A 143,491-nucleotide genomic window follows, 5' to 3' on the forward strand; every position below is an offset into this window, starting at 1 on the left:
ACGGCAGCATTTTTATTTGAGATTTTGATAACTGTTTATATGTGTTGAAAACCAAAATGACATCTTTTTAAAGCTTGTCCATAAGTAAACATAGATGTCTTTTATAGTGGAAAAACACATGGGAAAAATCATCTATTTTGATGCAGCATTTGATAATGATAAAACACCTCACACCTCATTCTTTATAGTGCACAAAATGAATGAGGTCTGGGCTAGGTAGAAAAAAGGTCAATGCTGTTTTTGTTTTCTTTTAGAATCATTACCTTTTACCAGCTTTTAACCATCTGATATCCATAGTAGACACACTATCATAGTTAACATAGTTAAGTTCAGCACTTGTCTCATTTTAATGTAAAGATTTGCTTCCATTTTCTACAAGCAGTCTTCTTCACAATCCCCCTGTGCAGGTGCTATTGTTGCTCTTATAAATGTTTCCAGAAATGTTATTTTCTTCGAAGTGAAATTTCTAGCCTGCACTTTGATGTCATGTGTTCCCTTTGTCTTTCAAACTGCAAGGTTTTCCTTTGGTCCTCTCTCTTACCCTGGGAAGCCTTCCTGGAGACCTTACCCCCAGCTGTTTGGACTTTGTATACTTTAAATAATTTAACTACCCTTAATTACTTAAAAAAAAAGCTTTATGATTTTCATAACTTATTGCTGATTTTAATGGGTTGTTAATTTCAGTCCTGTAGTTTTATTTTATGTTTAGATAGGGCTGGGCAAGGAAAAAGAAAATAAAGACAACCATATTTAGCAGTGCAAAAAAAAAAAAAAAAAAACTACCCTAAATATTAACAATATTATAGGACACTTCTTTTGATTCTCTCATTATCTGTGTTCTTATTTGGGATTTTGCCTATATCTTGTTTCTCTTAACCCCATGATACAAGCATTCATTGTTGCTATAATTTTCTCCTGTTAGTGTTTGTTTACATTCACCCAACATAACAGTTTCCTTGCTCATTGTCCTTTTTTCATTTCACATCTTCATTTGGTGATCATTTCTCTTCCTTCTGAAGTAATTCTTTTTTTCAGTACTGGGGACTGTACTGTATAGAGCACCATATAGGGGGTGCTCTACCACTGAGCTACATCCCAGTCCTTTATATTTTTTATTTTGAGGCAGGGTCTTGCTAAGTTGCTGAGAATCTTGCTAAGTTGCTGAGGCTGACCTTGAACTTGTGATCCTCCTGCCTCAGTCTCCCGAGTTGCAGGAACTACAGGCTTGTGCCACCATTTCCAGATGAAATAATTCTTCAGTGAAGGTCTAGATTGGGGAACTCTCCTAAATTTTTGTCTGAAAAATGTATTTTGTACTTGTTCTAGGGGAGATGATTTTATTAAATACACTTCTCAAGATTGAAAATTATTTTCCTGGAAAATTTTGAAGTTGTGTCTCATCTGTCAGCTGTTAGTCTAATCCCTATTCTTGGGTATGTAATCTGTCTTCTCTTTCTGTTTCTAAGACCTATAGCTCATGTTCAGTTTTTAACATTCACTAGGATGTGTATAGGAGATAATTTCACTTTTATTTAACTTGCTTGGAAATTTGTGTACTTTCTGAGTTTGAAAGTAGCTTTGGATGCAACTCCTAGAGGAAAACGTAGGTCAAAATTCTAGATTTAATTAATCTTATTAATTAAATTTGCAACTTTTAACTCATTGAGTATTGCCTCTCTGCAATCTTTCCTCCTTATGTTTCAAATATGCATATGTGTGAGTCTTACATCCTCTTTTCCAAATTTTCTATCCTTTTTTGACTTTGTGCCATATTTTCTATTAATGGAGAATTTATTCATAGTTATTAAATAAGGCAAAGTAGAGACATATCCCATGATCTTATATTTTCCAACTTATCATTCTTATTTATTCCTTCTTCATCCCACCCTCTTCTCCTTTTATTTTTCTCCTTTTATATTTATTTATTTATAAATGAAATCATTACCAAGAGACTAAACACCAAAAACCAAGCAGGACCAATGATCCTGAAAGTATCCAGATGTATTTTTCCCTTATTTTTTTCTATTGGTGCATTATAGCTTTATAGAATGGTGGGATTTGTTGTTGCATATTCATATATGTGCACAATACAACAATATAATTTGGCTAGTATCATTCCCTACTATTTCTTTTTTCTTTTTCTTTTCTTTCTTTTTTTTCCTTTGTGATAGGCTCTTACTATTTGATGCAGCCTGGTCTTGAACTCCTGGGCTCAATTGAGCCTCCTGCTTCAGTCTCCTGAGTAAATGACTAGGTCTTTTTATTCGCCCCCTCCCCTTTTTTTAAGAGACAGGGTTTTCAGGGTTTTGCTAAGTTGCTTAGGGCCTTAAGTTGCTGAGGCTGGCTTTGAACTTGTGATCCTCCTGAATCAGCCTCCTTTCCCCCCTTTTTTTTAAAAAAATACTTATTTTTTAGTTTTAGGTGAACACAATATCTTTATTTTATTTTTTATGTGGTGCTGAGAATCGAACCCAGTGACTCACATGCTAGGCGAGCGCACTACCACTTGAGCCACATCCTCAGCCCCTCTTTTTCCCTTTTTATTTGACCAACTTTTGTTCTATTTCTTTCACCAATAGTTTGAGATATGTGTACACACACACACACACACACACACACTTTTTTTTAGAGAGAGAGAGAGAGAGAGAGAGAGAGAGAGAGAGAGAGAGAGTTTTTTTTTTTAATATTTATTTTATAGTTCTCGGCGGACACAACATCTTTGTTGGTATGTGGTGCTGAGGATCGAACCCGGGCCTCACGCATGCCAGGCGAGCGCGCTACCGCTTGAGCCACATCCCCAGCCCGTCTGTTTAGTTTCCTAAGAATTGTGCATAAATTTTAAACTATATACTTAATCATATGATTCTACCAACACCTAGAGTCACACAGCATTTACATCATTCTTCCATCCAGGAAAGAGATTTTGCATAGTTTTCCTCTATCTGTGGTTCTCCCAGACAAAAAAAGTAGCTTTGGAAGCAACTCCTAGAGGAAAACGTAGGTCAAAATTCCAGTGTATGTGCACAGGCAATGATTTTCCTAAAAGGACCCCTAAAGCTCAGGAATTAATGCCAAGAGTTATTAAGTGGGATGGCATCAAATTAAAAAGCTTCTGCACAGCAAAGAAAACAATTAGCAATGTGAAGAGAGAACCTACAGAATGGGAGAAAATCTTTGCTAACTACTCTTCTGACAGATTAATATCTAGAATATATAAATAACTCAAAAGATTACATCGAAAATCAAATAGCCCAATTAATAAATGGGCAAATGAATTAAGCAGACAATTCTCAAAAGAAGAAACATAAATGGCCAACAAACATATGAAAACTGTTCAACATCATTAGCAATTGGGGAAATGCAAATCAAAACTGTACTGAGATTTTGTCATATACCAGTGAGAATGGCATTTATCAAGAATACAAATAACAAGAAATGCTGAAGAGCCAGACGTGGTGGTGCATGCCTGTAATCCCAGCAGCTCAGGAAGCTGAGGCAGGCGGATCGCCAGTTCAAAGCCAGCCTCAGCAATGGCGAGACACTATGCAATTTATTGAGACTCTGTCTCTAAATAAAATACAAAATAGGGCTGAGGTTGTGGCTTAGAGGTGGAGTACCCCTGAGTTCAATCCCCTGGTACCCAAAAAGAGAAAAAACATGCTAAAGAGGATATGGAGAAAAGGGAAAATTTTTACACTGTTGGTGAAACTGTAAATTAGTACAATCGCTATGGAAATCAGTGTGGAGGTTCCTTGAAAGGCTAGGCATGAAACAGCCATATGTCCCAGCTATACTACCTCTCAATATTTATCCTAAAAAATTAAAGTCATCATACTATAAATGATACATACATATACATGTTTATAAGCAGCACAATTCACAGTAGCCAAACTATGGAACCAGCCTAGAAGTCCATCAACAGATGAATGGATAAAGAAAATGTGGTATGTATACACAACAGAATTTTTTTCAGCCATAAAGAAAAATGAAATTATGTCACTTGCAGGAAAATGAATGGAACTAGAGACCATTATGTTAAGTGAAATAAGTCAAACTCAGAGAGTTAAGAGTTGTATGCTTTCTGTCATAGGTAGACACTAGAGAGGAAAAAGAAAACAAAAGTTGGGGGCAGATGTAATGAAAAATCAAAGGGAGATCAGAGAGGTAAGGGCCCAAGGGGTGGGAGATGGGATGGAGGGAGGAAGTGCTGGGGAGTGATAATGGCCAAATTATGTCATATTATGTATCGTGTGCATGTATGAATATAAACAAATTCCAACAGTAGGCATAACTGTAATGTGCCAATTTAAAAAATATGGAGCAAAAATAAGATTTAAGAAGACACAGACTAGCTTTGGGGTTGGGGATGTAGCTCAGAGGTAAAGTGCTTGCCTAGCATTCAGAAAGCCCTGGGTTCAACCTCCAGTATCATTTAAAAATAAATAAATAAAAAGTAGCTTTGATGGCAAATACAGAACTTCACCACCAGGTGGAAGTGTTGGCCAATTTAACATTTTCTTAAAATTACTGCAAGGAATTTGGTTGATGATATTAACTCCTGATCAATAAATAAACACCCTCTTGGGTCCCCAGCTGGTGTCTTCAAAGTAGGGGCACATTTATTCTCTCTTTGAGAGCCACAGGGATTGGTTCCAGAAAGCAACGTCCAGCCCAGGTGATTAGCACATGCTTGCTTCATTTCTGACTCTAATAAGTATCATAAATCTTCAAATCCTTGGGTTTGAGCTGAGAGGCTGGGAGGCCCACACGGAAGTTCCTGAGGCCACAGGAAGAGATGGTGATGGCAGTTTCAGTTGCCTTTGCCTCTGGGGGCAGGGCTCATATCTACCCAAACACCCAAACGCTGTTCTCTGGTTTCCTTCCCTTGGTCTTGTGCCTTTTGTGTGTGTGTGCTGGGGATTGAACCCAGGGTGTTTTACTGCTGAGCTTTATCCCAGTTCTTTTGTTATTTTGAGACAGGGTCTCATCAAGGTGCTAAGGGTGACTTTAAGTTGCCTAGGCTGGCCTGGAACTTGAGATCCTCCTGTCTCTGTCTCCTCCTGAATTGCTGGGATTTCAGGCATGCTACACCACACCCGATTGCCATTGTGCCTCTTATTGTAGAGGAGCCAAGAAACCAGGGTGATTATTGCAAAACAAGCCTCCAAGCCATATCTGCTTGAAGGTTAAAACAGTTTGTCTGGGGGCCAGGGATGTGGCTCAAGCAGTAGCGCGCTCGCCTGGCATGCGTGCGACCCGGGTTCGATCCTCAGCACCACATACCAACAAAGATGTTGTGTCCGCCGAGAACTAAAAAATAAATATTAAAAATTCTCTCTCTCTCTCTCTCTCTCTCTCTCTCTCTCTAAAAAAAAAAAAAAAAAAACAGTTTGTCTGGCTCCAAGACCACCTAAGCAACAAGGTGGGGTATCAGTGAGCACAGGACCTTTGGCTTAGAGTGAATGGGCTGGTACGAGCTGCTGGACAATGCACCCATGGTACAAAACCACGAGGGCCTTAACTGAGAGCAGGTTGTGTTGCTGCCACAGTGAAGGATTCACTCAGGGAGGAAGCTCAAGTCTTCCAGGATAAGGGTGCAGCTTTTTCTCTTTTTTTTCTTTTTTAACACTTATGGAGAGCTGCATTGGGTTAGTAAGAGTAACCAGGGTCTGGGGTAGTTCAGTGCTAAGCATGGGCAATGCCCTAGATTCAATCCCTAGACCTACAAAAAAAGTACCAGGATTTAGTGTTGATGGAATTTAGTTAGCATATTGCTAGAGCTGACTCCATCATGGAGTCTGACTGCTCTGCATCCTGCAGTGCCCTCAGAATATCACAGAGTAAAACTGCATGACAGGTATCCCATAGCTTCAGGAAAGATACTTGGTGGTCACTAGAGTTGGTCCTGGTCTTTACTTTCTATCTCTTCCCAGTCTTAATGGTAAACCTCTCTGTCCTGTGTATGGCTGAGGCTTGACTGCAGAGTAGAGGGTGACTTCTGCTCACCCACAGGGATAGGAGTATAGCGTTGTACGGTGAGACCCTGGGCATGTTGCAGCTGTGCTGGGCCCTGACCATTGAAGTGGATGTTCATGCAGATCCCCCACCCTTCGTGGTTTTGCCTTGCATTCCAGTTATTTGAACTGGTGTCTGCTCTACCCTCACCCCAAACTTCCTACAGATTGTGACATGGTTCAGTGCAGGGATTGGAGCCAGTCCATCCTTGCTCCACTGAAGGACCTCAGCTCTGGGTGGTGTGCACTGGATGGCCTCTCAGATATCCTGTGTCATTGGAAAGAAATGTGTAGCATGGAGGAAGTGAAGGATGAAAAGGACTCAAGGAGATGTGGGAAAGAAGAGTGGGGATGGAGCTTTTCAGTTCCTTTGGAGGCCATTGACCTCACAGTGACTGGATTTGGTGGCTCCACCCCAGGCCTTGCTGGAATCTCCAGGGGCTCTCCTCAACCAAGGCTGTTTCTTAGGTTAAAGAAAATTTCAGGAGGCCAAGGTTTTGGACTGGGCTCCCTGCCACTGGGTCCCAGTGGTCTAGACTCAAAGTAAAAATGGAATCACTCAGGCTAATATTCGAGACACCAAACTGAAACTAAGCTTTTTATCTGACCTTTCAAGAAATCGACATTAAAGAAATAATAGCCAAATCTCCCCCAAACAGGACAGTCTCAGTTGGCCTGATAATGAATTTCTCTCCACCTTAATCTTAAAGTCCCCAATGAGCATCCTAATGTGAACCAGTTATTTCTCTATTGTTCGGTCTCCCTATCCTCATCTTTCAAGGAAAATAACTTTGAAATAACCAAACTGTTTTTTGTTTGTTTGTTTGTTATTGTTCTTTGTTTTCATTCTCTTTGGCCTTTTTCTGTCTATAAAACCAAACTCCTCTGCTCCATCCATTAGAATACTTAATCTATGTTATGGGATGTAGTATTACCTGATTCTAGAATTGAAAATAAAGCCAATGTAGATTTTTGAATTTTTTTAATTGTTTTTTTAGTTATACATGACAGTAGAAAGTATTTTGACGTATCATATACACATGGAATATAACTTCCCATTGTTGTCGTTGTACATGATGTGGAGTTACACTGGTCGTGTATTCATATATGAACATAGGAAAGTCAAATCTGATTCATTCTACTGTCTTTCTCATTCCCATCCCCACTCCCTTCCCCCTACTTCCCCCTGTCCAATCGGTAAAAACTGCCCCCTACCTATTGTGAGTCAGCACCCACATATCACAGAGAAATCCAAACTTCGTTTTTTGGGGGGAGTGGCTTATTTTACATAGCATGAGTCTCCAGTTCTATCCATTTACTTGCAAATGCCATCATTTCATTCTTCTTTATGGCTGAGTAATATTCCATGTGTATAGGCACAACATTTTCTTTATCCATTCATCTGCTGAAGGGCACCTAGGTTGGTTCCATAGTTCAGCTATTTTGAATGTTGAGCTGCTATAAACATTAATGTGGCTGTGTCACTATAGTACACTAATTTTAAATTTGGATATATGCTGAGGAGTGGGATAACTGGGTTAAATGTTGGTTCCAATCCAAGTTTTCTGAGGAATATCCACGGTGCTTTCCAGAGTGGTTGCACCAATATGCAGTCCTACCAGCAATGTATGAGCATAACTTTTCCCTCACATCCTTGCCAACATTGTTACTTGTATTCTTGATAATTGCCACTCTGACTGGAGTGAGATGAAATCTCAGTGTAGTTTTGATTTGCATTTCTTTAATTGCTAGAGATGTTGAATATTTTTTCATATTCAATATGTTTTCATATTCTGTATTTCTTCTTCCAGGAAGTGTCTGTTTAGTTCCTTTGTCCATTTATTGATTGGATTATTAAGGGGTTTTTTTTTGGTGTTAATTTTTTTTAAGTTCTTTATATATCCTGGAGATTAATTCTCTATTTGAGGTGCAGGTGGCAAAGATTTTCTTCCATTCTGTAGGCTCTCTCTTCATGTCAATTGAGATTTTTAAGTTGCTGTAATTTTGTCATTTGACACCTGGGAGCATTGAGTGCTCCAACTTGCCCAGTATTATGAGTGGTAAGAGCTATCAGGGCAAATAGCAAAGGGGTCTTGGTTGATGGTACACCAAAGCTGTTCAACCAGTAAGCTCTGGTGGCTGAGAGCTATGACTCCTTCGCTAACCAGCTGCCTGATCTCAGTGCACTTCTATCCTCTCTGAGCTCATTGTTTCACCAGTAGAATGAGGACCACAGCATCCATCTCTGGGGTTGTGAGGGTCAGGAATCGTCTCTGACTTAAAAATCAGTACTAAGGGGGCTGGGGTTGTGGCTTAGTGGTAGAGCATGTATAATGCACTGGGTTCGATCCCTGGCACCACATAAAAACAAATGAAATAAAGGTATTATGTCTATCTACAATATATATATATATTTAATTTTTTTAATCAGTCCTGAGGTAGAAGACAAGCCCCAGATTCCCATAGAAACCTCCCCAAGCTCATGCTACTTCTGCAGCCTGTGCTTTTGGCTGTCCACACGGGCCTGGCAGTGTACAGGTATCCCACTAAAGTTAAATCTAGGAGTTTCTTGGAGGAGAAAAATGTCACCTGCGCTGCCTGGATGGCCTGCTACTCTCCCATCCTTCCTTCCTATTTTTATTTCCACTACTGGAGATTGAACCCAGGGGTACTTCACCACTGAATCACATCTCCAACCCATTTTATTTTATTTTATTTTTTTAGTTGTAAGTAGATTCAATACCTTTATTTTATTTATTTATATGTAGTGCTGAGGATCAAACCCAGTGCCTCACATGTGCTAGGTGAGGGACTTATCACTGACCCAGCCCTCATTTCATTTTTTATGTTGAGTCAGGGTCTTGCTAAGTTGCTGAGGCTTGCCTTGAACTTGCAATCTTTCTGCCTTGGCCTCTGGAGCTGCTGGGATTACAGGCATGTGACAATGCCAGGCCACTATTGAGGGCCCCAGGAAGCCAGCTGTGCAGACACCAAGACCTGATGGGGCTCACTCTTCTTCTAGTTCTCAGAGAGTTGGTTATTAGCTGCCATCTGTGAGGCAGCAGGGGTGACCTTGGCCTTAGACTGTGACAGTCATAAGGAAGTTCCCCACATGGCCACTGGTGTGAATTGGACAGCAGGGAAGTGCAATTTTGCACCATCTGGTTACTTCTGAAATGCTTTATGTACACATGATCACTTCTCTTTATCCAACCTGAATAGGAAACAGAAGCTACATGTTTCTTTATTCTGTTTTGGTTTTGGTCTGGGGATTGAACCCAGGGGTGTTCTACCACTAAGCTACATACCCAGTCCTTTTTATTTTTCAATTTGAAACAGAATCTTGCTAAGTTGCAAGAGTCTCACCAAGAGGCCGAAGCTGGTGTTGAATTTGAGATTCTCCTGTCTCAGTCTCCAGGGTACCTGGGATTACAGGTGTGTGCTACCACAACCAGTCATATTTATTTTAAAAAGGAGTTAGGAGCTGGGGCTACAGCTCAGTGGTGAAGCACGTGCTTAGCCTGTGCGAGGTCCTGTGTTCCATTCCCAGCACTGGGGTCTAGGGGTGGGGGCAGTTCATTTGATGTATTTTATCCCTGTAGAAGTATAGAAAGTTAGAAAGTGAAGGTGACAGAGGGAGTTATCACTCATGCACTCCCATGGCTATGATAAAGGTGTTTTCTGTTTCGTCTTTCTAATTCATTCAACAACAATCTACTGAGATTTTACTACATGCCAGGACGATTCTAAGTTCTGGAAACATAGCAAGATGACTGGTATTTCTTTTCCCCAAGAGCTCCCTTCTACTAAGAGAAGAGAAAAATAAACAAAGAACACACACACACACACACACACACACACACACACTACAGAAAAAAAAAATAAAGTCAGTAGTTAGGACTCAGGCATGAAGGGTTGAAGATGTGATTCCATGAAGAAGAAAGAGAAGATTTCCTAGAAATGTTTGAGGAAACCTGAAGGAACTTGGGAGAATGGTCTTTGTAGACATCTAGAGCCGAGCATTCTAGGCAGAAGGGAGAGCACATGCAAAGGTCCCGAGGTGGGAGCATGGCTTGTGGTTGGAGGACAGAAGGAGGCCAGTGTAGCTGGAATTCAACTAAGCGAGGAGAGAGAAGAAAGAGAATCCTGAAGGGGATGAGGCTGGATCTGATAGGACAGCAGTTTCCAACTTGAATGTGCACACAGATCTCCTGGAAATATGTTAAAATGCAGGTTGTGATGCAAGTCTGTACTGGAGTATGGCAGTCTGCATTTCTAAAATGTGGCCAGATAATTCTTATGCTCCTGTGGACCACTCTGTGCTGTGTAGTGAGGATGCAGCTTTGTGTGCCAGGATAAGGATGTGACCTTTCCTCTGAGGGAACTTAGAAGTCTTTAAATTATTGTTCTGAGCTGCAAAGCAATTTCATCTGACGTGTGTGTGTGTGTGTGTGTGTGTGTGTGTGTGTGTGTGTGTTTTGTTGGCAATGAAACCCAGGGTCCAGTGTATGCTAGGCAAGTGCTCTGCTTCTGAGCTACATCCCCAGAACTTGATCTTTGTTTTCAAGCAATTGCACTGACTGTTGGTTAGGCTCTAGAGAGCAAGGGTAGAAGCCATTAGAAGCCCCCTAAAAAATCGGGGTGCAGGGAGGTGCAGGGAAGAGCACAACAGTGTGTGTGGTTTGGATAGGAAAGGGGAAGTGTGATGGGGGAGGGGCCAGATGCTGCAGATATTTTGCAGGTGATCACAAGGATTTGCTGATCGATTGTGAATGGTGTGTGAGAGGGAGGAATCTAGGGTGACCAAGGTGTACTCTGAACAATAAGAAAAATATGTTTTCCATTCTCTGACTTGGAAGATAAAGTATTTGAAGGAAGAATTCTCAAATATTAATTGAACATTTGGATGCGGCTCTGACATTTGGAGGAAAGATCCTAGCTATAGCTATCAACTTGAAAGTCAATGAACATAGAGCTGGCTGCTGTCTCCTAAGGGGTGATCATGAAGTGGGGGGAGGGGTTTTGAAGACGAAGCCCAGGAACAACCCAACGCTTCGAGGTCAAGGAGATGAAAAGTAACCAATAAAGGGAACTGAGAAAACCCCTGAATTTTTGGTCCCAGTAGTATTAGCTACCTGTGACTGAGATACAAAGCCCCACTATTGCCATTTAGTGGCCTAAACAATATTTTACTACTTCTCATACTATGAATTGACTGCAAGGTTCGTTTTTACCACACTGATGCTACAGTATCCAAGGTGGATTCGTTTGTGTCTGGAAAATTAGTGGTCCTGGTTGTGGGCTAAGGCAGCTCTATTCTCTCTGTGAAGTCTCTGCCTCTAGAAGATGAGATCACTTCCCCACTGCATGGTAACTGGGTGACAGCAGCTGGGGCTGCTGGGCCTCTCAGGACCTAAGCCCAGAACTGTCAGAGCATCACTTCTGTCTGCCAGGTCCTATTGGTCAAGGCATGGAGGCTAGCCCAGACTCAGGGCAAGAAACCAGGCTACATTTTTTTTGGGGGGGCTACTGGGGATCAAACCCAGGGCCTCTCACATGCTAAGCATGTGCTTTTTCTCTACAACTGAGTTACACCCCACCCCAAGCTCCTTGATTTGATGGAGCAGCAAATTATCCTGTGCACCCAAGGAAAAGAAAGACCACATGCTATGTTATATTTCCTCTATTCATAATTTTATATATTTGATTAAAACCAATAAGTTAGGACAAGTGGTATAACTGGAGATGCTGGTAGCTAATTTTATTCTTCCACTAGTCAACCATATGGGGTGTGTGTGTGTGTGTGTGTGTGTGTGTGTGTGTTATTGGGGGTTGAACCCTGGGCTGCTCTACCACTAAACTATATCCCCAGCCGTTTGCCCTTTTTAACTTTTTTATTTTGAGACAGTCTTGCTAAGTTGCTGAGGATGGCCTCATAGTGGTGATCCTCCTCTCTCAACCTACTGAGTTGCTGGGATTACAGGCATGCATCACAGCACTTGGCTCAACCATGTGCTTTTTTAGTAAATCCTTTTATTTGTTTGGGCTGTTTCCTTATGTGGTCCACTACAGGACTAACAATCAGAGGGGAATGGTAGCACTAGATAACTTTAAAATTTTTCTGCATGTTTTTTTTTTTTTTTTTTTTTTTTTGCTGTCTTAAGGCTTGCAGTTTCTGGCCACGTTTTTTTGTTTGCTTTTATTTGTCTGTTTGTTTGAGACAGGGTCTCCCTATGTTGTCTAGACTTGTCTGGAATCAACTGATCCTCTCACCACAGCCTCCAGAGTAGCTAGAGTAGCTGGGATTACTAGCGTGGGCCACAGAACCCGGCTTAGATAACTCTTAAACTAAATAGAAAATGCAGGTCAAGTGCTTGGCACAGTGCAGGGCACATGTTGTGCTAGCTACTGTAACTGCCTTATAAATCTCTATTCTCTGGCAGGAAGCAACATTCTGCACAGGGTTGGTGCCTGAGCTGGAAGAAGACCCTCTGAAGGCAGACTCTCGTTCCTCTGAAGCTATCACAACTAACCAGAAGAAATTCTTTCCAGCACAAAGAACTCAACAAACCGGTTTCTCCATGTTTACCTTATTTATTATGTGTTTACTTCTTGAATGTTGAAATATGTAAGGACCTTGTAGAGAGAAATTCCTTTCTATCATTCTTTGTTCTTCGTTCCTACACAACAAAAACACCACCGGCTCTATTGAGCTTACTTTGCGTCATGCTGACCACTGCAGGACATTTAACAGACATTATTTAGTTTATTCTTTACCACAACCTCCGGGAAAGAGGCATTACTCCAGTTTTCCAGAAAAGGAAAATGAAGCAGAGAAGTTAAGGAACTTGCCCAAGGTCACAGAACTAAAAATGACAGGGTTTCAACCCAGGCCACAGACGCTAGAGAATTCAGAGAAAATCCCCATCGCCCCAGTCAGCTGAGGTTAGCAGGAGCATGCACTTGTTTCTCAGTTACACTTTTCCCCTGGGCAGGAAGTGACCCTATCAGAACTGATGCCGGCAGATAGTGACTTGAACATTGGGCCCTCAGACCACGGACCCATGCATTCTCTCTCTGGCTTGAGGGTTCCTGCCAACTCATTCAGCTCATTACCCCAGGGCGCTTATGTGTGCATGGGGGTAGCGAGGGGTACAAGCCAGCACCGCCTGGTTGTGTTCATTTTCAGGGGCGCATAGAGCGATTGAAACTTTGGCCTCAGCTTCCAGAGATGCTGAACGGATCAAACTTTGGTCCTTAGACTCACCTGTGCAGTTCGATCGCTCCATTCACCAGTCTCTTACCTTCCATGCCGGCTCATTCCCACCCCAGAAGGCTCCCTGCGCCCCAGTCCCTGAGCCTGCTCTCCCGTGGCACTTGCCCCCGCTACTGTTGCCTGCTTGGAGAAGCTGTCTAGGCTTAAACAGAAACCAAAACAGCCGGACGCCCAGAAGCCTTGGGGAGGGAGGGCAGGCCAGTGGGGCGCAGAACTAACTCATTTGGGTCCCGGAGCCAGCTGGGCTCCGCACTCCCTTCTAGTGCCCCTGGCTCAGGCTGCTCCCCTCTTCCTTTTCAGAGCGGGAGAAAACGGGTGGCGACCCCGGCGGGCTCCAGCTAACAGCTTCTGACGGGCGAGGAGTGGGTGGGGGCCGGAGGGCGGAGCAGGGGCGGAGCTCGCGGAAACTCCAAGTGGAGCCCCGACTCTTCTCACCCGCCTTGGGGCGTCGGGCGACATGGCGACGCGCAGTGTGGGCCGCGGCGTCGGGCGGCTGCTGGGCAGCCTTTGCAGGCGTCCGGGGCTGCCGGTGCGGCCCCTGCGCGGGCTGAGCGCTCAGGGCGGGGCAACTTCCCACCTCTCGGGGAGCGCCCCCGCCGTAGCCGCAGCGCAGCCGGGTTCGTATCTCGCTCTGAGCGCTCAGGCTGCCCAGGAGCCGGCTGCCTTTTGGGGGTCGCTGGCGCGAGATACGCTGGTGTGGGACACCCCCTACCACACTGTCTGGGACTGCGACTTCAGCAGTGGCAAGATCGGCTGGTTCCTGGGAGGCCAGTTAAATGTATCTGGTGAGTGGCCTACGGGGGACTCTGGACGCTCCCGACTCACGAGTCCCGGGGATACTCCAGGAACCTCAGAAGGCAGCAGCTGTTCCTGGGCCAGGCGAATCGCAGCTGGCGTCTCGGCTGCCTTAGAGCCATCCCCTTCTCTAGTATTCCGCTCCACTCATTCAACCCTAAGGCTTGTCACCCCGGTCCCGCATCCCTCCAGGTCCTAGGGAATGCAACCCCCTCCTGGCCAGCTGCAAGCCGGGAATCCACAAGTTCGGCTCCAGGCACTGCCTATGGAGTCTCGGCTCCACGTCAGCTTGGCCTTGTCCCAGGGAAGCTTCTCAACCGACCATCTCCTAAGTTTAATTGCCGAGTTCACAGTGTCTCAGAGCGCAAACTGCGGGGAGCATCGGACAACAAACTGGGCCAGGCTTGGGTGCAGAGTGCCCTGCTCAAGGAACCGGGACTTCCCGGCTCCTGTACCTGGGCGGGAGGGGAAAATGGAAAGCGTGTAGTGGTTGTCACCTATGACTGCCGTGCCTGGGGACAGACCCTGCTGCGTAAACAGTCGTGGCGAATGGCCTGGGGAAGAGAAACACTGACACCCTTACAACCCCCACTCAGCGTCTGGAATCCGTTATCTCCTTACTCAGGGGTTTGTGGGAGGGAAATTCTCTCTCACCCCTCCCCTCTCCCCAAGACCTGCACCTCAAAGGCACAAACCCAGCTTTGGAACCGGTGGGACTCCGATCCCAGAAACTAGCTCCAGCAGACTGCTAATCCTCTGATTTCTGCTGAGCTAGAATCCAACTGTTCTGCTAAGGTTTGGGGGTGGGGGAGGTATATGTGGCACTCTGACCCCAGTATAAGGCACTGAGGAGGTAGAAAGAGAAGGTCCTGGAACTGAGGGCGGGCCTCAGACGAAGGGCTGCTGTCCTGCAGGATGGGGATAATGGGTGTGGTGGGTCTGCCAGATGTTTAAGAAAAGGACAACAGATCATGCCCTGGTCAAGGCCCAATTTGGAGGTGGGATCCTGTCTCTTCAGCTTCATCATCCCAGTTATTCTACTCCTCTGAGCCTCAGTCTCTCATTTGGTTGTTGGTGTTTTGTATTCTTTCTTTCTCTCTTTTCCTTGGAACTGGGGATTGGATCCAGGAGTGCTTTACAACTGAGTTACATCCCCAGTGCATTTAAAAACAAAAATATTTTTCCCCCAAAACAGAATTTCACTAAGTTGCTGAGGCTGACTTCAAATTTGCAATCTTCCTGCCTCAGGATCCCAAGTTACTGAGATTACAGGTGTGGACCATTATGCAAGTCTCTGTCTCCTCATTTGTAAAAATAATGCTCACTTTTTAGGCTGGCTGTGAGGACAGAATGCTCACAGGTATGGAACAGGCTCTTTGCTTATTGGTGATCCATGAGCAGTAGCAATTTCAATATAGCATGAAATAGCATGAAATTATAGGTAGTGTTTATTTTTCAAGCAAACAAAAAAAGAACTTTGGGCTAGCATTTTCCCCCACATTTCATGTTGTGCTACAGGCTTAATCAAAATGAGTCACTTACTAGATAAGTGTGTTCTTTAAAACTGACTCAGCAACAAATGTCCTTGAACTAATGGAGGTGTGTGTGTGTGGGGGGGGGTGGTGGTGGTGGTGAGAAGTCCTTAGGTTTGCAGAGTTGATGGAATGTGCCCTTGAAGAGTTGATAAAGCAACATGCAGAAGCAAGAGGGCAGAAAGTATGCAGTTCCTTTATAGACTGCCTCTGGACTCTGGAGGCCAAGGCTACTGGGAACATCTATGGTTGGCTCCTGCACAGTTGCAACTGGTAAGACAGTGGATAGACCTCATTGGGCTGACCAAGGATTCTATGAGCTAGGGTCAGGGGTAGTCAGCAAGAAATTCTGAATCCTTTTTCTTTCATTTATTTCTCCTGAATAAAGGCTTGATAGCTCATATTCTGCTCCACTCATTCAACTCTAAGCCATGTCACCCCGGTCCCACATCCCTCCCGGTCCCAGGGACTGCAAACCCCTCCTGGCCAGCTTCAAGCCAGGAATCCACAAGTCTGGCTTCAGACACTGCCTGTGGAGTCTCAGCCCCAGACATTGACCTTCAGAAAACTGTCTTGTAGAAAAGCATCTATTCTGTAGCTTTCTCATCTCAAATGGGCATTCCTAGCCACTCATCAGTCAGCCACATCCTTGTTCATTGCAGACCAGTGTCTGTGGACCAGAGTGGTAAGAATAAGAAAAAGAACAAGCCAGGCTGTGGCTTCACTAGGAGCTACCTAGAAATTTGTGGAAGGGATGCTTTGACCTAGTATCTCTCTCTCTCTGTCTCTCTCTCTCTCTCTGTCTCTGTCTGTCTGTCTGTCTCTCTCTCTCTCTCTCTCTCTCTCTCTCTCTCTCTCTCTCTGTGTGTGTGTTAAAACCAGCAGGATGACTTGTTTACCAAAATCATCCCTCTTGAAACTTGTATTACTCCTTCAGAAATATCTAGATCTAGACCAGCAGTTCTCAAAGCATGGTCCCAACTGGCAGTATTTCCTTACCTGGGAACTTTTTGGATATGCAAATTCTGGGGCCCATCCTAGACTTCCAGAATCATGAACTCTAGGAATAGGGACCTTTCATCTAGAATTAACAAACCTTCCATGCATAAGGATGTGCACCCAGGTCTAAGAATCACTGACATATATTCTCCAAACAGAGGAAGATGAAAGGCCTTCTAAAATAGGCAGAATTGGGATACACATGCTGGAAATAACTCTACTAAAGAAACAAACAAACAATGGCATGTGGGTGTTACAGTACACTTTAGAGGTTCCAGGTGGGTCTTTTGAGTCACACCTAGGTTGGAATCTTTGGGTTCTCTTTACTATACTTTGCTTTTTTCCTCATCTATAAAATAAGGATTGATTGTAGGCCGATTCTATTTCAGTTACCATTTTTGCATACCAAGCCTCCCCCACATTTAGTGGCACAAAGACAACTACCTTTTTATTATGCTCACATGTCCTGTGGGTCAGAATTCTAGACACAGCCTGTGAAGATGACTTGCTTCTCTCTCATACTTGGGGGAGAATCTGCTTGCTTCTCACTCCTGAGTGTGAGGCTGGTTGGTACTATTGTGAGAATATGGTCTGTCCCCTCAAAACTCCCCACTGTGAGGTTAAGATGGAAAAAAATCTAACCTTAGTATTCAGAGATGGGATTTTGGAATGTGATTAGAATTAGATAAGGTCATCAGGGTGGAGCCTTCATGATTAAATCCTGGTCACTTTATAAGAAGAGGACAGAGATACAGAAGATACACAGACAAAGTCCCTGTATCCTGCCATGTGACACCTTTATACCACCTTGGGACTCTGTCAACAAGAAGGACATTACCAGATGTTCTTCAAGGCAAGCTCTTTAACCTCTAGAATTGTGAACTGAATAAACCTCTTCTTTGTTAAATTATTCTGCTGTGATATTTCCTTATAGTCACAGAAAATGTACTAATACAGTTTAAATGACTTGAATCACAGGTTGGGCTCCACTGGTAAACTACACACAGCTTCTCATACCCAAAAATTACACAGAATTTCTCACAGCCTGATGTCTAGGCCCAGGTAATGTCCTGTGGCCTGAGGTCCAAGTGATCAATGCAAAAATTGTTAGGCTGATAAGCCTATTTGATCTGGGAGGGTTACCTGTTTGCCTTGTTTACAAGTTTCCTTATTGATGAGGTTTATCAGCACTCACCTCCTAGGGCTCTTGTTAGGATTAGATAAGACTTATAAAGCACTCAGCACTGTTTTTAATGTATTACAGCCCCAATTACTGACCAGTGTTAATTATTAATGAAACATTTGGGAAGACTGTGTCCTTGAATTTGGCCTTCAGCAGCTGCTAAGAACTGTGTTCCATCTGCACTGGACCATGTGTGTTTGTATCTGATCATCCCAGGATGGGTGAGAAGCTGACTTTAGAAAACACACAGGCACCCAAATTGCTCCCAAAGCATCTCAGTACCTTGCCCATTCAATGCTTTGATAAGGTGGGATGAGGATGTCACTGCCCCCAGAGCAGCTAGGTAGATTCTCCACTCCCTTCAGTGACTTGTCTCCTTTGCCTTTATGTAGGTCTGCTTTGCAGAAGGTTCTTTGGAAAAATAAATTCTATAAAGGGATTCTTTCCCACCTTTGAAATTTGGTTCTGTTTTTTATAGGGTGCACAGGTGTTTTTGCTCTGTGGCATGTAAACTGAAGAAGTCAGGAAGTTGCAAATGAAGAGCTGCAGCATAATGATGTGTGTGTGTGGCTTTCAAAACACACAACTGTGCTTTAATTTCTAAACCCTAAAATTTGAGTCTGATTTATTTAAAAAAAATGGGTGTATTTGTACTTAAGCAAGAATGTAAATAAACTATTTTTAACCAAGCATTGATCTCCCTGCTACCCCCCTGTGGTGCTGGGGATCAAACCTAGGGTTTCACAGGTGTCAGGCCAATGCTCTACTACTGAGCCGCATCCCCAGACAAACAGTGAGAGATTTTTTTTCTTTTCTTTTTTTAATATGTGTACGATGCTATGGATGAAACCCAGGACCTCACATGTTGGGCAAGTGCTGTACCACTGAGCTATACCCCGAGTCCTCTTGGATGATTTTTGGAACATGAATTATATAAAACAGAAATCATTTTACTGCCACTTTCTCTTCTATTACATACCTCCTTCAATAATCCAGAAGACAGATACATTGATGATGGCAAGATACTACACAGTTGCACAGTTGTGCTTCATTTTTCTCTCAGTGATTAAAATAACTTGTGTAAGTTTTTTTTTTTTTTAACTCTAAATGAAAATGTAACTCCAATTTTAGGAGGCGTATCCTCTGGAAGAATCTGAATTCTTCCCAGTTGTCAGAGGCATGACTTACTTTAAATAGCAGATGCTCATGGAAAGTTGGCAAATACAATTTTTGTGACTGACGTAATACCCCAATATGTGCCAAGGAGGTTTGCTATTTAAAGAAGACCATTGTGAATCCTTTTGTGAATTTTAACTCTCTAGTTTCTTTTGATTAAAATTAACTTTTTTTTTTTTTTTGTGTGTGTGTGTGACTAACTGAGGGGTGTTCTACTACTGAGCTAGATTCCTAGCCCTTTTTATTTTATTTTTAAAATATTTTTTTTAGTTGTAGTTGGACACAATACCTTTTTATTTTATTTATTTATTTTTACGTGGTGCTGAGGATTGAATCCAGTGCCTCACACGTGCTAGGTGAGCACTCTACTGCTGAGCCACAACCATAGCCCTTGCAGCCCTTTTTATTTATATTTTTTATTTTGAGACAGGGTCTTGCTAATTTCTGAGGCTGACTTCAAACTTGCAATCCTCCTGCTTCAGCCTCCTGAGTAGCTGGGATTACAGGAGTACACCACTGTGCGTGCTTAAAATTATTTTTTTGTGTGCTGGGTCAACTTCAAATTGGGGTGTGTATGTGCAAGGGATATATTTAAACAACTAACCAGAGTTTTTGGGCTGAGGGTGTAGCTCAGTGGTAGAGTGCTTACCTAGCATATGTGAGAGGCCCTGGGTTTGGTCCTCAGTACTACAAGGGAAAAAAATAGAGTTCTTGAAAATTCCTACATTAGTATTTTCATTTTCATACTGGAAATGATAACACTCTTGTAATTCTTTTTGGTTAGTGAAACTAAAAACCCATGACCCACAAACAGGTATTAGCTTAACTGCTGGGAGGCTGTGTTGGGCCTGGGGTTGGGCCTGTGCTCCAGTGAACTTGAGCCCGCACTCTGCTCCCAAGGGCCTCATCTCTTCCTCAGGACATCAACATGAAGTGGTTGGTGGTCCCATTATCCAGGTGTGGCAAAAAGGCTCCAATTTATACAGTGGTGGAGTAATTTAGAAAATACCCCATCCCACAGACCTGAATTGTAATCAAGAGATGGATCATAAATCAGTTGTCAAAAGACAAAATCAACAATTTAGTTTAACGATCCTGATTTTTTTTTCTTTTGTCTTTGTGTTTTTTTTTTCTTTTTTTTTTTTCTGATTCTAGAATTGGGCAACACTTCTATTTTGTAAAACAGATCCAGTGTTCCAATGGGCGAAGCTTAGAAGAGGTTGGTTTTATAGATAGTGAAGGGTTGAAAAAAGTAGAAACAAAGAACAAAAAACTATTTTGGACATTTCAAAGTTATTTTCCTTTTGTAAGGCAAGAGCAGGGAGACAGAACCATAGAAAAATAACTGACAGGTTTACATCAGTTTGTTTCAGGTTACACTGGGGTGTGCGTATGAAAGGATTAAGGCAGAGGGAACTTTATTACCATGCCAATTGAAACAGGCCTATTGGGGAAGTTTGGCTGTTACCCCACTAGTCCTAATTTTTCTTAAGGGCAGATAAACAGCCTAGTTTCAGCTTGGCGACCTTGAACTTTAACAGGAGTGACTCCATTTTAATTTTTAGCCTGATCTATGTAGGAACTTAATCCAAAACAACGGCCTTCTGTCATTTTTATTCAACATGGTAAACGAACAAGTCCATACTGTGGTAACTTGCTCAAGGGGTTTTATTTATTTATTTTTCTTTCTTTCTTTTTTGCAGTTGTTAGAGGAAGAATGGTGCTCATGATAAAGGAATCTGAGGGTCCCTGTCCTCGGAGACTTTTTGATTCCTATGGGAGTCTGGTTCAGCATTGTGTCCCATAATGGAGACCACTGAACAGAATGAGGAATTAATAAGTGTTGTGGCCAGTTTTCTGCTGGAAGGAAAGACTTTTGTGTGTTGAGAAATTTGAAAAAGGCTTGAAGTAGGTGGGGCTGTGCCTTAGATTGCACTAGGCCTTTCCCCACTCTTCTTGGAAACACTTGGAAATGGATTTTTTTTTGTCCCATTGCCCAGTTCTTTGAATTGAGTTTTTTTTTTTTTTTAAACTGGTGTGTGTGTGTGTGTGTGTGTGTGTGTTTATTTAAATGTAGGATTTTCATCCTCCCTTCCCAATTTCCTTCCCTCCATATTTCCTTTCTTCCTTCCCTCTTTCCCTTTCGCCTCCCTCCTCTTTTCTTCTCTCCTCTCTTCTCTTTCCTTTTTTTCCTTCTGTCTCCCCACCTTCCTTCTTTTTCCTCCTGGATTTGAGGCACTAGCAGAAACCATAAGTAACAGCCAACGTGCCCATAGCATTTTAGGGCCCCTGTCCCTCAGGTAACACACTGTGGTGGCTGTGAGCAAAGATGAGTTATTCTGTTTGTTTCTCGTGAGAACACTCTGACGACCTCTGGCCCCATAACAGAAAACTCTCAAATGACGCCTAATTCCTACAGTCCCACCCAGAGTCATTAAACCACCATATGGAGCAGAAAACTGAGATTTAGCTTAAATAACAAGAACATTGTTAGTGGTTAGTGAGCATTTGGCCAGGGCTTGGACTTGAGACCAAGAATTTTTAGCTATGGCATCAGACTGCCAGCTGGGCATGGCCAGATGCCATACAAGACAGGTGTGATTAATACTCTCCTTCCAAAAGGAAAAAACAAAACAAAACAACAACAAAACCTCCCCCCAACCCATGGAATCCAAAATCTACATATAAGATAGATGTGCTTTCAGATATAAATAAAAAAATTTTACCTAAAAAAAGATAGATGTGGATGTAGACACATGAACATCTGTCGTTGTGTGGCGCTGAGACAAAGGGGGCAGCATGAGAATCATCTAGTTAAAATGGAAATAGGGGCTAGAATGAGGCTCAGCTGCTTGTGTGCTTACAATCCCACTAGGGGATTCTGACACCACTCAAGGTTGAATAGCACCAATTTTGGCTAAAAATAAGATCTTCTATTTGAGGGTCAAAGCCACAAAGATAAGAACTCTGTTTCCTCTTCTGGTGCCAGCTAGATCCCAGTTCCCTCTTCTAGCTCAAGGACTTGAATGGTCCATGTGTTCATCATCCAGAGTTTTGGTGTATGCTTAGCTCTATGCTCTGGGCTAGGCTGTCCATATACAAAATGGACAGGACATCTGGCCCCTGCCCAAAGTGGCACAGCAAGGAGTAAACATTTCAAGCAATTAGAGGAAGGCATGGGTCCAAGGGCAGAAAGATGTGCAAAGAGAAGAAGTGTAAGCTGAGACAGGAAGTATGAGTTGGAAGGTGTGGGGCAGCATCAGGCAGGGGACATACCAGGACCCTGGGGCAGGAGGAGTTCCCTGAACTCTGCACGGCCAGCAAGGAAACATCTTTCTAAGCCTCTGTAGCCACCAGTCAAGTGTCCTCTGTGTTGTGGAGGAGGCACCTAGGGAACACTGCACTTGGGGATTCATTCTGACCTGCCTGGATTTCTGCCATCTAACCAGTCCCTGGGAAGAGATGGACACGCAGCTGATCTCAGTGGTCACCTGGCTGTACTCTAGTACAGCCAGGCTTTCCTCCTCCTCCTTTCTTAGCTCTGACTTCCTGTTTGGCATAAAACAGGTGTAATCACTCTCTGTTGAAGGACAATGTGCCAACACTGTGGCTTTCATGAGAGGATGGGATGCGGTGAGATGAACCCCGGTGAAGTGTAAAGTGTGGTTTGAGCCCTTCCTGCAGCTTTCTGGCTGGGAGCTTAGGCAGGTCACTGGACTACAAGGAAGTCTCTGAGGCTGTTTCTTGATCTGCATCTGGCTAGGCGGCATCTTCAGGGTTATAAAGGGGTCAAAGTTTGTCCGACTAGAACTTCTCAGATGAGAACCTGGACACACAGCTCCTGGGAACTTCTCAGCAGATCTGAGTGGTTGAAGGATTGCATATATCACCAACACCCAGGTGATGGCTGGAGAGGCCCAGGGCTAAAGAGAGCCCAGGTCTAATGTGAGTAGCCTGCTCGCTGCCAACCTGCCTTTTGGGCACATAGCTTTCATCCAGTCCAATTCTGATTCTCCTCCAGAACTTTCTGCAGCACCAATCCTGAGCTGAGCCTTCCTAGCTTGTCATGACCTGCCCAGAGTTACATCCAAGGCCAGGTAGCTGGGGAAAAGGTCTTGTGCCAAAGGATGGCCTCTCTTCTGATTGCTCTAGAAGCCAGAAATCCATAGTTTTAGTGTGAAAAGTCTCGATTTATTGACTGCACCCCCCCCCCCGCCACTGGTCAGAGAAACAGCACATTTGTAAGCTGGACATAGTTGGCCAATATTTGCCAAACCAGTTTGTTCATTTTTCCCCTAACAGCCTTGTTTTTCTCACACCTACCTGAACTAGCCTTTACTTTTCTAGACTATTCTAAGCCTCACCTGTCTGTTAAAATCACACCCTGTTCACATCTCTTCTTTCCTCCACCACAGACAGGGCTCACCTTTCTCTCACCTTTCTCTCTGTTGCATAAAGCTGTTCTTGGCTCCCTGTTGGGGCCATCACAGGGTGACGGTAGAGAGCGCGGTAGCCAGATAGACTCTGAAGCTAATCTGCCAGCATTAAAGCCAGTTCTCCTACTGTGTGACCTTGGCCGACCACTTAACTTCTCTACCCGCTTCCTTTCCCATTTGTAATGGGACAATGCTAGTTCTCACTCCTGGCCTACGGAGGGCGCTGTTCATGTGGAGGCTGTTGCTATTACTCTTTCAGTCTGGGGTTGCTCTTAACTTCCATGGGTTTGCCTTGTTTGGGTAAATTCAGCTCCATTGTTCTGTTTGGACGAATGTTACCGTACCTGCCATAGCCTGCTTTGTGTTTTGGTTACTTGCGTGTTTTCTTATGTTTGTAACTGTTAACCTGCACCCGTGGGGTTGAATATCTGTCCTTGCATTCCCTTCTGTACTCAGCATTGTGTCTTGATCAGAATTGGTGGCCAGGACACTGGTTGAATTAAACCACCTCAGGCTTTATGTACCTCTCCCTTCTGTGCTCCTAAAAGACCCCCCCATCCAGAAAAACACTTGGGGAAAGTGGCTTACAATGAGTGGAATAGGAATCTAGTGTTTTAAAAATCGCATACCATGTCATGCTGAAACACAGACACCCTGTGGTCTTCTTGATGTTATCTGTGGTCTCTGGGTCTGGGTGCTCCAGGGCTAAAGCTGAAAATAAAGAAAGCTTTGTGATAGTTTCCCAGGCACAGTGGTACACACCTATAATTCCAGCTACTCGGGAGGCTGAAGCAGGAGGATCATAAGTTTGAAGTCAGTCTCTGCAAATCAGTGAGGCTCTGTGTCAAAATAAAAAATAAAAAGGGCGGGGGATGTAGCTCAGTGGTAAAGCACCCTGGGTTTAGTCTCCAGTACTGTAAAAACAAAAAAAACTAACAAATAAATAAAGAAACTCTTGATGATGGTGTGTGTGTGTGTGTGTATGTGTTGATAACTTTACTAAACAGAGTGTAGCCTGGCTTTGCTGTGTACACATGGCATCTGAAGAAATGTGTACACACACACACTATATCTATTGATTGTACAACTCTAGATTTGCCACTAAAACCCCTTTTTGTCTCCCTCTCTCTACCTATCCACCCTCCCACTCTTTTTTTTTTTTTTTTACATCATGGGAATTGAATCCAGGGGTGCTCAACCATTGAGCTATATCTCAAGCCCTTTTTATTTTTAATTTTGAAATAGGGTTTTGCTAAGTTGCTGAGGCTGGCCTTGAACTTGTGATTCTCCTGCCTTAGCCTCCCAACTAATTGGGATTCCAAGTGTGAGTCACTGTACCTGGCTTCACCAAACCCCTTCTTAGTTCAACCTCTTGCTTTACCTCTCTTTTAGTTTTTGGGCATATCTTCTCTTCTTTTTTCTAGTACTTTAAAGAAATTTCCTGTATCAATTAGTAGTACTATTAATTTCCCTCCTGTATCTACATTTATTAAAATTTTTGAGATACAAATTACATATGGGACACTGAGGTGACCCTGAAAGACCAGGTGGACTTGCAACCACTGACCACTGATCTCCTCCTCCCCCAAAATCTATTCAGAGTACTCATTTCCTCCAATTACTTGGGTACCTTTGTTAGGAAAGTGAGTAAGGAGGAATTGGCTTTGAGGGTTGGTTGCAAGGGTCTGTTTAAGTAATTGGTCTGAGTTAAGGTCACCTTTGAAATCAAATGAACAGTAAACAGGATGTCAGCAAATGAACAGATCATACTAATCCTCAGGTTTACAGTAAACCAGTAGCACTGACCTTCCATTTTTTTTACAGGCAAGTCATGTGATCTGAGCTTTGATAATAGAGGGGGAAGGGAGCAGAACTTTCTGGAAAACCAGATGGCATTTTCCCATCATTGAGTCACTTTTTGGAACAGAGGCTGGTTTATACGGTGTCAGGTGGAGAGAAGATTTGGATCCCTGCGCTGGCTGGTACCTCTTGTACAAGGAAGCTTGCTCCACGAGCTGTGTATTCTTTCCTACAGCTCAGGCTGACGTGCCCAGTGCAGGCTACACCTAAAACCATCCAGGGAGCTTTGAGGTCCAGCCTGGAGCCTCACTGGATAGGGAGACCAGGGAAGGTCCAGGTGATGGCAACTGGTAGCCAGGGTTGGGAACCACTGGTGTTTGTGGTCCCAGTAATAGTTTGAGAATAAGGAATATTTGTAGGAGGTCACCTTTCACCTTTGGGATAATGTTTACAGGGTGGTGCCTCCATTTTTGCAGCTCTGACAATCACCCTTTCCTTGCAGGGAGGTAGAAAGCTCACAATGGATGAGGGCAGGGTCTTTCTCTGCACAAGTAGAGCAAGCCACAGCAAAGTAGATCCCTGCCCCCCTCTTCTCTCTAAAAACATGAAGAATTAATGTCTGTACAACCTGTTTTTGTACAGTCAACTGCTTGGATCAGCATGTTCAGAAGTCCCCCGAGAGTGTGGCTTTGATCTGGGAGCGAGATGAGCCTGGAACTGAAGTGAGGATCACCTACAGGTACTGTCTATCCCTTCTCAGGCCTCCACACCCAGCAGGGTGACCGGAGTTTCCCTGTCTGTTGGCATGGATCAATGACAGTCATGACTGCCAGCACCAAACACCCATGCTGTTCCATTTAACAGCGAAGGATTCTCTAGCTTGGCAGGAGCCCCAACCTCCTTGTTCACTTTGGCAATTTAATATCTTTAGATTCCCATAAATGCAACTGAGTTTTCTGAAACAAGCAGAGATGACAAATGTTCAAGGTACAGGGGAGGCATTTGGCCTGGTCCTGCTGGTGGTGTCTGGCTCTGGAGGAGTGGGTGGCTGAAAATCAGAGAACACGATTCAGCTTTGGAAATGTCCTTTCATTTCAGAAAAAGGAAGCTTGGGAACAAACTGAATAAAATACACACTGGAGTCATAAAAGCCGGTCACTTAACCTTTTATTCTCACTTGTGAGTGTGGGACAATACATAAAAATAGCCTTGGAGTTTTTTTTTTTTTTTAACAAACTTGATACCATATTTTGCCCCATAATCATCATTACCACATTCATATACATTTGTGAGCATTCCATGCATCTTCATTTTGTATCAAACATAATTTAGTCATAAATGATTTTAAAGTAATACTGGTATAATTTTAAAAAAATTGCTTCGCATAATGATTACACCCCACTTTTTTGCAAAAAAAAAAACCCCAAAATTGGCACAAGATCTGCAACAATTATGTGGTGAAATGTGGTGATTTTATTCTTGGATTTCTTAAGCAGATTCTTTGCTATATCATGGGCCAAGCACATGTGTATTGGGCGGTTTAGCTGAGCTCATGGGTAATGGGCCTTCCTAAGGTTTCCTGTAGGGGCTCAAATTCCTTGTGATCAGTCAGTGTGGAGTATAGGTTTGGCATTAAAGCCTTCTTGGCCTGAGACTGGGGATGTAGTTCAGAGGTAGAGCAGTTGTGTAGGACGTACCAGGCCCTGGGTTTCACCCCTAGCACTGAAAAAAACAAAAACAAAACAAAACCAAAAAACCCAAACCTTAAGGCACAATTTGCCATAATTTTCCTTTACAACAAGCTGCCTAAATTGTGTGTCCTTTGTTCACATATCTTTCCACCCCTCACCTCTTTAGGTCTTCTGCTATGATCACTATCCTAGAGGTGGCTTCAGACTTCCCTGGTCTAATCATCTAGCAAGTCTTCATTGGGTGCCTTTGTGTCCAGCAGGACAGGATAGGTTATGTGTAATAACAATCAATCCTCAAATTCCCAGTAGAGTGGTCACTTTTGACTGAATAGTCAAGGAGGTTCTCCCTGAAAAGGAGGTAGAAAGCTGACCATGGAAGTCATTTAAGCTGAAGTCCAATGACAAGGGGAATAATTTGCCCTGGGAACAGAAAAAAAAGTACAAGTAGCTGGGACCTGGGAGTGAGGGGGACACTGGAGGAGTATTCAGAGAAATGGATTCAGCCTGAAGATCTGAGAGTGAGTTACTCTCTGGCCAACTTGAGTGACCTGAAGGTAAATGGGCCCCCACCATTGCTTTTCATTTGTTTCTCAAATTTCAGTTTTAGCCCAGACCAAATTCACCAAGCCTGGTAAAACTGTGCTCAAATTAACTTTTGCATGCAGCAGTGGTGACGTTGGTTAATTTGCTGCAGCTCCCAGTGGAACTGGCCTGCTTGTCCCCCACCCCCACCCTATCCCTCAGGCCCATCAGAGACTTCACAGCTGTGGATCCTCAGCTTCTTTCCCTTACAGGGCTGAACTCTGGGCTTGTGTTTGCTTCTTATTTCTGTTCCCTATCTCCATCTTGCTTCTGAGAGCCTTGGGTCCACTGGACCCACCGAGTGAATCCCCATGCAGTCCTCCTGTGCACAGGGGATTATGAGGGGTGCTGGTCAAATAAATAGGGTGCTGTGACATTTTAATGATTTTTGACCCAGCTCCATTTGTCTGTAAACAGACTTTTCTTCTGAAAAGGGCCTTAAGGCAGTTGCCTTGGGAGTCATCCTTCAATAAAAGATGAGAAACATCTGTGAGGCCAGAGGTGCTAACTGGATACCAGCTGTGAGCAGTCCAGTCCTGGCACTCCCTGGAGGACTAAACTCCTTCCATCTGTGTCCAGCATGTGCCTGGACCCTGGGGGCGGGTGGACCATGGGTTACACCCACTCCCAGCCTCTCTGTATGCTGCAGTCTTCAGCAGGGTGTGAACTAGGCTCCATGGCCCCCTGAAATGTCTGGTTAAACATAAACCATGTGGAATGTTCAGGACTGCGGCCAGTCCTGAACAAGGGCGACTTTAGTTCCATAGCAAAGAAGTAGCCTTGGGTCACAGAGACAAATTTATGAATATAGGTAAGGTATTTATTATTCTAAGAATGAGCAGACTTAGTCCAAAATGGTTTTGCTGATCTTAGCCAGGCTTAAAACCAGGTAGCTATTTCTATTTGCTTTTTGAGTGAAAAGTGTACATACAGGTTCTCTGTAATTGCAGCGAGTCCTTGAAGGACCCTGGTTAATCATCTTCCTGGTCATTTTAGGAGTTTGATATGAGATTTTCTTCCTGTCCTTCCACACTTACTGCTGGCTGTCTACCAGCATGCTGGAGGGTGCACATGAGCGCACACACACACACACACACACACACACACACTCAAGCACACAACCCAGTGTTAAAACCAAGGACAACTTAGTCATTGAAATGAAGTGCTTTCTGCCCTGATGTCCCTGATGTCCCTGATGTCTCATGCAGCGGTACCACAGGAGCCTCAGAATAGCCACAACCTTTCTGGGTTCAAAGATTAACTTCTAAACTCATAGTCTCTTCCTTCCTTCCTTTTTTCCTTCCTTCCTCCCTTCCTCCCTTCTTTCCTCTTGTGGTGTTGGGGATGGAACTCAGGACCTCATACTTACCGGGTAAGACTTGTGCCACCAGTGGAGCTAGAGCCCCAGCCTGCAGGCCCTTTAAAGCAACCCCATAGGACTGTACTTTCCATAGGTTGGGGTGTTGATGCAAGCTTACAAGTGGCTGGAAATTCTGCATGCTAACATGCCCCTGGGACAGTGACCAAGGAGAAAGAAATCTCTTGACTTTTACCCCTTACTTTGACCTCAGGCACAGCAGGCAGTTGTCAGTACCTGCAGACTCACCCTGGGATTGGCACAGTGGACTTTGCTCTGGAGGAATTTGCAGCCTGATTTTTCTCTGGTTATCATAGGACTTGGGGTCAGCAGAAAAAGTCAAATTCTGGTTTAGGATCATCCTCTGTTGGTTTGATGAATTGTGAAGTCACGTAGTCTCTCCAGGAACAATTTTCCCATCTATAAAATGGAGGCAATAATTATAACCAAATGACTCTACAGTGTTAGCACAAGGAGATGGTGGAATGCATTGAAGTGTAAATACTATCTGAGTGTGGTGGTGCATGCCCGTAATCCCAGCTACTAGGAGATGAGACAAGAGGATTGCAAGTTGGAGGCCAGCTTCAGTAACTTAGGGAGACCATATCAACAGCTCACTCTCCATAAACTACGGGGCTTAGCCCTTAAGAACACACACACACACACACACACACACACACACACCCCTACATGTCTCAAAATAAAAAATACAAAAGGCTGGTATTGTAGCTCAGTGGTAGACTGCCCCGTGGTTCAATCTCTAGTACCAACCCCTCCTCCAAACAAAACAAACCAATTAAAAACAACAAAAAATTATCCAGTAAAAAAGAATGATGATTATGATAGTAGCCACTATTTATTGAGTACTTACTAAGTTTGAGTTCTATTTTAAACACCATGACTGCATTATTTTAAAGACCACAATTTGTTTGGAAAAGAATAATAATGCTAATTATTATTATTACTACTTCCAATGTTTTATCATGAAAAAATTGAAACAGTGCACATACCATCTGCCCACCACCTAGATTTGTTTTGTCATGTGTGGTTCATCCATCATCCCTCTAAGTATGTTCCCAGACATCAGTATTTCTTTCACAAGTCTCCATCATGCACATGATGAACTAGAGGACGTTATGTTTTTATTTTTCTCTTTTGATGTGAAATTTACCTGCAATGGAATGCACAAGTTTACATTTGCTGGATTTTGACCCATGCATACCCCTGTGGAACTCAAACTCGTATTTTAAGAAACAGAACAATCATTGCTTCAGAAAGTTCTTGTGTCCCTTCTTAGTTAATCATCACCCCTCCCCCAGTAATCAACTTCCCATCTGATTTATTTTCTGAATGGGTATCTTTTTTAAGCCAACCTTTCAGAAAAGGAGACAGACTTAGGTGAAATTGTTTAACTAGGAGCAACTGTCTGGTGGGGGAAGCCATGGCTTGATTCCATGTCAGCAAGTTCAGAGCCAAGAACCCACATCACATGCCATAGGCTATGTCAGCGACTTCACTGGGACCTGATGCATCCTAGGACGAAGCCCTTCAAAATGGGCTACATCAGCATTCTTTTTCCGGGACTCAGCTTATGGGGGATCATTGCCTCTGGGTGGACACTCTTGTGGCCTTCAGGTGTGTGCTATTTTGTATATTAGCATCTAAACTCTACTTCACTTGGCCATAGACCTTTCCTGGGGCCAAGTGGTAGGGAGGCCTGGGGGGATTCACTTTAAGAACTTGGGGGGGGATGCCAGTATCCTCACCTGGCTCCCACTTTGTTCACATCACCAGTGCCTTCTCCCTGTGGCTTCAAAACCAGAGCTGAGTAGCAGCAGCAGGAGCCAATTCTTGGACACATCCTGCCAGAGGACACTGAGGCTGGGATTCAGCCTGGGATTGATCTGTGACCAATTCCTCATATGTGACCTGAACCCCCTTTTAGCTTTCCTTTGCCCAGAGCCATCTCCCCAAGGGACCTAGCAGGCTCCTTGGAGCAGGGCCCCTGGAGGCCACTAGGCCAGGCATAGATAATTTGCATGCTCCCTGAAGTAAGGTGGCAAGAGAGCACTCTAGGCAGCTGCTTCTTCTTACCATCCACATGTGCCTCTTTTAGAAGATGGTTCTTCTCATCTTAGTTCAGATGCACAGATTGTAGAGACTCTTGGGAGTAGACACACAGAAAAACTCAAGTGCTTTTCCTTCGGCAAGATGATGTCAATGTTGGGGAGACTGATGAGGCTTCAGCTCTGCTACCTGCCTGGGTAGTATGTAATCTCCCTGCTAATCCTGGGGTCTAGGCCAGGGATTTCCAAGCTAGGGGTGGACACAGGCCCTTCAGAGCTGTCGGAGGCCTTGCAGCTGGTCTCACATCTGTTCAGCCTGTGGGGTGTGACCTGAAATAGGAGAAGGCAAGTTGTGAGAGCCAGAGTGAGTGTTTACCAAGCCGGAACCAGGGTTCTTTAATCTGCCTCTCTATAGGGGACTTTAATTTAAACTTGAGGCCAAATGAGAGTTTTTTAAATTAAACCATAAAAATCCAGGTTTTATCTCTGACCATCCTTGTGACTTTGGGGCCATCCCTCTGGGCCTCAGCATCCTCATCTGCAAAAGCAGAAATTAGAAAACCTTGGGTACTGTCCAACACTGGTGGACTTGAGCCAGGAAGGCGGGTCCTAATCAGTATTGTGAGACATGGTGGAGCATTGTGGGTCCCCTGAGTGTGCTGGGAAGGACAGTATCATGTGCCTGAATCATTCAGCATCTGTGGCTAAATGATTTCCACAGGGCTGATTTCCTGGGATTTCATTCTGGGCCTTTTTCTTGGGTGGGAGTTGGGTGCAGTGAGAAAGCTCCGCCCAGAGGAGCAGAGGGGATGTCAGGCCTCCCTGGCTCTGCCTGCCACAAACCCCTCAGTGGGCATGGAGGGCAATGGTTTTATCTTTGGGAGGGCTGGGTGAATGTTGGACATCATCGAGAATTCACATAGCCAGTGCCTAATCGCGGAGGGCCCACAGGGAAGCGCAAGATGGGACCTGTCTTGTAGGGTGCCCTTTTATCTGGGGAAGAGGGAACTGCTATACACCACATGCTGCAGCCAGCTGGGGATGGGGTGGGGGATTTTCAAGTTGGAGCTGCCTTCCTAACAGTCTTGTCTCTGTCTAGGGTGTCTTCAGCGTGGTCACTTAGGAAGGTCACAGAAGTGGCTGGTGTCAGTGGATTCAAGTGGTAGGAAGCAGGAAGTCTCACTGTACACAACACCCAGTTGGAGAAGGCTTCAGGGAGGGTTGAGTTTTGAGAGGCAGAGGAAGGAAGCATGAGGATGAAGGCAGGAGGAACCATGGGAGGTATGCATGTTGCAGGGCGTGTATAAGGTCCTTGCTTAGCATCTGGATGGCCATCTTAAGCGACAACTGTCATTTTAAGGGAAAAGTTTCGCTTTCCCTCCCAGAGGCATTTCTGAGAAAGGCTCTCCCTCATACCAACCCAACCCTTAACTGCTGCATTAGGACCCACCGGGCTCTGATTCCTGAGCCTCTCCCATAAAAGTCCCAGAACTCGAGCCCATTTTTCCTCTCGCTCCTATAGAGAGATGGCCTTTGTTTGTCAGCTCTGACAAATAAATTCTTGTGTATATCTCTGCCTGGTCTCTGTCTTTTCATTTCTCGATTACTCATCTCTCATTCCTTGCTTTCCCTTAAGTGTATCTTCACCAAGCTGCCAGATGCCTGCTTTGTCCCCTGACTATGTGAAACTCACAGAAAATCACCTCTCTGACCCTCAGTTTTCTTATCTGTACAATAGAATCATGGTTTTCCTCCCCTGGTCTGCTGAGTGTTGCTTGGGACACATAGGATGAAAGCCCAGACCTGTGTTTGGAGAGGAATGGTCTATATTTGCTGCATATTGAGGTTCGTTTGCTGCATATTTGGCGTTAATTTAAGGTCAGCAGAGTATTTCAGAAGCACAGGGCTGGGGATGTCTGTGTTTGCTGGGCTCAGGAGTGGGTGGGTGAGTGGGATTCCACCTTAAGTGCATTAGCAAAAGGCAGCCCCATCCCTCCCCATGCCTGCACTTCTTCCTTAGCACCCACATTACTTGCTTTAGAGAACAAGCTCCTTTATTAAAACATTGAGGCAGTTGAGGGAGGCTCATTAACTGACTGAGGTTGATGGATGCAGTGGGATGGGATGGGGAAACAACCCTCTCTGCAGTTGGTGTGTTCAGGGAACCCCAGAGTTGGAGAGAGCTGTCAGAGGCTCCTGGGCCACAGGTGATGTTCAGGCCTGGCTTCCCCACCCGAGAGGAGGTGGCACTCTGGGTGGTCATCTGAGTAACTCCATTTGGGAAGGTTGGTCTGGAATCTGCATGCTGGCAGTGGGAATCTAATAGAAACTCGGTATTACTTGATATGCACAAGTTAAGCCGGCACCTATATTGCCTTAAGATTTTGGCTCCAGATGTTCAAGCTGGGAAATGGTTCTGTTCTTTCTATATATGACCACTGTTTCAGGGCACTGTTAAGGTTTTCAGAATTTCATATTTTAGAATAGCTGCATCTTCAGACTGCAGCAGCAATGACCTCACATCTGGATGTCTCCAGAAACCTTGATGGGGAAATTTCTGAGAATTCTTTGGGAGTAAAGCCTGGCAGAGGTTTAATTCCAGGACACACACATGCTTCCCTGAGAGCTGGTGGCCCACTTTTGTGAATCCCCTTTCTGCATGCAGGAGTTTGCAGGGAGTGACCAAGTTGTGGGAAGTGGAGGGGCGCTGGCTCCTGGAGAGGGGGCAGGGCTCTGGCAAGGGGAGCGTTGATGCTCAATGCTTGGGGCTTGTGGAATCTGTGAGTAGGTGGCCAGGGTTTTGTTATTCCCAGTTTGTGTTTTTCCTCCGGTTTTTGCAGGTTCTTGACTGAGGGGTTAGTCTGACTCACAGCTTTGTTGTAGGCTGCACTTTGGTGTCCCTTGGCCATGTGGGTGGGGTCTCCAACAGGGCAGCACAGCCAGTATTAGGTACCAGGAGGTTGACACCTTTTACCCTTCTATACTGCCTTGAAATGTGTATTGCCCTGGCCCATCTCCCTATTTCCTCCCCCAGAGTTCGAATCTTCATTCTTTTGCCTTCTCATCCCCCTCCATTTTCTCCTCCCATGGTAGGGGGAGCACAGCAGTGCCTCTGCAGCTGGAGCCCAGCCCTGGGGAGGATGGGGATGGACTGTGGGGGCCCCTGCTTATTCCTCTGGAAGACACCTACCCTCCCCCTGCTGCCTTATGGGGCTGCCCTTCTCCCCCTTATGGGGCAAATGCTGAAATGGATAACCCTAGTTCCTATTCCTGACCCTAACTCCCAGAAATCCTCAGGAACTGGGACATTTACATAGCTGGAAAAACCAGAATTAGGATTTGAGCTCAGTTTTGGCTGGGGCCATCCACTGGGGAATCTGAGGCTCAAGTCCTGTGCTTGGAAGAGGTAAAGGTGGGGTGCTTTACCACTGAGCTACATCCTCAGTCCTTTTTATTTTGCTGAGGCTGCCAGGAACTTGCAATCCTCCTGCTTTAGCCTCCCCAATCACTGGAATTATAGGTTTGTGCTACTGCCCCTCCTCCTCTTCCTTCTCCTCCTCCTCTTCCTCTTCCTCTTCCTCCTCCTCTTCCTCTTCCTCCTCCTCTTCCTCCTCCTCTTCCTTCTCCTTCTTTTTACTGACAATTTTTAAGTTGTTTATTGGAAGTATTAGGTTTTTTTAAAACCTACTAATTATTTTGCTATACAAAATAAAACTCATAATATGAACTTTTAACATTTTGGTATAAAATTAATAATATGGAAAAAGATGCAAACCAACCAAGAGGTAAAAAGTTTTTAACAGTGGCACTGTGTACAAGCATCTTTTATTCAAGTGAACATCCAGGCTAATAGTTTATTTTCCCTTTGTTGATATTTCTCACAAACTTTTTAGTAAGCATGGTTCTTGGTGGTGTGTGCAGGGGCTGTGTGCAGACAATGTACCTTCTTACTGATAGGATGATTATCTTCCAGATGGCTGGAGCCATGGAGGACAAGCAAACACTCATAAAGCATGGATACCACTTGGGAAGGGGCTCATCAGTGCCAGAAAGTTTCAGGACCATCATGAAGGTCTGGACAGAGCTTGTAGGAAGTAGGAAAAAGTGGCGATGATGGCTGTGAAGTCCTAAAGGCTGGACTGGGCTGCACGTGGATGTTGTGACCTCTATCATAGGAGGAGGAAATGAAGGGGGGAATAGAGATGCAGCCCCTGGAGGAGAGGACAGGGAGATGAGCCAGGGTGTCTCTGCACCCACTGTGTGCTGGGTGCTGGCTGTGCTGCTTGCTGGGCAGTAAGGAGCAGAGAGCACAGGGTGCTAGGGAGGGAGATAGCTTGGGTGTTGGCTGCTTCTCAGAACAGTGACCACATGCCTGGCACTGTATCACCTTCATCTCTTCCCTTGATTCTCTGTGGCTGTACAAACCTGGTCAGAATGTTGTTACAGACCTTGCTGGCAGAAGGAGATTTGGGAATCTGCATTTGAAAATGAACCTGTTAATGCAGTTGCAATGACCCCAAGGGAAATGTATTTGTTAGGATCCAGATGCAGAAAGCGGATTCTTTGTGGCTCTTTTAAGCCAAAGGGAGTTTCCACAGGGTGCTCATCAAATCACTGAAGAGGGAGGACCCCCTCCAGGGTGAAAAGTCAGCCTGGAGGCACAGTCCCCAAGGAATCAGGCATTCAGCAGACTCTTGGCACCCTCAAAGGTAGGGGGACTGCTCCAGAAAAACCTAGCAAAACAAAGGTGTGCCTTGCAGCCTCTCACATGTGCAGTTCTTGTTTTCCTACAAAGGTGCCAGGTGCAAAGGCATCTCAAGGGAAATATGCCCCCTGGGGAGGCTGGAGTGGATGCTATGCAGAAACCGGTGAAGACAAGTCAGGTGCAGCCCTGTGGGGGAAGGAATAGGGAGTTGAGCCAGGGCAAGTCACATTTCAAGGAAGTGTAGAAGGGTAAAAGGTTTCAACCTTCTGATACCTGATATTGGCTGTGCTGCCCTATTGGAGACCCCCACGCCACATGGCTGAGAGATGTTGATGCCTAGGGGTGGGGGTTAACTGTTGTAAGATGAGGAGCAGACCTGTCGCTTCCCAGATCCCAGGCCACAAGCAAGGCCTTGCTGATCCCTCCACTTCTTGCAGTTGAACAAACTCTCAGGTATTCCTGTTGTGCCAAGGCCTTTGGTTGCCACCACTGCTCAAGGTCTGCTATAACTAACAGGCTATGATTTTTTTTTTCTGTTGTTGTTGTTCTAATTAGTTTTACATGACAGTAAAATGCATTTCTACTTATTGTACACAAATAGAGCACAACTTTTCATTTCATTATAGATGATGTAGAGTCACACCATTCATGCAATCATACGTGTACATAGGGTGATAATGTCTGTATCATTTCACCATCTTTTCTACCCCCATACCTGCTCCCCTCATCTCACTCCCCTCTTCACTATCCAAAATTCCTCCATTCTTCCCTTTTTTCCTGCCTCCCCATTATGGATCAGCATCCACATATCAGATAAAACATTTGGCCTTTGGTTTTGGGGGATTATCTTATTTTGCTTAGCATGATATTCTCCAACTCCATCCATTTACCTGCAAATGTCATAATTTCATTCTTCTTTAAGGCTGAGTAATATCCCAATGTATATATATATACCACAATTTCTTTATCCATTCATCTGTTGAAGGGCATCTAGATTAGTTCCACAGTTTAACTATTGTAAATTGACAGGCTTTGATCTTGACCCCTAACTTATTAATTCCACCCAGAGTAGGCTTATCTGGATGTGGATTCCTGGTAGGCCAAAGCTTTTCCAAAATAACAGTCTTCTATTTTGACATTTTAAACCCATTAGTTTTCTGGTTGTTAAAACTAAATTGTGATAGTTTTCTAGCCTCAGAATTTGTGTGATGTTTTTTTTGGCATGTTTCCACTGGTGCAAATAGGAATGCTTTTGTGAAATTGCAGAGGTTCACATACTACTTCTGAAGTGGTACGTGGCCTCTAGTGGGTTACAGCAGAGATGAGATGCATGAACTTGTGCAGTGGCCTGGCTGCCAAGGGAGAATATATGAGCATGTTCTCTGCTCTTGATCCCATGATCAGGAATGAAGTGGAGTCTGGGAGTCCAGCCTCTGAGCTTATACAGAACTTAACTCCATCTGAAACTCAAGGTCAGAGAGACTGTGGCCTCAATAAGGTGGTTACGTGGCTTGGAATAAAACAGAGGCAAGCATTTGCTCTTCCCTTTTTCCCAAACTTACAATTTGAGCTTTTGTTAACAATTACTTATTATTGAATGAATAATAAAATGAATGAAATAAATAAATGACTAGCAATTATTGTTTCATGAAGGAAAAAAAAATATGTGAACTTTAAGGGCATTCTTAAGGAGTGGGGAAGGCAGTTTTTGAGATAGATTGCTAGGAGAGACGAGAAGGCTGCCCCTGGAGCAAGGCAAGGTTAGTTAGTGATTCCCAAGTCTTATGGGGTTGGTGGCATCAAGTACTCCTCAGAATGATTGTGTATATAGTGTTCCAACACTTCATTCACTTGAGTCACATTTATAGTTTAAAATTAGCAGTGGGCAGAAATATTTACACTGGTATATAAGCAGCAAATTTTACAAAGCAGAGCTTTTCTTTTTAGTTGTTAAGTTCTGAACCTGTTACCAACTCAGGTCTCAGGCAGTCATGCCAGACTTGGTGCCCTCTGAATGTGACCTGGTGACTGTGCCACCTTCCTGCTGACTTTCCTCCAGGTATTAATTTGTAGTGTTCTACGGACCCACAGAAAAGCCTAGAAATAGAATGACTCCTAATTTGCACTTGGTCTGGAACTTTCTATGTGAACTCGGCTTCTCTGTGTTTTGCCTTTGCTGCTGCAGAAAAATGAAATTGCACAGGGCAATCTTGAGAGACAGATGGCACAGGGAACATGCAAACCCGAAGTGGGACCTGAAAAAAAAAAAAACATTCTGTGGCTTTTTTTTTTTTTTAAACCAAGGGAATAGTAAATGCTTTTAGGAAGTTAAAACTACATCCTCTTCCAAACCCCACCAGGGAAAGGACTTAATTATGTGGATTGGGAGGTAAACAAGTCTGTCTTGCCAGTAGATGAATGTTCTGCCAGGACCTAGCTGTTTTCAGGGCTGTCTTCCAGGCTTGGAGTCCACTTGGAGGGTGTGCTTGTCCAGAGCCACCAGCCCGCAGGAGCCTGGGGAAGGAGGGAGATCTTAATGTGTTGACACCTGGTTTCCTCAGTGATGTGAGCTGTGCTTTGTGGCTAGAAGGGAAAGAACTTCTTTTCAGGGAAACAAGATTCCGGCCAAGGACAACTGCTGAGAGGTCCAAGAGGAAATCAGGCATGAATGAGGTCTGCCTGGTTACTTCTATTCGACAAGGGTGTCCTTTAATGGGTCAACTGCATACTGACTCTGGCCAGGATGTGAGATTTGACCTGGATGTGTCTGGTGAGACACCCTGAAGTAGGGGGTCTTGAATATGGAGCCACCCCTATACTCTCCCCCTGTTTTGCATTCCTGATGATGGGAGAATGTCTCAATTTAATACTCATGGATAGGGGCAGGTTTTTAGCACTTCTCTTGGTAATTTCCTCTCCTTCTTCTTTTTTTTTCTTTTTGTGGTACCAGGAATTGAACCCAGGAGCACTTAACCACTGATCCACATCCCCAGCCCTTTTTGTATTTTATTTACAGACAGGGTCTCACTGAGTTGCTTAGGGTCTCGATAAAGTGCTGAGACTGGCTTTGAACTCATGATCCTTCTGTCTCCACCTCCTGAGCCGCTGGGATCACAGGCGTGTGCCACTGCACCCAGCGGTAATTTCCTTCTTGAACAAGAATCAGTCTTAGGTTTAGAGCCCTTGGTTCACTTGGGTTGGAGTTGGGAACAGAATCCAGGGCCTTGTGTGCACATTCTAAGCACATACTTTACCACTGAGCTCTACCTCCAACCCGGTTCATTCTTAAAATACATTTATATTAAAAAAGTAAATTAACCCAAGGAAAAATGGTGCATTAAATAGCAAGAGCATTGGCAATTGGTAAAAACCATGAAGCTTGGGAAGTTTTATGACAGGAAAACAAACAAACAAAACAAAACAAAAAAACAACCACAAGTGTTCTGATGTTGAAGCTCATGAAAAGAACTGGGTATGAGCTGGGACTCCCAGGGGAGACTAGGCCTAGAATCAAATTCTACTCTGACTCATTCAATGGGCAGCCCTCAGAAAGTGGCTTAACTTCTCTGTGTGTTTCCTCATCTGTAAAGTGGAGGGGAATGAAGCCTCTGAGCCCCTAGGCTTGTTGACAGTTGAATGGCGCTGTTGTTTGGATCTTAAATGTCTCCCAAAGGCCCATGTGTTAAAGGCTTGGTCACCAACATGTAGGGACTGTTGAGAGGTGGTGGAACCTTTAGGAAGTGGTGCCCACTGGAAGGAAGCTAGGTCACTGTGGGCATGTCCTTGAAGGGAACAATGGGATTCCAGCCCCTTCCTCTCTCTCTCTTTTGCTTCCTGGCCACCATGAGGAATATATTATGCCTTATGTACTGTGCTGCCACAGGCCCAAACAACAAGGACAAGTGACCATGGACAAAAATCTTTGAAATTGTGAACCAAATAAACCTTTTACTTTATTAAGTTGATTATTTTAGGTATTTTGTCATGGTGATGAAAGGCTGATGCAAATGAGTGCTTTTGTGTGAACTATTTGGAACAGCCTTTACTGTTGTCATTTCAAGGGAAGGAAGTGAGAATTGGGGTGGAGGTGAAGGAAGGCCAGAAGAGGGAATTGGGGGGGACCTGTCTTTTAAAGATTGAGGAAGTAGGAGGTGGCCTGGGGAAAAGGTTCCCTGTGCTCACAGTGGGAGGTAAGTATGACTGGAGACGGTGGGGTGATGCAAAGTGCACAGTGGGCCTGCCTTCCTTCTGACCTCTCGGAGTCACAAGCCCCAGCTGAGAATCTGGACCCCAGAACTGGCAGCAGCTCCAACAGTGGGTGACTCTGTTCCTCAGAACCATTCCTGCTGTTAGTATCTGCCACCAGGGCATAGAGCAGCTGGGCTGCAAGGCACCTGCACATACTTGTGTCACATTGACTCTGAGCAAGGGACGAGGATTGTGCCAAGCAAATTGTTCTCCTTCCTCTCCTTGAGGTACCCAGCTCTGTTAGGGAAGTACTAACTACCTTTTTTTTCCCCATTTCATAGTCTGTCATTTTCTGCAGTGATTATAATTGCTGTATATAGGGCATCTTTAAAAGCCCCTGGGATGTGGCTGAAGGTATTTTGCTCAGTAGTAGAGCAATTGCCCAGCGTGCTCAAGGCCCTGAGTTCAATTCCCAGCATGGTAAAAAACAAACAAACAAAAAAACTTAAAAAAAAAAAATCAAAGGTGCCCGGGACTTCATATTTGTGCTTCACAAGCATTATTATTAGTAGGCCCTGTTATCAGGCCATCTCAGGGGTACAGAGAGCTGGAGGGGCCATCTCTGGGAAACTCTCGGAGTTCAGTATTTTCCATGGAGTACACCAAAACCTTAAGGAAAACGCTGGGTATGATGGTGTGCACTGGTACAGTCCCAGCTTCTTGAGGTTGAGGTAGGAGAATCACTTGAACCCAGGAGTTGGAGACCAGCCTGGGCAACAGATTGAGAACCCTGTCTCAAAAACAAAGCAAAAACAAAGGAACAGACGAACAAACAAAAGAACCAAACAAAAGAAAAATGTTTTCTGCAAGGAATTTAGAAAACATACTGCTTGAGGGACTGGTTGACCCCTGGCAACTGGGCTTTTATTTCCTGGGAACCCCAATGTATCTTGGGCCTTGCTTGGCAGATTGAAGCTTGGAGACATTTTTTGTGTTTAAATGTGATTTCTGCTCTATATTTTCATAGCAGTTTCTCTTTACTAAAAGGTCAGGGTCACAAAAACAAATAATATATAAGGAGCTTCATACTTGGTTTAAGAGCCTGGTTAACTGATTTCCAGGGCTTCTATACTTTTATTGGTAGTAATTAGCAGAGTGAGCCAATGTCATTACCATTAATTCAAATTTAGTGGTTATGGAATTTCACGGTCAGATGAGTCTGTGCCTTAGGCCTGATTCCATGAGTTGTGAGCCACCTCTACCCAGAGTGAAGAAGTCTGTCTTGCTATGTTCCTCTTTCCTAAAATCCATTCTTTTTTTTTCTCACCACCTCTATTTTGCAGAAACAGTATGCTGAAGAAAATATTAAGTTCTAGAGACAGCATATGCATCTAAACATGAAATTGACACCTTTGCCTCAGCACAAGGGTAGAGAGGACAGAGGTGACTGTGCCTGTGAAACACTTTGTGTCTGTCACAGGTGCAGGAGAATGCAGGGTGGGTTTGGACTCTTGTTTCATGCTCATTTGTTCAACAAATATTTATTGAGAATCTTTTATGAACTAGGCTTAGTTCTAGATGCTGGGAAGACAGCAATAAATGAAAATGAAATCTTTGCTCAAGTAGACCTTGTACTCTAGAGGGACAGATGGATCATAAAGAAGATAAATCTGTCAGCGAGTGTTTATTTCATGATTACTGAGAACCAGAGAAACTGTAGGAAATGAACAAATTATGCAACCTCAATATCTCTCTCTCTCTCTCTCTCTCTCTCTCTCTCTCACTGGGGATTGAACCCAGGGATACTTTATCATTGAGTTACAGGCCCAGTCCTTTGTTTTTCACTTTGAGACAAGGTTTCACGAAGTTGCTTAAGGCCTTGCTAAATTGCTGACGCTGGCCTTGAACTCATGATCCTCCTACCTCAGTCTCCTGAGCTGCTGGGATTACAAGAATGTGCCAACAATTTATTCCTTTGTTAGGAGCCACAGCAAAAATATTGATACAGGCACCTTTGGATTTTATTGACTGCCAGCCAGCAATTCACATTCATATGGTAATTGGACTCATGCTGTCCAGCTGGGCCCATTTTCAGGACTCAGGTTACTCATGTCACTCTTGTAATGGGAGAGTTCCCATTGGTTGGGAAAGGATGGTAGGAGGGTGTTCCGGGGGAAGGGGAAACCCCCCCCGGCTCAGGTAGAACACACACGTGGCGGACCCACCTGTTAGGGGACGCACACGGCCTCTCTCTAAATAAAACTTTGTCTCAGTTTGACTGGCTTGTGTTTTTGTGCCCAACCGGGTTGCAAGATTGCAAGCCCGTGTGCACTGACAGCTCAGCAGGGGATCGCTCAGCAGGGGTGCCGCAGGCAGTGCTCGGCAGCAGGAGCGGGACTCAGCCGGCCCGGGGCCGGGCAGTTTGCGGCATTTTGGTGCGTCCCCTAACAGGTGGGTCCGCCACGTGTGTGTTCTACCTGAGCGGGGGGGGGGGGGGGGGGGGGGGGGGGGGTTTTCCCCTTCCCCCGGAACACCCTCCTACCATCCTTTCCCAACCAATGGGAACTCTCCCATTACAAGAGTGACATGAGTAACCTGAGTCCTGAAAATGGGCCCAGCTGGACAGCATGAGTCCAATTACCATATGAATGTGAATTGCTGGCTGGCAGTCAATAAAATCCAAAGGTGCCTGTATCAATATTTTTGCTGTGGCTCCTAACATTCCTTAAACACAGCATAGAAACAACTTATCTTAATTCCCTGGGCTGGTATCAGGAAATGGCTAGGAGAGAAAGATACTTTCAAATATTAACCATGAAGAAACAGCTTTGATTGGAAGATGTATGAAAGCAAATACCAGTGCATTTCTTCCTTCTCTTTTCTCTGAACTCTGTTTCCAGCTGTTTCCTGTTTTGGGCTAATATTAGATCCTGAGGCTGGGGAGCAGGGGGTGCATTATAGTCTGAGTTCATGCAGGTGTCATGTTGGTGACAGATTCTTGCAGTAGGATATTGTATCTTTAATACTGAACACAAATTATTCCCCGTCGATGTTATGAGTTGCGTATAGAAAGGCCAGTCAGCCCCTGAAGGCCAGCCAGAAAAATGTTTGTGTTAAGCACCAGGAATGCAAGGCCAAATTTGTACATTTGTGCACATCATTTGTGTAGGTCTACACTAAAAGCTGGGCCTTGCGTAGTCTACATTGCAGACAAACTTTAAAGTCCTGCTCAGTTCCTGACCAAGTGTTATATTACTCCTTGAACTTAAAGCTCTAACTCATTTTACTGGTATCATTTCTAAGAAAGCTGCCTGTTGCTGAACCTTGGAAAGTGCACTAGGTGCAGGATCGAATATCCTGTAACAAAGAGGAAGCTGAGGTTTCCGGAAGCTAAGGCCCAAAAGCTCTTCTGAGTGGCTGTTTTTTTTTTCTTTTTTTCTGTTTTTGTGGTGCTGGGGATAGAGCCCAGGTCTTTGCACATGCCAGGCAAGTGCTGCACTCTGAGCTATACCTCCCAGTCAAACGTTATTTTTTTTGATGTGGAAGCAGTAGCATTTTGGTTTGTGGAAGAGTTTGAGAAGTCACAAATATTAAAAAACATGATTTTGAACAGTTTCAGAGTACTTGGACAGAACTATTTGAACAGAATTTATTTTTCAATGATCTCAAGACCTAGATTTGCACCAGGCCACTGGGTGCATATGGAGGCCCTCAGTCTCCCAAGGAACACATGGAGGCTCCAGCTCCTTGGTGCATGTTGAAGCCTTTAGTTCTCCAGGGAACACGTGGTCAGCCTCAACCTGGTCTGTAGAGCCTCCTTTGGACTGTAGTTAGATGCCCAGTTTCAGTGGCTGGGCAACTTCTGCCCTCCTAGGGAAAACCCACTCATTCCTTTCTGGCTCAATCTTCTGTCCTGAAAGCTTGCTGTACTGCCCCCAGTGACTGAGCTCCAGGATATTATCCCTCTCATTTTCTTTGTCCAGTGCCAAAATCCTTGCACATCTCCCTGTGAAGATGCCTTGAATGGGATTCTAGGTGCTTAAAATGAGATTTTTTTTAATCACTAAGTAAGTTAGTTGATTTTAGTCATGTTAGGAAAGATTTCAAAGATTTCTGGGAATTCCCATCTGTTGGGAAAGAGAATACCTATTGAATATTCAGCAGGGTCCTGGGTGGCTCCTTTTTCTCATTAATACTTGCATCAGTTAAATGAGATAGATGGTGCTTACTTTTTCTCACAATTATGTGGCAACTGAGAAGTACAAGCTCCCCTGCCAATGCAGCTATTACAGAAAGTTAACCCGAGTCTTTCTATATGGAGAGTCCACAGTCCTTCCTTTACTTCAAACTGCTGCTTTAGATCTGTAGAATAAAAGCTGAATTTCAACACCATTGATTGATGGCAGTCAAACCTCCATCTCCCTCTACACTGCCCAGAGGCTTAAGCCCTCAGAGCTATGAAAATGGATGCCCCATTGAAGGCTCAGAGTTGCTCTTTTGTGTTGACCAAAGTTGCTTCTTTAGCACTGTAGGAGGCCCTCACAGCCTCCTTTAAGAGTGTTTCTGGGCCCTAGAGTCTGTGATTTTGGTCAGGGGGGTGCTCTTTCCTTGGAACTTAGGCAAGGGGTGGGTGGAGCGCCACTCAATGGTGCCTTTGTCCTCCTTTGAAAGCTTTAAAAAGAAAAGATGAAATTCTCAAGAGGGGCTGGATCCAGGCTGGGCGGGAGCTCTCCAGCCTGGGAGAAGTGCAGGCTGGACTTGGGATTTGGTTCTCATCTGGTCTCCTTTGCAGGATGGCATTGGCAGGAAACAAAGCTCTCCTTGAGGTCCCTGCTTAAGATGGGGACCCTTCATTTTCATTTCACTGTGGTTTCCCAGCAGCCTCTTAATGAGCTTCATCTTTGACAGCTCTTTGAACAAAGGGGAACTAAACTTATTAGGTCTTGCAGAGCTCAAAGGAGGGAGGGTCTTGCCTCTAACGCATCTGCAGAGTTCTGTGCTGCCCCGCTCAGGGGCCCTTTTCAGCAATGCAGAGAACCAGAATGTGACGAGTGGTAGAGAGCCCAAGTCCAGAGAGAAGGGGTTTCTTCTCATCCTATCCATCTGTGCTAGTTCTTTTTATTTAAAAAAAAAAAAAATTGGGTAAAATTAAACAGCAAAAATAGGGGAATGACTGGTTACTGCAATTGCCAAGTTCAAGTTCAGTGAGATAGAAGGCTGGAACACAGTTAAAGGGAACTGAAGGATAAGGACAATAGGTCTCAGCTTGCTTCCGCAATTGCCTTTGTTTTTCTTCATTTTCTGCTCCGCACAGTACAAGGAGGCAGCTCTCAAGTACTTGGAGATAAGCGTTTTGGATTCTGATGGGCTGGAATGGATCACGTGTCACTTCTAACCTAGTCATCTAGGTTCAGGGTTGATTGAGTTCTGATTGGCTGGTGAACTCAAGTCTGTGGTAGGACCGGGAGGGGTTGGGCACCCATCTGTGCTCCTGTGTTTATTTAGTGCCTGCCATCTCTGCTTCTGGGCTTCCAGCAGCGTTGCAGATCCCATCCTACCTTCCCTCCAGATTCTGACTTCACAGAATTGAGGACTCTTCTATTTAGGCCTGTGACCCTGACTGGCAAGAGGGTTTCTTGGCCACTGGCCTGTGTTGTTCAGAAAACTGGGGTCTCCTGTTTCCTTACTGAAGATCTAACTAATGAGATGGGTCTTTCTTTTGGAGGAGAATATTTTCAGACGTCCCTGATATTTAATCTGTGCTTCAGATACATGTGGTGGCAAAGATAGACTTATCAGCTTAGCAATGTCTCAGTGAATGTACAAATGTTAAAATTATTTCTTTCTGGAAATGAACTTGCTATGCAACAAGTATTCTGGTACCTGCTAAATTTTGTGCACTGGGCTGGATGTATGATACTTGCTACTTATGAATTGTTCCAGCCCAAACTAGTCTGTGTCTTGGCTCTTTCCTATCTCTGATGGCTTTCTCTTCCCTGTACTACAGAGAACTGCTGGAGACCACCTGCCGCCTGGCCAACACGCTGAAGAGGCATGGAGTACACCGAGGGGACCGTGTGGCCATCTATATGCCTGTGTCTCCACTGAGTGTGGCAGCAATGCTGGCCTGTGCCAGAATCGGAGCTGTCCACACAGTTGTCTTTGCTGGATTCAGTGCAGAGTCCTTGGCTGGGAGGATCAACGATGGTGAGCACATGGACTGGGGAAAGGAGGAACCCAGGAATCCCCTGGTCCTTGTTCCTGTGGGGCCTGGTTACCAAGGAGGAGACTAGAAGTAGGGCTAGAAATAAATGAAAAGTTACACAGGCAAATGACAATGCTACCAGGGTGACTACATGGGTGATCCAGCATTTGTTCTGTGAGCTGAGATCTGAGCATGTTGGATTTAGCCAGGAGAAGAAGGGAGGAGAGAGTTCCAGGTAGAGAAAATAGGCTGATGGTGGCAAGAGTTTAGTGTGTGTGAGGCCTGGAGGAAGCTGGCCTGGTTGTAGCATAGGAGGGAAAAGTAGGGAAATTGAGGTGAGGCTGTGCATGAGGAGGTACTGCAGGTTGATAGCTTTCTGTTGTGCAGAACAAAGGGGTGAATCGTCTCCAGAGATCTGGAGTCAGGTGAGGGGGCATGCGATAGATATATCCTTAAGGGTTTCTGACTGCAGGTTAGACTCCTGGACAGAGCAGAACAATAGTATCTCCCCGCTCTTGCTATTGTCAAAGGGCTGAGTGTCTGGATCATTGCCCAGTATGTGGCTGGTGGCCCAGTGTCTGTGCCCAGTCTTATTCCTGCTCTTCTTATGAGTCCTCTGAACTGGCTTTCTAAAGAAGGTGCCAGTTTCTGGGAACCATTTAGAGTTCTTCTGTCTCACTGAAGACTTGCCTGTGAATTGAGCAGAGTTAAAGGACTGAGTTTTTAGAACCTGCTGACCAGCCTTTTTAAAAATGTCCGGGAAGCCCTTCAACTCCCTTTTAGGGTTTCTCATCCACTTTCAAGGAATGGTGCTGCCATCTCTTCTGCTTTTCCTCTCTCTAGAACTTTACAGCACCCAGTCTGTGCCAGACACTGTTCAAAGCACTTTGCAAAGATTATCTTCTTTAATTTTACTAACTTAGTCCTCATGCACTTGTATAACATTGTACTCTTACTTTGTTTTTCTCCTTTAAAATTTTCACTGTGACCATTTCAAAGAGTAAAACTCAGTGGCAGTAAGTACATTTGCAGTGGTGTACAATCAGCATCACTATCTAGTTCCAGAACTTTCTCATGGCCCCAACCAGACACAAATGTTATACCTGTCAAGAAGGCATTCCTGATCTGGAGGTGGTGGCACACTCCTGTAATCTCTGCAATTTTGGAGACTGAGATAGGAGGATTGCAAGCCGGGAAATTTAGTGAGAACTTGTCTCAAAATAAAGAGTGAAGAGGGCTAGGAATGTAACTCAGTGGTAGTGTCCCGGGTTTACTCTTTAGTACTGCTCCCTGCCAAAAAAAAAAAAAAAAAAAAAAGAAAAAAAAGTTATGCCCCTTTCCTCCTGTCTAGTCTCTGGCAACCACTTATTTTTTGATTTGCCAATTCTGGATATTTCAAACAAAGGAAATTGTACAATACATGATCTTTTGTGTTTGGCTTTTTTTTTTTTTCCCACTAAGCCTGAGTTTTTCAAAGTTCAGCCACGCTGTAATATGTATCAGTACTTTACTTCCTATTGTAGCTGATTAATGTTCCACTGTGTGGATATATCATATTTTGTTAATCCATTTAGCAGTTGAGGGACAGTTGAGGTGTCTCCACTTTTTGGACATGAGAATGGATTGGCTATAATGTTCATATGCAAGAACACCTGCTTTCAATTTTGAGAGTATAGACTTAGGAGCAGAATTGCTGGTTCATATGGTAATTCTATGTTTAACTCTTTGAAAAATAGCAAAATTGTTTCCCAAAAGGGCTACAGTATTTTACATTCCCACCAGTTACATATGAGGGTTCCAGAAACTGCATCCTCATCAGCTCCCGTTAATTTCCATTAAAAAATTATACTGTCAGAGTGAGAATAAAGCAGTATCTCACTGTGGTTTTAATTTGTATTTCCCTGATGACTAATACTGTTGAGCATCTTTTTCTGTGCTTTTTGGCCATTGCTATGGTTTGGATATAAGATGTCCCTCCAAAAGCTCCTTGTTAATGCAGGGATATTCAAAGGTAAAATAATTGGATTATGAGAGCTGTAAGATAATCATTCCATCCTAGTTTGAATGGACTAACTGGGTGGTGTCTGTAGGCAGGGGGGGCATGGATGGAGGAGGTGGGTCATTGTGGGTATACCCTGGAAGGGTTCCTCTCCTCTGTGGCCCCTTCCCCTTTTCCATGGCTTTATGAATAATCAGTGAGTAATCAATGCTCCTTGACCATGCCCTTCTGCCATGATGTTCTGCCTTCCATGGGCCCAGAGTGATGGAGTTGACCCACCATGGACTAAACCTCTGAAACCATAAGACCAAATAAGCTTTTCTAAGTTGGTCTTATCAGGTATTTTGGTCACAGTAATGCAAAGCTGACCAACACATATTTATATGTCTTCTTCAGAGGAAATGTCTGCTTAAACACTTTGCCTGTTTTTTAATTGGTCATTTGTCCATGTGTTGTTGAGTTTTTTTAAAAAATATTTTTAGTTGTAGATGGATTCAATACTTTTATTTTATTTATTTACTTTTATGTGTGCTGAGGATCAAACCCAATGCCTCACATGTGTGAGGCAAGTGCCCCACCACTGAGCTATAATCCCAGCCCTGTTATTGAGTTTTAAGAGTTCCTTATTATATTCTGGATGCTGAAAAGGATATATATATATATCCTTTTATATATATATATATATATATATATATATATATATATATAGATATATATATAGATATATATATATATTTAATTTTGTGTTAGGGATTGAACCCAGGGATGCTCTACCACTGAGCTATATGCCCAGCCCTTTTTATTTTTTGAGACAAGGTCTTGCTAAGTTGCCCAGGCTGGCCTTTAATTTGCGATTCTTCTGCTTCAGCCTCCTGAGTTGCTGGAATTATAGGCATGCATCATTGTGCCTGGCTGGATGGTGGACTTTTATCAGATACTCTTTATGATTTACAGGTTGTCTTTTTACTCTCTCAGTAGTGTTCTTTGGTGCACAAAAGTTCTTAATTTTGATAAAGTAGTTTATTTTTTCTTTAGTTGCTTTTTCTTATGCTGCATTATTTTAAAAAACCATTGCAGATGGTATCATATTGATTTGCTCCTATATTTTCTTCTAAGGGTTTTGTAGTTTTGGTTTTTACATTTAGGTCTTTGATTCATTTTGAGGTTTTTTTTTTTTGTTTGTTTTTTGTTTTTGCTCCCCACTGTATATCAAACTCAGAGGCCCACATGTGCTTAGCAGGTGCTGTACCACAAAGCTGTGTACCAGTCATTTTAAGTTATTTATTGTACAGTGTATAAGGTCAGGGTCCAATTTCATTCTCTGCCCTATGAATATCTAGTGGTTCTGGCACCAGTTGTCAAACAAACCATTATTTCTCTTGTTGAATGGCACCCTTTGTAGGGTTTGGGATGAAAACCAGGGTCTTGTGCATGCTGGGCAAGTGCTTTACCACTGAGGTACAACCTTAGCCTGTGCTTCTTGAAAATAATTTGACCATATGGGCTTCTTTTGGGCTCTGTATTCTATATTGTGCCTGTCTATTCTTATCTCAAACTGTTTTGATAGCATAGCTTTACAGAAAGTTTTGAAATAGAAGGTATGAGTCTTCTAACTTTGTACTTTTTTTTTTTTAAAGATTGTTTTGGCTATTCTTGGTCTCTTGCATTTCCATGAACTTTAGGGTCAGCTTTTCCATTTCCATGTAAAAGGCTGTTGGATTTTGATGTGAATTGCATTGAATTTGTTGAAAAATTGGCAAGCACTGTCATAACAATATAATCCCAGATCATGGATTTCATTATATTTAAGCCTTTAAAAAATTTCTTCTACAAGCTGGGTACAATAGTGTATACCTATAATTCCAGCTACTGGAGAGGCTGTAGCAGGAGTGATGCTAGTTCAAGGCCAGCCTTCACAACTTAATGAGACTCTGTCTCAAAATAAAAATAAAAAGGACTGGGGTTATAACTCAGTGGTAGAGTACCTCTGGATTCAATCTATAGTACTGAAAATTTTTTTTTCTTCTAGCAATGTTTTGTAGGGTTTAGTGTATATGTCTGGCCCCTCCTTGTATACATTTTCCTAAGTATTTTATTATTTCTGAATTTTTATTTATTTTTTGGTACCAGGGATTGAACTCAGAGGCATGTGACCACTGAGCAACACCCCCAGCCCTATTTTGTATTTTATTTAGTGACTGGGTCTCAATGAGTTGCTTAGCTCCTTGCCATTGCTGAGGTTAGCTTTGAACTCACGATCCTCCTGCCTCAGCCTCCCAAGCTTCTGGATTACAGGCGTGTGCCACCACACCCAGCCTGAAGTTTTTGTAAACTGAATTGTTTTTTTAATATCTTTTGCTTGTGTAAAGAGACAGAAATTATTTTTGAATATTTTGATTTTTTACCCTATAAAGTTGCTGATTTATTTATTAATTTTAGTGGTGTGTGTGTGTGTGTGTGTGTGTGTGTATGTGTGTGTGTGTGAGTATTTCTTAGGATTTTCCACCTATAGGATCATGTCATCTGTGAATAGAGATAGTTTTACTTCTTCCTTTCCAGTTTGGATGTTTTTAATTTATATTTCTGGTTAGGACTTCTGTTATAATGTTGAATAACAGTGGGGAAAGTAGGCATCCCAGTCTCATTCTGATCCTGAGGGAATGCTTTGGTCTCTGATGTTGAGTATGATGTTAGCTATTGATTTTCATAGATGCTCTTTATCAGGTTAAGTAGGTTCCTTCTGACTCCTAGTTTGACAAGTGTTTTTTTTTTTTTTTTTTTTTTAGTCATGAAAGAGTATTGATTTTTTTCAAATGCTTTTTCTACATTTCGGCTTTTCCTTCCCTCTGTCAGTGTGTTATATTGCATTGATTGGTTTGTGCATGTTGACCACCCTTTCTTCTTGGGGTAAATCCCACTGATCGTGGGATATAATCCTGTCAATAGTATTGAGTTGAGGGTTTTTGCATCATTTTTCATAAGGGATATTGGTCTACAGTTTTCTTACAGTGGCTTTGGTATTAAAGTAATGCTGCCCTCATAAAATGGATTTTGGAGGATTCTCACCTCTTCAGTTTTTGGAAGAGCTTGGGAAGAATTGATGTTAATTATTCTATAAATTGGTTAATTTATCAGTGAAACTATCTGGTCCTGGTCTTTTCTTTGGTGGGAGGTTATTATTTTCTCTTTAAAGATGAAGAAACTGAGGCACAGAGACATTAAGTGACATATTCAGAGTCAGGCTCTTCCACCAGAGTTTATTCTTTTAGCATTACACTGGGATGCTCCTTTCCTCTCTTGGTGGTGTGGCCATGGTTATTAAGTGTGTTTGTTAAGATGCTTTGAGACAAGCAATAACAGTTGACTCTGGAAAATTCTGGAAGACTAGGGATTTAGTACCTGGATGCTGGGATAGTGCCCAGAATCTCAGGATTCTTAAACTACCAGCTTGGGAAAGCAGAGATCTCACCATCTCTGAGGGCCTTATCAGGGGACCTGTAACATTTTTTCAGAACGTTGCCACTAAGAAAAACTTGCCCCAACACCCTGTGGTTTCTGTGTCCAGCTCTCCTGGTATTAAGTTTCTTGGGGCAAGACTCTGTTAAGACAGTGTCTGGGTCCTCTTGGGCCAACAAGAGGCATTCTTGATTCTCTTTTCCTGTATAACAAACTGCACCAAAACTTAGTGCTTAAAACAATAACTGAACACAATATATTTTGTTTTATTTCACAAACTTTGGGGCAGGAATCAGATAAGCTGGTAGGAATGGCTTCTCTTTGCTTTCTCTTTGAATAGTTGGGGGGGCTGACCTGGCATCTCTTTCTTTTCATGTGGCTTCTCCCTGTGGCTGTCTTGGGTTTCCTCACAGCATGAGAACCTCAGGCAGTCAGACTTATGACATGGTTCCTAGAGGAAGAAAGTGGAGACTGCCTGATTGTCCTCATGGTCAGGACTAGAATACACAGAGCATCCTTTTTTTTTTTTTTTATACTTCATTGGTCAAACCATTCACTGGCCAGTCCAGATACAAGGGGAAAGGACCTAGATTATCTTTCTCCATAAGACTAGGTCAAAGAATCTGTAGCTATCTTCAGTCTACCACTAGGAGAGTTGGTGTATTTTCTGAGTGTGACCACTCAGGGTCTTGCCATGAGCCAGGTAGCCACCTTCATTGGTATGCATGATTCTAGAGTTCCGGTCACCTGCCCCGGCTTCCAGGCTGTCACCATTATTCTGTTATCTTCTCTCTTGCTTATTGCTGTATGAAGATAAAGGGGACTATGAGCCAGTGGATGTGGGTGGTTCTAGAAGCTAAGAATGGTTCAGGGCTGACAGTCAGCAAGAAAATGAAGACCTTGGCCCTGAAGTCTCATGGAACTTAGTTCTGCCAATAGCCAGTTGGGCCAGGGAGCAGATCCTTCCCCAGAGCCTCCAGATGGGAGCTCAGCCTGCCAACACCTTCCTTTTTGCCTTGCAAGACTCTGCCCAGAGCACCTGTCAAGCCTACCTGTTCTGTAGAACAGTGAACTAAAAAGAGGTGTCCTCAGCCACCAAGTTTGTGGTCATGTCCATGGGAGTGATTGAGAACGAACACAGATTCCAAGACCTGTTCCAAACCAGGAAGGGACAGTTGAGGCCTCTCAAATAGTGTCACATGGCTCCTGCCTATGCCCCACTAGCCCTGTCCCCATTAGTCTGCTGTGGAGGGATCCAGTGGGTGAGATGACCTTGTCCTCCCAGGTACTCTCCCTGGGTCCTGGACCTTGAGAACAGCTTGGGCAGTGGGGCCCTGGACAAGTGAGAATGCAGGAGTGAGATATGAGTCACGGAGGCTGGAGAAGGAGCTGCCACTTCTGCATGGGAGATGGGTGGGAGATGGTCATCTCCCTTCTTCATCGATCGGGCACTCACTCAGGTCACACCCCCCTACAGGGATATAGGGTTGGAGAGTCTCTGATAGGCCTCATGTCTGACTCAGTTTCTCTAGGTGACATATTGCTAAGGTCTGAAGAGCAAAGAATATATGTGGCCAGACCCATGTGGGTGTCCTAGTGCCCCATGAAAGTATGGCTACTCCTGGGCAGGTCTAGAGTATCTCTCCAGTCTCTCCAATCTAGAGATGGGCCTATGGGGTCATGTGGCTGCAAAGTCCTGTGCTGGAGAATTCTTACAGCCCTCAAGTTCATGACATCTCTAGGGCTCTTAGGAGGAAAAAGATCCTGGGCATGTAGCTCAAAAGTATTTTCAGACAGGAATATGGCTCAGGAATATGGCTCAGGAATATGGTGACATATTGCTCTCATAGAAGAGATCCTGAGACAAGAGTCTCACTGTAGGCAGTTTATCTGGGAGGTGGTCCTCAGGCATTGGGAAGTGGGTTCAGAAAGATGGGTCTACATTGGGCAGCCAGAACTTCAGCCACAGGGAAGCCTGAGTCATAGCATAGCTCATGTGCATCAGGATGACCCTTCATGCAGGTAGGGGAGTTGAAGTACTTATTCTTCTGTTGAGAGTCATTGATTGAGGAGACCTGGGGTGGGAGTAATTCCTCAGAACTTCTGCACTTTGCTCTACAATAGGCCCTTGGTACAGCCTATTGCTACAATGGATATTTTTTTCCAGACTTTTCGTTAGAATGACTATATAATGACCCACCTCAGTCTTGTTCCCTCTGGGTTATCCCACATTAGAGTACAGTGCAAAGGGTAATTCCTTTGCCTATGATCCTCATGCCCAAGTTTGTGTGTCTCTCTTTTCCTGCTTTGGGCCTTGCCTTATTGTCTTAGGAAGCTCAGCTTCCCCAGTATAGTCCTGGGCCTGGCTGACCCAGGTTCAGTCATTGAAGACCAAATGCAACCAGGGGGAGCATTGATCTAAAGGAGAGGTTAAGTGGACAGCTCCTGGAAGCCATCAGGGGTGGAGGGGTCTCTATTCTCTGGACAGTGAAGGTTCTTGGCTTACAAAAATGCCCCTGGAACTGGGACATTGTGGGCTTGGCCTTTACCTCTCAGTGTTGCACTGCCACCATGATTGCCATGGGTAGTGTGACAACCCCTCACCTGGGGAAGATGAGAGGGAGAGTGGAAGTTTGTTTGGAAACTGTCTTTATGCTGCCAACATGAAGGAGGAGAAGTTGAGCTTCATTGTCATTTCCTTCTTGTTCATCTTCAGAGCTGGGAAAGACCTGGTGCTGCTGCATAGCAAAGCCACTCTTTTGATTGATTCTTTTCCTCAAAATTAAACTTTATGACACTCTTAGGCCTGGGATGTGTGGCTTCAAGTTGGGCTACGAGGGTTGAAGCAGGGAGGAAACTGATTAGACATGTCCATGTTGTCTCTGTTAGCCAAATGCAAGGTGGTTATCACTTTCAACCAAGGACTCCGGGGAGGGCGTGTGGTGGAGCTGAAGAAAATAGTGGATGAAGCTGTGAAGAATTGTCCAACTGTCCAGCATGTCCTGGTGGCTCACAGGACAGACAACAAGGTCCACATGGGGGATCTGGACATTCCCCTCGAGCAGGTGGGTTTACTTTACTTTGTGTAGTTTGAGATTAACAGGGTTAATTAACAGAAGAAATTGGTTAACAGGGTCTGGGGTTGGGCTGTAGTTCTCAATCGTGGTTCCCTACAGGTATCAGGGTTCCTTTGTTATATTCACCACCCCCTCCCCCCGCCACTTTCTTTTTCATGCATACTAAGCATGTCTCAATTTCTGAGCTAAATGTACAGCCCAGAACCATCTTTTTATGTTGTGTCTTCTCTGCATTTGGAATTGAACCTGGACAGACCAGAGAAGGTGCTCTGAATCTGTTCTGCTGAGTCCCACTGCAGCTGGGGAAATGGTGTTCTCAGGGAAGCTGAATGAAGGGGAGAGACTAACTGCCCTGTATCTGCTGTGTGTTTCTTCTCCCTTCTAGGAAATGGCCAAAGAGGCCCCTGTGTGTACCCCAGAGACCATGGACAGCGAGGACATGCTCTTCATGCTATATACCTCAGGAAGCACTGGTTCCCCCAAGGGGCTCGTCCACACCCAGGCAGGCTACCTGCTGTATGCTGCCCTGACTCACAAGGTAGAGAAGCCTGTGTGAGGAGGAGGACTGAGGCTGGGTACTGGCATGCCACCGGCAGGCTCTGGGCAGGGTTGGGAGGTATGCAGTTAAGGCTGGAATTCCTCCTGTGTTGGGATGATGCCTCTTGATGTGATATGGTGTTTTGTTATGGTGTACTCATAAGCAGGGCCACTGTGAGTCATGCCATTGAGATAGTGGAGCAGGGCTATATGCTTGTGAGACAAGACAGGGCCCTTCATCCAAGCCTGACTATGGCCCTGCAGTCCTCTAACCTGCCCCCACTCCTCAGTCAGCTTGATGCCTGTGGGATGGAGCCTCCCTGGCTCTGACATCAGGCTGATGCTGCTCATCAGCAGGGCTGTGTTCTGATGCTCTGGGCCCAGGCACTTCTGACTTCATGAGTCCCTTGCTCCATCCGAAATGTAAAAAGTTGTATATTACAACTCTATTGGGGAAATACAAGAGTCTAAACAACAGAAATTTGCAAGGACTGGGGGTGTGACTTAGTGGTAGAGCACATGCTTACTGTGTGTGAGGTCCTGGATTCCATCCCAGAACTGAAAAATCCCAGCTATTCCAGGCTGAGGCAGAAAAATTATAAATTTAAGGCTGGCCTGAGCAACTTAGACCCTGTCTCAAAATATTAAAAAAGGACAAGGGGCATAGCTCAGTGGCAGAGCACTTACCTAGCATATGCTGTAACCTCGGGAAGCACCGGTACCCCCAAGGGGCTCGTCCACACCTGCTGTATGGTGCCCTGACTCACAAGGTAGAGAGGCCTGTGTGAGGAGGAGGGCTGAAGATGGGTACTGCCAGGCCCTGGGTTCTATCTCCTGCTCATTTCAAAAGTAAATTTTTTTAAAAAAATTACTTTTATAAGGAAACTTAAATTACTATGTGGAAATTGCATTATAGTGGGCCACAACTTTTGCAGTATAAATCAATGATAGAGCATATTTTTTATTCCAATAAATGCATTTGCAAAACAGTAACTCGTTTAAATGTGGATGGGTGGGGAATAGTGATTTAGTAGGGTATTCGTAGTTACCTTGGGGAGTAGCTGACATGTCCCATGTGGACTTGAGTTTTGAGCTACCATCTGTGGACTCAACTGTGTTGTAAAAAGCCAACTTAACTCTTGCTGGTGGCAGTGGTGAAGGGAACTGACTGGCTCAGATGACCTGGAAGTCTAGGCCCATATAAGCAGAGCTTGGAGGCTGACCTGGCTGGTGGCATCTTTCCCTGCCTTGGCAATCTTGTATTGAAGGTGAGTTTCCCAGCCAGGCTGACCCAGGAGCCAGAGAAAGCCTCAACAGTCTCAGAAAAATCTCGGCTGGATTGGGGTCCAGAGTTAATTCTGACGTGGTCACTATGGGTAGCAGTAAGGGTAAGATGGAAAATTCTGACTGGGCAGGCTGGGTCTCTTGGGGAAGTGCCTCCTGGAGATGAAAGTGAAGTGAGGAGGTTTCCCAGAGGGAATTACAGAGGGAAAGAGAAGGAAGTGCTAGAGCACAGAACCTATGCCCAGCACATTGACAGTGAGGCAGAAAGACAGATGTGGTACAGAACCAGCTGAGCAGATCGTATGTCATGCTGAACATGAATATATATTAACATATGTACCTCTAGCTGCTGGCTGACTTTGTCTGAGTCCCTGGACCTTTCTTGACCTCAGTTTGCTCCTCTGAAACCCGACTCCTCCTCAATTCCTAGTAGGGATGTTACAAAGATTGGCAGATTGTGTAAGTAAAAATGTTTTGGAACACATAATCACTGAGACCCAATGCCAGGAAAGTCAAAGTGGATCTGTTTCTATCAATTTATATAAAACATACATTAGGGAAGCTGCAAATGTGGTGAGATTCTTTGTTATTTGTGTTTTCTTTCTTACTTTCTGTACTAGAAATTGAAACCAAGGACACTCTATCACTGAGCAACATATTCAACTATTTTATTTTTATTTTTTAAATTTTGCCTTAGGATCTGGCATAGTTACTGAGGTTCTTGATAAATTGCCCAGCCTAGCCTTGAACTTGTGATCCTCTTGTCTCAGCCTCCCTAGTTACTGGGATTATAGCCACCATGCCCCACCTATTTGTGTTTTCAAAGTGTTCCCCAGACACTGTTTACATGAGCAAAAAAAGTGGGGTTATAGGCATGGGGGATATCTTTTGAATGACTTTTCAATATGTGGAGGTTTTTTTGAAGTGTTAGGAATAGAGACTTTTAGGCTTCTATAGATAAGACTAAATATGAAAAATAATGGAAAGAGAAGTGTGTTTCTCCTCATCCATTTGATATTTAGGGACTGCCCATGCCAGTGCTCAGGACTTGGGATTCAGGGAGACCTAGGCATCCAGAAGAAAGTAGGCAACTATGCAACTTTCTCTGCTCAGTGGTAGCAACACATAGGAAAAAGATTGTTTAGGTAACTGTGAACTACCAACCAGATGTGGTCCCAGGTATGCCCTGCAGTGGCTGGATTAGCTTGTGTTAATCCAAGTCTGTGTGTCCTTTGCTGAAAGGTGGGGTTAAGAGTCCTCACATCTGGGGCTGTCCTGTAGCTCAGGTAACTGTGCTCAGGTGACTAGGTGTGTCAAGCCATTGGCACAATATGTTGTTGGTGCCCTCATCATAATCACTGGGATGTTAGTATGTGGGCTCTTGCACAAGTGTGTGTGTGTGTGTAAGTGCATATTTGCATGCATATAGATGTGTGTGGGTACATGTATATGTGCATATGCTTGCCTGTGTATATGTGCACATGTGTTTGTGTGTGTACACATGCATGTATGCTTATACTATAGAATTAAGGCTCTTAGGGAAAAGGGTTTTTGGTTTTTGTGATTTTTTTCCTTTCTTTTTTGATATTGGAGATGAACTGGGGGTATTTACTACTGATCTACATACTCGTTTTTTATTTTGAGATAGGGTCTTGCTAAGTTGCTTACGGCACTAAATTGCTGAGGCTGGCCTTGAACTTGGTATCTTCCTGTCTCAGCTTCCTGAGTTGCTGGGATTACAGGTGTGCTGCTCGCCTGGTTTAGAATGGTTGACTCTGGAGTGTTTTGGAGGTGCGAGTGATGTCTGGGGTGTATAGTGGGGTTTGGGGTTCTGCCTGGCTGCTGGGCCCTTAGAGACTGATCTCCCTCCATGCACTATAGGGGGAGAATTCTGCAGTCTCATGACAGACTTGGCAATTTGGGTTCAAGTTGTATTAATGATTCTTTTTGACTTTTGAACATTTTGTGATGAGGGCCACAGAATGAAAATGCATTCTTTCTTGTGGAGCCTGGAAAAATAGCTCCCTAGTTTGGAAAAATAGCTTTACCTGGCCACTTGTAAACTCCACTGAGCTATCTGCAAACCCTGGAGAAACTGACCAGCAGTCTTCAGGAGCAGGACCTGGGGGCCAACTTGACCAGAGTTTTAAAAACATCTTTTTAGAACATAGATAAAATAAAAAAAAACTATTCAAATCAAATTAACGAGTTATAAGGCAAATGCCGCTTTGGTCAAGAAATGGAATGTTACCAACCTCCCCTTTATGACCATAGTCCCCTCTCTATATTCCAAATAATCACTGTTCTGTGTTTTTCTTTTTATAGTTTTGTCCTATCCACAAGTTCTTCCCTGGACATTAGAGCCTACTCTTGCCTGTTATTATTATTATTATTTTTTTGGATACTGGGGATTGAACCCAGGGGTGCTCTATTACTGAGATACATTTTCAATTCTTTTTATTTTCTATTTTGAGGCAGATTCTCACTAAGTTTGCTGAGGGGGCCTTGAACTTGGGATCCCCCTGCCTCATCCTCCCAGGTCAATGTAATCAAAGGTGTGTGCCACTGTGCTCGGCCTGGCCCCTGTCACAATATTTTTGATGTCTTTTTAAATGAAAGGGATGGGTTCCCCTCTATCCCTTTCATTTTCTTAAGCTTTGTTGTAGCACTTGGGCATTTGTCCCTGGTGTCCCTCTGTTCTCTGTGTTTCCTACAGATGGGCAGTTGGATCCCGAAACAGGATTAGGCTCTGGTTGGACACTCAGCCAGAATGAAGGAAATACAAATATCTCTCCTCGAGCTCTTAGAAGCTAATGATACTCAATGAAGTTTTGGGTCTTTTTGCCTTTTGTGTTTTGCAGCTTTTAAGGGATTTTAAAAATTGCAGCATAAAGTAATACAGAAAGGTGCCCGTGTGTGTGTGTGTGTGTGTGTGTGTGTGTGTGTGTGTATGCGCGCGCGTGTGTGTGCGCGAGCTATGTCCTCAGTCCAGGTGCCCATATCTTAAACAGACAACTAGAGGGGGGAGGGGAAAGGGAGAGAGAAGGGAAATTGCATGGAAAGGGATGGTGATCCTCAGGGTTATACAAAATTACATACAAGAGGAAGTGAGGGGTAAGGAAAGAATAATACAAGTGGAAGAAGTGTTTTACAGTAAAGGGGGTTGAGAGAGAAGAGGGGAGGGGAGGAGAGGGGAGAGGGGATAGTAGAGAATAGGATAGAGAGCAGAATTCATCAGACACTAGAATGGCAATATGTAAATCAATGGAAATGTAATTGATGTAACTGATGTGATTCAGCAATCTGTATACGGGGTAAAAATGGGAGTTCATAACCCTTTTGAATCAAACTGTGAAATATATCAAAATAGATGTAATGTTTTGAACTACCAACAATAAAAAAATTACTATAATATAATTAAACAGACAACTAGGTAGTAAAGTTTTGCCTCTGAGTGTACACTTATTTCTAGAAGAGTGACATTGCCAGCTCTCCCAGACAGTTCCCACAGGCTCACACCTACTGTTTCTTATACCTGCAGTTTTGTATTTCCCCTTCTGTGCACTATATGAAGCCTCCATAATGCACTCTGTCATCCTGCCACTGGTGGCCATGGTGACTGCATCTCAGTTACAGACCAATGCACACGTTGTGTGGGCATGTGGTGGGGTGGAAGGACAAGCTCCTAATGGTCTCCCTTTTGCTTTCACAGCTTGTGTTTGACTACCAGCCAGGCGATGTCTTTGGCTGTGTGGCTGACATTGGCTGGATCACAGGACACAGCTACGTGGTGTATGGGCCCCTCTGCAATGGAGCCACCAGTGTCCTTTTTGAGAGCACTCCTGTTTACCCTGATGCTGGTAAGAACTGAAGATCCTGTTTGGGTCCCGGTACTGGTGGTAGGGAAGGGAAAAGGCCTGCATTAGGGCATAGGCTGAGGTCTGGAAAGGGGTGGTTCTTGTGGTTGTCAAGACAACACTGTGGTTGACAAGTGGACACTGGAGAAGCTTGGCCTTGAGCACTGCTGAGTGGACTGGCACCTAGCAGAGTGTCTTCAGGAAGATTAGATGCTCAATATGAAGGAGTCTGATTATGAGCCAGAAGTTACTTCATCTCAAAACCACTCACTGCAGTGTTCCTGTCTAACTTAAGCTGCTTGCCTTGGGCCAATACCTTAGCACTGGCCCTCTTACCTCTGTGGCCACCTCACCTGACCAGATCCATCCTTTCCTTGAAGCCCAGGCCAGCTGCCCTCCTATCCTGTCCTTCCTAGCCCTTCTGCTAGATCCTTTAAGGCCATGTGTGGCCTGGAGCCACCTTTGTTAAACTGAGATCACTTTGAGAACATGATCACATCTTGCTGCCTGCGATATCTTCTCTCACATAACATACTGTCCCCAAATAATTTGTTTTAATGTAATAGAACCATAGCAACTCTGCCTGTGGACTCTTGCCCCAAGCATTCTACAGTGCATGGACTCCTTTCTTACCTCCCCTGGTTCCTCTTAGCTGCCAAATGGGGCTGGATACAACCAAGGAAGAGGGTATAGGGGCAATGCTAGGGATGGAGAGTCATGGCAGGTTTGGTCTTACTTGCATTGTTTTAGGGAATGGTGTGAGTTTGGTTTTGGTGGGAGGAGGGGTCAGGTGTGTGCATGCTAGGCATACTGGGTACATGGCTTTGTGTAAACACAGCAGAGATTGTGCTACTAGGGGTAAGACCACTAACTCCTTTAGGGATCCTTTAATTTGTGACTATGTCAAAGTTTGATGTCATTTTTGAAAATTCATAGTGATATCCCTTTGAGCTAAGTCCTGTCTAGCTCATGTGGGGTACACATTGTGGATGTAGTCATCCAAAACCAGGGGCAAACATGCTGCCTTGGATTTGGGGAGTACTGGGAGGAGGCTGCCTTTAGGACCCCTTTCTATCAGGGACAGGTATGGGTCTCTTTTTTTGTGACTACACTACATGTAGATGTCTGCCTATACCCAGCACTCAGTAACACTGGGTTTGTCTCCAGATGTGTTTAAAATAGATGGCGTTTGATAGATTCTCCTATTGACTGTGGGTTTGGGCTCTTTTGTAGGTCGGTATTGGGAGACAGTGCAGAGGTTAAAGATCAATCAGTTCTATGGCGCCCCAACAGCTGTCCGGCTATTGCTGAAATATGGCGACACTTGGGTGAAGAAGTATGACCGCTCCTCCCTGCGGACACTGGGGTCAGGTGAGTGGCCTACCTTGTGGCAGGGGAAGGTCTGCCTGAATGGGCTGTCAGAATCAGGATGGGCTTAGCGGTAACATGGGCTGTTTTTCCAGGATAGACATTGGACTGGGCCGGGGGGTGCTTCTGAGCAGGAGGCAGCCAACAGGAGAGTATTTCACTATTTTAGCAACAGTGGGTCTAAACTGGTAAGCCTAGGCTGAATACCAGCCCTTTGTGGGTATTTTATCAGGGCAGGCACTTAAGGTAGAGGCACTTCTTTTTTTCCTTCCCATTGAGGTATAAGACATGGTAAAATGTACAAATGTCAAGGGCTTAGCTTGAGGAATGTTTACTTACAGACTTAAATTGCTGACCAACACCCCAGTCAAGCTCTAGAAATAGAAGAATATAGAATAGAATACAGAAGGCTCTGTATAGTATCCCCTATCCATGACTGCTCTTTGGCCTCTCTTATAGTGGGTTAATTTTTGTGGGATTTTTTTGTTTTGTTTTGATTTTTGGCTTTTGTACTGGAGATTGAACCCATGGGAGCTTTACCACTGAGCTGTATTTCTAGCCCTTTTTATTTTTATTTTGAGATTGGGGCTCACCAAATTGCTGAGACTGGCCTTGAACTTGCGACCCTTCTACCTTAGTCTCCCCAGTCACTGGGTTTATAGGTGTGGGTCAGTGTTCCTGGTTAATTTGTGTGTTTTGGATTTTGTATAAATAGGCAAAGAGCTGTGTGAGTCATAGAGGTTTGTTTATTTTCACAGCTCTGTGGTATCCCATTGGATGGATATACCATAATTTTTTATTCATTCTACTCTTGAGGGCAGTTTATAGTTTCTGTTATGAACAGAGATGCTATGATTGTATGTGTCCACTTTTGGTGGCTATTTACACTCTTTTTTTTTGGGGGGGTGGGGTACTGGTGATTGAACTCAGGGGCACTTGACCACTGAGCCACATCCCCAACCCTATTTTGTATTTTATTTAGAGACAGGGTCTCACTGAGTTGCTTAGCACCTCACTTTTGCTGAAGCTGGCTTTGAACTTGTGATCCTCCTGCCTCAGCCTTTCAAGCATATGCCACCAACCCAGCTCTACACTCATTTTTGTGTAGTGTGTCAAGAGTCAAATTTTGGGGTGATAGGGTAAATGTATATTTATTATTTTTATTTTTTGTTACTCAGCATGGATCCCAGGCCTTCATGTATTCTAGAAAGCTACATCCCCAGCTCTATATTTAGCTTTAAAATATTTGGCTCAATGATTGTCTAAAGTAGTTGTATCAGGCATGGTTAGTCTTAAATATTAATAAATATGTCTCAATTCCCCCCCACCAAAATTCTGTACCAAACTGTTTTCCTACAGGGTATGTGATACTTGTGTCTCCCACATTCTTGGTGACTTTTTGCTTTTTGACCTCCTAATAGTGAAAACACCTTGGTATCCTTTATATTTCTCTGATGACCACAAACATGATAACTTACAGCTTTTCAGGTCTCCCCAGATGTCCTTTAGAAAAATTACAGAGCTGTTTCCCCCTCGACAATCTCTTCCTTTTAGTTTCAGGTTTATTTGAGATCTGTTCATTTCTTTTTTTCTTTCATGTGTGGATTCAGTGGGAGAACCTATCAACCATGAGGCTTGGGAGTGGCTCTACACGGTGGTGGGGGACAGCAGATGCACGCTGGTGGACACATGGTGGCAGACAGGTGAGAATATTCCCGAGGAGAAGGAGACATGGTCTGGGGGTGCTGGTCTCAGTATAAGCCTTGATTCTGGAGGGTCTAGTGGGTGAGGCTGAGACCAAGGTTTGAGCTGTCAGAAGGAAGTGTGATGAGTACCACGTGCATGAGTCTCTTCGACACATAGCTGCTGTTTTACAGCTGTTAAGATTGTGTGTAATGATTCTGAGCCTCTGTTTCCTCACCTGTAAAGTGAGTACTCCCTCACAGGCTCTGGGTGAGGATGAAATGAGACGACACAACTCAGGTATGTGGCCCAGGCCTGGCATGTAGTAAGTGCTCAGTATTCACGTCTCTCTTTAGGGGTCCCTTCCTGCCTTGCTTCGCCTCACTTTCCTTTCCTTCTCCTTCTCCCTTCTTCTTTCCTATTTCCTTCCCTCCCGCCTTCCAGCCTCCCTTCCCTCCTTTCCTTCCTTCCTCTCTTTCTCCCCTTCTCTTTCTTCCCTCCCTCCCCTTCCACCCTTTCTTCCTTCCTTGTTGCTAGAAATCCAACCCAGGGCGTCTCACATGCTAGGCAAGCACTCTATCACTGAGCTACACTCCCAGCCCCAAGGGGACCTTTTCTGAACACTGGTACATCTGATGGGGACAGGGCACTGTGTTACAAGAGACCATAAGTTTAAATTCTAGTGGGAGAAGGAAGTGTTTCTGTGGGCATTTTGTTTTGATCTGTCCCCGCCTCTCTGGGATGTCTGACATACTGGGATGTTTGGGCAAGAGGTCACTGCTGATAAAATAACGCAACTCTCCAAGGTCTCCATCTTCAAGTAGCCAGCAAGTGAGATGTTCTGAATAGCACAGTTCTTATTCATTCAGAAAGTCACAGATGGAGATTCTTTTACAGCTCAGTCTCGGGATGCATTTCCATGCAGATAGAGACGAGTGGGAGAGATGACACGAGGACAGGCTTTATGGGCCTCTCTTATTTGTTGGGTCAAATGGGCACTGACCCAGAGCAGTTCTTTTCCTCCATCTTACTGTGTAAGTGAGTGGACTCTGCCCTCTCCTATTTCACACAGGGGCTGACACAGAAGGGTCCCTGAGCGGAGGGAGGCCTCTGCCCCAGCTGCAGAATGTGGAGTTTCCAGGACTGAGCCCTGCATTAGGGTTCTGCTTCCAAACCCAAGCCTAGTTTGCCCCAGCCAGGCGAGGTGGTACATACCTGTAATTCTAGCGGCTAGGGAGGCTGAGGCAGGAGGATCATGAGTTCAAAGCCAGTCTCAGCAACAGGAGGGCACTAAGCAACTCAGTGAGACCCTGTCTCTAAATAAAATACAAAAAAAGGGCTGGGGATGCGGCTCAGGGGTTGAGTGCCCTGAGTTCAATCCCTGGTACAAAAAAAAAAAAAGTTTTTGTGCTCCAGAAAGCATGGTCCCATCCACCTCCCACTTTGGCAGAGCACAGAGGAGGTGTCACATGTCCTTTGAGGATATAGTCTGGACACACTTGTCACTGACTCCCCAGCTAATCTGGCCTTTCTTCTCATTATCCTTGCAGAAACAGGAGGCATCTGCATTGCACCTCGGCCTTCAGAAGAAGGGGCAGAAATCCTCCCTGGCATGGCGATGAGGCCCTTTTTTGGCATCATCCCTGCTCTCCTGGATGAGAAGGTGTGTGAGGGCCCTGTGGAGGTTGTTCCTCTGCACACGCACCTAACTGCAATCACCAGGCATCCTCCTGCTGCCCCTGTCTGTTCTACTCTCCTTTCCCTCATGGTGTGCACCCAGGGTCTGGCCTCTAGAGCACAGACCAGAGTCCCCATGCAGCCCTTATGCAGTCCCTTCTCAGAGAGACATTTGATGGCATCACAGCATAGAGCGAGCCCAGGGCTTTCCTTAGGTGCCTCTGGAGGAAAGTTTGAGGCAGTTCTACTTGGACCCTGGCTTGTCATTTTTCTGCCTCAGGCCAAGCTGATTTTCAGTTCCTTGCTTATCAGTCTACCCATTCTCTCACACACGTCTCCCTGGGTCTGCAGGGAAATGTCATAAAGGGCAGCGATGTCTCTGGGGCCCTGTGCATCTCCCAGGCCTGGCCAGGAATGGCTCGGACTATCTATGGCGACCACCAGAGATTCATAGATTCCTACTTCAAGGCATATCCAGGTGAGTGTGCTGAAGAAGGGACTCTCATGCCTATCCCATAGATTCATGGAATCGTATTTCCATGGATTACTGAAATGTTTTAAGTTAATAGCAGTTGAGTGCATTGCAATGCAGTGGTTAAGAACAGGCCCTCTGGGGGCATGAATTTAAATCCAGCCTTCTCTCCCTTTACCTCCCTGACATTTCTTATCTCTACCATGCAAGTCAGTCCCACCTCAGGGGCCTGTGTGGGGCTTGGTGGACATGGGTGTGAATCCCGTAAGCACAGCACCTGGCCCATAGTGGGCATCCTGTTAGCTATTAGGAAAGATGAATGAAGAAACCATTTTGGAAAACTGTCATAAAGGCTGGGAGTTTTTTGCAGTTTACTTTTTTAAAAAAAATATTATTCTAATTAGTTATACATGATAGTAGAATGCACTTTGACACATCATACATAAATGGAGTATAAGTTCTCATTCTTCTGGTTGTACATGATGTAGAATTACACCGGTCATGTAGTCATACATGCACATAGGGTATTAATGTCAGACTCATTCTATTATCCTTTCTACTCTCTATCCCCCTCCCCTCCCTTCACTCCCCTCTGCCTAATCCAAAGTGACTCTATTCTTCCCAACAACCCCCCCCCCTCTCCTGCACACTGTGGATTAGCATCTACATATCAGAGAAAACATTCAGCCTTTGGATTTTGGGGATTGGCCTTATTTCGCTTAGTATGATAGTCTCCAGCTCCATTCATTTACCTGCAAATGTCATCATTTCATTATTCTTTAAGTCTGAGTAATATTTCATTGTGTATGTATACCACATTTTCTCTATCCATTCATCTGTTGAAGGACACCTAGGTTGGTTCCATAGTTTAGCTATTGTGAGTTGAACTGCTATAAGCATTGATGTGGCTGCCTCACTATAGTATGCTGATTTTAGATCCTTTGGGTATAAACCGAGGAATGGGATAGCTGGGTCAAATAGTGGTTCTATTCCAAGTTTTCTGAGAAATCTCCATACTGCTTTCCATAATGGTTACACTAATTTGCAGTCCCACCAGCAATTTATGAGTGTACCTTTTCCCCCACATCCTTGCCAACACTTATCGTTGTTTGTCTTCATAATAGCTGCCATTCTGACTGGAGTGAGATGAAATCTTTGAGTAGTTTGGATTTGCATTTCTCTAATTGCTATAGATGTTGAAAATTTTTTTTATATATTTGTTGACCAACCAAATTTCTTCTTCTGTAAAGTATCTGTTCATTTCCTTAGCCCACTTATTGATTGGGTTACTTGTTTTGGGGGCTTAAGTTTTTTTGAATTCTTTATATATCCTGTAGATTAATGCTCTATTTGAGGTGCAGTTTACTTTTATTTTTTTCTTGGTTTGCTTTTGTGTTATTGGATCAGAAGTGTATATGAACACCATCTTCCCTATCTTTTTGAAACCAGTAATTTTCTCAATAAATCTTAAGCTTAGGGAGCTGAGACTCATCATTTGGGAGAAGCTTCTTGAAGGCAATACTTGTCTATGTTCTGCTTCCTGGACTTATGCAGTCTTCACAGGATCAATGTTCTGTTGTTCAGTGCCACCTGCCCCTTCACTAGAACACAGCCAAGTGGTGCTATTTAGAGGTGTCTGCATTAGGAGTTGACAGGAAGGCCAGGAGGTCAGGAATTCAGCCAAGCACTGGACTTCAGTTTGGGTCTGTAGAGTGAGGTTGGAACATGGGTCCCTCTGTTTCTCATGGAAGCTGGAAGTTCTGTGGGTTCTGGTTTCAAGTTCTTGGTGCTGTTCCCCCTGCTGTGGTACAGGCTATTACTTCACAGGAGATGGGGCTCACAGAACTGAGGGTGGCTATTACCAGATCACAGGGCGCATGGATGACGTCATCAACATCAGTGGCCACCGCTTGGGGACCGCGGAGATCGAGGATGCGATGGTGAGCTTGGCCTGGACCTTCTCCTTTGCCCCTGCACCTCTGTGATGCCTCTCTTGACCTCTGAGTTGGGATGGGAATGTGCAACCTGAGTTACCTTCTGCACCCCGGGGTCACCATGTTTTGCACTTTTCTTCTCTGTCGTGCACAGGCTGACCACCCTGCAGTGCCGGAAACTGCTGTCATTGGCTACCCCCATGACATCAAAGGGGAAGGTAAGTGGCTGCAGGATACACTCCTCTTTGATTCCTGATCTCATGCCCATCACAGGAACCCTAATAAAAGGAGTAGACCTGCTCCCTTCCCCTCCCACCCCTCTGCCCTATCTAGAGTTTATCTATTCCTCCCATGCTCCCTCTCCTGACCCCACTATGGGGTTAGAAATGATGGTGGAGTGTGATGGACATTATTATCCAGAGTACATGGATGAAGGCACAAATGGTGTGAATAGACTTTGTATACAACCAGAGATATGAAAAATTGCGCTCTATATGTGTAATAAGAATTGTACTGCATTCCGCTGTCATATATAAATAAAGAATAATTTAAAAAAAGGAGTAGACATGGAGGGCAGGACAAGTTTTTTTTTTTTTTTTTTTTTTTTTTTTTTTTTTTTTTTTTTTTTTTTTTTTTAATGGGTGAAGCTGTTGCTTTTCTTCTCAAGTGGAGATTTTGGCTGAGGAATCTGGACATTGTGCGTGTTAGGCTAGGGTGAATTCTGAAATACCCAGGCTTCACTGACCTTTAAGGACACTCTTTCACAAGAAGCTGTGACCTGTTTGGCCCTTGGCTGGGTCTTGAGTAATTTCCTCCTGGCACTGTTCAAGCCCTGTTACAAAGAGTTCATAAGAAAATGTCCGGCCATACTAGTCCTCCCCTGTTCACCTGCTTGGTCACAATGTTCGTGTCAGCTCTGCCTTTGCCATGTCTGTATGTCACAGTGCAGGAGCAGTGTGCTGGGACTCTGGAGAAACCTGACCCGTGATTCCCATTGCATGTTGACATGCAGGGGGAGGTAAAATGAGTGATCGGAATGGTATTCTCTACTGAGGACACACTTTGTTCCAAAGCCTGCTGATTCCTAAGTGGCTGTGTCTGGGGAAGGGCAGGAGTGCTGGAGTATTGTAAAGCCAGGTCAACAGTGGCCACACTGACCTGGTATAGTGTGACCCAGACATATGCTGATCCTATTCCAGGACACTGCTGGATAGGCAGACCTCTTCTGCCCTACCCAGTAGCCTGGGATTGAGTGTTTACCTTCCTTCTTTTAGGGACATCCTGCGTCACAACTTGTCCCAAATATCACATGCCTCCCTGCCACATTTGTGTTCCACTGTTCCACTATTTACTCCAACTACTTTACTTTATTTTTATTTGCTTTGGTGTCAGGCTCTGAACCCAGGGCCTCATGTCTGCTAAGCATATGCTCTACCACTGAGCTACAACTCAATCCTTCAAGTACTTTCTTCAAATTGACCCATTGTAGAATTTAAAATTTATTTAAATGCTTTAAAAACAGCATTTTCAGTTGCCATGATGTGCTGATGAGGCTGCTGTGGCATTGTTAATAGGAGATTGGAATTGTTAATGGGAGAGCTGTGAGTGGCAATGCCCAGCAGAGGTGTGGGCTGGACATAATTAGGGTGGGAAGAGAGTGAAGATAGGAAAGTTCTTCACATTTGACTTGGGTAACTTCTAAAGGGACCTCACACTGGCAGGAGTCTAGACCTTACCTCTGGAGATCCTCAGAACTGGTACATTTCTGGAGTCTGGAAGCTGTGGGAGCTGAGTGTGTCTGAGTCCCATGGCTGAGCAGTGCTTCCTTCTCAGGGTCTGGGGCCCTGAGAGGACAAAGGTATTGCTGAAAGGGGCTGATGATCCCAGATACCTTCTGCCCTGTCCTGGGGGTTCATCAGCCCCTGGAAAAACCCCAGAAAATAAGTGCAAAGTCAGGGAAGGTACATTGGAAAGCAAACTTGGAACAAAATGTAGGGGTCTGTGATAGTCACTACCTTTCACAGGGCAGCTTAAGGTCTGGCAGATCATGCTGGGGTTGTCCTCTCCTGGGGTGGCATGGCCCAGGATGCAGATGTCTCTGAGGCTCTTTCAGAGGAGAGAGTCTTGGCTGCAGGGCACCTGACTCAGTGCTCTCAGGGCTCTTGGGCTCTTTCCATACCCATCAGCAGCTCTAAGCAAGTCTTTATTCCCTGGCCTTTCAATACCTGCCAGGCTGTTGGGATAAAATGTACATTTCATGGGTGTAATGATACGCATTTTCTTGGTTTCTAACAAATTTAAACATCTCTTTATCTGTAATCTATGAGTAACCCATTAAGTTCTTGGTTAGCCCCCAAAGCTGATTGTCAATGCTGTTATGTATCCATCAACACACCCTCTATTTTGCACTTGGTCTGAGTGAGGGGAGCCCCAGTTTAATTAAGTTTAGTTTAATTAAGACTAGTTTAATTAAGACTCAGAACCTTTGAGCCTCTGACCAGGGTCTCATGCCTCTGACCTCTGATATCCTGGGCCTTATCCATTTCCTTCTAACTCTTAACTGTTTCTTCCTTCCATGTGGTTTCCTCCTTCATCTCTTTAAGAACTCAATAGTCCAGGCCCACTTCCAATCCCATATCAACTAATAGGATGACAAAAATGGGGTTCTTTCCAGTAAAGATCTCACAACCTCATGGATGGGGGTAGTAGGACTGACAACAAACTTTACACAGCAAGTACCATAACTAGTTTTATGGGCAGAGTCAGGAAAAGTATCACAGAGTACAAAGGGGCTGAACTGGGTCTTGAGGGATGAATAGGAGTTTGCCAGGTGATTTGCATAGGCAAGAGCTGTACTTGCCTGCAGATTGTAGTTTGTTTGGGAAATAATCATTTACTGCTGGATTTAACAAGCATTTATTAAGCATCTGTTGTGTTCAGTGCATGGTATCAGAGCTGGGGACACAGCAGGGATAAAATAGAGTGTTAACATTTAGGGAACCATCAGCAGAGGGGAGAGAACAAAAATAAACATGGTCCATGAGGAAACTACATAGAGTATTAGGTGAGATATGTGCTGGCAGAAGAATGAATTAAGATGAGGGGAATTAGTGCAGGAATTAACAGGCAAATGAACCATAAAAAGAGCTACACATATGTATATAGAAACTTAATGTATGAGAGAAAGGATGTTACAAGTCAGTGGGAAGGGACAGGGTATCACAAATGGTGCTGGAGAAGTGACTGTTCATGTGGAGAACAATAGGATTAGATCCTTGTGTGATAGTGGAATCCATTGTACATCCTTTCTGTAACTTGCTAGGATACTGAGAAGCAAAACCTCGTATTTGCACTAAGATATGGGTTGGCCAGGGCTGCCCAGCAGAGTTTCTTGTCATGATGGAACTGTTCCATATCTATATCTGCTCTGTCCAGCAGAGCAGCCCCTGTCACATGTGGTATCGATTAGCACTCAAAATGTGGCTCATGCATTTGAGGAATGCGTTTATAATTTAATTTAATGTAAAATAAACAGCCACTGTGGCAAGGCTGCTGTATTATATTGGCTACATACTCATGAGGCTGGTGCCCACCAACCTTGTCTGTGTCCCTCAGCCCACATCACGGGTTCTCGCACAGCTGAGCCAACAGTAGCTAATTCACATGACAGTATATGTCGTGCCAAACTGTCAACCACATGAATGCCCTTCCAGGGTGCTTGTGATCAAGTAATCACTACCACTTTGCCATGCAACGGTCAGACATCTTTAGGGCTGCAAGGAAACCAGCTGCCATAGTGTCACCAACATAGGGTTTAAAGATCTTTTGGATTTATGGTCGGTTATACAAAACATTCTGCTTTGTGAGGTATCTTGTAGGGTCCAACACCCTCAAACCTTTGCTTTCCTTCCAGCTGCATTTGCTTTCATTGTGTTGAAAGAGGATGTGGGTGACGCGGACACGGTGGTGAGTGAACTCAAGTCTATGGTGGCCACCAAGATTGCCAAATACGCCGTGCCTGATCAGATTCTGGTGAGTGGACGGCACTGCTCATTTTAAGCCTACTTCCCCAAATGATCAAATAGTGATGCTTTTGTGAGTGTATTTCTTTTTTACAGTTAAAACTGACATTAGTAGTATTTTCCCTGGATGATAGATGAGAATGACAAGAGACAGGGAGGATCTGTAGCATCCAAAGCTAATGGCACTTATCTGTTTAGGAGAGTTCTGGGCAAGATTAGATGTTCTTGTACTTTGGCATTTGGAGGCTGGTTACAGGTGCAGTACTAGGTAGTAAAGAATACTAGAAATATTGTTTTATTTTCTGCAAAAAATAAAATAATATTTCTAGTATCTGGGTATCTGTGTTAGCTTTCCTTTTCTGTGACAAAATACCTGAGATAATCAACTTAGAAGGATGAAAGGTTTATTTTGGTTCACAGTTTCGGAGATTTCCATCCATGGTTGGTTGGGCCTGTAGTGGCATAGTACATCATGGGCAGGGAGCACATGGTGGGGCCAAGCTGCTCATGTCATGGCAACTGGGAAGCAGAGAGAGAGAGAGGGGGGGGCCAGGGTTCTGAAATCTCCTTCTAGGTCACATTACCAGTGACCTGAGTTCCTTCTACTGGGTCCCACCTCTTAAAGGTTCTACCCTCTCCCAATAGCACCACAGGCTTGGGGCTAAGTCTTCAACACATGGCCTTCAGGGGATGTTTGTGATCCAGACCAAAACAATATTGAATTTAGGGCCTTGTGCAGACTAGGCAAGTGTTCTACCACTGAGCCACACCCCAGCCAAATAAGAGATATTAGATAAAGAGACATGTGGAAAATACCAGAATTTTCCAGCCCTGTGTCGTTTTTCTGAACACATCTCCAGGTGCCAGTGAGGGAGATCACTCATCTGAAAGATCTAGGGGGCAGAACCAGGCCACCTTTTCATCCCTTTAGCTTTTCTCATTCCTTTCTTCATTAACTTTTTCCCTACTACGATTCCTGAGTTGCTGATTGTCCTCTGGAGCAGAAGGGGCCTAGCTTCATTTGGTATTATTCACAATACTGGCTTAGTGACTCGAGTTTTTAGGTGAAGTGAAATGTTTCCAAAGGCAGAATTGCTAAAGTTGTTAAAAGATGTCACATTTATGAAGCCCTGGGTTCACTCCCCAGCACCAAAGGGAGGTGGGGGAGATCCCAAACACGGCTCTTAATGTATTGGCATTTGCATTGGTGGACATAGCTGTTTGAAAATGCTAAATGTTAAAATTTTCAGACTTCAAGACAAAATTTTTTCTGTTAAACGATTCTCACCTCTTGTGTAAAACAGACCCACTCAGTCTCTGTCTGGGGATGGAGATAAGGTACCTGTGCTTGGATCTGCTGCTCCCTGGGGAGCCTCACATGGTATAGCTGTTAGGACAGAGGTGATTACTCAGCTGACCTGGACTGGTGTGGCCTTCAGCGAAGCTCCCCCATGGTTGATGCTGTCCTTTGGGTCAAGTCCAGCATTAGATCCAGGTTGTAGGAAGAGAAAGCCAGAGACTATGAACCCCATCCTTCTTGGATGTGGGCCCATATATCAGTGAGCCACTTCGAGTCCCCAGTGAGGAGTATCATTCCCCCAAGCAGAGTCCTGATCTCAGTATAGCCAGATAGACCCGATTCTGATGCTTCTGCTGTCCTTACCAGGTGGTAAAGCGTCTTCCTAAAACTCGATCTGGGAAAGTCATGCGGCGGCTCCTGAGGAAGATCATCACTGGTGGAACCCAGGACTTGGGGGACACCACCACTCTGGAGGACCCTAGTGTCATCACTGAGATTCTGAGCACCTTCCAGAAATACAAAGACAAGCAGGCTGCTGCCAAGTGAGAAGGCACACTTCTACCTGGACACTCGGACTAGGATCGGCACCTCAGCTCTACACGTTCTCCTCAAATGTCACCCTGAGGTGGCTAACTCCTGTCCGAGTACCAAGCCCACATGTACCGCCCAGAGTGTGAAGTGGGGCTGAAGACTCTTTCTTTCTTCTGGGGGAACCCCAGAGTTATATAACCCGTGAAGAGGTACTGTCAGAAGGGGGAAGCACTTGTTACACTTATCCTGGCTTTGGTTTCCAAGAATTAAAATCATTGTCATCCACATCTGTGTCCCTTTGAGACAGTACAGGGAGGTGAGAAGCCCAGTAGAGGAGCCAGCTCTCCGGACTTAAGAGCTGGAAACAATCATTGTTTTCTGCTGATGTTCTTAGATACAAAAGGCAGAAAATTTATTTTTTATACTTTTATATTTGGGGAGAATAATGTTCAAGCACTCAAGAGTACTGTGACGATTTCCTTATATACGCTCATTGTAACAGTTATGAAAATCTCCCTTTTTGCCTCCACTGGTGAGAAACATGGGGACAATCAGAGGATGCTCTTTTTGTTTTTTAGTGTCTTTGGAAATCTGATTCACATATTTGCATAGCTATCCTAAGAACTTGCCAGCTTGTAATTTGATGTCCATTTCCTGGTGTCTATTTCTCCAGCACTTGGTTTGTGTTATAAATAGAATTAACTCCTAAGCAATAGGGTGAACATGCTCACCTTTATTTCTGAAGCTACTCCTGTGGGCATTTTTCTCCAAGATATGATCTGGAAAGGTTTTCTTCCCCTCCAGATGCCTCTTGATAGGAGGTGAACATGCTCCAAATATGTACAGCCATTCAGAGAAGCCAGTGAAAACTCAGGTGACTTGTTATAGCACTAGTGCTGCCTGACTCTTTCTGCCCTTCTTTCTGTGGTTGCACCAATAACTACTGTGGTCCAATGATGAGACTTGGAGCTTCTAATCAAGTCTCTCTCTTTTTCAATGTGCCTTAAGTCCTCCGAACATTAACAAAATGATGTAAATCATGAGGCCACTGAGTGCTTATTTCATGGACAGTATACGAAACATGTGTGGGTCTGTTCACAGGTGCAGGTCATCAGGGAGCAGGGTCCTCAAGGGCAGGGAAAGGCTGTCCTATCTGCCCTATAGTGCCTTGTAGCTGTGTAGGTGTTCAGGGAGTGCTGGGGTACTGAACACCTTCTATGGACCCTTACTGTGCTAGCTTCTTAGTGATCAGGCGAGTATACTATGATCCCAGGATATGGCAGCGGCCATAGCACGCACACTTTGAATAATGGTGCTTCTTTTACCATTAGCAACAAAGAGCCACGCACTGGACTTGGTGAGCCATAGTTATGACACTGTTTATGAAATGGCTTATGTTTCTATGTTGCTGATATAAACTCTCAGGATGATCTGCAGAGGTGTTCAAATAAAGCTTTATTTTGTCCATTCTCTCATTATGGTGATGTTTTTGGTTAAGGCTAGTCTTTGTTGCTGAATGTACCCCTAGGGCCCTATTCACTCAAAAGATAACACTTAAAAATATATCTCAGCTGGGGTATAGCTCAGTGGTAGAATGCTTGCCTAGCATATGTGAAGCTCTGAGTTTGATCCCCAGGAGTGTAAAAACAAACGAACAGTCTGTTTTCTTATAGGGAGTAAATATACACTAACAGCTTACCTATCTTTGTTTTTGACAGATTTACTTGGCTTTGAATTACTGTGCTTTCCAACACACTAGCTGTTTGTGGCTATTTAGTTATAAATTAAATGAAATCTAATAAAAATCTAGTCCCTCAGTTATTGTAACCCTCATTTCAAATGTTTAGTAGCTGCAACATGTCCACGGGGACAACAGGGAGACAAACATTCCCATCACCACACAAAGGTATAGTGTGTGGTGCTGGTGTGGAGGGTAATAGAAGTGAGGAAGGAAGCAAGATCCTGGGTAGCCAGAAGGCGAACATGAGCAGGATAGCCCACATCTAGGGTAGCCCCACTCTAGGTGTGGCACGGGAGGATTTCTGTATCCTGCCGCAAATGCAGGAGCAGGATTTTTATCAGAACACAACTGAGCTATCTCCTGCAAAGCCTGGACACCTGCTGCCTCATAAGTCAGAGCTGGAGTGACTATTCCCAGGGGATGTTTTCTTGAGCCACTGAGTTTGGATGAGCACAGAGATGGGGTGCCGGGATGCTGGGAGGACGCCTGGGTGCCCATGTGAGGCAGACTCTGAATGCATGGAAGAGCAACTCACTGGGAAAAGACATGTTTTTGCACCTTTGGATCCTGTGGGAACTAATAGTAGGATTTGCTCTTGAGTTGTGTAGCCACACACCCTTCCCCCGGCAGGGCCTCATGTGGCTATTCTGATAGAGTGTCCCTGATTTTCTGTGGGGAGCCATCCTCACTCCACTCTCAGTGACCCCACTCTGACTGCAAGGATGGGTTTGTGATGATAATTTCTAGTATCATAGTCCCTGGCCTAAGTGACAGGTTCAGGCCTGGCCATGTGATACTATTGGGGCCACTGAGGAACATAAGGACACCATGGGTAAAGGGACTACTGCCCACTCCCTGATGGATAAGGCAGGATGTGGACACCAAAGATAGGGCCTATTGGAGAAAAGGCCACATGGGGAATGGAGCCTGCGGGATAAGCTCAGGCCCCATCAAAATGCTGGGACTCACCCTGCCCTCAGACTTCCCTTCTTGTTTTTGGTTTTCTGTCATCACTGAAATGTCCTGACAAGCACCAATATTTGTGACACTGAGATGCAGAGAGATTAGGCAGCTACAGTGATGGCAGAGATGGGGCACCTAAGAAGTGGAGAAACAGAAAGGAACATCAGACTGGGTTTCAAAGACTGTCAGTCTGAACAATAAGTGCCCCTCAGGCCAGCATGCTAGATGACTTTTGTAATGGCCACAAGCCAGGGAGGCAAATCACAGATTTAGGAAGGAGCAGTGTGTGCCTTCTAAGATAATTTCCACTTGAACTAGCTAAAGCAAAAGTTGCCGTGCTTAAAGGGAAATTCAGCTTTTTGGCATGACTGGTTCCTAAAGGAAGTATGTCCCTGTTAAATTTTAAATAAAATATAACAAACAATCATGGCTAACAGTTCAACATTTCATGATTTGACTGCCACATTTTATCTAAAGATAAATTATGAGATGACGTTAGGTGTGCATTCATCCCCGTTTCATGCACAGCATCTGATTTTATGGTAAAGAAAAGGTTCCATGAATTTCCCCTCATTTCCCCTGTTGGAAGGGGGAGATTTGGCTGTGGGACAAGTAGAGGTTAGCCTAAGGTGTGGGAGTTCTCTGAGAGCTGATCTGCTTGTGCTGCGTCACCCGCCCTCATAATACCCCACATCAGGAAAGTGACAGAAACTTTTAAATTTATTGAGCACAGTGTGCAAGGGAGGCCCTGTGATAGGTTGTGGAGCCCATGACCCTGTCTCACCCTTATGTTGCCTCTACCTCAGGTGGACATTCTTCTCCCCACTTCCTGCCAAGAGCTGGATTTGGATGTAGTATGTGTTATTCAGCTTTGCACTGCTGTGACCAAAATACCCTACAAGCACAACTTAGAGGAGGAAAGATTTATTTTGGTTCATGGTTTCGGAGGATTCAGTCCATTGTTGACTGGCTCCAAGGCAGAAACTACACGGTGGAGGACGTGGCAGAGAGAAGTGCTCCACTGTTTCGGGAAGTCATCTAGTGGATCAATCCACTGATCAAATGGATTAATCCACTGGTGAGGTCAGAGCCTCCACGATCCAATCAATCATTGCCTACGATCTCACCTCTGAAACTTGCTTGCTGCATTGGGGACCATGCTTTCAACACATAAGTGTTTGGGGGACATTCCAGATCCAAACCACAACATAGCACATCTGACCCCACAGCCTGTGCCCTTGATACCTGTTTTCAACATGTATGGCCCCTTCCTGGGGGCCTTTTGAAAGATACTGACATCTCTGTATTTTTTTTAAGGCATCTTAACTGTTGAACTCTATGAATTGGTTATCTTTTCTTCTTCTTCTTTTTTTTTTTTTTTCAGCACTGGAAATTGAACTCAAGGGCACTATACCACTGAGCTATATTCCCAACTCTTTTTTTGTTTGTTTGTCTTTTTGAGACAGGGTCTCACCAAGTTTGAGGCTAGACTAGAATTCATAATCCTCCTGCATCAACCTCCAGAGTTGCTGTGATTACAGGCATTTGCCATCATGCCAGACTGAAATGCTTATCTTGGATGGGGAAAGAAGAAGTTTAAATATAGATCAAGAGAGTACTTGCCTGAAGATGATTTGTTTTTTATTTGGTAGAAGGTGTGCCAAATTGAGATTTAATAATCTCTACTCTTATAGAATTTTTTCACTTCACTTTATTTGGGAATTCTGCTGTATAACAGGATTAAACCAAACAAACATAATTTCTGAGCTGTAAATACCAGTTGGGTTTTGTTGTTGTTGTCTTTTGCTTTTTTGTTTTTGGTGTCTGAGATTGAACACAGGGCCTCATGCATGATAAGCATGTGCTCTACTGCTGAGCTACAGCTCAGACCCCACCGGTTGGTTTATTTATTTATTATTATTATTTTTTGGCACTGGGGATTCAACCCAGGGTGCTCTAAAACTGAGTTACATCCCTAGGCCCTTTTCAGACAGGGTCTGGCTAAATTGCTGAGGCTGGCCTTGAACTTGCAATCCTCCTGCCTGAGTCTCTGGAATTTCTAGGATTACAGGCAAATGCCACCACGCCCAGTCACCACTTGTAACCATCCTATCAAAGTGAGGAAGAAATGAGTTTTTCTATGCTCCAAATGTTTGTTTTCCCTGCCCCCTGAACTTCGTTTGTTGAAACTCTAACCTCCCAAGTGATGGTATTAGGAGTTGAGCCTTTGCATGGGATTAGTGCCCTAATAGAGACACCAAAAAGCCTGCTTCCTCTGTTTTCTGCCATGTGAGAATATAAGACAACAGCCAGTTGTAAGCCAGGAAATAGGTTCTTACCAGATGTCAAATCTGCCAGTGCCTGGTTTTAAACTTCCAGCCTCTAGAACTGACAAATAAATCTTTTTTAAGTTACCCAGACTATGGTATTTTGTTATAGCTACCCAAAGCGAGACAACTTTCCTACTTCACAGTGTCCTGGGGAAAAAATGGGAGTGGAGGGTGGGTTCTAGACTATCCTGCCAGATATATACTGACAGAGTTCTGGAGATAAGCTGCCCCCCTAAAACTACAGATGAAGACACTGAAAAATGATGAGGCTACTTGCCCAATTGCTGACAGTTATCTTCTGGGGCTTGTGACAATGCTCCCTTGGTAACCACAGAAATAATTAACAGAGTTGCTCTGGGGTTTCTGGGCAAGGTTCCCTCTTACTCCAGCTTCCAAGATTCCTTTTCTGTCTTTACCTGTTATTTATGTAATACTCTTTGCTACTCCAAAGAAATTGCTGCAAAGCAGATGATGGGCATCCAGTCTCCCCCAGCTATCCTGTGGCAGGGTTTGGTCAAAAGGTACCCTGACCTTGCAGGAAGAAGTAAAGTTCTGGATTTGGTATTATGATCTTATTTCCTAGGGACTGAATAGAAAGATATCATTAAAATTACAAAACACCTGGGTGTTTTTTTCTTTGCTTTTTTTACTTATTTTTTTTTTTACTGGTACATTATAGTTGTACACAATGGTAGGATCTGTTGGTACATATTCATACAAGCACACAATATAACGATATAATTTGGCCAATATCATTCCCCAGTATTTTCCCTTTCCCTCTCCACCTCTCTTTCCTCTACTCTACATATCTCCTTTCAATGTTTATGAGATTCCTCCATGTTTCTTTTCCTTTTTTTAATATCTAGTGTCCACATATGAGAGAAAGCATACAATCATGTGGGTATTTTTTTTCCACTGGTGCTTAGCTCATTCACTTGATGACATGATGATCAGAGAACATACTGCTATGATTTTAGCCCTTCTGAAATTGGTTGAGGTTTGCTTCATGCTCAGCCTACCACCAATTTATTTCCTCTTGCCTTAGCATCCTGAGCAGCTGGGACTACAGTTGAGCATCACGTGTCCAATTTTCTGGATCCTGGGGTTACAACCTACTAGGCTGGAGCCTATAGGAGCAAGGCACCCAGGGACTTTCTTCTCAAAGACTTTCAAACAAGTTCACACTTTTACACCCCTTAGCCTAGGATGGGCAGGGTTCACACTTTTACACCCCTCAGCCTGGGAAAGGCATCTTTCCTATTTTCTTTGTATAAAGTATTTGGCTTCTTAATGGTGCTAATCTCTTCAGCAACCACATTCTTCTTGGCTCCATTTTTAACAGCACTCCTTTTCTGGTCAAATTTTCAAATTTACTCTGTTTTTGCTCCTGATCTCAATGTAAATCTGGTTAAATGCAGTCAGCAATACCCATGCTACTGCCTGAATACTGTGTTGCTTTGAAACTTCCTGTCAGATTAATTAGTCCATCACCTTTAAGCTGCCTCACACAAACCTCAGGGCATGGACAAAATGTAGACAGGTTCTTTGTCAGAATGTAAGGCAAATTGTCTCTAATCCAGTCCTAGTTTCCATATGAAAATAAGTATGGATCAACACCCCCAGCAGCACTTTGGGTGTTATAGCTGATGTGACAATTTTTGTTATTTAAACTCCTAAGAGAGTCCTAGTTTCCATCTGAAACCACAGCAGCAGAGTTTTTATTGTCTGTTTTCCTATCAGCATTCTGCTCTTTTGAACCCCCACCAGAATTGCCCATTAAGCTCTGCTTCTCATTCTGAGGCTTCTCTAGCCTGCATATCTAAACTTCTTGGTACCAATTTTCTGTTAGTCAGCTTTCTGTCACCATGACCAGATACCTAAGAAAATCAACTTTGAGGATGAATATTTATTTTGGTTCAGAGTTTCAAAATTTTCAACCCATGGTCACTTGGCTCCACTGATTCTGGGCCTATGTTGAGAAGGACATGGTGGAACAAAGTATTCACCTTATGGCAACAAGGAAGGAGAGAGAGAGAAATGTAGTGAGAGAAGGAGAGAGAAGAGGCTGGGGTTTCAATGAATGATTCAAGGTCATACCCCCTGTGACTTTCTTCCTCCAACTAGCCCTACCTCCTGAAGTTTCTACTACCTCCCAATAGTGCCACTAGTTGGGGACAAAGCCTTTAACATATGAGCCTTTGGGGAACAGTTTACATCCAAAGTACAATATATATCTTGTCTGATATTAGTATAGCCACATCTGCTTTCTTTTTGTTGGTGTTTGCATGGATTACTTTCCATCTATTTGATTTTGATATTTCTATATTCTTATATTTTTGATATGTCTCTTTTAAGAAGTATATAGTTGCACTTTTGTTTTTTAATGGTGCTAGGGATTGAATTCAGGGCTAATAATAATTGAATTCATGCAAATAATAAGTATTGATCAACACCCCCAGCATGCACTTTGGGTATTATAACTGATGTGACAATCTTTGTTATTTAAATGATATACTTAGTTCATTTACATTTAATATAATATATATTTGGGTTCAAATATACCATCTAACTCAGTGCTTTCTGTTTTGCCTATTCAGTTTTACATTTTTCCTTCCTTTGGAGTGATATTTATTATCATTATTTCCTGCCCTCTCTTGATTAGCTTGAAATTATAAATTCTGACTATTCTTTTAATCAATACCCTAGCTTATATGTTGCATCCTTGACATATTAAAACTCATATTAATTGGTAGCTTTACCCTCTTTCCAGTCAATGCAGATGTCTAAGAACATAACTCTCTCTGAATTTATAAACCATATATTTTAATTTCCCCTAGATTTAATTCTATAAGGCATAACTGTTTTATACATCATTGTTTTTCTACAGACTATATATTTAGATTCATCCATATATTTATCATTTTGGTCCATTTCTCTCCTTTCCATATATCTAAGTTTCCATCTGTTTCTTCCTGAAAGCACCCTTTATAGTTTCCTTTAATGCATCTCTGTTGGCCAAAAAAAAAAAAAAAAAAAATCATTTAGTTTATGTCTATCTGGGTGTAACTCTGGCCTGGAAATTATTTTCTGTCATTTCATTGATATCTATTCTCCCTTATTTGTTAAGAAGCCAGCTAATAAAATGATTATCATTTAAAGGTAATATGCCACTTTTGTCTGATCTTCATATTTCTCTTTGTCTTTTTCTCGGGTTTTATTTTTTTTTTTGTTGACTTGTTTTTATTTATCCTGCTTGGTATCTGGACTTCTTGGGCCTGTAGCTTGATGTCTATTTAATTCAGTTTTGAAAATATCTTAACCATTATCTCTTTGACTATTATTTTTGTCGATTCTTTCTTCTTTTTTGAGGCCCCTAAATTCCCATAAACTGGAACTTCTTACCTAGTGTTTTCTCTATCTCGCTGCCTTAGCCTGGATTGTCCTGAAAGCAGAACATAACATAAAGGCTTGAAGGCAGGTTATTTACTTAAGAATGTGATTCCAGGAACAAGTGTGAGGAAACTGGGGTGGGAGGCATGGGTGTTGGTTGTGGTGGTGAAAGAGGTATGGAAAAGGGAAGGAGGAAAAACCAATACAGGCAGGGTATTGAGCCAGTCACCATGGCTCAATCTTGCAGGACTCATGAAAGATTTTATCAAATGTGTCCCCCAAATTAACTCAACTCAGAACTAGATATTGGAAATGTGGCTTGCTCTGTCAACTTTTCCTTCTGGAATCTACAAATGTACCCAGGAAAAAAAAGTGACTCCAAACAATGGGTTCATGTTCCTGGATCCTGGTTCAGTAATTCCTCATCATTTTTGGGCTACAAAATGTCCTTAAGCAAATGTTTTAAATATGTTGCTCATCACTGTCAACATTGGGAGTGTGAATTATCTAATCAAAAAAGAGAAAACATTGGATAATGTTCCTAGAGTGCAAGATTCTGGATTTCAACGTACATTTAAACACAAGTGTTTCACATAAGTTATTGAGGACTTGGAAATGTCATACAGTATTTATTCTTCTCCAATATAACATGGATATCTCTACATCAGTATACTTAGACCCTTCCAATTCTTTTTAGTGACTGCATATGGCAATCATATATCTGAGCATTTATTTAACCATCATCAATGGACATTTAAGCTGATTCAAATTTGTTTACACTTTAAAAAATTATTGAAATGTACATTCATGCATAACTTTGCACCATGGGATAAAAATATATACTTGACTGTTAAGCTACAAATACATGTGTGGAAATAATTTAAGAATACAGACAGTACCTAGAATCTTAGGCAGTATAGGTGAGAAATGTAGCAAAGACCATTACAATGCAATGCAATAAAATAAAACCTAGTACAAGATTATCTTGGCCTTGAAGCTTAATAAGAGAATTACTAATAGAATGTATTATAAATCTGTTATCACCTGTAAAGATAGCTATTAGCCAATAATAAAATCTAATAGAATAATTTTCAAATCATAACTTTTCTAGTCATTTTTTTCTTTCTGGAACATTTTCCAAACTTCTGGTAGAGAGTTTTGCTTTCTTAACTTCAAGAATTAAGACACTAGTAAAAATGAATTCTATTTTCTCTCATAACTGGTTCTAAATCAGCTGAGGGCTAATAAACTGTTCAGCTAGCCCTGAACAGTTTCTCAGGTGTCTCCTGTAGTCAGGCAGTCTCTTAGATCCCCAATGCAGAGTGATGGTGGTTATTCTCCAGAGTCTCTGATCTTAGGGACACTTGACTCAGGTCCCTTACAGTGGGATGGTGCATATATTTCTCTATATACTATTTACTTTCCTTTTAAGCAGTGATGCTCACTTTGGCTTTAAAAGTGTCTGGGGGAACTTTTAAAACTCCCAGTGGCCAAGCCACACTGTGTGGGTTGCAGACTTTTCAGATGATTCCAAAGTACAGTCAAAGTTGAGCAAAATTCTCTTAAAGTTCAGCACTCTGGGGTCAAACAGTCAACCACAGCCACAGCTCACAATTGCTAGCTAGAATATTGGCCACTGCTACCTGGCATACTCATTTCCTTTTCCCTTTCCTGTAGTGCCTTGGAGTCCAGTAGCTGACACTGAGAAGGCTGCAGTCAGCCCTCTTTTTATAGGCTAAACACAATGATGGCCATCCTGGCACAGGGGACACCAGAGGAAGCCAACTAGAAAAGCAGAACTGGGGCATGGGGAATGGAAGGAGAAAGTGCTCTTTGATTTAGTGCTGTCTCTCCTGGGTCTGAATGTTAAATAAAGAGTAGGAAAAGAAACTATGTCCTTGGGTAAATGCAACAACTTAAAAATCAGTCAGTGAGTTTAGGAGGGCTTCCTTTTATGAGTCCCTTGTGCTCCAGACTTGTTCCCTATAAGGATTTGGGAGCTCAGCAACACTGTTAGAATGAAAGTGAGAGTGTTCAGAGCTTGCCTTGTGCTTGCAGTCACACACTGATAAACACTGCAAATGACTCCAACAAATGACATTTCATTCACAGTCCTTCCTCAGGTCTCACATGGGTTAACAGCCCTTAAGTCTTGGCATAAAAGCCCTCATGCCTGCTGCCTTGGTTTGAACATATCAAAGGGGGAATTATTTTGTCTTTACCTTTGCTGCTTTCTGGAGGGCAACGGGTGAGGAAACAGAAACCTCCCTGATTTCTACATGTGGGGTGTGAAGGTTAACCATTTTGCTCAGCTGTCTTACTTCCTGTTCTCCCTTTTTAAGAATATGGAGATAATTTAGGGATACTCCAAACTTCTTCCCTTACTTCCCAATTAGAGGCATGTGGTATCCTGTGGTATCATGTGGTATGGCCATGAGTGAGTCTCTAAGTTTGCATTTGGTTTCTGCTGAACAAGGAGTTGCATCTCCCTTTTATTCCACAGATTAGAGAAGGCATTGGTTTGTGCCCCTGGAACCCTGATCTCAGGGTGCCAACTTACATAAAAAAGGTGACAAGCCCAGGCTTGGGCATCTTACTGGGAGTATCAGATCTTCCCTAGGACTCTGGACTTGGACAAAGAGACTGTAGTTATTGAGGGTGGAATTCTGGAAAGGGGAAGTAGTGAAGAGTTAAGTTTGAGTTCATGCTTGTTTGCCATGGACATCTCTAAGCAAGAATCCTACTCTAAATCAGCCCAGAAGTAGAGAAGGGAAGAGAGCTGGGTGTTGGCTGTCTTAGCACACTATTAATAAATTAGTAAGGACTTAAGGACTTTAGAAAACCTGTTGAAATAACGATCATTACCAACTTCACCCTTGCAAAAGGGTGAAATTTCCCAATGGTCACCAATTGGGAAATCTTGGGTTTCCTAATCTGTTTCGGTAGATACAAACTTCTTCCACATAGCCTTCTGGATGAACCAACACTGCTTGGGTCAATTCCTATCCTAAAAGACATTATATCACCCGAATCACATGTCTCTTTATTATTGAGAGTCCAAGAAACATTGAACTTTTACAAGTGTGTGTAAGTTTGTTTAGCCAAAGAAAAAAAGAACGGTAATCATCAAAATGGAAATGGTATGTTGCTTTCAAGCAATTGTTTCTAGGACATGATTAATGAGTGACTTATGCCCATCTTGAAGTCAGCATTGAGAGAACAATGAGGATGGCGAATTTACTTTACAAAACATAACAAATATGGATACCACACCCTGGTAGACGCCGGCTGCTAAAATGTCTTTCCTATTCAGTACCTCTTCCTACGGAGTCTGGGTTGACTTATGAATCCTCCCTAATAGGGCAATTAAGGTAATTTTCCCAGTCAGCCTATTTTTAATCCTTACCTCTAACCCACCTGCTTCTCATGGGGGCAGCCATACATATATTCAGTGTGCCAGTTCTGCCCTGCCCACGCCTGCAAATCATTGTCAGCTCTGTTGGTTTCTGCTGAACAGTCCATGGGCCACAGGATCCTGTTCTCTAACACAAAACATCAGCCCAGGCTTGGGCACCTTACTGGGAGTATCAGATCTTCCCTAGACTCTGGATTTGGACAAAGAGACTGTAGTTATTGGGGGTGGAATTCTGGAAAGGAGAAGTAATGAAGAGTTAAGTTTGAGTTCATACTCCTTTGCCATTAACATCTCCAAGCAGAGGATGCCAACATTCAGATAGGATGTACTCAGGGGCAGCACAAATTGCTCCACTGAAAGTGGTTTGAGATGTACAGGGACTGTTTTCCTCAGTGAACAAGTAGCCTATAGGTAGGTGGTTGCTGGAAGTGAGTCTATAGCACCCACTGACTTGGGCTTTTCTCCTCTCACTGTGTTTCTGCCCCAAAGGAGGGGACAGAGTCCGTTCCATTTGATTTTTGTATCAGAAAAAGTCAAAAGAACTTCCAGATTGCTGTTTTCATTTCATGGCCAGAACCCTGCCTGTGGCTACCTTACTTCATCAAATGGCAAAGTGACAACCTGTCTTTTCCAGTTATATAGTGGAAGGGAGTCAATCAAACAGAAGGGTTTGCCAAGGAAGCATGGAGAGGGTGCAGAGGCAAGACAACTGGAGGCAGGAGGTGGTGGTGAGGAGAGTAACTTTGTTCCTTGTTCTATGAGGTATCCCAGATCCTTTCAAGAAATTCTCTCTCTCTCTCTCTCTCTCTCTCTCTCTCTCTCTCTCTATATATATATATATATATATATATATATATATATATATCTGAATGCATATGGGAATTTAATACAGGGGTGTTCTACTACTGAGCTATAACTCCAACCCTTTTTATTTTGAGACAGGGTCTCACCATATTGCCCAAGGTGGTCTCAAACTCCTGGGCTTAAGTGATCCTCCTGCCTCAGCCTCTGAATGACTAGGACTATAGATGATCACCACCATGTTGTAAGTTGGCTCTTGTGTGTGTCTGAATCTGGCAACCACATGATGTCTAAGATGCTTTCTCTGCTGTATATTAGCTCTTCTATGCTCTCTAACTTCACAGTCTTTAGTCTCCCACCTTGAAAACCAGTTTGAAGCCAGTTTCCTATGATGACACAACTTGCCTTGAAAACTTTTCTCAAGGTAGCTGTTCCTCTTCCTGCTTTCCTGAACTTGTGGGTAGAGAGGAGGGCTCAGCCCACTTCTTGCCCTTCTTTGCCCCTTTAAGACTATTCTTCCTTGATCTCAGTAATCTTGAAGTCTACCCCTGATCATCACCTCCTTGTTTATCAACTCTGAGACTCCCACTCTTCCTTCTTAGCCTGTCTCTTGTCCTTCCCTAACCCCCTGACACCTGCTCACTATAATCTTACTTATTCAAGACTTGATGCAGAGGTCACTTCCTCCTAGAGGCTTTCTATAATCATTCCCACCTAATGGCACTTGTTCTCCTTCGAGGCCCACTGTAGTTCTGTAGCAGTGCTTTATAAGGGCTATTATGCTTTTTATCTACCCTCCAAGATTATAATGGCCATGCAGGTTGGGTCAACTTAGTTCCCTTTGTCACAGCACTTGGCACCTGGCAGGCTTTCCGGAGATATCTGTGCAAAGAATTGAAACAGCATGGGATTGGGGAAAAGCGCTGGACTAGAAGTCAGGCTTATTTATAGTTTTAGCTCCAAGGCACACTGTTGGCTGCCTGCCCAGTGTCATGTGCTCCTTCTTCCTTGCTGGCAAAGTCCTTATTTTGTTAAGACAAATGCTGTCCTGTGGGCCAGCGTTTCAATGGAAGTGAGCCTCATGTTGAGTCCAGGTGTGGAATGGCCTAACCTATTGGTTTTCTCTTTTGGGGGGATACTAGGGATTAAATCCAGGGGTGCTCTACTACTGAGCTACATCCCAGTCTTTTTTATTTTTTAATTTTTTTGAGACAAGATCTAAGTTACTCAGTCCAGGTTGGCCTTGAACTTGTAATCCTCAGCCTCCAGAGGAGCTGTAATTACAAGCATGTGCCACCACCCTTGACACCACCCAGCTCAACCAATAGCTAGTGGTTCTCAACCAAAAGCTATTTTGTCCCTTAGGGGACATTTGGCATTTAAATTTTTTAAAAAATTTATTAGTTTTAGGTGGACACAATATCTTTATTTTATTTTTATATGATACTAAGGATCGTGCTAGCCTCTTGCATGCTAGATGAGCACTCTACCACTGAGCCACAAACCCAACCCTGACATTTTTGATTATTGAGTAGCTTTCTGTCATCCTAACAAATGCTTGAGAAAATCTGCTGAGGGCCATTGCCAAGTAGGAATGACGAAATTTTCTTGCCAGCGTACCCCATGTTAAATGGACATTGCATGTGTCTTTGAGAAAGGTGACCCTGCTCAAGGACCAGGGTGAATCCAGGATTAGGGTGTATCCTGCAGGTTTTAGGAAGTATCCGGGTTTAAGACAATTTGAGTTTAGGGCGTTCCCGGTTTAAGATAATCTGGGTTTAGGGAAGTTGCAGGTTGAAGGTTATTCCTGCTGGGAGTAGGGCGTTCCTGCTGCCTGAGTTCCCGTTGAGTTCTCGTGGAATTGAAAAAATATTTGGGACGTGAATTGTGCGGGCAGATTTTAGATTTCCCCAGAACGTGTGTAGAGGCCAGTGTGAGTTCGGGAATAAAGAATTGCTGTTTGAATCTACTAGGTGTGTGGTGGCTCGTGATCTTGTGCCCAGCTAAGACATTGGCAAAAATCAGCAAACCACTTGCCTCATGGTAGGAATACAAAAAGAGAAAGAAGTAGAGGCTGGGGCTATCCCCTTCAAGGACTTGCTCCCAGTGATCTAAAGGCCTCCCACTAGGAACCAACTTTTAAACGTTCCACTGCCTCCCAATATTGATACAAGCTGGGGACCAAGCCTTTAACATATAGATCTATGGGGTTCTAGATCTAAACAATAGCACACAATGAGGTGGGATGCTAGTGGGTAGAGGCCACGGATGCTCTTAATAACCCACAATAGACAGGACAGGTCTCCTTCCACCTCCCCAATAAAGGATTATCTAGTTCAAAATGCTAATAGTGCTTAAGTTGAGAAACTTGATGTGACCATTCATCATGGTCCTATCCCTCTGCCAATAACTGGCAAGATGAGAAAGCAAAGTTGATCTGGTTGGCAACTAGGTTGGAGGGTAGGGTAGGAGGAGGACTGAAAACTGAAACAAGATACAACAAGCAAAGTGGACTTTGGTATGACTTGAAAACAGAGAAACTACTAAGGTGTGCTGTTCAACAAAAAAAGGATCTCAGATTATTTTAAAACCAAGTCATTAGGAGCCATGTGCTCTGAGATAAAACCATGAGTTCATTTCCCAGTAACTCTACATGGACTCATGTGTTCCAGAGATAAGACCTTTGACTCCTCCATTCACTCTCCTAGTTCATGAATGCTGACAAGACTATGACTAAATCAAGCCCTGAAGCCCCATAAGTACCTCACTTTTGAGAATCCCCCCAGTCCTCTGATGCATTTCTTTGCCACTGCATTTTCAATAAACCCAACTTATTATTCATATTTTTTTTTGGTGGATGTGTTCCTGGTTGTTTATGGTCAGTGGACTGATTCCACTGTGTGTGGAATACAAATAACTTCAATGCAGTAGGCTTATGGCTATAGTCAGGGCATGTTCAAAGTACTTTGGAAACAAAAAGGATGATGTTTACTTGGGAAATTGAGGTAAGGATCATCTTCAACAATGATATGTGAAGTGGGCTCTGAATGATAAGAATGGTAGCCTGGAGAGGTGAAAAAATATGTATGACAACAAGAATAAATAGTAAGTGAAGAGTGGCAGGGAATTCTGAGTGTGTGCACCAGGGAATGCAGGGCAGGAAGGATAATCTAAACAGGAGGAAGGGATCAGATCATATAGCACTTTGTTAGAACACCATCCCTGACATATTAACTCTACTGGCTGCTTTTGATGACATGGAATGAAGTAAAATGCTGCCAATGTCTGGGATCTCTACCAAATGGAATTTGTGTTAAGAACTCTTACCACAAGCTGGCTCTAACTCTGAATGAATACTGAACATTCACATGGAATTCTAGTGTCACCTAGTGCTGAAAAGGAAAACGTCATGTTTATTTCATGTTTGTTGCTCTACGCCTAATTTTGAACATGTTTTCCCAGAGACGGGTTCCTAGTGCACTTGTTAACAAGACTTGATTCCCACTGTTTGAAAATCCCTCACCCTGTTTTTCCCTCCAAATTCTATTCATTTTTTTAATCTCTTCACCTGTCAAATACTTTCACAAGATCAAAGTCATCTCGTTTAAAGCAATTACTATGTTTAAAATTTTGTACTTACTTGAATAACCTGATTAAAGTCATCTGTCCTATTAGTTTAATTTCTATTAGGGAGAGACCTTATCTGTGGCTTGCTCAACATCATCTTTCAATACCAAGAAATGCACTGGCTCAATATAATACTGTGGATAAATTAATGGTTCATGTTTTCTTTGTAATTTGCACTAATTTCTATTTGTACCCTGCCTCAAGGGTAACCCTTATAGAACCTTTATCAATTATCGGTTGTAACCTTCACAAGAATACCTAACAATCAATACCTGATATTAAGCAAAGAAAAACATTTTCTAGACTAGATTTTCCCATTAACCAGATCAGTTCAGAAAAGGTGAAATAATTTTTAGGGGTTATTGCTCTCCAAGCACATGAACACGTTGTCTTTTACGCTGCCTGTAAGAACCCAGTCTTTGTCGTTTAATAAACAGTGTCTTCCTCCATTCGGACAAAACCCGCCGACACTTCAGTCCAGCACTTGCCGAAGTGCATAGAGATTATTAGGGTGGCCTCACATTCAGAAACTAGTTGAAGGGAAGGCGGAAAGCGCTACGGCCGGTCCGGGCGGAACGATTTCGGCCCCCAGCGTCCAGGGTCGCAGAGACCAAGGCGGGTCAAAGTCTCCACAGGCCTTTATAGTGCGCTGGGCCCCGCGCGCCGACAGCCCGAAAACACACCGACAGCGAAAGAGCTAAGCCTACTCTGGCGGCCGGATTGGTCATCGGACTTACGTCATTTCCGTGCGCCACGGGGCGGGGACTACGGGGACCAAGGGGCGGGGACTACGGGGGCCAAGGGGCGGAGCGAGCTGGCCTCTGAGCCCAAGCTGCCTTAGTGCGACGGGTGGCAGTGGACGAGGTGGCGCGGCCCTATCATGAGCGAGGCGGACGGGCTGCGGCAGCGCCGGCCCCTGCGTCCGCAGGTAGTCACGGATGATGGCCCCGCTCCGGAGGCTAAGGACGGCAGGTAGGCCGGACCTCTAGACCTGGCGCGAGAACCGGGGCAGAGAGGACCGGGGTGACCCTCCTGGGCAACACCGGCTGCTCTAACCGCGACCGCGTAAATGCCATGCTAAGCACGTTGCAAGAACTCTGATTTAATCCCCACGCAAAACTCGTTTTAGAGAGGAGGAAAGAGGCTCCGACAAAACAGGTGCCAGTTCCTTCAGACTTCAGGTGCAACGTGAGCCCAGTCGGCTCTCCGGGTCCTCGCGCAGCACCTGTCCTTTTTTGGCCCGATCTCCGGAGAGGCTGCATCCTCTCTTTCCGTCATTTCATTTCCCCATTCGTGCTGTCTTTATTGCTAGCTCACCTGACAGCCATCCGGTCACGGCCCTGCGTCTTTCTGTTCCTTTGCACCCACTTTCCCGAAGGAAAATCTGAAAAGATGCCTGAGTTCCATTTCGTGATCCAGCAAAGAGTTGCCTTCTACACCTGCTCTTCTGCACCTGTCCCCCATCGCGCTGCATGAACTGCGGTTCTCCTATACAAGAAGTTATATTATAGGCTTTTTTTTTTTTTTTTGGTGGGAATTCAGCCTTGCAAGTTTTCCTGATGGGGATGGAAAAGCAAAGGAAACTGTAGTTGCTGATCCCTAAAAAATCTCAGGCTTCGTGTTTTTATTCCTTTTCTGATTTTCCAGAATTTGAGTATGTTGTGTTTTGTTAGCTGAAGCATGATCCTTAAACATAGCATTTGGTATGAATACTTAAAATTCACTTTTCAGTTTTATGCCCTGAGTTTCATAATTTTATAATTTTTAATTTCTAGGGAGAAACAAGAGACTCCATAGACCAAGTTGTTCAACCCATTCTGGGTTGCCTTTCCCTCGGGTTTCCAAGTTCTTTCAGTGCTATAACTAGGACAAGTTTGTTGCCCAGCTTACTGGGGATATTGTAAATTAATTGGCTGCTGATGACTGATGAGTTTTTTAGAATGGACATGCAAGCATTGGTCAAACTTTACTACAAAAACTATGAAAATAAGGCACTTTTACACGAGAAATGAAAGAGCAGTTGGCTCTGATGAGGTGCAGTGTGTTGAAATGAAAAGTGGGCATACAGTACTCTAGGGCACTTTTTTAATGGGCCCAACCCTCAGGATGGCTGCTTTGCCATTCCTGACCCCAGAGTAGAGGGGCAGACTTAATTAAATTGTTTGTTCAGATTCTCTGTGGGGGATTTCTTCCTTAATGACAAGGTAAATTATATGTTCTAAAGTCATCTTCTGCCACCTGATCTTTTCCAGTATGTCTTTTACATCTGTGTTTAAGATATTTTCTTGATGGCCATGAACAATTGTTCTTATTTTCCTATATTTTTATCTCTCTTATTTATTGATCCCTTGACTGTGTATCTGTAATGGTTTCTTTCAAAGTGAGTTTTTGTCACCATCCTTTCTTTCTACATTTATTATTATGACATTATAGCTAATTTTCTTATTTTTTTTGTCTGAAGTTATATATTTTTCATTTCTTTTGGGGTCATTTCTAGTAGTTTGTCTAATTATCCTCTTGACAACCTTAAATGTTGAGGGTTTCAACATACGTCAGGAAAGTCTTGTGTATGGTGGGTGAAATAAAGAAATCTGAATAAAAGTAGGGCATAAAACTTAGAATAAATGTCACAAAATAAAATCTTGGAAGATATTAATGATAGAAAAAGGGACATTATAGGTTTCTTAGATCTTGGCCTGAAAGGTAGCATTTGTTCTGTTTTGCTGATGAGGTCATTGAAGTTTGAGTGAGATGATTTATATAAAGTTACAGTAGAATAGAGTAAAAGGAGAAATGAAAGTGAATGAAGAGGATGAAACTGGCTGTTGGACTGTGATTGAAAAGCACATTTTAAGAATATGCTTTGGAAATAAGATTTTTGTGCCAAAGCTCTTGAATTTCTGTTTGTGAGCTATAAGGAGAATTTGATTTTTAAATCCTTTTATTCCGTGTGGAACATAAATGAGCTAAGCACTTAACATACCAGTGCAAGCTTTTTTATAATTATTATTTGGCATCAGTTTCCCCACATGCTATAGAAACTTTATTGAACGAATAATTGCACACTTTGAAAGTATTCCTTCTCTTTAGGAATACAGTTCTGCCTAGGAAGAGTACTGTTTAATATAACTGTTTAGGAGTGAAGAATGAGTACATTGAGAATTTAACATCTGTTTTTCAATAAACTCCTGTAGGCTTTTAGGCTAATTACAAGTGTCTGCTTTAAAAAAAATAATTATAAGTCTCTTCTTTCCATTTGAAGACTGAAGAGTAAGGAAGCAATGTAAAGGAACAGATGGGGCCGTCATAAATTTGTGAATTCAAGAATAGTCAGCAATCTGAAGTTTTCACTTAGTTCTGCCTGTGTGTGTATTTCCCAAATGATTCTTTTAACTTGTCTCTTCTTATTTTTTTTTCAAGGAAAAATGCTGATTCCAGAAGAACTAATTTAAAGGGATGTGAAAAATGAGCAAATTCAAGGTGCAGTCATTTAAAAAGATTGCACTTGTTACTCTTTGACTTTCTCAGGTTCCAGGAATTACCTTGACATTCAAAATTGCTGGAACCTTATGGATTGGGGATGAACAGGTTTTCTACAAAACAAACAAACAAACAAACAACCACATGCTATTTTTTTGGTCTCCCTACACATCAAGATTTCAGTTCACAATTAAAGGCACTGATGTTTGGGCTGCTGAGTTAGAGAACACCTTTCAGATTTGGCTGGTGAAATTTTCAGAGGATTTTGTAAACTGTGTCTAGGCCAGCAGTCACTGTGAAAACATGTTGCATCATTGTGATTATGCTCTTGCCTTAGAGACTGTAGACAATTCCAGGGTGCATGTGTCCTCAAGGAGGTGAGCATTGCTTCAGGCTCTTCTTGAGAGAATGGGATAAACAAATTGATTTCTCAGACTGCAGCTCGGAAGTAAGTTGCCAGCCTTCTTGTATTGATGTGTCAATACAAGCAGGGATGTGTGATGCTTTGTCAGTGAAAATGGACAGTGGTAAGTTAGTGTCCAAATTACAATAATGTGGGCACAGAGTCAAAGGGAAACATGGAGAAAAACTGGGGAAATTGTGAATCTTGGACTACAATAAGTGCATTGCCCAGAGCAGGAATAGGACGGTTACAGGAGCCATGTTTGCCTCATTTTTTTTTAACAAGCTAGCTCCATTTCAAATGCTCAGTAATATATATATATATATACATGGCTAATGGCTACTGTGTTCCATCAACAATGGATAATGCTGCTCAAGTACTTTTATTTATTTTGAGGCTATTGTTTATAAAACTTGGCCATACAACTTTCTAGTAGAGGTTGGATGATGATTGAGTAGGGGTGAGGAGGTGTTGATGAACTTTCATTGGGAAAGGAGTTGGATAAGGTTAGTGGTGGCCAGCAGCACAGCAAGAACAATTGATAGGAAAAAAGGGGCTCTCAGCCTGTAGACCTCCCAACTAGAATGTTTAAGTCTTGCATAAGGCTGCCCAAATTATTTTGATGTAGTCCATCCAGGGGCTGCTGCCTTTGGGAGCACTAGACCAGTGAACCCTAAATTCTTCTGCTTTCTATACTCTGTAAATGTAAGGGGTGTCGCTGCTGGATACCTGATAAGGATAGGCAATATGGGACACATGTCATTGTCCCTGGAATTTTGACCATCTTTCTAGCTATAGGCACTATCATTTTCAATCCTGGCTAGACTTTTTGTTTAGGACATAATTGGGCCTTTTATCGTTATTTGAAGGGCCAACAAGATGCTTAAGCAGGTGTCATAATCAGATTATTACATTAAGATTTTTTTTTTAAATGCAAGGTTCAGGGGTTGGATATCCTGGGTTCAATCCCTGGCAAACTCCCACAATTCCTTTAAAAACATATAAAGTTCAGTGTAGTAAAGGAGAAGTATTATGAATCTGAGACAAATGAGAAGAATCTCTTTTGTTAGGTGAGGGGGGAAAGTTGCACATTGGTTGGATTGTCATTATTTGTTGTTATTTTAATGATAATGATAATGATTTTAATGTTAATGATAGCTATAAGATGAAAGATTACACATTGTGGTTTCCCTTAAGAGGCTAGGATGGGAGGAATACTTATATCAGTTTCCTTTAAAAGACAGGAATATCCTGTTAGATTCTGTATAGAATGTCTTTGAGGTCAGTACTTACAGCCAATAGCCACACATTTTCCCTATGCACCTTTGAAAGTGTTTGTGTTAGTCGGTTTTCTTTTGCTGTGACATAATAACTGAGGTAATCAACTTAAAGGAGGAAAGGTTTATTTTGGCTTGTGGTTTCAGTTCATGGTTGTGTGGTTCATTTGTTTTGGGGCCTGTGACTGGGCAGAATATCATGGCAGAAGAATGTGGTGTAGGAAAGCTGACCATCTCATGGCTGGGAAGCAAAGAGAGAGAGCTCACTTTTATAACAAAGCTCCTTTCCTCAAATTCATTAAGCTTGAGTCCATAAGTAGATTCATCGATTCATGAACTCATGCTCCAATCACCTCCCAAAGGCCCCACCTCTGAACATTGGGGACCAAGCCTTCAACATATGAGCTTTGGGGGATATTTAAAATCCCCCAAACTACAACTGTGTTTGTCTCAAGTTTTAGACTCTGCTTTTAAAAGAACCACTCTATCAAAAGCCTTTTTGCCATTGTGTTTGTAACCAGCCCCACTTTATTGTATGGATACTTTGTTATTTCCATTATGTTAAAAAACTTTAGGCCACTTAAAGAAAATCACTGCAATTATAATGTTCCAGCCTCCGGTGTGGCAGTTTGCATAGAAACGTCATTGACTTTTTAAAAAACGTTTTTTAAAATTGAGAAGTAATTCATATATCACAAAATTCACACATTTAAAATATCCAATTTTGTGTTTTTATTTTCAGTATAATCACAGAATTTTCTAACAGTTATCACCATCTAAGTTTGGAATATTTTGATTACTCAACTATTTTTTTATCAATTAGGGTAAAATTCATATACAGTTAATCATTTTAAACTGTACAATTCAGTGATATTTAGTGTATTCACAACATTGGGAAACTACCAGCTCTATCTAGTTTCAAAGCTTTCATCACCCAGTAAAACTTTTTGTACTTATTAAGTAATCACTAGGTTGCACTCAGGGGAAGAAGCCACTTCTCCTTTGTACTCAGATGTCTTTCAGTGGATAACCGGATAAAGAAATTTTGGTATATCCATACAACAGAATATTCTTCCACTAGTAAAAGAAACAGTGTACTGATTATATTCTGCAACTTGGATGAACCTGGAAGATGTTACGCTGAGTGAAAGAAGTCAGGCTGCAAAAGGCCATGTATTGTGTGATTCCATTGATCTGAAGTATCTAGAATAGGCACATTGCAGTAAGCGTCCAAAGTTTTCAAATCCCCATTCAGCAGGCTGTAGGTCTACCTTCTCCTCTTGTCCTTGGCAGGCAGTGTTGCCGATGATGACATAGACCTAGAGTTGGAGCTGGCTCTCACTGGTGTTCTTCCAGTTCTTATAGTGGTCCACGGGTAAGCCCCTGGAGGCTTTCCCCATGTGTTCCCTCATTAGTAAAGCAGGGAGATGCAAAGTTCTGCCTAGTTACCCACATAAAGCACATTGCATGGCATATTCTTATTTTTATTGTTTTTGTCTTTCCTCTTTTGATGGCTCTTACTCTTCTCCCTGTTGCAGACCTCTTAGGTTGTGTTAGCCTCCTGTCAGTCTGTCTGGTCTTAGTTGATCTGTGCTAATTGGGCATTTTCTAGTGTCCTTATTGGTATGACTCAGTTGCATTAGAAGAAGGTTGTATGACTCTGGGGTTTGGACACAGGATTGGCGGAGCGGGGGCAACCTGACTTTTCCCTTACTGGCTGCCTGTCTTTTCCAGCAATTTGAGCTCTCATGGCCTCTCCTTGATTAGGTTTGTGGCATTTTATTTGGATTTTCAGTATCTGGGCCACCCATTTTTCCACCTAGTGAAAGGGGTAAGGACTGTTGACTGGACATTTTACTTGCCTAGGGGTTCAGGGTGTGGATTCTGACTAACCTTATGTGAGCAAAGAGAAGGAAGTTTGGGACAGAGTTTCATAGGTTTTCAGAAGGACAGATTAGAAATGTCAAAGGGGGAAAAAGTTGTTAGTTCTGCCATTTATGCCTGACCTGCTCTGGAAGCAAAAGCAGTAAGGAGAAGGCAGGCTATATCTTCAATACTGCTCAGAAATGTCCTCAGCTAAGTGTCCAGTCTCATCATTTACAAGTTCAACTTTTGTGGAGGTCAACATTTGGCCTAGCTTTCTAACACTGTATTACAAGGTTCTACTTTCATACAAGTAATTTTGCTTTTCTCCCTTTCCTGCACATTCTCAATATCCTTCTCAGCCCTTATCAGCAGTGCCTTTATGTCTACATTTCTAACATTCTGTTTCCCATGTTAGGTATTTAAGATAATATGTCTATTTTGTCATGTTCCTCACTTCTTTCTGAGATCTTACTAGCAGAACTTTAAAATTCTAATTAGTTATACATGACAGTAGAATGCATTTTGACACATCAACATAAATGGAGTATAACTTCACATTCTTCTGGTTGTACATGATGTAGGATCACACTGGTTGTATAGTCATATATGTACATAGGGTATTAATGTCTGATTGATTCTACTATCCTTCTTACCCCCTCCCTTCACCCCTTCCTTCACTCCCCCCTGCCTAATCCAAAGTACCTCTATTCTTCCCTAACCCCCTATTGTGAATTAGCATCTGCATATCAGAAAAAACATTTGACCTTTGATTTTTTTGGGATTGGCTTATTTTTCTTAATATGGTATTCTTCAGCTCCTTCCATTTATTGGGAGATGCCATAATTTTATGGTGACAGGAGGCCTATGTTCCTTTCTGGAGACTCGGGAAGATTCTGTTTCTTGCCCACTCATGTTGTTGGCAGAGTTCAAACACCCTTCAGTTGTGCTGTCTAAAATATATGCAAGAGAATACTTTTATGAAAGCTGTTTTTTTTTTCCCTCCCGCATAATCTTTCTTTCCCTTGTCTTTTTCTCCACCTATCTTAATTGAAACTGGAGAATTTATTTATTTTTGGTTTTATTCATTTATTAGCCATATGCATTCAAAACTGGGCAGGACATTGTTGTTTTCCTATTCAACATCACATTTCACAATAGGGAACTTTGGAATGAAGAAATCAGCCTGAAGTTGCTTAGCTTGTAGTTGGGAAAGTAAAGATTGGCACCCAGGTTTCCACCTTTCTATACTATGCCTGAAACAGAGTTAAACATGTTCAAGTATCAGAAGGTTGTCCTTCTGTAAAAAGTCAAAGCACTGCCCTTAAATCAAATCTTTTTTGTTAAGTATGAATCTTGATTTTTTCTTTGTCAACATTTTTTATTTCTTGATAGAAAAAAAATTTTCTACCTTAGGATCTCTTGATTTTATTTGTGCAAATTAATCTTAATAAGTGTTTAGTAAATTTGAATGCAGTTTGTGTAAGCAAATAATGATCCTGTGAGGTTTATTTTGTAGCAAGATGCCAAATGTTCTCACTTGTTTACCCAGTGAAAAACAATGTATGTGAGGTCTGGTTCATAAATATTTTAGTCGCTACTGGTCATTTATCCATAGCTTTTTTTGAGATTTCCAAGGCAGTTTTAAGATCTTCCCAAGATTTTAGGGGGTGATGATTTTGAGTTTTAATTTTTTTAGATTCTATGTGACTGCCTTTAACATCTGTCAGATCTCTTCTACCAAGTAGAAGTGCTGGATTTCTCTTTCAATTACTGAAGGTGGCATTTGCAAAATAATTGGGGAATTGGAGGCTCAGGCAGTTGTCAGGATTCTATTTGCTTCTTGAATTTTCTTTCTGTATATCTGTATCTATCTACCATCTCCCCCTGCCCCTTCTCTCTGGGGATCCAACCCAGAGGATCCAACCCAGGGCCTCCTGCATGCTAAGCAAGTGCTCTAGCATGCAGCCACATTTCCAGCCCTCTCTATCATTTAACCCTGAGAATCTTAGAGAATATAGTACTGAGTGTTGTTGCTTTGAATCCTTGTACCAGGAAATCTTGACTTTTGAGAGAGACACCTATCTTCTCTGTAGATGAGTGTGAATCCTGCACATCATTGGAACTCTTTTTTTCCATTACTTTTTGTGCTCATCAATTCTTTTGCTCTCTTTAAAAGTTTGCTCTCTTTAAAACTCTGCTAAGATCTGGAAAATAACTGACCAGAGTATCTCATACAATTCAAGATATTTTAAAAAAGGACAAAGTCATGTTTGCCGATCCTAGTAATCAGTGTTAACCTTTAATCACAAGCCATAGAGGTTGGTGACCTATCAGTGGGAAACTGGGTATGTGGTCCTATTTCTGCAGAAAGGGCCTTCAGATCACCCAAGCTTGTCACTGTGTAGAGCACTGTTGATTGCCTTTGTGTTATTTTTGGCAGCTCCTTTAGTGGTAGAGTTTTCCGGGTGACCTTCTTGATGCTGGCTGTCTCCCTTACTGTTCCCCTGCTTGGAGCCATGATGTTGTTGGAGTCTCCCATAGATCCCCAGCCTCTCAGGTGAGCTGCTTGTCATCCTCAGGAGGAGTTACTTGAGGAAATGTATTAGGCTGATGTAACTTCTGGGAAAGAAGGATGAATAAATTAATTTGGCCAAAAGGTAAGTTTCAAGAAATAGAACTGTATGATTTCCTTAGTACCTGTGTTTTCATGTTGAGTTGGATGTTACTCAGTATATGTGTGATATTATCTCTGTCATTGTTTCAAACCATGCACAAATTAAGGACAAAAATCAAAATAAGAGAAGCATAACAATTAGAGATATTGATGCTAACCCTGATTTATTTGAAGTGGCAAAAGAATATACCAGTGAAGATTAATTAAGTTACCTTGTTGAAATTTTATAATCAACTGACTTTTTTTGAAAACTTGTAATTAATGTTCTGTTTTTCCTAAATTGCCTTTTTTTCCAGTAGAGCTGTATGAGTAATATAGTGAATTATAACTTATAAAAAGGAACCCCTTGAAATATATTCTTATTCTGTATTTTATTTAGAGACAGGGTCTCACTGAGTTGCTTAGTACCTCAATTTTGCTCAGGCTAGCTTTGAACTTTCAATCCTCCTGCCTCAGCCTCCCCAGCCGCTGGGATTACAGGTATACTCCACCATGCCTGGCTCCAGCCCTTTTTATTTTTTATTTTCAGATAGGTTGCTGAGTTGCTTAGGGCCTCACTAAGTTGCTGAGGCTAGCCTCAAACTTGTGCTTCTCTTGTTTCAGTCTCCTGAATAGCTGGGATTACAGGCATGCGCCACTATACATAGCCCGAAGTTCATTTTAAATGAGCGGTCCATGTAAGGCTTCAAAAGCTTCAGTCAAGAATCATGCTTAATTATAGAGTGAATATAACATTTACAAATGAACAACATATTGTTATAAATAAAAATTAAGATTTTTATATTGGATTCAATTCACTTAAAATGTATTCAGCACCTAGTATGCCTAAGTTCAGTACCCATTTGGATACAGAGACATAAAGAGGGCACAGTTCTGAGCTTAGATTGACATATGTGGCAAGAGTCAATTTTTGTTGTTGGATTTAGAATTAATAAAGGAGCTGGGGATGTAGTTTAGTGGTAGAGTGCTTGCCTGGCAAGTGCAGGATTCTTGGTTTGACCCCCTGCATATCTCTCTTTCTGTCTCTCTCTCTCTCACACATACACACAAACACACATACACCCCCCCCCACACACACACACACAGAGAGAGAGAGAGAGAGAGAGAGAGAGAGAGAGAGAGAAAGAGAATATCACTGACTAGAACTAGCAAAGGTACAAAGTATTGTGAAAACACAATGAGATTGAGAATAGACTATGGCTTTGTCAGTTCTGAGGGCATAGCCTCTAATTCCTGGTATGCCAGCAGGTTCTCCAGTGTGGCTTTCTGCCAGAGCTACACTTGAGGACATTCTGGGACTTCTCTCCAAAGGACCTCTCTTGCTAACCCTTTTCAACATATAGAAGGACGGCTCAGCCTACCCCAGTAGAAACTTTCTGGACCTTCTTTGATGATCCAGATGGCAAAGGAGAGTGAACAGTGTCCAGAGCTTGGGATCAGAAGTGCATTTTCAAGGGTCTACCCTTGAAAAAGGGGGAGCAGCAGAGAGCTGAGAGGGGGAGGATGGGGCTTTAGTGACTGAAGTCCTTTGATCTCAGGGAAAGCAAGTTTATATGTAGAAAGCATGATGATGAAATGCCGTGGGAAGAGGGCCATGCAACTCTGCCAGAAACTGGGAGGAAACTTGGCCCAATAAGGATGTGATGTTGGGCAAAGAAAGTGTTCTCCATGGAGTAGATAAGCCTGTTGAGGAAGGAAGGGAGGAGAAGTGAAATGAAACCATGTGACTGATAGGAATCTCTCCCATGGGCTCAGACAAGACTGACATGCTAAGATATTGGGAGGATGGGCCCCAACTCATGGAGCAAAAGCCAAAGACCTGCTGAGAGTTCAGGAACAGCAGTGAACTGAGCTTTGGAGAAAATGCTAATGACAGCATAAAAAAAAGCCTCATTTAAAGCCTTGTTCAGGGCGAAACAAGCAAAAAAGGAGGAGACCCACTCAATGAGGCAAGTGGTGCTGTTACCACAATAGGTTTGGCAACTTTACCCTATCTCTCTGCAAGGCAGTTGGTGAGTGGCATGAAGGTAAACAGGACCTGGCCAGGAGGTGGCGCTGAGTGACTGATCAGCTACTGAAGTATATTTGTGAGGCTACCTCCAGAGCACTAGATGACCTCTCAAACATCAGAGATAACACAGAGAGCACATGGACCAGAAGCCTGGTGGGACAGAGAGGAGAGGAGTGGTAGCTCTTCCAGACTGGGTGATTATGCAGTTAATACTTATGGAGCAAAGTCATCAGGAAGGCTGCTAGGCTTTTCAAAAGATTGCCCCCAAAGTTACCTTCCTTTTCCACTGTGGGAGATCAGAGGAATGTCTATTCCAGACAGACCATATACAACATTTGATTTCTATAAGATGTTGATAAAGTCTTTGAAAATCTATTTGTCAATGTGGTGAGATGTGAGCAGGATGACAAAGCCATTATTAGTTGGTTTGTATAGATGTAAGAAAGCCAGCATCAGGGGCTGGGGATGTGGTTCAGTAGTAGAGTGCTTACCTAGCATGCACAAGGCCTTGGTTTTAATCGCCAACACTACACACACACACACACACACACACACACACACACACACACACACAAAAGTATCAACTTAGTGATGCTCAGCCTCAGATAAGTGAGCCACCACCATGGGACTAGCATCGGTTTTTCTGAGATAGCTCTGTGAGGTTCCAGGTTGCTCCCTACTGCAGGAGGTCAGAATGTGAGGGACTCTGCTTCTCTTCTTCTCTCTTTCCTCTACAAATCTCTCATGGGCACTATCTGTATTTAATTTATTATGCTTTTGATGTTCCTGATTACCCATAAAGGTTTTTGCTACTTTTTAAGTTTATCATCTTTTCAGTTTTATAGTTTCACCCTAGAAATAAAATGTGTACTTCTGAAATATTGAAAAGGCTTTCATATGCTAATAGAATTGCTCTTTCTGTCATTTTTAAAAGTTACAGTAACAAAATCTGTTCTCCAAAGCACTGCTAAATATATTTTTTTTGCCTTGAATTTTACTGTAACTGAAAAATTTATTTATTTTATTTATTTTTTGGTACTGGAAATTGAACCCAGTGGTGTTTTACCACTGAGCTACATCCCATTTTTTTTTTTTTTTTTTTTTTGCGAGAATGTCTCACTGAGTTGTTGAGGGTCTCACTAAATTTCAGAGGCTGGTCTCAAACTTGTGATCCTTCTGCCTCAGCCTCCCAAGTTGCTGTGATTATATGCATATGCCACCATACCTGACTGATAAATATATTTTTAAAAAGACTAGAAAAATCCATATTCTTCAGTGAAAAATAATCCTTTTGTTCCTCTCTGGATAGAAACTAAGTCCTTTCTCAGAGTGCTGGAGTATATACCCAAGTAGCTGCTGCTGAGCCAGTGTCTGCTTGGAGGGTGTGCCACAAGATTGTGTCCTGGACACATGCATTTGTGTGGGACAGACTTACTACATTTATAGTTGACCGAGTTGGCAAAGATATTTAGGAAGTTTGATCTCAGGGGGAAGATTGAAGTGTGATCCTGGTCAGGCAGAACCATGGAGAGAAATAGGATAAAAATTAGAAAATGAATGTGACTGTCATAGCTATTGAGTTAGCAAGAGTTAGCAGAGGTTCACTTGGCTTTAATAAGAATTCATACTGCCCTGTTGGCTGGGTGATACCCTGAGTCCCTGCCTGATTTGGGTTTCCTTTTGACTCCCTTTTGTTGAGACTGCTGCTGTCTGGCTGTTGGTATGGGGACCCTTTCTTGCTTGTTCTTTGCATAAGTTCTTTTTCTCATAAGTTTTTTTTTTTAAATTTTTTTCTCCCTACTGAGATTATATTCAGGTTCTTTGTGAGCAGGAACATGTCCTATATGCTGATTAGTTAGATTCCACAAATACTTCTTGAATACTTCCTGTGGAAGAACTCAGCCCAAGTCCAAGGGCATGGTGGTAGAGATGTTGAGTGTTTCCGTCCCTGGGCTTTATGTGCTCAATATGCAGTTTACTCTGTACACTCACCTCAGGAGATGGACTTTCCCAAGGTTAAAATTGAACTCAGATGTGCACAACTCCTTAGCCAAAGCAGGCAGGACACTTTCACAAGTGCATGTTTGCTCTTTTCCTTTAGAAATTAAGCCCCCTGTTAACCTAAAAGTGTATTTCCTTACTGCAGGAAAAAGCCATTATTGGGAATAAGGAAAGGAGAGGGAATTTGATTTGGGGGTGGTGATGTTATCTGTGTCCTATGCAAGTGCTGACTTAGAGGTTATGTCAGGGAGTGAAATGCTTTGATAGGAAAGCTTTCTATCCTACCTACTTTCCAATCATTCTACATCCTCAGCTATCTCTGTCGACCCTTGGTTCTTCCACACTGATGGGCAGGCTAAGAAACTACCTTGCTGGAGGGCAAGGTGGGAAGAGGATTTGGAAATATTTCTCTTTCCTCCCCCCAACAGTGTGCATTGGGAGCCTCCTGTGTGCCAGATTGGGTACTAGGTGCTTGGATGCAGCAGAATTAAACATGGAAAGGAATCCCTGATTTCATGAAATATCTGTTCTAGTAGACAATAAATATAGACAGACCATAAATATACCTGAAAAGTAAATTAAATAGTACATGAGAAGTTGACAAGTGTTATAAAAGAATAGAGCAGATAGGGGTCTGGACTCAGGGAGCTATTGAACATTAAATTGGGTGTTCAGAGCAGGCCTTGTTAAGGAGGAACAAGGGGGAAAAGGAGCTTATAAGGGGTTTAATGTTCGAGGTAGAGGAAGAGCCAGGGAGAAACATCTAAAATGAGAAGTGCCTAGTGCAGACAAGACCCAGCACGGGGCCAGGGATGTAGCCTAGTGATAAGGGTTTCTGTCTAGCATGTGTACAAGTGCACATGTGCATGGCCCTGGGTTCCAACCCTAACACACTCACACATACATCCAACCAACCAGCCAAAGACCCACCATGGAGGGTCTATTGTGAGTGGCACAGAGGGGATGTGGGAGGTTAATGGGGCTAGCCTGGGCAGCTCTAAGAGGCCACTTCAAGTACTGTGGCTCTTGGTGAGATGGGGCCATTGTGAGAATGAGCTGACATGACCTTCAATAAGCATTTTCCTTCTCGTATATTTTTACAGACAAATTCTTACAATTAATTATTTTACAGCTTTAAAGAACCCCCTATCTTGCTTGGTGTCCTGCAACCAAATACGAAGTTGCGACAGGCAGAAAGGCTATTTGAAAACCAACTTATTGGGCCAGAGTCCATAGTAAATATTGGAGGTAAGTAAACCCTAGGAACTGGAGTGACTTGGTTGCCTTCCAAGCTGTTGTTGCTCGTGTGGTTGGATTCTGTGGGAACAGCTGCAGGGGTTGGGTGGGGGAACCCTAGATGTGTTTCTTAGCTATGGACATCCTATGGGATGACCCAATGGGAGTGTTCTTTTTGCTGGTGTCCTGTGACCAGGTTGCATGCTTTTTTAGCAAGGGGATGATTCTAAGTTTTTGTAGAGCAAAAAAAAACCCAAAAACATTTTTTATGATTCAGTTTTCTCCCTAAGAGTATCAGTTAAAAAAAATACACACACACACACACACACACACACAAATATACACATATATATATTTTAAAAACTTTTTATAGTGGTTGCCCTAGAGTTTACATGTTTAAATATATATCATTTAAAAACTGAAATGTTTAATGAATTTTATATCATCCTTGCTTTAAAATATGCTAATCTTCTCTTTCTAATTTTAGTACCTATGTTGTCCAAATGAGCAGTTCTTCTTCTTTAGTAGGAAGTCATCGACATCAGCAGCAGATATTGCCTTGAGGTGAACATGCATCTGTGCCTCTGGGTCCCGAGTATCAGTCTAGACTTTCAGGACTAGACAATAGCAGCCTCTCAGTTTTTATCACTGATTTTTGTGTGTTTTACCCTACCTGTATGGTCAGGATCACACCCACATGCTAGTTCCCTAAGCCCTTGCAGTTTTGTCAGTGTAAGTTTAATTCTCAGACATCACCTCTTGTTCATCCTCAGAACTGCAATTTCATTTCATGAGATGAAAAACAACCAAGTCACCTCCGATTTTGGAAGAAGGTGGTATGGCCACAGTTCTTGGGCCAACTCTTTTTTTTTTTTTTTTTTTTTTTTAAGAGAGAGAGAGAGAGAGAATGAATTTTAATATTTATTTTTTAGTTTTCGGTGGACACAACATCTTTGTATGTGGTGCTGAGGATTGAACCTGGGCCGCACGCATGCCAGGCGAGCGCGCTACCGCTTGAGCCACATCCCCAGCCCCTCTTGGGCCAACTCTTAATAATCTTTTTCCTTCTTTGTTTTTTTAAACAGATGTGATGTTTACTGGCACAGCAGATGGCCGGGTTGTAAAACTTGAAAGTGGTGAAATAGAGACCATCGCCCGGTTTGGTTCGGGCCCATGCAGTAAGTGGGCGACAAGTCATTCAAAAAGGTGCCACCTGTAGAACTGCTTTTCTCTAGAAGCCAGCTTCACCCTTGGAGAAGAAGAAGCCATGACCATTTGGCAGAGAGAACATGATGTGGAATTTGCATTTGCCAGGTGGTTGGTTGCTGGACCTCACAGGGCTTGGTGGTTACCCAACTGGACGGTAGCCATAGAACCTGTTGGATACTTTGTGGGGCTATACCTCTTCACTATTCCTCATGTAGTGGTCACTTTTGTGGTGGTTTCAGAGGTTAACTGATGATGTTGAAGTGCTGTTACAGAAAAGTATGTGGCTTTATCATGACTGGAATGCTCATGTGTAATGGCTGTATTAGCTTTTGAAGAATTGTAGCAGTGTCATTCAAAGTGAAATGCTCTTAAATCATTGCAGATTTTGGAAACCTAGAGTAGAAGACTTCCACTGTTTAAAAATGGATAGTCCAAGGCTTCTTTTAATTTTTATTTTGTTATTTTATGTTATGTTATTTTGTTATTTTATGTTATTTATGCTATTTTATTTTACTTTATTTTTATTGTCATTTTATATTACTGGAGATTGATACCAGGGCTGCTTTACCACTGAGCTACAAACCTACCCCTATTTAAAATGTTTTATTTTGAGGCAGAGTCTCACTAAGTTGCTGAAAGTTTGGCTACATTGCTGAAGCTGGCTTCAAAATTGGGTTCTTCCTGCCTCAGCCTACCAAGTTGTTGGGATTATTGCTATCCACCACCATGCCTGGATTTTTATTTTTAATTTTTTGTGATGCTGGGGATTGAACTCAGGGCTTTGTGTGTGCTGAACAAGCTCTCCACCATTGAGCTATACCCCTAGTTACCATTTTTAATAGCTAGAATATTTTCATAAAATGATGCATTTTCATTATGAAATGGAAAGAATACAAACATAATAAAAACAAAATAAAAATCACCTTAGCTTCTCAGATGTAATTGTTATGGATATTTTAGTGAGTAACTTTTCAGATGTCTTTCTATTCATGGGTACTCACGCCCACTCAGTTTTTTATATGATGGATCATACTCTAAGCTTGATTATTTAACCTGCCTTTTTCTGTTTCATTTTGGCAGTAAGCAACCCACAATGAGCACCTCACAGTAAGCACCAGCACCAAGCACCTACACTAAACACCTTGCAATGAGTACCCACAAGCACCACTGCCCATAGTGAGCACTCTTTGTGGACATCTAAATAGTAGCACTTGTAGTGAGTACCCTGGAGTGAGCACCTTCAGTGAGTATTCTGCAGTAGCACCTACGTTGAACATCATGAAGTGAGCATTATAGGGAATGGTCTAGTTCTAATGCTATGACTCTTTTTGCTCTGTACATCATGATGTCTATTTAGGTAGAAATGGATGAGATACTTGGACACTGAGGAGGGCAATCACCAATTCCTGTCTGTTTGTCTTCCTAGAAACCCGGGATGATGAACCTGCTTGTGGGAGACCTCTGGGCATCCGGGCAGGGCCCAATGGAACTCTTTTTGTGGCTGATGCATACAAGGGACTGTTTGAAGTAAATCCTCAGAAACGTATGTGACAATAATGTGTTTCCTTCTGTGGTGTTTTCAGCTCTTTTATATGATGTGTGTATAAGTAGATTTAATAGGATTTGTTAAGAATGGTCTGCTAGAGACTCTAATATTTTCTTACTCACTGAATGGTACCGAAAGCATTGCCTACATATGTCAACTAGTTTTAGCCATCAGATCTCTCTGTGTGATGGCATTTGATCTGTGTTGATTTCTTCTGTTATTAATATTTTAGCCACAGGGTCTCAAGGAGGTGCATTTGGGGATTTTAGACCTTTTCTTCCTATCTTTTTATCTTTATTTTTCTTTATATTTCTGTATCTTGTCTTCCTATTTATTTTTTCTCTTATCTCTTTGTTACCACCCCCTTTGTCTTTTCTCTTTCTCCAACTCTTCATCTTTTTTCTCCCTTTTCATCCCCTGACTGGTCATGATGTCACTTTGACTATGTTACAATATTTGCTCTGTGTACTTTCTTGGTTGGCAATTTATGCCATGGAGGAGACTGTCTGTAGGGGCCAGATCATAGACCCTGTAGACTGGCCACCTGGGTAGCCCCTGCTCTGCCATTTGATGACTGTGCAACTATATGCATTACCTGGCTTCTCTATGCCCAGTTTCGTCGTGCATAAGATAGGGATAGTAGTTGGGTCTGTCTTGTGGTGTTGCTGCCAAGATCTAAATTAGATTATACATGAAAAGAGCTTAATACTCAATAAATGTTCTATTATTTTTATTTTGTTATTTTATATTTTACTTTTAAATTTTATTTTGTAATGTTATTTTATGTTGTTAGTTTATTTTATTTCAGTCTAAGTCTAGCCTAGTCTAGACAGATTCTGTCTTACAATGTTGCCCAGACTGGCTTCAAATGTGGCTCAAGTGATTCTCCTGCTTCAGCCTTTGTAACAACTGGAACTGTGGTGCATGTCACTGAGCCTTGCTATTTTTAAGAACATATTCCTGCTACTTCTTTATTTAAAAGCCAATGAATGTAACATTCATATTTTTCTCAAGCAAAATAATACTTTAAAGCCTTTAACATAACACTCTTGATACTTTTTTTTCTTCTCTCCTTCCTTATTATGTTAGCATTAATATGCTGTTTTTACATAAGAAAGAATAGATCTTCTGATCTATGACAATGGAGAAGCTCATTTTGTTTTTTCCTTTCACACCATTTAGGCTGATTAATGTTTTGAAATTATTGAGAAGAAAGTTCTTAAAGTAAAAGCAAATGTTTTTCCTAACTTCAGGTGAAGTGAAACTTCTTTTGTCCTCTGAGACACTCATTGAGGGAAAGAAAATGTCCTTTGTGAATGATTTGACCATCACTCGGGATGGGAGGAAGATTTATTTTACAGATTCCAGCAGTAAATGGCAAAGACGGGATTATCTGCTTCTGGTCATGGAGGGTACTGATGATGGGCGGTGAGTGTTCACTTCAGTCTTCCCCTAAGTTAGCTAATCAGCCAGGCATGGTAGCTTCATCAGAACTCATTACTTCCAAGAGCCATATGAGTGTTTCTGAGCAAAATATTTCTGCTTGTAGGAATGGCTTTTGGAATCATGTGATGGAGCTATCATTTCCTCTTTGAGGCACTAAAATGAAACTGACCAGTCCATCCAAGGGGGTGGGTCTAGACAGACTGGCAAAGTACCAGAGCAGGCCTGCATTTCCGCCTACTCCTCAGAAGGGAGACTCCTATGACTGGAGTGTTGGTGTTTCTAGTGCTGACCCAGCTCTTAGGTCAGTGAATTAATCGATTGTGGGGTTCTCTGGAAGAGGCTGCTGTGGATCTGCTGTGGATGGGGAAAGTCCCCCACTGGCTAGCCTTAGACAAGGTTCAAGCAGCGGACCCCAAGGCCTGGTCACTCCAGTGGGAGGCTGAGTCACCTTCTAGAGCTCATGCTCCAGAGGCCCAAAATAGGAAGGAAAGCTCTAAGCCCACTGAAGGCCATGGACTCTTATCTGTGTGACCCTTCATTTTTGATCTTCACAGCCTGCTAGAGTATGATACTGTGACCAAGGAAGTGAAAGTTCTTTTGGACCAGTTACAATTCCCTAATGGAGTCCAGCTTTCTCCTGAGGAAGATTTTGTCCTGGTAGCAGAAACAACCATGGCAAGGATACGAAGGTGTGTATGTGTTAACTGAACTATCAGTTGTTCAGCAGAGCTCACCATAGCCTGGGATGGGGTGGAAATATGGTTGACATAACTCTGAGATGCAGCAGAGCACCTCTCCCTTTTGTAATAATGGTAAAAGTATATGATAAAATATTGAACATTATTAGCAGTTAGGGAAATGCATATTAAAACTATACTGAGATTTCATCTTATACTAGTCAAAATGGCAGTCATCAAGAATATAAATAATAATAAATGCTGGAGAGAAAGTGGAGAAAAAGGAACACTTTTATACTGTTGGTGGTTTTGTAAATTAGTATAACCACCATGGAAATCAGTATGGAAGTTCCTTGAAAGACTAGAAATGGAACCACCATATGGCCTGGCTATACCACTTCTCAATATTTATCCTAAAGAATTAAAGTCAGCATGCTATATTGATACGTGCATACCCATGTTTATAGCAACACAGTTCACAGTAGCCAAATTATGGAACCAGTGTAAGTGTCTGTCAATGGATGAATGACAGACACGGTAGATATACACAATAGAGTTTTATTCTGCCATAAAGAAAAAATGAAATTATATCATTTGCAGGAAAATGGATGAACATGAGAATGTTATGTTAAACAAAACAAGCCAAACTCATAAGGTTAGGGGTCATGTTTTTTTTTTTTTTTTCCTATGTGTATGCTAGGGAGGAAAAAGGAAAAGAAAAGTGTGTGTAGGAGAAAAGCAGGGGGGAGATTAGTAGAGGAAAGGGTCCAGGGAGTGAGCAGTAGGGGAGTGGGGAAAATATTTGGGAATATTGGCTTAAGTATATTGTTATATTGTGTTCATATACTAATATGTGACAACAGAATCCACCATTATGCATAATGTGCCAATAAAAAATAAGGAGAAAAACAAAGAATTAAAGTCAGCATACTATGGTGATATATAAATTCCTACATTTATAGGAGCACAATTCACATTAGCTAGACTATGGAACCAGCCTAGTTGTCCATCAATGAATGAATGGATAAAGAAAATGTGGTATATATACACAATAGAGTTTTATTCACCTGTAAAGAGTAAAACTATGTCATTTGCAGGAAAATGAATGGAACTTGAGAACATTGTGTTAATCAAAGTAAGCCAAACTCACAAAGTCAGAAGTTGTATGTTTTATCTCAAATATGGAAGTTATAGAAGAAAAAGGAAAAGAAAGTTTGGCAGGGGTGGAGGGAATCTAATGAAAATTGTAGGGAGATCAGTAGAGAAAAGGGGCTGGAGTAGGGAGGAGGGTAGAGAAAAGGGAAGTACTAGGGAATGATATTGGCCGAATTATATTATTTATTTTGTGGTCATGTATGAATGTATAACAGTGGATTCCACTATTATATTCAACTCTAATGAACAACAGCAACAGCAAGAAAATAATATGGACATAAATGGTAAAAGCAAAGTTCAAGGATAGGTTTCCTTCCTTCCCTTTCTCATTCTTTTGGGGAGTTGCAAGTCTGAAAGAGTATCTTGATTTAATGCTATTGCACAGCTTGTTTTCCATTTCTCTGCCAGGTGGGCCTTAGTCCCCTCAATACCACCTGCTTCTTCTCTATTCATGCTGCTCTGGGGCCCTTGACAATGTCCTCATGGCAGCTGTGCTTGTATGCATGATGGATACATTTACAGTAGTTTCCATAATTGTTTTTGGACCAAGACCAGTTTGGTAAAATTTTTTTTCTCAGATTGGAGGGCTACTACTCACTGCCTGCTTGGGTAAATTTTTCAGGGTCTATGTATCTGGCTTGATGAAAGGAGGGGCTGATATGTTTGTGGAGAACATGCCTGGATTTCCTGACAACATCCGACCCAGCAGTTCCGGGGGGTACTGGGTCGCCATGGCAACCATTCGCCCTAATCCTGGGTTTTCCATGTTGGATTTCTTATCTGAGAGACCCTATATTAAAAGAATCATTTTTAAGGTAACTATCAAAACTATAATTCTTTAAAAAAAAGTAAATTAATCTAATTATGATCTCTTCTAGTTCTGCTTATAATATTTGGTACCCTATAATGATGACTTACAAGCCCACTTTATTCTTCATCCTGACGTATAAATTTAAACATTTGAACCTTTTTTGATTCTCTGTCCTCTTCTGGTTTCTCTGTTTCTGTTTTTTTTTTTTTTTTTGGTCACCCATCATTATGATTTCTGGGGCCTCCACCTTGCTTGTCAGTTTCATTCTTCCCTCTTTGCTATGGCTGTTTCCAACTGTCTCCACTCTTCTCCAGACCCTGTGACTTTGCCCTATACCCACCCCCCTTGTCTTTTCCTCCACAGACTTATCAGGTACCTTCCTCTTCTTCATGTGGCCACACATAAAAACTCATCTCCATACCACCCACTGTGTCCTGTTATCTCCATAGGATTATGTGTGGCCACACAGGTCATTTGTTATGACCTCTTAACATACCAAACTCTTTCCCATTAAAACAGAATCATCCATCCCCACCAATGGCTAGCCATAACCCATTCAACATGGCCATATCAGTGGTTATAATGTTATTATCATTTTCTCTCTCTGTTCTTGCATCATCCTAGAGTTTTTCCTAGTGCCTTTATGAAATACCCTGAATCACAGCTCAGTACATTTGCACAGTAGGGGAGTAACTTGCACAGGTGCTTCTTTAATGCAAGTTGAATAGGTATTTGAAATTGATATCAATATTTATAAATTAGAGTCCTGGAGGTGGCAGGCAGCAGTTATTGAGTCCACTGTATTGGGCTGTGTATGTGGGCTCACATTCTTGGTCAGGTTGGTCCCTGGCCTTCAGTGGTCTTCATTTGAGCCATAATTCCCCTTACCCATGATGTCTCCTCTTACTCATTTTTCACCCACTGGAGTTGAGTATGGTTTATGTTCAATTTCTGTCTGTGTTCCTGTAGCCAGAATGAGATTATCATATGCTTTCTCTTGGGGATGAGGGTTGTGTCTCTTTTCCTCAACCAGAACATTCTATTTTTTTAGTTTTGAAACAATATTAAATTTATAACAAATGAGTAGATAGGGGACAAAGATTTTTTTTTCCATGAATCATTTGCAAATAAGTTGCTGACCTGGTGCTCCTGTGCTCTCAGATACTAGGAAGTTTTCTTCCTGTAAGGACTTTGTCTTTTATTACCAACAACCAAACCTAGGAAACTCACATAGATACCTTATGACTGTCTAACCCACAGGCTGCACTCAGGTTTTGCCAGTTGTCTTAATGTCCTTAATTACAAAAGGATTCAACCCAGAATCAAGCATGGCCTTTATTTGCCATGTGTCTTTATTCTCCTTCAGTCTGGAGCAATTCCTGTCTTGTTTTGACTTTTTGACCTTGATCTTTTAGAAGCTTAGAGGTCATTTATGTTGCAGAATGTCCCTCCATGTGGATTAGTGTAGTGTTTTCTCATGATTCAATTCAGGTTCTGTGTCACTGGCAGGTGTAACATGGAAGTGCGACAGTCAAAGGGTATGTGATATTTTTTGTCTCATTAGCAGTGGTGGCAGTTTTGATCACCTGATTCTGGTGATCAAATGCCAGGTCTCTCAGTTGTAAAGTCACTCTTTGTCCATTTATAATTAATAATCAGTGCTATCCCATGGCTTCATATTTTATCAGTGGTTATAATGTTATTATCATTATTCATCTTGATGTTCATATTGTCCATCTGTGGCCAGTGGAAGTCCCTTCAGTGTGGCTCCTGTACCTTTGGACACATTCCTTTCATTCTTGGACCATTTTGTCACTGTCTGTCACACAGGTTGTTTCAGGATCATGTATTTTCCCTGCCCCGCATGTAGAATTTTCCATTTCTCTAATGAACCATGGTTCCTTCTGGAGGACCGGATGGTTCACTTGTTGCTTTTGGATGTCCCTGTTTTCTGGCCCCCTCAAAGGACAAAGCTCAGGAATATGTACTTACATCTATATTAATTTGTCATCTGTTTAAACCGAATACAGCTGTTCGTGCAGGAATATCCAATTTCAGTCCAACACCACAGGATTAATTCTAGTTTTCTCCCATTATTTCTCTCATTATTTATACCTCTCTAACAATGAAATGTCTAGATACCATTATCCTTCATATATTTACCAGTTTAATCAGTTCCCCCAAATGTAACCAGTTCCCCCAAATGTAGCCATAGTCCATCTTTCATATGGCCTTTGTTGGGGCTCTTGATTGCCACACTGGGCCAGCTCTTCTTTCTGACTGCCTGCAGGAGCTTGTGTTTTTATTCAAGGGCTCTGATACCCTATACCAAGCTGTCCCTGGTGAACACTCTTACTCTCTTTTGTTAGGCCACTTGGTTACAAGGACATCCCCTCACCCTGTTTGTGCTCTGACAACCTGTGCTAGGCCACTGTGATCTCCTTGTCCTCTGTATGCACCTACCTGCTCAGCCACACTAGGGGCTTCCTGACTGAATTGTTCAGGTAGAGAAATGACATAGGACAGAGAATTCTTAGGAAGGTAACTACAGCTATGACTTGAGTGGCCATGGGGGACCTGGGGTGAGGGCTGGTGGTCAGGGCCCAGGGTTGGGGTGGCATACACATAGGTGTATTGCAAGACTCTGAGGTGGTCAGGTGTTATAGTTTGGATGTGAGACATCCGCCAAAGGCTCTTGTTAACACAGTGATATTGAGAGGTGAAATGATTAAATTGTGAGAGCTATAACAATCAGTCCATCCTAGTTTGAATGGACTGACTGGGTTTTAACTGTAGGAAGGTGGGGCATTGACTGGATGAGTTAGATGCCCTGAAAGGGTGCATCTTCCCTTTGGCCTCTTCCCCTGCCCCTTTCTTGCTCCCTGCTTCCTGGCTACCATCAGGGAAGCAATGGTGTTGTCTGTCTGTAAACTGAGGCCTTTGAAACTATGAACCTCAAATAAACTTTTACTCTTCTGAGTTGTTCTTGGGTATTTTGGTCACAGCCATGAAAAAGCTTACAAAGCTTGTAGAGCATGGAAGGACAGGGATCAAGGGTAAGGGTTAGGTTTTTGGCTATAGCAACGGGTGTGAGGGCCTGTCTCCAGAGCCAGGGAGTCTGGCAAAGCTGAAGTACTGTTGTGAGGTCCAGGTAGAGTTGAGTACAGGCAGCCAGGGATTCAACACTGGTTTGGACATAGAGGTGGAGATTTGAGAGGTTTCTGGAAAAATAACTAGTTGAAACAAGAGAGGGTGAGATCTTTTGGAATAAGATGTAAAGAGAAGAGAGGGAAAGATACATGACTAGACAGTGGGAGGGGTGTTCCACTGGTGGTGGAAAGCCCCTTATGGAGGAAAGCAACTTTGATCCATTGCTGTTGAACCTTCTAGAGCTAAGTTGACTTGAATGTCTTCTTAAACATTTTCAGTGACTGGGAGACATTATTCCCAGGACAGTTGCAATTGTTTAGGTATTTTCACATGAATTAATCTGCCTATTAACTTCTAGACACTGCTCTTATGCAGCTAAGTACTTTGTTGTAATTACCTACCTGAGGTCCTTCTGCTCTGTCAGAAATTGTCTCTCCCCAGTGATTTCCCTGCTTAAAACTGGTCAGCCCCATGTTGCTAAAAGAATCCAAGTCTAATAAGCCCCTTGGCTAGGCATGCCCAGGAGATGTCAGAAGTGCCCTTCTCAGTATCATGTGCCAGGTGGTACCCTCAGGCTCTGTGCTAGCTTCAAGAAAAGTTGAAGGATTGGCTTTAGAGGTGTGTGGTGTGTGGACTTGCTTACTTCACTTACTTAACTCTCAGGCTCTTTTTGAATGTGAATTGCTCTTCAATCTCCATTATTTATACACTGCATGTCTGAAATACTTTAATCAGGATTTGTGTATTCTGGTTAACTTGTTCTGGGTTTTACCCAGTGTTCTGGTGGGTGAGGTCATTCTCATTCTCAGCTTTGGCTATACTGTGTTCACTTTCTTGGGTGTGATTTGTGTTTCTCCATGTTCATCTGCACTGTCCTCATGCAGGCTTGTCCTCCTTGGCTTGATCTGCAAGGGGTGGGGGGCATGGGGCCACTCTTACCTCTATGCTATGGGGCTTCCCTGAGGAACCTAACCATTCTTAGTTGGCAAGGGGCGATCTTGTAGTCAGAATGTAAGCTCTCCTTGCACTGTGCTTCCCTTCCAGCTGTTTAGTCAGGAGACGGTGATGAAGTTTGTGCCACGGTACAGCCTCGTGTTAGAACTCAGTGACAGTGGTGCCTTCCGGAGAAGCCTGCATGATCCTGATGGGCTGGTGGCCACCTACATCAGTGAGGTACATGAACATGATGGGCACCTGTACCTGGGCTCCTTCAGGTCCCCCTTCATCTGCAGACTCAGCCTTCAATCTGTTTAGTCGGCCCAGCAGCTCACCATGCGCACTAAGAATCATTATACTCGGCCATCATACCTGATTCAGGAGGAGCTATGGACACAGTTCTGACCCCATGTACCTGTCCTCGGAGGTGTGATAGGAATGGCTACTGTAACCTTGAGAATGTGTAGGTCCCCAAGGGGCACCCATCACCTGGGCCTGACTTCATCTTTAGAGGAAAGCATAACATATCTGCTATGGAGAAGGTAAATTCATGTAAAGCCATTTCCCTTAAAAGAAAGAAAGAAAAAAAAGCTTTCTGAGTACAGTAATTCTCCAAAACTTGGGGAAACTTCATACATTTTTAACAGGGCTCAGGGTTTGTTCTGCTGGCCTCAGTGTCTTTATTCTTATGGTTTTTTTTTTTTTTTTTTTTTTGGTGGGGGATGTTGGTACAGGAGAACAGGGGTATACAGTAGAAATATACTGAGGCTAGCCAGCAAGAACTGTGTGAACTGTGACTTTAGACTGTTTCTCAGGAGCTGTGCGGGGCAAGGGCCCTTGGTCCCTGAGCATTCCCTCCATAGTGGAGGGGTATCTTCCCACTTTCCACCTGCTGTGGCCTGGCCTTCCTTCATGCTGGAAGTTTTCAAGACCTTGAGTAAGCATGTAGGAAAAGTAGGCTGATTCCAGTGGCAAGAAGACTTCTTGGGGTTTCTTTCTGTGAATACTTATGCTGCTGGAATTGGACAATCCAGTAGTTTAGTACTTACTACAGGGGTGTGTTTAGGAACATCCTTTTTTTTTTCACCTCTAGACTCACAGATATAAATAGTGCATATGTTGACGTCATATTTGTGCTACTGTTATAAGCCCTAAGTTGCTGTGTATCTTGACAAGTCTATACACTGGTCTTAATTTTGATAATAATAAATAATATAAAATCCACTTTTCTGTTGATTAACTTTTTGAAGATGTGGACTGGGAGTTTCTTATGTACTTATTTTAAATGACTGGAATTTAATTCCATCAAGTGTTGATATGAGGATCGTCTCGGTAAGAGTTGTTTTAGGGCCAAACATCCTATCTAGTTGGCTCTGAAGGGAAGTCATGGAGCATCTGATGACACCAACCTTCTTTAGCCATCTGCCTCCTTGTTTCTTTCTTTCTTTTTTTTTTTTTTTGCAGTGCTGGGGAGGGAACCCAGGACCTTTCACATGTTAGGCAGGTACTCAACCACTAAGCTACATCCCAGCCTTGTTGACTCATTTTTTGATAGATTGATAATATACTTCTTTCCTGTTTCTAGCCTACAGCATGGGGCTGGCACCTGTTCCTTTCTTTCCTGGTGTTTGTGAGAATGCACAAGAGATTATATCTCTAGAAGCATCTGAAAAACTTGACAGACAATATTTTAAACAGGTTATGATATAAAAATATAAAGAATATAAAGAGCCCTCATGTTAGTGGAGGTACCAAGGGTTTGATAAGGAGTTAATCTTGATTTATCTATTGTGTCACCTCCGCTGGACTGGCTTTATGTGGAATAAAGTGACAGTAGACTAGATGCAAAGATTGGCTCCAGTCCAACTGACACAATCTGTATTTAATCAAATGAACAACAATTAATATTGTTTATTTGCCTTTATAGGAAAGAAAATTGAGTATTCATTAATTACTTTTTTGAGGATACTGGGGACTGAACCTAGGCATGCTTTACCACCAAGATATACTCCCAGCCCTTTTTATTTTTTGAGATAAGGTCTTGCTAAGTTGCTTAGGCTGGCCTTGAACTTGTGATCCTCCTGTCTCAGCCTCCTGAGTACCTGGGATTACAGATATGTGCCACTATACCTGGCTATTAAATACTTTTAAACAGCTAATGATGGGACATGTCATGTACAGAAGAATAATAAGGTAATGCCTAATCACTGTGTCATAAAAACAATTTAAATGTGCTGGGCCTGTATGCTGACTTCTCAGTTGTTTGAGAATAGAGAACTTTGTGCTTAATGCTTAGTTCTCGTAGGTGCAAAGAAGCTGGTAAATTGTTTTTCACAGTTTTCAGCAAAGGAGTCTTGATTTTGACTCAGGTGTTGATTTTCTGTCTCCAGGTGTCATTTCCTGTGTTTTATGTGGTAATTTGGCATGAGAAGGTGAAAAAGATAGTCTTCTTTTTAGGTTTAAATATGTGACATGCTTCTGCTGGTAAACATAAAAGGGATTTACTCTAGTGTGAATTATTAACATGTTTTTAAAAATCAACCAGGTGATTCATTGGGCACCTCTATTATCTATCACAAAAACTCTATCAGGATTCAGTTATTAACTTTCATAGGAATGAAATTCCTTTTGAGTTTTTTTTTTCTTTTTTTGCACATGTGGTGCTTGGGACCTTACACATGCCTATGATAGGCAAGCACTCTACCATTATAGTTGGGTTGCATCCCCAAACCCCTTTCTTTTACTGTCAACATATACTTGCAGAGTGATGTACAGTCTTGGAAGTTTTTCATATACACTGACTTTTTGTTATTTGTTTTTCTTTTGAGACAGAGTTCAACTATGTCACTTAGACTGGCCTGAAACTCCTGGGCTCAAGCCATCCTCCTGCCTCAGCCTCCCGGGTAGCTGGGATGACAGGTGTGCATGTCACATCTGGCTGCCATACACTAACTTTTAATGAGGCAAGGAGATGTGGTCTCATTGTACAGATGGGAACGGATTCTCTAAGAGTCAGTGACTGCCAAGAGTCATAGCCAGAAGGCAACTGAGCTGGAGACTCCTGTGCCATGATTGAGGCACTTTGAGGCTGAATTGGAGACAGGTGACCTTCCCAGGGTCTGATTGTACAGTGGCCACTGCTGTAGCCTATGGGTTGTGGTGGGGCTTGGGCTCTAACTTTGGTGGCACATCAGAGTTCTCTGGGATGCCAGGTCTTGGGGTAGACTGGGTACCGTTGTGGTTTGAAGCTTCACAGGTAGTCCCCATGGGCAGTGGTGGGGCGTTAATCATAGCCTAGGTCCATCTGCTACCTGCAGGGGAAGCTAAACTAAGCAGGAGTCTGAAGGTGAGAATAGAGAACTTTGATCCATGTGGCTGTGGATCTGGCTCCTTAGGAGTGTGCACAGCTGGCAAGGAGTGTGCAGCAGTTTGGGGAAAACTATGGAACACTCAGGGCTGTCAGGATTTTGACTGGTTTTGGGCAGTTTGAGACCTTGAACAGAAGTTCTTTTCTTTTTTTTTTTTTTTTTTGGTCATAATCCTGATCGATCTTAGAAGCCTGGGTACTTAACCTTACCTTTTCTCAGTGATAGTAACATTAGATGATAGAACCACTTGCTTTTAGTGTCAGAATAATTCCCTTTGTGTAGGGGTCAAGCTGAAAATTTTTTAAAGTAGGCAAAACTGGATTGGTAGCCTGGGATTTCAGGTCATCCAGGTTGACATTCACTCCCATCTCCATGTGGATGTTTTGTTTCACCCTTTGTTCAAATCTACCACAGCTGTCTTTGGCAGCAGGAACAATGTGTCTTCAGGGACATAGTTGGTATGTGTGTCTCTGAAAATACTAAGGCGTGTTGGCAGTTGGCTTCCAGAAGTCAAGGTTGCATGGGCCTGCTAAGTGTCTTTCCTTATGGCATTAGCACGGCTGGTCTAAGGGAACATATTATTCAGTAACATATGAAATGAAACAAATTGTAAATAACTAAAATGGTGGTGTATTATAGATAAAGCCTTCCCTTGGAGTACAGGCCCACAGAGAGACTTTCCAGAAGATTGAAATGTGGTGTGGGCGGCACAGGCCTCATAGACCTGTGACGGGGCTGGTTATAAGAGATCGGAATAGACTCGAAATTCAAATGGTGTACTGAAAGTCTCTGGTATAGGTTAGTGTTCAAACTTGGGAATGTGAGGTCAGGATCTGAGACTTCCTTCTTCCAGGGGTGAAGCTGCTGCAGGGGTTGGTAGGGACTCTTGCCTGAGGGAGCCCTGGCTAGGACAGAAGAGCTCAGCTACAGCTCATGAACATGGGCCCCCCTTCCTCACACCTGAACACACCCATGCTCACACCTGGGAGGCAGGAGAGGCAGGGAGCCTGAACTTGATGCACCCTGGGTCTGTACTTGTGTAAATGAGATGGACTGCGAAGTAAGGGTATAGGGCCCCTTCATCTATTGCTTCAACTTGCAAAAGTCTCCCAGGGTCTGGCTCAGCTGTGTCCTGATGTCCCTCCGGCTCCTCCAATCTGTGACTCCCTGCCTGGTTGTGTGCGGGGTCAACAGGGCCTTTTATGGAAGGATTGCTTTCAGGGGCCTTCGGAATCACCAAATAAAGTAAATATCTTATGTCATTGCTGCCACCACTATCCCTGAATTAAATGGTCAGAAGATGAGTCAAGGCAGTAAAAACAAAGGAACATTTGGAATTTTGGTTACTTATATTTCACTGAAAAAAACCAAAGGGTAATTTATTTTTGTGTTACATTGATCGCATTTATGGTGGAGAGCCATAAATTGCCTATTGGATGCATGTTTTCTTTTCTAGAGATTATCAAGTCCATGTTTCTTCAAGGTGGCAGCATCTTCTGCTAACAGTGTACACCCTACTTTACATGTAGTCACTTTAAAGAGAGTTTGGAGAGGAAAAAGCCCACAGTGAATGGGCCTTGCTGGTGCAGGGACCTATGGTCACCTTCCTCTGAATGAAGGCTCAGAGAACCAGGCTACCAGTCAGCTCCTAGGCTTCCCTCTATGATCCAGCTCCATAATTCTAGATCAAGCTGAAGATCTGTCTTTCCCTAGGATCTGGTGGTCTGCAGCCTGCAATTTCTTCTTTCTTTTCTTATGCCCCTGCACAGCCTGTCCCTGGATGGCTTTGTTCCACCATTGCCCCACCCTACATGCCCAAGCCCTTCTGTGCTTGTGCTAAGCTGTTCCAAATCCTCAGGCCCCAAAGGCAGCAGAGAACTCAGGTGGAGGCCTGACCCTGAAGAAACCTGGCTGGAGGGCAGGCTCTCCCAACCTCTACAGGGTCACCTTGCCCTGCCCACCATGTTGACAGGCTTCCCTGTTTCTAGTTGCTCAGACTTCACATTTTAATTAGCAGCTAATTGCTGGACAAGCCTCTGAGAAACTTTATGAAAGCAACCTAAACTTGCCAGACCACACAATGAGAAGGACTCCTGGCACTGCTCTCCTCATCTTCCTGACTTTGCTACTAAAAGGTGACACACAGAGTCATTGCACTGGAATGATCAGTCTTTTATTAATAACTTTAATCATCCTCAGAGATCAAGTGATCAGTAGCACACTTGTCCCAGATCTAGTGCTATAATGCTAATAACTGAAACCAAGAGATGGATGCCTTGACTCTCCATGGGGTGAGAGATAGGAGAGAGTACCCTGTCCTCCCCCTCAGGTCAGCCTACATCTGTCTGTCCCCAACCCCAATGAGGCCCATCAAAAGACTCAGACCCATACAGGTTCAGACCCTCTATCTAAGAGTACAGCATCAATAAAGTTACAGAAGGAAATGTGATATATTTAATCTGGCCATGATGTACTATCATTTTCCCACTCCAGCTACTCTGTAATGACCCATTAGCACTTCCATCTGCCTACACATGAGAAGGTCCTTAAAGGTTTGTATCAGCTGGGCACAGTGCTGGGGCTGAAGGAAACGAAGAGCACAAGTATGGTGGGTGTCCTTACAGCCAAAGTTTTGCTGAAGAGGCAGGCGAAAGTCAGGCAGAACTCAGGCGAAAGTCAGAACTCACTGGCAACGAATAATAGGCACCTCGAACTTTCGGAGCCAGGGGATGACCCAAACTTCAGTATAGCAACTCAGAATCTGAAAAAAGAAAGGCTCACCTAAGGACCCCCTGAATGCCTCAGAGGACCCTCCCCACCAAAGAACTCTCCTGGCACACTTTGATACCACACCTGGGCCACTAAGGTGTTGTGTATGTGTGTATGTGTGTACATGGGTGTGTTCCTCACTGAAGAGATATCCCTCGCTCCCATTTTTATTTGGAAAATTTTCAAAGAAAATTGAAAGAATGATTTAAGAATATGTACTTTTCACCTATACTTATGAATTATTGAGTTTTGCCACATTTGCTTTCTCTTTGCAAAGGGAGATATTATATATCATTTTATCATATATCATGCTATATATAGCTATCATAACATGATATATATCATACCATATATAATATATAAATCATGACATGTCATACTATTTGTAATACACACACACACACATATGTAATTTCTGAATTATATGGAAGTTTTTCCTGCTCTAATCTCCCTACCCTGATTCCAGGCATTTCCGTCCTGAGATGTGTCTTTCAGGGAGGGACAAACAGGTCATGTAGGGGGGTGTTGGAGAGGATGTCGTTGCCTCGCACTCTCCATGTATGTCTGTGCGTTGTGCTTGACCTCTTCTGGACTGAGGTTTGGAAGTGTGTGGTCAGGGAACTGATCAGGTCAGAGAAGCAGCCCCAGCCCTGAAGGATGAGTGGAGCAGTTAAGGAGGGCTAGGCTGAGAGGGCAGCCCCTCTTCCTTACGCGCTTCAAGTCAGGGTTGGTTTGGAAGTCACAATTGTCCAGGGGATGATGTGTGGTTTTTCTGCATGTAGTTCTGCCGATTTCCACCTCCAGCATGTATTTCAGGCCTTTCACTACCTGGAAAGAATAAAGGGATAGGGTCCTGGGTTATTGGGCACAGGCTGGCTAGGATGGCAGCCCCTCTGCTAGCAAGAGGTGCATTAAGATAGGTGAAGAAGGCTCTGGACAGTGAGCTGGCTTCCCAGAGCCACCTCTGGGTGAAGGAAAGCCCAGGACTTTGCAGAAGAACTAATGGGGAGGAAGCCGGTACCTGGACTCCCCTGACTCCCTTTCCCCTGCTTACTCACAGGGCTGACTGACAAGGACTTGAGGACTTTGTGCCCCATTTTAGGATGGCTCCTTTCTGCTCAGAACTCTGTATTCAAGAGGGATTCCAGGCTGGGGTTGCCCCATCCCACAGGCCCTATGCACCCAAGGTGGTGTTTGAATAGAGGACACACCTGCTGAGTTCTAGACATCTGCTAGCGTCCTCCCCTGTTCCTTTGGAATGGTGTGTTTTGTTTTATTTTAGATTTCAAAATAGCCCCTCTCCATTTAGACATCCATGACCCCATTTCATTTTCTTCTTTTATGTTCTAAGAAAATTTGGATAAAATTTCCTCAAGTTTTAATCTCTGGCCCACCAAATACCAAATGAAATAAAATCTCCAGCATCACCAAGGTACAGAAGGACAGTGTCCTGATCCTGTCATGGAGGACTTTGAGGACTCAAGTCCAGAGCATTGCACTGACCTTCCTGGGGAAGGCAAGACCCAAGGCTCCTGAGACTGGGCCTTGGAGTGATGACATTGGCACAAACCAAACTGTTTAGCATGCTTCCTAATATCAGAACACAATTGCTCTTACAAAATTTGCAGTTTGGGGCTGGGGTTATGGCCCAGTGGTAGAGCATTTGCCTAGTATGTGTGAGGCACTGGGTTTGATTCTCAGCACCGTATATAAATAAGTAAAAAATAAAGGCCCTTCAACTGCTAAAAATATATTTTAAAAATGTTACAGTTGCCCCAAAGCATAAGATTATAAAAGCCACCACTAATCCTGTGGTTACTGAGTCAGTAACCAAAAGTGAAGTGAAGACCATCTGCTTTAGGGTAGGGCCACTCCCATGTCACTTCTGTCCCTCCAGGCACCAGGGCAAGCTGGGTATGTGGACGTCATCTGAAACCAACTTCCTACATCAGCAGATGTGTCCTTAGAGACCACCAGGCAACCCACCTCCTGAAGGTGTCTCCTTGTAGTGGCACTCCCTCCTCCACAGAAAAATTAAGCTTCTCCAGAGACACTCACCATAACTGTTCTTAGACCATCAGCAAGAATTTCTGCAACAGATTTTTCAGGCAGGAGGTGTGTTGTAGAAGCAGGATGTGATAAGAAAGGCTAATAACCCAAGACCTCCACAGAGGCATTTGCATTTTTGTATTCAGGCCTGGGTTCAATGCTTTCAACAGTGAAAAAAAGCTGCTATTGTGTAGACTTCTACATATTGTGAACCTCTGAGCCCCTCCCCCTACACACTGGGTATAAAGTTCTGAAAATCTCTGAACTCGGGGTTCAGAGTGATTGATGGACTGTGGTGAAAGCCTCCATTCTGAACCTGGCTGCAGCCAATGAACCTGCTTCCTCTCCGTGCCTCAGTGTCTAGCCCCGTCTGTCCCACAACATCCTCACTGTTCTACTTCCCATCATCCATGCTGGTCATGTATTCTTAGGACACAGATGAACAAGGCTGACTGTGCCCCTTGGGCTCCTGAGGAAGGAGGAACAGCACTGAGCAGGCACAGTAGATTACTAAGAAGAGTGATGGCCTTACAGGATGTGACATTGAGCAGGCTGATTGGCATACAAGTTTTGTGAGTCAGAGAGGGGGTGACTTGGGCATAGCTGTGGGATCTGAATGTATATTCCAGGTGAATGATGAGAAGGTCTTTGGGCTGCAGGAGGGACTAAAGCTAGGACAGGGGTCCTGGGACCCTGGTGGGGGTAGCTCCAACAGGTAAAGCAGTGACCTGCTCTGCAGGAGTGTCAGGCTTAGCATGCTACTTTAGGAGTGGGGTTATTGCCTCTGCACTCCTTAGTCCCATTAATGGGCTTTAGGCCAGCGGCCTGGTGACCACCCAAGGGAAGTGTGGTTTGAGCAAGCAAAGGACCCTGGGTTTTTGTGTTTGGCTGTGAGTCACACTGGTTTTGATTGCCGCCATCAGCTTCCTGTCTTTGTGTATGTTCTAGTGGTGGGTTGCTGTCTCTCGGCTTCCCAGGGGTGTATCTGATAATGGGGCCACCAGAACCTAGACCTTCACCTGTACCAGTGCTCGGCTAATGTAGGACTCCTTGAACAAGAAGATGTCATTTGTGCAGTTGTTAAACTTTTCCACACTGTGTCTGGCAGCTTTGAGGACTCCTGGGTCATCAGTCTTTATTGTTTTGGGAAATCCTGGCTTCACACCTGAGTTAAAGTCCTGTGAACAGAAATCTGAAAGAGAGAAACACAGTACCAGATGGGAACATTGATGGTAGCAGGGTACATAATCCAAGGGGTGATGCCTCATGCCTTGGGTCACTTAGTTATTCTCTCTGCCTTATGGCCCTCAGCCCTGATTATTCCCTGTTCCATCTACCCACGCTCACCCCACCATACACTTGTGTATCCATATGTCTGCTGAACATCCAAAACTCCTCAGCTAGATGGTGCTGAAGGTATGATGTAATCCCTATCTGTTATGGTTTTGATCTGAGGTGTTCCCCAAAAGCTTCTATATTAATACAAAAATGTTCAGGCGTGAAATGATTGGATTGTGAGAGCTGTAACCTCATCAGTCCATCCTAGTTCGAATGGACTGAATGGTAACTGGAGGCAGGTGGGGCATGGCTAGAGGAGGTGGGTCACTGGGGGCATGCCCTGGGAGGGTTCACCATCCCTGATGCCCCTTCCCTTTGCTCTCTCTGCTTCCTGACCCCACCATGAGCCGAGAAGTTCTCCTCCACTATTCCCTTCTGCCATGATGTAGTGCCTTACCTAGGTCCCAGAGCAGTGGAATCAGCTGTCTATGGACTGAAACTTCTAAAATTGTGAGTCCCAAATAAACTTCTCCTCTAAGTTGTTCTTGTTGGATGTTTTGGTCACAGCAATATAAAAGCACACTAAAACACTGTCCACTCCCCCACCAGACAGAACATTTTCAGGACCCAGGGGAATTTCCAACATGTATGTTAAAGAAATACTGAACATGCCCCCTAGTGGTGAGACATCTGGACAGGATGTGGTCTTAGGGTGTTAGAAGAAGCTGGCCCTGCCTGCCCCTCACCCCACCACTTCCAGCTTGTCCCAGCCAAGTGGATCACATGGACTGTTCAACCCTGTCCTGCCTCTCCATTGGTAAGGAGGCTGGTTGCCCTGGCTTCAACCACCCTCCTCTTGCATTCTTGGCAGAACATCTGATCTCAAGACTCTGGTTGGAGCCCACCCTAGCTCTCCCACTTCCTACAGCTCCAGCACTGATGTCTCTCCTAGACTGTCCCCTGAGGTTCTCTGGGTACAAGTCTGGGTATAAGTCTTTACTTTCCTATGAATGAATGCCATTCTTCAGGGATCCACTCAAGCCTGGCATGTAGTCAGTTAAGGATGGTAGGTGGGCTGGATTGATTCTACTTTCTCTTGTTCTTCCTGTATCAGGAAACCCATATTTGGCCAGAATATGAGGAAAGTAACATGAAGGGCTTCTGTCACCAGCATCTGTGCCAAAGCCAGGCAGAACAGAGGACCCCAACATCCCTCCTTGGCTCCCCAAACTCTTATGCTTCTAGTTCCTAGAGAAGTGGAGCTCGCAGACTTGAAGGATTGCTGATGACCCTGCTCAAGTCCAGCTTGCCATTCATTCCTTTGTTCAACTTGTTCAATGGCAATTGTAGCACTTGCTTTCTGAGCTTTCCTCTTCCTGCCAGCTCTGGGAACTGGGGGTGCAGAAGTTTAATGCTCTACACATAAACAAGATCAACAACAGAGCAACAAGACATTTAAGACAGGGGAATGAGGAGTGCAGGGGCCTGTCTGTGAGGATACTGGGTCAGTGGGTTGCATCCACATTCAGAGAGTGGGGAGCCATGGCACGCAGCTGTGAGTTGGGGTTTTAGTGGCTTGGTGTGGACTGACATAACCCATTTTCTGAAAGTCAAACATATTGCTACAGTAGCTAGAAGAAAAATTCTACTCTATCAATCCACAGATCCTTCACAAAAAAGAAAAAGCAAACAAACAAAAAACCCACTTAGAGTGTGAAATAGAACAAAATATGTAGGCCAAGACCTAGGAGACTAGGGATGCTGGACTGAGGGGAGGATTAGGGGTAAAGCAGAGCCAGATGCAGGTGTTTGATTTTATGAAAGAAATATGACTCTAAAGAAGCCACAGAGGCTCCATACTGCAAAAAGTGAATAAGGACCTTTTCTGGTTGATGGTTAATGAGTGTCTTGAATATTACTCCCCTCTCAAAAAAAAAAAAAAAAACAAGGGAGAGAAATGAATTACAGTAGATGGGGTAGAGAGAGAAGATGGGAGGGGAGGGGTGGGGGGATAGTAGAGGATAGGAAAGATAGCAGAATACAACAGTCACTAGTATGGCAATATGTAAAAATGTGGATGTGTAACCGATGTGATTCTGCAATCTGTATTTGGGGTAAAAATGGGAGTTCATAACCCACTTGAATCAAATGTATGAAATATGATATGTCAAGAGCTTTGTAATGTTTTGAACAACCAATAAAAAAAGAATATTACTCCCCTCTCAATAATCAGGGATTGTATATTAAAATAATAAAAAATAATAAAATGTTAAGGGCTGGGATATAGCTAGTTGGTAGAGTGCTTGCCTTGCATGTCCCTGTGTTCAATCCCAACATGATAAAAAAAAAAAGGTTTTGGGGAAATTCTAAGTATAGTAGTGGGGGAGAGAGAATGGGATAGAGGGTCTTAGGTTGGTAAACTACCTCACTTTTTAAGAATGCCTTGAGCTGGGTACAGAGGTACACACTGTAATCCTAGTGATTTGGGAAGCTGAGGCAGGAGGATTGCAAGTTTGAGCCCAACCTTGGTAACTTATCGAGTTCCTATGCAATTGCTAACTTTACAAAGAATCTGTCTCAAAATCAAAAAATTAAAAGGGCTTGGGATGTAGCTCAGGGGTGAAGTGACCCTGGGTTCAGTCCCCAGTACCCCTCCCTGCTCACACACATACAAAAGAAAGAAAGATAAAAAAGAATTCCCTGAAATATTAACACACCAAGAGGTTGGCACCAACCTACTGTATTAAATTAACTACATTAAATGAAATGGGAACTTTAGCTCTGTGATGGCAGGAACCACATTTCAAGTGCACAGAGGCTGCAGGCAGCTATGGTCTCATTTCCTGGTGCAGGTGACAGTGTCCCTCCAGGCAGAGGGCACTTTTAGGGGATTGGGTGACTCTTCCTTTGGTTTGCACTTTACAAAGAATCTGTCTCAAAATCAAAAAATTAAAAGGGCTGGGGATGTAGCTCAGGGGTGAAGTGACCCTGGGTTCAGTCCCCAGTCCCCCTCCCTGCTCACACACATACACTTTCAGGAGGAGCCCCTCAGGTGAAAGCATGGGCCCCTCAGGTGAAAGCCCTGGGTGTCTGTGTTTCTTTAGGGGAGACCTGGCTGTCAGAGGGTGGCAGTAGTGCTCACCATAGGTAAGCTTTGGGGCTTTGGTTTCTAGTACAAGAAGTGAAGAGGTGGGTGGTAGGGTGGTCAACCCTCTCCCTCCCTACCGAGCCTGCAAAGCTCCCTATGTGTCTGGGTTTTAGATATGCTGTTGTTTGAGGAGGTAATGGTGACAGGATACAGGCATTCTGGGGAGTTAAGGCACCATTGGGTTCCCTGGGTTATGAAGAAATTGAAACATTTGGAAGGAAAACACCAAGGTAAATTCAATGGAGCATTAGTTTCATTGTGGGAAGCAGATCTGGGTGTTCCTCTGGAGGACAAATTGCCCTTCTCTTTGGGACCAAGTAGATGATCATAAGGCCCAATGGAAGCAGACAGGAGAAATGACTTTTACATTGAATTGGGTATTATGGTTTGGATAGGAGATGTCCCCTCATAGTTCCTGTGTTAATGCAGAAATGTTTGAGGGTGAGATGATTAATTGCGAGAGCTGTAACCTAATTGGTCCATCCAAGTTTGAATGGACTAATTAGGTGGTAACTTGTAAGCAGGTGGCTGGAGGGGGAAGGCCATTGGGGGCATGTCCTGGAAGTGTTTGTCTTCCCTGTGGCCCTTTCCCTTCTCTCTCTCTGCTTTCTGGGCACCATGAATGGAGCAGTTTGAATCTACCACATCCTGCCATGATACTTTGCCTCACCCTCAGGCCCAGAATAATGAAATTGGCTCACCAGGGATTGAACCTCATAAATCATGAGCCCCAGATAAACTTTTCCTACTCTAAATTGCTCATCGGGTATTTTGATGATAGCAATTAAAAGCTGACTAATGCACTAGGAGTTGGGAATTAGACAGGCCAGGGTATGGGTAAGGCCCAGAACAGGAAAGAAGGGTAAAATCTCACGAGGTAGGAGCCCTGCAAGATGGATCTCTCAGAGGCCAGGGGGAAGGACAGGGTGCCTGGGAACAAGGAAGGAACAGGCTGTATACCAGGTACCTGATCTCTGAAACAGAATGCTCATGTAGGAAGGTGGGGTCAGTCAGGGTGTTGTAACAATTACTTGGTGATGTTCCAACCAGGTGACTTGCATCACACCAGAAGTGAGAAATGGTGACTAGAGCTCAGGTAAGTAAGCTTATCAATAAATTCCTACTAAGAGACACAGAGGTGGTCATTCACCATTGTCCTCCCTGGAACCCAGATGCTTGACCACTAAGTGTGCCAGAAGGGTAAGGCTGCTGGCTACCTGAAGCTCACCTGTGGGGTCTTTTCTCCTTGTAGTAGCCCAAGGGGTGGGTGATGTAGTAGAGAAGACATGAGTCTAGGGGAATTCTGTAACTTTGAGGGTATCCCAGTGGCTCTGGGGCTTAGCCTCCTTTGTGAAGAGACCCCATCACTGTGTGACCAAGAGGGGCTCTACCTGGCTCCTAGGCTGGTTCCTAGGCCAGAGGTCCACGGTAAAACTAAGCTGCAATTACTTTGCAAGCCTCTCTAGACTTTGGTACCCAAAGAACTTGACCTTTTGTCTTCAAGAAAGTTGTACATTTCTAGTGTCTCCTCCACATAGAACTTTGTGGGCATGTGGTCTGTGGAGAACTGTCCTTCATAGCATGCCCTCTGTGAAGTCTCTGGGGCTGTCCTTCACAGCATGCCCTCCAGTATGACATTCCCCAGTAGCCTTGAAAGCCTTCGCAAAAGGTCTCCCAGGATCAAAACAACAAAATCTGCTTCCATTCCATGAGCACCAGAGCTAGGGTTGGTGGGTCTTGGTGTGACCCTGGAACCTGCCTTCCCTGGGTGCTTCTGGCCCAGGTGGGGCACAGATGGTGGCAGTGGGAGTCTCCTGCACCCTGCAGAAGTCAAGTCAATAGGGAAAGGAGCCCAGTGCCTCAGGATGCTCCCTGGGTACCAACTACATACTGACCATGGAAGTGGTGTGTGGTTTTAGTCTAGACAGTAGAGAAAGACATTTTTGTGAAAGGGACAGTGGTTTCAGTGTATCTGTGCCATCAGAGAATAGGGTTTTTTTCCCCCCTCAAGGTAAATTAATTTAATTGCTCATATTTTCTTTGTAAAGAAACATGTATGATTTTTTAATATAAACTTTTCTATTTTGAGTGGAAAGTTTGAGAAGAGTAAAACAAACAAACAAACCAAAACAACCATTCTTAGTATTTCAAAGGTAACCGCTATGAACTCTTTTTTTCAAGTAAAATGAATGAGGTGGGAAGTATGGGCTATGTCCCCAGAAAGTGGAGCAGACCGAAAATGGGGGCTCCTCAAAAAGTGAGAGCAACTTCCTTAGTTAAGACGGAGGGACTGCCCGCCCTGACCTGGGAGGCGCCCAGGAAACTGAGAGCTGAGATCACGCCCTGCTCAGCCTGTCCAGCACAGGCTAACTAAATCAGCATGCTTATTTCCTACCTTTTGTCCTATTTTGCCACGTCTTCTCTTTTAAAAGCTTTCCCCAGAGCCTCTAAAGAGGAAAATTTTGAAATAAAACTTTCTCCTATCTTCCTTCAAAGCTGGCTTTGAATAAAATCCATTTTTCCACCACTTTGACTCCAAATATTTGGTGACCAGTGGGCTGTGTAGCCTAGCCTCTTCCCTGGGTGGCAATAGTGTCCTGTAACAAAAGGTAGGAAGCTTCCAGAACAGACTGAGATGCATGTGGGGCAAGGGGGTCCAGGGGAGGTGAAGGAGGAACACTGCAGAGACAGCAACTCTGTGACTCTTTGAGAGGCAGGACTTGGAAGGAAGATTGGGGCTGGGTGATGCACAACATTGTGCAGGATACTGATCCAGGCACGCTGTCCCACTCAGGAGGCACTGCCCCAGTATTGCAGCACTGTGGGGACAAGGGGCACCCAGTATGCAGATGCAAAATGCTGAAGGGGCTTGGAGAGAGGAAAGCTGAGCTTCTGCCCTTCTAGCTTTAGGATGCACTTAATGTCCTCAGAGGTTGTCCTTTCTGGGAAGAGAGGAGATGTAATAGGACACACCCCAGGAGTGCCTAGGTGGGCAGAAACTTCCCCTTCCTGCCCTACAGCAGCTCTGGACCCTCTAGAGAACTAGGATAGACTGGTGATTCCTACAAGGCTCCTCAGCTGTTCTAGACCCTGGGCTACTGGGTACATGCTCCTGTAAGTCACCTGTTAGCCCTTATCAGCACTAACAGTCCATGACTTACAGAAGTCTGGAGGTCCCTCCTCTCCCAGATGGTGAGGATAAGAATGGAAGGGAGAGCTTGGAGGAAATGTTCTGATGTACTCTGCTTAAAAATACATTTTTTTTCCCGTATAAATCACAAATGACTTCTATTCCAACATTCCTGTTCCTATTTCTATTCCTGATCTACCTCTGTACTCATTTCTTTAGAATCCTAACATTGACATTTGGATCCCTGGACATACTTCATGTAAAGGACACACTTGCTATGTAATGACTCTTTCAAGGATATATCTAAAAGTTTAAATGAGATTGAAAGTGAAACAGATAACCTCAAAGCTTGGGAGACACTGTCAGGATCCAGAGTGTTCTTAGTTGCAGCAATTGCTCACTATTTCCAGGCAGATTAAAGAGATTAGAATGTGTCCTGGAACTACCACTAACATACATGCCAATGTACCCTAAGGGACTTCACAAATAGTTTCTGGGATGTTCTACCATGGGAGCCATCCTCAGCCTGCTAAGGTCCTGTTAAGTTGCTGAGGCTGGCTGAACTTGTAATCTTCTTTCCTTGCCTCCCAAGTACCTGAGATTATAAGCTGTACCACCATCTGCTCTCTTAATTTGCATTTCTGAAAAAGTAAGACACACTGGTCACATGTCACCATAAGAAGACAATAGAATTTTGGACACTGGCCACATTTCAAAGTACTGAAGCTGAGTGGAAGATGTTGACTTTTGGCTAGTGCCCCTCCTCCCTGTCTGGCCCCACCCCAAAGTCTGGGAGGGGAGTTTTTTTGGAAGAGTTCCTGCCTTGAGTAGGAAAGAGGAAGTATTCAGGTGTTTAGGGAAGCTGGCCTTGTCCACCATCATCCTTTGTTAGGAATGGTTACTCATGGCTTGGGGAATCTCCAGTGGGTGAAACCTATCCCAGGTTTCCAGGAGGAAACCCAAGTATTTGAAAGCCAGACACTCCTGGGTGGGGGTGGGGTGGGGTAGAGGTGTTGTCCTTGTCATGGGCTGGTGCCAACTTGGGTGCTGGGACCCTTCAGAAGTCTGAAGTTTGTGCCAAGGACTGCAGTGGTGGGAAGTAAGTGTCCTGCTCAGGGGTGCTTGTTCCATCCTCTTGGAGACAGTCATCTGAACCCTGCATCCCTGTGCTGCTCTCACCTGATGCTATCAAAATTCCTTGAGTCTGGGTCCCTACCATGTGCTCTGGGATACCTGAGTGATGAGAAATGAGTGAACCTATCCTTTTGAGGGTACACATGTCCCCTTGGCATACTCAGGATGCGGGTCTCTCCTGGGGAGAGATATCTTATCCCCACTCCCAGTGTTGGAATCCCAGCTTTGAAATTTCACTGGTTATGAAACTTTGGGCAAGCTGCTTAACCTCTCTGAACCTCTGTGTTCCCATCTGTGAAATGGAGATAACGACGGCAGGAACCTTCTAGAGTAGTGCTGAGAATATACGAGGTAACCCACATGAAGCAACAGAGTAATTATCATCCAATATATCAATGCGCAATAGGGCCACAGTGAAGGTGGGAGGTCTCTGGGGGCAAACCTATGTCCAGCACATAGAAATCTCAACATAGAAGGTGGTGAGTGGTCACCTCCAGGTACAGATCCAGCCTGCAGTAGTTCCCAGGGGTTCCTGCAGGAAGCCAAGGTGTACGTGCCACCCTCCCTACCCCCTGCTTCAGGGGTCCTCTCTGGGTATAATGCAGTGCTCCTGGAAGCAGGTAGCTACTTGACCACAGATCCCTGCCCCAGGGCAGACGGGCTACTGCAATCTTAACTGGTGAGGGGGTGGGAAGGGGACAGAGTGTGACATGGCAAGCAGTGGAGCTTCCTGGAATTGATGAGAAGTTGAGAAAGAAGGGCTTTTCATTTTCAACCAACGGTGAAAGGGCAGAGGCAATGTGGCAATTTCCTATGTTCTGAAGGGCTCAGGGAGGAGACCTGGGGCTCAGCATGGAGGTCTCTGCAGTTTAGTTAGTGGGCATGGAGAGAAGCCAAATGTCCAGAGGGTGCTACCTGGAGTCCCTTTTGCCAACTCTCAAAAGTCTCTGAGATCTGTTTTCAGAAGAAGTAACAGAGAAGCTATAGGGGTCATGGGTAGGAGGTGAGAGTAGATTCTACTCTGGGGCCCTTGGCTCTGTTCAAACACCAGATAGGGGCTTCCAGGCACCCTCACTGTACAGATGAGGACCTTGATGGAAGGACCAGGAAAAATTGCTGTCACTAGCACAGTAGAGGAAAGGGCTGCACCAGACTCATGAGCAAGGGGCAACGTGGCTACAGAGACACCATGTCCACCATGTACCTCTGGAGTGCCTTCCCTGATCCAACTCAACGAAGGCTCCCCAGGGTTGAGTGAGTATGTAGTTATTTCTTATTTCATGGATGCTGGGACTCAGGCTTAGGGAAGTCCCAGGATCCATGGCTAATAGGTAGTGGGTCTGTGGTGCCCTGAGGGCCCCATGAGTGAGGGTGGACTCTGGGCACCCATCTGGGTTCAGTGGTAGAAAACAGGTCTTGGGAAGGAGGCCCAGGCTGGCCTGGAGGGGAAGTTGAAGGGAGAGTCCCACTTCTTCTAGCCCTGATGCAGCTCTGTATGGCTCAAATATGGAGTGGATAGGGGAGGACTTTTTCCAGCATCCCTTCACCAGCAAAGTGGATGGTAATATGGCCAGAAAGATGCCACTAACAGTCATCCAGTATGTCAGGTCTCAAGGATCCCCTAGTACTACTCTGTCCCTGCTATGTCAGATGAGGACACTGAGGCAAACCAGAACTTATGCAAATCATGAACAGTAAGTATGGATAATTCCAGGACATGGGTGACACCACAGACTCCATATCCCATCCAGGATACCTTTCACCAAGGCTTTGAAAAGGGGCTTGCTTCTTTGGTGTCAATGTGCATCTTTTGCTCCTGACTTCCGTCCTTGACGGCAGGGGGAAGGGAGCAGGAGGGCAATGTGGATTGGGACAGGGACAGGAGGACAGGCTGAGAAGCTGGGATTCAGGGTCTCATGGTGTGAATTAAGAAGGCAGGGAGCAGGTGAAGAGGCAGGGCCTGGTGCCCTGCCCCCCACGAGCTCATTATTAGTTTAGCAATGTGTTAACCACCCCATTGCTGAGCACCCACCCTGAGGCTGCTGTGGCTTGTCTCCTTCTCTGACAGCAGAAGATTGTCCACTCTCCCACTCCTGCCCTGAACCTGTGGCCCCCAAGTTATAACATTGACCTGTAGGTTTAGGAGCCTGAAGCTGTGTCCCCCAGTGTCCCTGATTCCTTGGTATCTTGATTCACCATGAAGGGGCGTGAGCCTTCAATGGACCTTGAAGTACCATCAATGGACTCTGAGTACCATCCCCTTGTCATTGGTCCTACCTGAACACCCTCTATCTGGTTATCTTTGGCCAAACCCGAGCTCCCTCCAAAGAGGGAGAAGGGCAGAAACCAGATGCAGTTTGAGTGCTGTCCCTGCCAGCAGAGAGGGGGGCTTAGCGACAGGGTTGGTTGGTTAAACAAGGAAGGGGCGCTCTCACTCTTCCTCTGGGGTCTGATTCTGCATGCTGGGAGAGCACCGCCCAGCTCCCTCCTGGGGAGCAGGCGCTCAAGCTTCTGTGACTTGGGCAAGTTACCTAACCTGGCTCTGCCTCAGTTTCCCAGCGCACCGGGAGTGTCCTCCTCTTCCTCCTCCCCAGACTGCAGGAAGAACAAGTGTCTGATCCTTAGGGTCCCTGAGGCCAAGTCACAGGAAGGTAGGCAGGCAGGAAGGACGAACAGCCAGATAAAAGCCGCCTAACCGCAACTCAACTTTCCTCTGGGTCCCGGCACTCTTCGTGACCGGACTCAGGATCGGTTAGCAGCAAGGACCGGAAGACGTTTCCACTGTTCCCAGCAGGGACAGTCCCCATATCCTCCATCCCTGAAGCCTGGCTCCCCGAGAGGCGGCTGCTGCCAGGACCCAGAGCCCTGCGCCCCTCACCGCTGTGCGGTTCTCTCTTGGCTCCAAACCAAGACAGTATCGGGGAAGATCCGCGGCGGGGAGAAAACGCAGATCCGACGCCTGGAGCAATCTCAAGGCGGGCCCACCGTGGGGAGCGACCAGGAGACCCTCCTCTTACCTGGGGAAGGGCGGCTGCTAGTGCTGGAGACCAGGCAGCAGAAGGCGAGCAGCGCCCCGGCCGGCCGCATGACTGTCGGGCTGTGAGCAGCGCGGAGCAGTGGGCTGAGCTCCCGGGTGGGTTGCCCTCCTGGGGTGGAGCCGGCCCTGCACACCGCCCCCTGGGCTGGGGAGGGGTGTGGGCTGCCAGTTTGGGGGCTGGGTAGGGGGTGGTTTCTTGCTGAATCATTTTTACCAGAAGCTCATCTCCAAATCTATCCGCCACAAAGGCAACCGCTTCCTTTATAAGTTTCCAAGCTGCGATCATTTACTGGGGGAGGAGGAAGAGAAATGAGACCTGCGAACAAAGCGTGTGCATTTTCCTACCCCAGAAATACTTACGGGCGGCGGGAGGCAGCGCTTAAAACAAAAGAGGGGATTTTCAGAAGCAGAATCACTTGACTTTCTTCTCTAGAAGGAACCACGTTCTGAGCCGCCCTTTGGTGTGAGTGACATCTACCCCTAGGAACTTGAGTAGGGAAACAGGGTCAGGCTACATACAGCTTTAGCGGATGAACATCCTCAAACAAGTGCCCTCTGAAAGATTTCTGCATCAGGAAAACAGGAGCTGAGCAGGGTTTGGTGACTAACTGTTTAATCAATTAACCTCTTGGGCTCAAAGCCAGCAAAGGAGAGAAAGGAACAGTATGTGTCCCAGTGGTTCTGGCCTCTCATTTACTTGCCAGCCCAGAGATGATAAACTCTGATTCTGAGTTTGAATTGGTTCTGCTTCTTAGTAGCCCTTAGACCTTAGAGGCTGTCTGCCTCAGTGTCCCTCCTCCCCCAGGTTATGGTGAGGATTTAGGAGTTTTCTCCATGTAAATGGACTTTTCTCCACTAGATGGAGATTAAATGGGTACATTACATTCTGTATGTAAATGAGGCTTGTACTGGAGTACAGACTCTTATAGCCTTAGGTTCAGGGAGATCCCTGTGCCCTCAGAAATAGGATGTGCAGGTAGGAATGAAATGTCTGGATCTTGAACTTACTGTGAGAGGTGTTTTGGCATTGTCACCTAGGCTGGTGGGACATGCAGACTTAAAATCAGAGCCTTCACTTTACATGATCCCATGGGAAACTCTGTGTGTGTGTGTGGGGGGGTCTTGCCGAGTTACACTGGATTTCAGGCAGGGAGATCTGGTTTTGTGGGACCTGGACAAAATGTGTAATCTCTCATGGCCTCTCAGGTTCCTGGTTGCTCTGATATTTGTTGTGAGGACTATTACTCGAAAAATGCGTTTAGCACCATGTCTGGAGTGTGAATGGAGGAACTGTCACATCCTGTGGTCTCACCATTCTCAGGCCTGCTGGATGAGCAAAGGCACAGGGAGACTCATTAAGTCACAAAGTGCCATAGCAGGAAGGTACTGTTGCTACAGTGCTGTTACAGGGTTGTGGCAGAGTCTAGGGAGCAGTATGTGTATAAGCTGTTATGTGTGTAAATGTAAATGTATCTGTCTCTCTTTGTATATGCACGTATGTATGTCCAAGAGTTTGTCTTTGAGGGTGAATGTGTATGTTTTCTGAATGGATATGAATTTATATGTGTATGTGTCTAAATCTGTGTGTGTATGTTGTGATGGTTATGTGTCAACTTGACTTGGCCACAGTGTGCCCACTTATTTGGTTAAACATTATTTTTGGGTGTGTCTGTGAGGGTGTTTCTGGATGAAATCTCATACTGTCCCTGCCTGGGGCATATATTAATATATTATGCCTTGGTCTACTGTATCCAGGCTATATATGCTATTCACCTGTTTGTTACTTAGTAGCTGTCTCAGTTATCAGATTGACTGTCACAATAGCACAGTGCTTGTTTTCAAGTAACAATTATTTTACTCAGGTGCTAATTTGAATATTCCAAAGAGAAGCCATAAAGTGCTTCCTTTGAGTTAAAAAGTGAGAGTTCTTGACTTTAGTAAGGAAAGAAAAAAAATTGTATGTTGAGGTTGCTAAGATCTATGGGATGAATGAATCTTCTGTTAAACTGTGAAGATGGAAAAAGAAATTTGTGCTAGTTTTGATGTTGCACCTCAAACTGCAAAAATTATGGTCACAGGTGTGATAAGTGCCTAGTCATCCACCTTACTTCATCTCATCAGGTAGGCTTTGTAACAGCTCAGATCATCAAACAGTGGGGTGGGGGAGTATGATTCAATAAAATTTGGGGGGAAGTGGGGAAAGAATTAGGACACATTCATATAACTTTTATTATAGTATATTGTTATAATTGTTATTTTATTATTAGTCATTGCTGTTAATCTCTTATTATTCCTGAATTATAAATTAAATTTCATCAGAATTATGAATGCATAGGAAAAACAGTATATATTGGGTTCAGAACTATCCTCTGTCAGGCATCCACTGGGTGTGGAGGGCGAGTTTTAGAACTCTCTCTCTCATATATTAGGAGAGGGCTGTAAAGAAATTTCAATGAAGTGTGCCCATACAATGCAGACAATGGGCTGTGTGGCTGTGTAACAAAGAACCACATATGAAGTTAGGCAATGCACATCTTCATTTCCTAGTTTATGGGTCAGATGTCTGGGCCTGACTCAGCTGAGTTCTCTGCTCAGGGTTCACCAGGTTGCAATGCTGGTCCTAGCCCAGACTGCAGGCCCAGAGGATAATAGGAGGAAGGGCTTATTTCCAAGCTTATGTGCCAATTGGCTGTCAGTTCCTTGAAGTTAAGGAACTGGGAGGGGTTGTAGCTCAGCGGTAGAGTGCTGGCCTAACACATGCGAGGCCCTGGGTTCAATCCTCAGCACCACATAAAAATAAATAAATAAATTAATTAATTAAATAAAGGTATTGTGTCCAACTACAACTAAAAAATGAATATAAAAAAAGATAAAGGAACTGAGGGTCTCAGTTCCTTTCTGGCTGCTGGATGTAGGCCACTTCATATCCTAGCCTTGTGGGACTTTCCAATGTGCACACTTGCTTCCTTAAATCCAGCATGAGAGAGTTCTAGAGAAATGGGTTACTTCTTATGGATTCTTATTGCAGAATTGACCTCCCATTGTCTGCATTGTATTCTGTTGTTTAGAGGCAAACCACAGGTCCTGCCTCTGCTCTAGAGAAGGGAGTGGCTTGGGGCAGGGTGGTAGAAGCCTGGGAGAGCCTGTTGTCAACCTTCCTAAAGTTCAGTACAAACACTGATTAACCCCACTGAAGAGGCCATACAAAAATGGCCCACTGGGTGGCAACAAGCACCCCTAAATGCAATTTCTCATTAAGAAGATGAGGCTACTCAAGAGACGTGGCTGATGCTGGACCAGGACAGGAGATGCACAAGATCAGCTAGGGATCTCTCCTATTCCCTGAGAGCAGGGCAAAAACATCAGGCCACGGGGTTCTGGTAGAGGAGTTTGAGGGCCAAACAGAAGAAGCTCCCACTGCTTGAGAGGATAATTTAGCATCGATGAAAATAACAACATCAGTGAGTTTATAAATCCTAGTAACAATGATTGCAATGATAATCATTATGAATTCTTGCATCTTTTGGGGGCTATGGCTGAAACCAGAATTAGACAGGTGTCAATATAGATAGGTAAACCGAGTCAGGTTCCATCAAGGAGGCCAATTTTCAGTGAGTCGCCAGGTTGGAGATTGTCCCCTGAGGGATTGAAATGTTAATTCCTTCTGAGCCCTTCCTCCACCCTTATCAAGAACCTCTCCCTGCTCCAACCTGTGGCTAAGGTAACCTGTCCCAGGAGCTGCCCCTCCCTACAGGAAGTTATAAAGTTGTTAATTAATGTGTCCTGGGCTACACTATCCTGCCTTCCCTCTTCAGCCCACCTGTTTTTTCACACCTTTTGGCCATCCCACCGAGCATTCTTGCCTCTAGTCAGGAGGGAGAAAGACTAGGGGAAGAGGGCAGGAGAACAAAGGAAGCCTAGAACACATAAAAAGTGCGGAACACCCCGCTTCTTGGGATACCAGGATACCAGCTATGGCCCCCTTCTCCCTCCTGGGAGAAGTCTATGTTACCCCTTTTAAAAAATATTTATTTATTTATTTCATACATGACAATAGGGGAATGCATTATATTCATAATTATCCATTCACTGCACAATTTTATCCCTTTTAAAAATAAACCCTGCTTGGGCTGGGGTTGTGGCTCAGCAGTAGAGTTCTTGCCTAGCACATGCAAGACCCTGAGTTCAATCCTCAGCACCACATAAAAATAAATAAAGGTATTGTGTCCGACTACAACTAAAACATAAATATTTAAAATAAATAAGTAAACTGTGCTTTATATGATTGCCCCTGTATGCTTCTCTAATGTTCAAACTTCAACATGTGAGGAAGCAGAACTCCTCACCATTAACCGACGGTATCATGGCCAGGGACCCTTCCTCCCCGACAGACGCTGGTCCCTCTCCAAAAGGCCACCTGCAGCCAGAGTCCTTCTCACCTTCAGAAAACAGAAAGGAGGAGTCAGTTCAGATCCTTCCCCACAGCACCTACTCACCCTTATCATCCTGTAAAGAATGGGATTTCCTGGTGCTAGTTGTGGAGTGCAAGTGGGTCCTTTGAATTCTCCAAACTCCAGTTTCCTTGTCTTTTACAAAAGAAAGAAAAAGAAGGAAAGAGAGAAGGAAGAAAAGGAGCCACGAATGACTGTTCGATTCTTAGGCTTCTGTTAGGCTTGGACAAGGTGACGGGGGATGGCTCATAGGGTGTTCAATGATGGTGAGTGGTTTTGTTGTCATCCTTATAAATTTGAGTCATGTTTCCCAAACTGTTGGATATCAGGTGTGTGCAACTAAATGCTACTACAAGGAGAACCGAGCAGTTTTTTTTTTTTTTTTTTTTTTTTTTGGTGAGGGACTTCTCAGAGCCCTTAGAAGGCAGGTATAGTGTGCAGATGTCCATGTTTATTTACAATGGCAAAATTCACTCACCTCTGTTGAGAGCATCTCTGACTGTAGTTGGCAGTTCAGGTATGAGGTCAACTTTTTGGTTGTTGTGACCAAAAGACCTGACAAGAAAAAACATAAAGGAGAAAAACGTTATTTTGGCTCAAAGTTTCAGAGGTTCAGTCCTTGGCCAGCTGACTCCATAGCTCTGGGCCTGAGGTGAGGCTTCATGGTGGAAGAGCATGGCAAAGGAAAGCTGCTTAGGACATCACAAGCCAGGAAGTAGAGACATCTCTGCTCTCCGGGGACAAAATATGAGTACCAAACACTCACCCTCAGTGACCCGCCTTCGCCTTCTCCAGCCACAGCCCACCTGCCTACACTACCACCTAGTTAATCCACATCAGTGCGTTAACCAACTGATTAGGTTAAAGTCCTCGCCACCAAATCATCTCACCCCTGAACTTTGCATTGTCTCACACATGAACTTTTGAGAGACACCTCATAACTAAACCATAATAGGGGCTTTGTGTGGGACAGGTGGGGAGCCACAGAGACAAGGGACAGGGCAAGGCTAAGAGGCTGAGAGACCTGTGGGGGGCTGTAGATATTCCCTGAAGCTTCTGCCCTGCTTTTTTTTTTTTTTTTTTAACTGGGAATTGAACCCAGGGGCGTTTTACCACTGAGCTACATCCCCAGCCCCTTTTATTTTGAGGCAGTGTTTTGTTAAGTTGTTGAGGCCGAACTTGAATGTATGTTCATCCTGTTTTGGGGTTTTGAGGAGTAGTGGGGAGACAGCCTGATCGGGTGAGGTGCTCTTGGATTGGGGTGCTAGAGGACTCCTGCTATGTTGGGCCCCACGTTGGACCCTGATTGGTGGTGGGAGGCTGAGGAGGCTGAGGAAGCCTGGTCTGGTGGGATGAGCAAGGGCTTGGTTCTCAGCAGCCTCAGTTTGAGCCCTGGTTCAGCTGCTTCATGACTTCTGATGAGTGAGCAGCTCTTTGTGGTTTGTGGGGCCCAATGATAGCATGTGTAGGCCCTGGGCCTGTTTTCCCATCTGAGGATAAATGGGGACGAAACACCATGTCATAGAGTCCTTATGAAGGTCTGCGGGGAGCTTAGAGTTGTCCCTCAGAGATTAAGTTTAAAAAGTGGTAGTTATTATTAATTTTGGTTCTTATTTTTTTGGTAAAAAGCCACCGTTCCTGAAAGACATGCAAAGGTTTGCCTGCAGCAGTGAGGCCAACAGTGAGGTCGGGGTGGGGGTGGGCCTATGCTCTAGGACATCAACAGCCCCCCAGTGCTGCCAGTGGAGGCTGAAAAGGTCAGGGTGGCCTGGGGTTGGTGAGGCTGGGCAGGTGGAGATCATTAAAAGGGTTGACTGCTTCCTACTGGCCCCTTAGCAAATTGATTCAATGGGTTGTCAAGGTCAACCTTTAAGGGGAGTGTAAGCATCCCTGTTTTACTGATAAGAAAGCTTGGGTTCAGGAGGCTATTCTCATTGACTCCCACAGGAGGACTGGGCCATCCATCCTGCTGTCCCCAGCAGAGGGGGCTCTGCTTGCTAATACATCTGCCCAGCAATATGGGAAGCATCCTGGACCCCCTGCATCTGAGTGGACACAATGTCCTGAGGGAAGGCCTGGTGGATCCCTCCTAGGATTTGGAGTCTGACATGTGACTTTTCTCTGAGCCTCTGTTATTACCACACAGGCAGGGATGGGTGCAGGCTCGGAAAACCAGGATGGACAGGTTTTGAGCTTGGATCTTTGCCAGAGCCAACCTTCTGACACCCTGTGAGTCAATTAGCACATGGCTCTCATGATGCCTGGCAGAGGACTGTGGTGGGGACAGTGAAGCTCAGGAAGTCTGGATGCAGCTGCTGGGGATCCTGCCGGGAGGGAGAGTGAAGACCACTGAAGGGTGATCTTTGCTCTCCCCCAGGGAAGAGAGAGGCCAGGTCCCATTGAAACTGCTCTGTGGGCTGGGTGAGGGGGCACAGGACACTTCTGGAGACCCCCAACACCAGGGACAATTAAGAGGACATTCCTGTCCTAGTACCCAGCCTGCATTTGTACCATATGGGGCTTGGGTGGACTGGGATCATCCAGTGCTCATAATGGCTCTCTGGCTTCTGTCCCCAGTGGCCCAGATTCACAGGGAGAAGTCTACAGGACACTTGAGCAGACCTATCTCTTCCATAACTGAGCTTCCACTACCCTAGCTGCCACCTAGTGCCCAGGTCATGGCAAGTGAATGTGGTCTCATTAAATACAAATAGCGGGGAAGAGGTGGCACATGACTATAATCCCAGTGACTTGGGAGGCTGAGATAGGAAGATTGCACATTTGTGGCAAGTCTGGGCATCCCATGAGACCCTGTCTCCAAAAGAAAAATAAAAAGGGCTTGGGGATGTAGCTCAGTGGTAGAGTCTCCCTGGGTTCAACCTTCAGTATCACAAAATAAAACAAATCTACCCTCAATTAAGTTATTTTTTTCTAGTACATTATATTATATACAACATTAGGACTTGTTGTTATATATTTGTTCATACATACAATATTCCAATATAAATTGGTCAGTTTAATTCCTCTGTACCTCCCCTTTTTCTCTCCTTCTGCCTTTCCCCCACATCCCCTTCCTCTACTCTACTGGTCTCCTTTCTATTTTCACATACTCACAGCAAATCCCAGGTATGCAATACATCATTATTAAGCCTACCACATGTTATCCTAGACCTCTGGACTGGCTATTTCTTCATTTAATTTCCAAAACATCATCTTATAGATAGGCACACAGAGGTAAGAAGTGGCCTGAAGCTATGCAGAGCAGGTTCAGGTCTGGCAGTGTGGCCTCCCTTCACTTCCAGGATCTGGCTCTGACCACTTGGGCCCTCTGATGGGCTCTGGACCCTGGGGAAAGTGTGATAGTGACCCATGAGTGCTCATGGCTAGGGCTGTTTCTCTTGGTATTTCTGTGATAATACAATTTCAACGTTTCTCCAGAGCAGTTGGGAATGTAAGAACAACTTTGTCCACAAGGTGGCATTGTGGGTGCTCAAGTTGTGTCTGCAACTTGTAAAGCCGGGTCTCTGATGATGTCCCAAGTGTGTTGGGATAGATGCTGAGAGGCAGCACTGATCTAGGACTAGCGTTGAGGCTGTGCAGAGTGAAGTGGCCTTGAAGGAATCTCAATGTGTGCATGAGAAAGATTTTTTTTTTCTGTATGCAAACAATGTATGAAAGAAATATGAAACCCCAGGGGAGGGTCACCAGGTGGGGCCTTGGAGGTGCAGTGGGGTGGCTTTCACTTCCTTTCTGCTCTGCTTATCCTTTGCTTTTGAAAGT

The 143,491-nt window shown here is 43.8% G+C and overlaps 3 protein-coding genes across 4 annotated transcripts; 2 read left to right on the plus strand and 1 right to left on the minus strand.

Annotated features, from left to right (window-relative positions):
* The first annotated feature begins 13,707 nt into the window (after window positions 1-13,707).
* Window positions 13,708-74,672, plus strand: Acss1 (acyl-CoA synthetase short chain family member 1). The gene is made up of 14 exons (XM_026393024.2): window positions 13,708-14,075; window positions 25,854-25,950; window positions 45,808-46,007; window positions 54,350-54,525; window positions 54,923-55,075; window positions 60,071-60,218; window positions 61,449-61,586; window positions 63,194-63,286; window positions 64,817-64,929; window positions 65,295-65,421; window positions 67,228-67,355; window positions 67,504-67,567; window positions 71,263-71,381; window positions 73,038-74,672. The coding sequence occupies exons 1-14, from the start codon at window positions 13,748-13,750 to the stop codon at window positions 73,215-73,217; spliced, it is 2,064 nt and encodes a 687-aa protein (XP_026248809.2). The 5' UTR covers window positions 13,708-13,747; the 3' UTR covers window positions 73,218-74,672.
* A 15,608-nt stretch (window positions 74,673-90,280) lies between these two features.
* Apmap (adipocyte plasma membrane associated protein) lies at window positions 90,281-116,554 on the plus strand. 2 transcript variants are annotated; one of them, XM_026393031.2, is made up of 9 exons: window positions 90,281-90,441; window positions 98,936-99,052; window positions 104,314-104,429; window positions 105,503-105,595; window positions 107,053-107,169; window positions 108,426-108,600; window positions 109,173-109,307; window positions 111,073-111,265; window positions 115,456-116,554. In XM_026393031.2, the coding sequence occupies exons 1-9, from the start codon at window positions 90,350-90,352 to the stop codon at window positions 115,663-115,665; spliced, it is 1,248 nt and encodes a 415-aa protein (XP_026248816.2). In that variant the 5' UTR covers window positions 90,281-90,349; the 3' UTR covers window positions 115,666-116,554. The 2 variants fall into 2 exon arrangements, with proteins under 2 accessions (XP_026248816.2, XP_077655814.1); XM_077799688.1 differs by lacking the exon at window positions 111,073-111,265 and having other exon boundaries at window positions 115,456-115,572.
* Window positions 116,555-120,737: 4,183 nt separating this feature from the next.
* Window positions 120,738-125,101, minus strand: Cst7 (cystatin F). Its single transcript, XM_026393043.2, has 3 exons — window positions 124,553-125,101; window positions 122,196-122,312; window positions 120,738-121,476 (listed from the first exon to the last, which is right to left on the minus strand). Exons 1-3 carry the CDS (start codon window positions 124,799-124,801, stop codon window positions 121,399-121,401), a joined length of 444 nt encoding a protein of 147 aa, XP_026248828.1. The 5' UTR covers window positions 124,802-125,101; the 3' UTR covers window positions 120,738-121,398.
* Window positions 125,102-143,491: the final 18,390 nt, after the last annotated feature.

The sequence above is a fragment of the Urocitellus parryii genome, chromosome 6 (genome assembly GCF_045843805.1).
Source record: "Urocitellus parryii isolate mUroPar1 chromosome 6, mUroPar1.hap1, whole genome shotgun sequence".
Lineage (NCBI taxonomy): Eukaryota > Metazoa > Chordata > Mammalia > Rodentia > Sciuridae > Urocitellus > Urocitellus parryii.

Excerpts from the sequence above, each read along its gene's own strand:
- Acss1 (XM_026393024.2), top strand. The coding sequence starts at position 13,748 with ATGGCGACGCGCAGTGTGGGCCGCGGCGTCGGGCGGCTGCTGGGCAGC. Across the intron at positions 25,951-45,807 it reads GAAGTGAGGATCACCTACAG|AGAACTGCTGGAGACCACCT; the intron begins GTACTGTCTATC and ends CCTGTACTACAG. Across the intron at positions 55,076-60,070 it reads ATGCTGCCCTGACTCACAAG|CTTGTGTTTGACTACCAGCC; the intron begins GTAGAGAAGCCT and ends TTGCTTTCACAG.
- Apmap (XM_026393031.2), top strand. The coding sequence starts at position 90,350 with ATGAGCGAGGCGGACGGGCTGCGGCAGCGCCGGCCCCTGCGTCCGCAG. Across the intron at positions 90,442-98,935 it reads CCGGAGGCTAAGGACGGCAG|CTCCTTTAGTGGTAGAGTTT; the intron begins GTAGGCCGGACC and ends TATTTTTGGCAG. Across the intron at positions 108,601-109,172 it reads GAGGGTACTGATGATGGGCG|CCTGCTAGAGTATGATACTG; the intron begins GTGAGTGTTCAC and ends TGATCTTCACAG.
- Cst7 (XM_026393043.2), bottom strand. The coding sequence starts at position 124,801 with ATGAGGCATCACCCCTTGGATTATGTACCCTGCTACCATCAATGTTCC. Across the intron at positions 122,313-124,552 it reads TTAGCCGAGCACTGGTACAG|GTAGTGAAAGGCCTGAAATA; the intron begins GTGAAGGTCTAG and ends TATTCTTTCCAG. Across the intron at positions 121,477-122,195 it reads CCAACCCTGACTTGAAGCGC|ATTCTGAGTTGCTATACTGA; the intron begins GTAAGGAAGAGG and ends TTCTTTTTTCAG.